The sequence below is a fragment of the Egretta garzetta genome, unplaced genomic scaffold, assembly GCF_000687185.1.
Source record: "Egretta garzetta isolate BGI_Z169 unplaced genomic scaffold, ASM68718v1 scaffold196, whole genome shotgun sequence".
NCBI lineage: Eukaryota > Metazoa > Chordata > Aves > Pelecaniformes > Ardeidae > Egretta > Egretta garzetta.
The window spans coordinates 30,963-158,915 of NW_009259864.1; the positions used below are offsets into that span (position 1 = coordinate 30,963).

At 37.1% G+C, this 127,953-nt stretch overlaps 1 protein-coding gene across 1 annotated transcript; it reads left to right on the forward strand.

The window, feature by feature from the left end:
* Positions 1-47,999: 47,999 nt before the first annotated feature.
* Positions 48,000-113,715, forward strand: PRKD1 (protein kinase D1). Its single transcript, XM_009640077.2, has 17 exons — positions 48,000-48,134; positions 71,237-71,368; positions 71,829-71,989; positions 84,087-84,297; positions 85,919-85,996; positions 89,449-89,653; positions 92,151-92,274; positions 93,062-93,139; positions 94,094-94,373; positions 96,705-96,757; positions 98,134-98,206; positions 99,181-99,287; positions 99,715-99,876; positions 100,918-101,016; positions 102,151-102,418; positions 111,468-111,553; positions 112,936-113,715. The coding sequence occupies exons 1-17, from the start codon at positions 48,020-48,022 to the stop codon at positions 113,152-113,154; spliced, it is 2,451 nt and encodes an 816-aa protein (XP_009638372.1). The 5' UTR covers positions 48,000-48,019; the 3' UTR covers positions 113,155-113,715.
* Positions 113,716-127,953: the final 14,238 nt, after the last annotated feature.

The following is a 127,953-nucleotide window of genomic DNA, read 5'->3' on the forward strand; positions in this document are numbered from 1 at the left end:
CTACTTGGTTTTACATTATGGATTTGAGTTGAAGTTATGGATCATCTGAAACAGTAGATTATCGTGTCTGGATTATGTGGAAATCAGTTGTAGTTTCCCTGAAGGATGTCTGTACCTTACAGAGTTTTTCCACTAAGGTTTGGCAGAAGTTTTTTATATTAGCCAAGCATGAACATGTGCTATTTTTGCAATGGTAATTTGTACAAACTCTGTAAAGAGGTCCTTTTTTTTTTTTTTAATAGATGAATATAATTAGGACTTACCAACAGAAATGTGCCCGTATATATAAAAATTTAAATGTGATCCTTCCTCCCCAAAATCAAAAGTGTAAATCAGTTTTACGAACCTGTCAATTTCAGGACTACATGAAAACATTTGAGTGACAGCTTTTAATCCATCAATATTCTTTGTAGGTACTATGAAGTAAACAGGATGGTTGTGGAACAATGCCTACTCAGGCAGCTTGACATCTGCATCCTAAAATTGTCAAATGTGTCTCTTGGTGATTCTAAGTGGTCTCCTTTTTCCTATCGGACAAGATTCAGAAAAGTGCAGCTGTGATTTTTGCTTAACTACTTATGAAGTCTCCTGGATGAATAAGGCTTGTTGGGTTAGGTTTTGCAGTAAAGCAGCAGGCAGAGATAATTGCACAGTGAAAGAGATACTGCGTTTCAGTTGAAAACGAAGAATGAGGTTTTCAGTATTTGTGAGGTTGCTTGTTCATAGGTTGGAAAATCCTTCTGGTGGAAAGCAACAAGCTGAAATGGTTTTCCAGCATCTTCTGATCTAAATTGATTGGCATGTCTAAAAACGTGCAGAAAATTGCCATGCGTTAGTAGGAGAAATTGGTGGATGTTTCAGTGTATCGGACACCTTATGATACAGCAATAGAATGTAAATTTAAGACTTTTTGTCATGTTATTTGTGCTTCTAATGGTAAATCTTTCGAACAAACCCCAGATACTCTGAAGTTGTCTTCAACTCTAGCATTTTGTTTTTATGATATTAGTATGCATGAATGCCTGTGGAAAGAGCTGCAGCTGAAGGGGTGTGCTTTTGCTCATCATACACACTAAACCTAATTTGTTCTTTCTTTGTCTTGTGAAATGTGGAGGGAATCTGAACTAGGGTTCTAATCATTTCTGATTGCACCCTTTTTTTTTTTTTTTTTTTCTCTCCAATTAAAAAAAAAGAATTACAATTTGTGTGACCTTCTTGGGGTAATAGTGAAGCAGAAGCTGTGTTCTCATGAAAGGAGAAATCAGTCAGTTGGGTAAGCAGTAACCAGTACAATTGGAATAGGTAACTCGGAGGAAAAAGTAGGGAGGTAGCTGAGGAAAAAATAGCGGGGGATGTATTTATGTTTTGGGAATATTTATTTTTACAACTGAGAATAAGGGCAATTTTTTTAACTGCAGAAATACAGTTCTAGTTTAGATGTAGAGTTTTGGAGCATATTGGTTTGTCTACATTGTAGTCTTTATGAAGAAGGGTCTGTAAAAGAAAAATTTTGCAGTAAAACTAAAGATTCAGCTTAGGTCAAGAAACCTTAAAAATTTGAGGAGCCTAAAAAAAGAATATCACATTTTTTATTTACAACTCTTTGTTAAGAGGATGTAATTTACTCCCATAGACAATTGCAAATATTAAGATTCATGGAATGGCCAAGATATAATTAAGCTTAGATATAGTGTGCTAAAAAATGTGCAAGAAAACGCTGTGTAGTTTTAGTTCAGAATATATGTCGTGTTTTAATCTTGACTGCATTTTTCCATAGCGAACAAATTTGATTTAAGCTGATTTAGAAAATGCTGCACTTCCACCTTGGCTAGAGTTTGAAGCTAAAAAGCTTTTCTGTGGTTTGACTGTAAATCTTAAGAATATAATTATTTTTAGAACAATTCTTTTACCGATTATAAACAAGCTAACTAACTTCCTTAGTTCTCTTTGTAACTGGCACAGGTTTTCTCCATTTCTGTCGGGATGAGGAGAGTCTCCTGCATTCCTTAAAATAAGTTAAGCAACAATAAAATAAATACTTGAGACCGGATGGAAGCGGTCACTTAGATCTGATCTCCAAGCCTGGAGAAATAATCGTCTGTGAACTTTTTAATTTGCCACACGCTTCCAATGTTGGGCTATTCTGTGTTTGTTTTTCCATCAACTGTATGTAGTGTTTGCACATGCATGCTTCTTGCATAGCTCCCTGAATGTCAGCCAGCACTTGAGGGCACTTCAGATTGTGTATCCACAAAAGGAATCTGTTTCCTGGGGAACCTGGTGGTTTTGCTGCTTTTACCTTTAGGATTCTTTTTGAGGAAGCCCAACAGTTCTTTCTGTAGAAATACACAGATGATCAGTTTTAGGAGATAGGAGTAACATGAGAATATATTTTTACCAGTCAATGCATGTGCTAATGTAGCTGCAGGAGACAACCATTGGAAGAATCAAATTTTCAGAGAGCTTGGCTCCATTGGTAATGAAACCTCACCTCTCTCCAACATTTGATGAGTGACCAGGATTTTTTGAGGGAAACCTAGGGAACAAGATCATAGTGGAATTTACTGACTGAAAGCAAGCGTGAAGAAGTATAGGCAACCTTTTTTTTTTTTTTTAAATAAAAAAAATATATATATATATTCTTTTTTTTTTAACCTGAGGATGAGATGTTCTATAAAATGTACAAACTGAAATTGACCTTTACAAAAGTAGAAAACTGTCGACATCTGGTTCTCTATGCAACTTCTGTATCTGGAATCACTTACATGCTATGTCCTAATTTATTTGCAATAGTAGAGCAGGAAATCATGCTTGTACTGCACAAATACCTTGAAGCAGTGAAGATCTAGTAGATCTAAAGTGATAGGTCTCTGCCAGTTGTTCCACTGGTAAAGAAAGCATTTCCCATTTCTTTTTTTCTAATGAACAGATGATGATCAGAAATGTCTCCAGAAGAAGAGGAGTATCGCATGCCTCCATACTAAACTAAACCAAAACTTGGAGTGCACCCAGAAGAGTACATACGTGTTTGAACTTTTGGACTATAGCTCTGGGGTTGAACTGGGGCTGGATAGTGAAGGAGGAGGCTGTTGCCAACATGGAATCATCTTCAAATTTTGAAGTGTATGTGATGAATGAGGCAGGGAAAAAAGTGGAAAAATAGGAGGGATTATGGCATTGTTTTTGAAGTTGGATGCTGTTTGTTTGGGGGGATTGTATCCATCCCCATACCTGCTGCTAAATTCCTTTGTGGAGCAAGTATCTTTTCACTAATACTGCACCATTGCTTTCTGCGTATCCAATCTCAAACTGTGAGACCTGGCTTGCAAAAGTGTAGGAGTTTTCGGCTGCAACTACATGAAGTGCTGAATGAACTGAACACCATGTTAACAAATACAGATTTATTTTGTACCTTATCGATTACCCTTTATCACTTAAAACTTGCAGTGCTGTGAAAAGCACTGTGAAAAGCTTTCTCTCACTGTTCCTGCTGTGGCTCCAACCACGGTCCTCCTTTATATTTTGCAACACAGAGGATGTGCCACCTTGGTTTTTGGGTTTGCATTATATGTATCAGCCACATGTAATAGGAAGTACTTTTGGAAAAAAACCCCACCCAGATACATGTAAGATTAAACTGGGGACAGACAACTACTTTCTGCTTGCTCTTCCTTTGACTAAGTTCCTGATAATTCAAACAGACCTAATGATAATTCTTATTTTACATGACTGTTTTCACAGTAGTATTTTTGGAAAGATTAACATACTATAGCAATGAGCATCATACATAAGTAATTGAGAAAATGTATTCAAACATAATTTGAAAAAAAATTATCAGCATCTTAAAATGAGTTGCTCCATACTGTATCTGAACAGCAAGGAGAGAACAAACTGTTTAGTCAGAGGCACGGAGTGATGGAGGGGTCAAAAGTAGCGTGATTACAAGTGTAATGACTACGAGTATTATGGTCCTTTAAAGCAGGTGAAGCTCTTGTAGAGAGCCTTAATTTTGGCAATTCTGAAGTTTAAAATGTCTGGCTTTGCAAACTTAAAAATCTTTTTGTATATGTTCAGATGTATAATGTACTAGTTCAAAAACATACAAAGGGAATGAAAATTATTTGTACTGATGTCTATGTGCTTTATCATTAGGCTTGGAAACCTTCAACCCTTCTTACAGTTTTGCCAGCTGACCTGATAAACTAGACAAATATGTTTAATGTTTCTGTTTGCATCCTGCAGCTTGTCATGTCATCACATTCAGTGATGAAATATTGTATGTTTACAAAATATCTGTAAACATTTCACATCTAGAAAAATTCTCAGGTAGCATTATAATGAAATATTTTTTGTCAGACTGGTTTGGGGTAAGTAGTTCAGGTGACCAAAGTTTCTGTTTCTGTTTTCTGGGGTCATTTGTTGAGCAGTGTAGCAAAAGAAAATCACTGCCAGGACAAAGACTTTGCTATTAAGTCATATGGTTCTTGCCAATTATACTCCTTTTACATCAGTCAGGTTCATATTCATAAATGGTTCTAATTTGTACTCGGATCCTCCAATTTAAAAATATATTGTGTGCGTTAAGTTTAAGAGCACTAATATCTTAAATGAATGCATTTTATATATGGGAGCAAATTATATATGGTAACTAATGCTAATGAGCAGCCTAGTAAATTGCATTTAACCCCATAATCTCACATCAAGTTCATTTGTCACTCTTCCAATCCAGTGATCTGGAACTTCGTGGTGCAATTAACTTCTTCTAGGCAGCTAAATGTGTTGTCCCTTCTGCAAATATGTGCAGGATTTGGAAGTTTCTTTTATTTCAGTCCCCTGAGGCAAGTACTTTCTGTACAAGGCAGAAAGTTTGAAAAATCACCTGCCTCGTGAAGGACATAAAATGTGCATGCCATTACTGACATTCTTCTACTTAAAACAAAACACCTGCATTAGAAAGTCTGTTTTTCTCCTCAGTTGCCATCACTTGCTTTTGCTTAAGGGAGGAATGTAGGGAATGGATTTAAATGGCCATAGCATTTGTGGGCCTGGTGGTGAAAATTTAAAAGGTTTGTTTCAGTTTTTAAATTTTATAAAATGATACTTGATTTTTCTTCTGGTCTGCATGCTGCACCAATCTGTGCCTTGGACATAAGGACATCAGCACATCAAAAATCTTACAAGCCAGACCAGTTGTTTGTCTAGCCAAGTACTCCTGTCTCCAGCAGCAGTAGTTAGGAGAAGCTCTTTAAGGAGGCATCTCAAGCCTGGCCCTTCTTACAAGCCTATTTCCCACGCTGCCCCTCAGCTCCAAAACATTGATTAGGGATTTTGGAGGGCACATGTGTTCTTATTTTAGGATCTGTTTTGGACCTGTGGTCCATTTATTTGTGAAATGCTTTTTTGATCCTGCTGATGCTTCTGATTCCACAAGGTCCCTATGTGGTGTATAAAAAAGGGCTTACAAATTTTCTGTAAGTCTGTGTACTCTCTGCCTAAGGGACCTGAGTAATTTCTTTAGCTAGAGTGCTATTTCCTGTTACAGGGAAAGGGTTGTCTATACTTGTCAGTTGGAGCATGCTAAGAGCTGTGTATGTAAATCTCCTTCTGTCATCAGGGATAACTTTCTCATATCTTCTGTTCATTGAGTCTTTTATACTGTATTCTGAGAATACACCAAAAGGTATTGGAACAGTGGGCCTGAATGGAGCGAGTGGTGAATGTGGCCAACTCAGTTGTTCTGGTACGTTGTAACTGTGCCTTGCACCCTCTTTTGTGAGATCCTTGCAGCTATTCAACTGTCACATGTACAATTTTCATGTGAGGAAAAATGCGGTCGTCCTCTGCCTCATGATGGACGCTACCGGTGGGGTAAGGTGAAGGTCATACATATCTGAGTGGTAGATACCGCTTACTTTAAGGCTGCTTGGGTTGCTTTAGTATGAGCTAGCTGTAGCATGGACAGGTAATGAAGCATGGTTAAATTATCTCAATCACATCTGATGCTGTAACTGATCCTTTGGTGTATTTTTAGTCCATCCTAGTTGCACAGTAAAGCATGTTGTTTAAGCCATAATGTAAACATCGATCATTTGGTTATCTGTCAATCAAAATTCATCATGACTTGGGTTCTTTGGGCCTGAATTGAATATTGCAAGACTAATAGATTTTTTTCAGAAGTTTGTTTTTTTTTTCAGGAAGCTTGAAAAACTCCATACTTGGAATGCCTCACTGTGATAATATGTATAAAAGTCTCCTGTATATTTACTGTAATTGTTGCTTCTGAACATAGTATGAAAAGCCTCCTTACATTTTGGCTAGCTGGGAGTATGTGTCATACAGGAAAACAACAGTTTCCAATTCACTATGTGTAATGAGTTTTTTTCTGAGATTATTTTAATATATTGAACTCAGTGATACCTTCTTTCTTTCACTTTGTATTTCCCTTGGCTGATTAATAGAAAATGAAATGTTTCTCTAAATTTTGGAGTTTCATTATGTGTCTCTTGAGCCATCCTAATTCAGAAGAGGAGGAAGAAATAGGCACACCTGAATATAAACACTAGCAAACATTCTTGCTTTAAAATTATGTTTATTAGTATATGTAAAGAATAGAGACTAAGTTGTTCAGGAAGAAAAGTTTCAGGATGCAACAACAATTTGCAGTATTTTTTGTATCCTGCTGTTTGCATCATTTTTCCAACTCAATTGATCAGCCATGGGAAGAAGAGAGTGACTTGGAGAATTGCAGCTGTTTTGCATGAGGAAATAAAGGCAATGCCCACTCTGCAGTGAGGTGGGGATTTGCCTTCTGAAGGCCAGTGAGGATGTTGTCTGCTCGCAAGGTGGTAGGGTGACTGTCCCTTTACTTCACTTAAAATGGCACTGGGCAAGCTTTTCGGAAGAGGAATTTTATGCATTTCTTTGTCCCCACTCCCCAGAAAGACTACCAATAATGATTGCATCTGTCTTATCAAGCTGAATACTCAGTGACATGTGCTTTACAAATATGAATCCACAGCTGAAAAAGACAATCTGGCAGGTTTTTTTGGTTTTCAGCTGTTTTAACTAATTGCTATGTATGTGAAAAACCAGTAAGTGGAAATAGAAATAGACCATATGAATTTTCATTATCATGAAATACAAACCCCTACACAAGCCTTGCTTTTAAAAAAAAAAATATTAGTGGCTTTATCTACAGATAGAGAGTGGTATTTGTTTTTTCACTGTGTAGATTACATTCTTACTTAAATATATTTAATGTAGAAGTAGTGTTGTATGATGACCTTTCAACTTTTGAATCACTGCTTGAAATGAAATTGTTCTTAGAAGAAGTTTAGCTGTGTAGCAATAAGGCATTATAATGTGAAGTTAATGTATCCCGTGTTATCTCTTTTGGCTGTTGCTGATTATTGGGATAAAAATATATAGCATTTTACATTGAATATTTAAAAAATGCTTTGGCTCCTGATTTTTTTTTTTTTTCCTCTGCTTTGGAAAAAAATATTTATTCTATATACTATGTTTTAGGAAACTGCTTAGGAAACTTTCTCAACTGTTTTCTAAAGAAGATTTAATTTTAATGCGGAAGGGAATATACACACACTTGTCCTACACGTGTGTGGATAGTGTGTTTAAAAGTGTGTCTAAACCCTGTAAAAATTTTAAAACATAAGCCATTCTCCCCTAAGTCTTTGATCTCTGTGTTTTGACATATTGCTGTAGATAAGACTGACCTTATATATGGACTGTGGTGTGAAATGTGGTATGAAAGTGCTGACATTAATTTGCTATTACTTCCCATATTTTGTCTCTATTGTGAAACTTTTACTCTTTGACACTTCGATGTAAGTGATTGAGTCACAACATTGCTCTGTGCCTTTATTTTTTTCACCTTTAGAAAGGACAAGTGTATTTCACTCTTTCTACAGTTGTGTGCTTTGAGATCAATGGGCAATGCTTACAGAAGTGTTACTGGTAAGAGCAGTAGTATATAACTATTTTAAAACTCTATTTCTATTCAGAATGAAAATAGGTGATTAATAAAGTATGTAGAAAAAGCTAGTGCTATGAGGGCAGAGCTTGTTTATGGGAAACATGTTTTAAAGTATTTAACCATTGTTACAGGAATACAATTAATTTCTTCTATTATGGTGCTTATCAGGAAAAGAAAATGGTTTTGAATTTATTTAATATCAGTTCCCAAATCATAAAAGGGAAAGACTGCCGCTTTAAACATTTCTATACTATAAAGACGTTGACATTTCTGTTTAAATTTTAGAATGCTAACACGTATCTGTGTTCTACTGTGTCTCTATTGTCGTTATATACCTGACACTTTGCATTCACACCTCTTTCAGTGACGCATGTTTAGTGATTATGTAAATTCAGCCAGGGGCCAATGTCACCGTTTCTGCTAGTTTCATATGGTGTATTGCTAAGCAACGTGTACGAACGACAGTGTTTGCTTTCCTTTTATCTCTTTCTTGTCCCCCTCCAGCCCTAAAAAGTGACACAAGTTTGAAAGGTGAGTATTAGCTTGTCAGGCAAAACAGTATTTTTAGTTCATACCCTATGAACGATGGAAGAAGTGGTAGGTACTGAGGAGTTTGGATGTTCTTTAGTTTCATTACTTAAATATTGATGAAATTCCCAGCAATTTTTCTTTCCTTGGAAATGCTATCTTTTTTCTTTTGGAAGCAATGATTCATTAGTATTTTTTTACACCTCCTGGGCTGTATTCACCTTGGAAAATAGTTTGGGAATACTGTTTTTCTCATGTACACACCTATTATATTGTACCTACACAAGGTATGGGTAAATCTGAGTATCCATTTCAGGTATTGCTGAAGACCTGTCATCGCTCTTTCTAGATGCCTGAAGTGTAAAAGCACAATGATAGAACATTATACAAATGTATATACCTACAGAGAGAAAGACAGACAGGATTGCCTATAACTGCAGTTCAAGTGTGTGACTTCTTTACATTCGTATACAGCAAGCCAAATTGTGGTGTAAATTCTGGGGAGAAATAGGAAAAGGATAAGGGACCAAGTTCATTGGAGTCCTGCAGTCCTAGTCTCTTAATGAATTTAAGCAAAGGAATTACTATGTCAATACAAGAACTTGTCTGTTGACTTCCTTAAGCTTAAATACATGAAATAAATATGCAAGGTTGTTTTTATGTCTGGTCCACGTGGATCTTCTTCTGGTCCACGTGGATCTTCTTAGATCAATGAAGGTATAGGAATAGCGGGTCTCTTTTGGGGAGGTACATTAATGGGCACACCAAACCTTGAAGAGAACCTCAATAGTCAACTGAGTTTCTGTGGAAAAATGGAAGTAAAAGACAGGGATTTTTGCCTGAGCTACTGTTAATGCCAAAACTCAAAAAGGACCTATGTATCTATATTCAAAGCCTTTTTGTCAATTTCAGTTTTATTTTTCAGACAATGGACTTTGTTTTTCAATATTAATTTTACTTGTGCAGTGCCAACTTTCCTTTCTATTTAAAGATTTTTCCAAGATGTTTCACTATTTGGTCTTTTATGCTGTGGGGACTTCCCAAATCCTGCCTACATTTTGCTAGTATTTTATGCAGTGGTGTGTTGTGGATACTTTGTCTTGTCTTTTCTAGTTTTCTGGAAGGAATAGTTTGAGAAGTTCAGGATATGAACCATCATTGCTTGGCCTGCTGGATTTGGACTAGGAGCAATTGAGTATACTGTTTACAGATAGGTTGCCTTGTAAATATACTGCATTGTAAATCTGTTAGTCAAAATCTGAACTGCTTTCTCAGATTTTACCATGAAAATTAAAGGTGTTTTACAGAAGTCAGGTTTTGCACATTTGGTATAACTTGCAAATAACACATAGCTGAAGGTAGTCAGTAGTAAGTCTATTTAATTTTCTGCTTTACTTAAATTGGCAGACTGGTGGTAGCCTTGTTCCTATGTTACCTTTTCCTTTTTTCCATTTTTGAGGAGAAAAAGAATTGTCTTTCCCAGAATGTTTGATTACACAAAGGTGAACTCCATTATTTTTCTCGTTTGATATTCATCAATTTGCATATTAATGTTTTCAATGGAAACTAAATATGCTAATTTCACAGCTTCTTAGCAGATACCTTAATCATGAGGATATTTGTATGTTTAAAAAGAAATCAGGTAAACTGCAGCATTGGTTCATAAAATTAGACTACAGGTCAACCTGAAAATCATGTTTGTCTCAGGGGCCTCATCTCCGTAGGGAATACAACCAGCTGCTACCGAAGTTGAGCTTAACCCATAAATTAAGAGATTTCTGTTTTGGGTTGGTTGATCCCTCTGCCTTTTAACCCTGGTTTATGTAAACAGTCAAGCAAACATTCAATCAGCAAGTTAGTCAGCAGGTCTTCCAATCTTCTTGTATACGTTCTTTAAAAATGTGTTTGTATACATATTAACTATAGGTAGCCTCTTTACCTTCAGTTATGATAAAATGGGTAAGGACTTCAAAGTCAATTTAAGAACAATGCCATTTAGAGTGCCTAAGTTAGGATTTGCACTAATGGCCTGTATGACCTCTAAAGTAGTCACCTTCCTGGGCTGATGGCGGTGGTGGGGCTGAGTTGTATCAAATGACTCGCAACTCTTTTAAATATATTGAGAAAATTTTCAATAAATATCAGATCATAGAGCGGTTTAGTTTGTACTCCTTGCAGAATATCATTTATAGCGCTTGCTGGACGACATTTGTACTACACTATCGTATTTAAACTTGATTAATATGTCTTCTCACTTCATTTTCTCATACTGTATGGTACATGCTGAATAATTATGTCTGCAAGTTCATGCAGTTTAGACCTTAGTCATTACATTTCATAGTCAAATTTTACAATTGTCATCCAAATGTCCTCATTTAAATGAGATATGCATCTCATGAGGCTGTCCCAGTGAGCAAAATTTAAATAAAATGCATGTCATCTTGTCATTAAGAGCTCTGTGAAGAGATTTTTCTCTTCAGCTGTATTTCAGTGTTAACCCAATTCTTCATAATAATTTCAGTAACAGTGTTGCTTAAAATGAATAAAACATTAAATTATACTTTTTTTTTTTCTTAAAGCCCAACAACCTTAAAACAATCTACCCATAATCTGGTGTTATTATTAAAATAATAACAGTTCCTAATACTAGTTGAACCTTGCCTATAGGCTAATATCTGGAAGTTAATATTTTTGTGCCCCTCAAATAGCATCTAATTCCAATGTTGCACAAAGACATTACTAAGGCAGACTGATATAACGCGATCTCTTGGAGCTAAATTAATATTTAAAAATCACATTTCCTAAATAGTTTCTTAACAGGAATAATTTAAACTTTCAGTAAGTTAATTTGATGAGGTGAATGTCCTTTTCCAGACCAGATCTCAATTAAGACTAAGTAAAATCAATACTTTTTAAACAACATATTCAGCAGAAATAAGTACAGTTTGCGATATACACTGCTTCAAGCCATTTCTATGAACAGATCTGAGATAGATTTTTATTCTCTAATCATATGTTTAGAGGATTGGCTATTTAGTAGATTTTTAGCTTTCCAGATGCTCAAACAATACACTTTAAGTACAGTATCCATAGATTATCCCCAGAATGCTGTAGATTAGCTATTTTAAGATTTGAATTGTGAATAAAAGCTGGAGAAAAAGCAACAGCAGTTGCAAATGTGTTGTCTCAATTAGCTCATTTAAAATGTATTTACAAGTGAAAGAGACAAAGTAGGCAATGTCTGCATGTACCACTGCTACTTCATTAATATTTTATATACATATGTGTGTGTCTATAAATAAAAGCTTTATGTGAATTCTGTCAACAGCAAAGAGTATCTAAATCAGAGGCCTTTTTTGTTTGTTTATTTCGCTAGGAGGGCAGTACAAGTTGTTATCATGAAGGACTGATTAGCAAATTTTGGACAATAATGAACGTAGTTAAATTTTAAGTAGAACTTCTTTTTGTTTGTTTAGATACTCAAAATTTTACAGTTTTGGCAGATAGGTTGCTTCTGTGCCAGTTGGAACAGTATTTTTAATTTGCTTTAATTTAGTAATTGTAACTCTTACAAAAATATCTTTTTATTGAATAATTTGTAATATGTAATTGTTAGTCTTTAAAAATAACGATAAAATATGTTTATTTTAATTTCAAGTAATTGCCTTTAGAGTGTTCTTCTTATTAACAAACAGGACTTGTTGGATCTATGTCTTCTGTTACCTGATTTAGCTATCTTAAAGGAAACCAAGTTCAAAGCTGTGTGCCTTTTCGCCTTCAAATATCATGTTGAAGAAACACTTAAGTTTATTGAATGGCTTTTCTGATGAAAAGCATTTGCCTCCAACCATGTAAGTTGCACAGATACTTTAATGAGAAATCAATAAAGAGTTCTAGTAAGTTCTATACACAGGTTAGAGCTAACCCAAACCAGCTTTTTAATGGCTTATGTCTGAGTTGCTAATGGTCCAAAGAGATACAGACCTTGCTTTCACTGTAGGAGCGATCTGTACTGCAGCTGAGTATGTTACAAAATATTTTTTAAAATCAGGAACATTTGGTAATGGTTTAATTTTCCTGCTTAGTTTTGCTTAATAAAAATTGTATCTCAGCAAACCTCTCCTCCATTGTACCTGGTCAAAAGCGTCTGCATACATTACTGCATTGTTACAGCCTTGCTGAATACAAGTAGACTCTGAGCGGGTTGCTGCAGAACATGATGGTTCCAGTACGTTCCAAATTGGTGGAGGACAGCTACAAAGGAGACTTACAGGCAGAAAAGATCCAGTGTACGTAAACCCAAAAGAGTCAAGTAACATTGTTATTTTAAAATTTTATCCTTCTCTAGTGACAAAGAAAGCTTGACAAATTGTTTTATTTTTTCATTTGATTTAACTGTTCACACGATTTCAAAATCATTACTGGTTGGTTGTTAGCAGCACTTTGTTAGCATTTTGTGTATGTTGTTTTATTTTTCTGGTGGCCAGATTTTTATGTCAAAGAATCATAGAACAGCCCAGGTTGGAGGGACCTCAAAAGGTCATCTGGCCCAACCTTTTGTGGGAAAGGGAGCCTGGATGAGATTATCTAGCACCCTGTCCAATTGCATCTTGAAAACCTCCAGTGATGGGGACTCTACCATGTTCCTGGAGAGGTTGTTCCAGTGACTGATTGCTCTCAGTGCAGAGAGTGCTTATGTTGAGGTGGAACCTCTCCCCATGCAACTTGTACCTGTTGCCCGTTGTCTTCTCCCCGTGGCATCTTGTGAAGAGGGAGCCTCTGTCCTCTTTGTAGCCACCCTTTAAGTACTGGAGCATGCTTTAGGTACTGGAGAGTACTTATATATGAGTATGAAATGGTTAGTACTGTTAACATTTTTGCCTGTATTGATTTGGAGAATTTTCACCTGTGTATCTGGAACACTGCAAAATGTTTGAAAAAATTATTAAAATCTCCAAACAAACAAACAAAAGGTGACCAAGACATTTTTCACACTGCTTCCAATTTAAGATTATGTAATATCAGCATCCTGAAAACTAAGCTTCACTGCTCATTGAGCAGTCCAGCATTTTCATGGCTGCAGTTATTGGAGCCAATGGTATGGATATATCAGATTTGTATTGTCAACCTATAAACCAAGCATCTTAATAACTTGTAGTAGTTACAGGCTTCTAATGGCTAAAACTTCATATCCAGCGCCGGCCATGAGTTAAATGCACAGAGGAACTGGAGGCAATGAAGTGTCAGTGGACCACTGATACCCACCTTAAGAATATTTAAAAAAAATAATAAAATTGTGTTATTTTTTCTATACCTCACATTTCCCTAATATGAAAACATTTTTTGCTCTCTATTGTTTGCTTAGAATAACACTGTAACCACTGCTGGGAATATACCACCATTCTTGTTGCAGATAACTCACTTAAAATGCACATGGATTGATTAAACTACTGAAGTGCCCTGAGCGCTGACTTCCAACTGTGCGTGTTCTGATTGCTGCTTGCAGTGTACGCCGGGAAGTTTGCTTGTGGAGAACAGGCAGACATTTGGTATTGCACCGTTCAATACTAATTGTGTAACAAAAATGGTAATGGAGAAAAATGTGCTTAATGTTCTCAGGTGAGAATGGGCTTTTGAAGAAAAAGGAAAAACCTGGCATTGCTGCATAGTTATTAGTGCAGATGTTCAATTTTCGTAGACTTTCTATATAAATACTAGCTATATAACTAATAACACAAACTAGACAGTTCACTGAATCCTGTTGTCATGGCTAAATTTTTCCTCGGTTTTGCCTACTGAGGGCAAGATTTTGTAAGATTTTTGTAATTGTTTTTTTTTACTGTATTGATCTTATTTGCACTCCTATTTGTTCATTGAAGGATTATCAACATGACAGCAGTTTCTAAAGGAGGAGCATTAGTTGTTTTTAAAATTCATTGTTATAATGAAATTGGAAATTACAGAGGGAATCCTGTTATAGATGATCGTATTTTCCTATTAAGGTGCAAACTACATGGCTGGTATTTGTTGGACGGATGACTGTTGATAAATGATACCAGATCACATTCTTAAAATTATGGGGGTAAAAAGACAGTGTTATTAAAGCCGCTATGTTGTTGAAGTTACTAAATTTGGTCTGCTGCTGACTGAGCTCTTCATCTCAAGTGTAATGAATACTTTGTGTTAGACAACTTTGCATTATTTATTCAAATCTTTCATCCAGAAAACTAGATCGCTTCCTGTGGTGATGGGAGAAAAGTGACTGTGAGTATAATCCGTGAGCTAGATGCTGGTAGATGTAGAGTCAAGGAATTATCAGTCTTCAAATGTACAAAGAATTGGGTTCACTGGGTTGGTTTTCAGCACTGGTTCACAGTTACTGGTTACGAGTATGGACATTTTGCATAAATATGGATTATGACACTAAACTGCTCTGAGTTGTGGGTGGAGAAAACTAAGAGTATTTCTTTATTTTACAGTATGTTCCTTTATGTTTATAGATGTGGTTTGCTTCCAGTTCAGAGTTTTCTGGCTTCTTGCCTTTTATAGTAGATACGTATTTGAGATTTTACACTGCAAAGAGAGAAATTCTATGTGAATTGAATAGCCTTTTTTCTTTAAGAAAATCTAGCTATTGGCTAGAGTCACTGTTTTGAAACGTGAAAGACTTCTCACCAACATTGGGTTTGACTTTTTATTTAAATAAGGTTCTCAATATTAGTACTGAATGAATAGTAAACTTACAATCTAAAATCTGGTAACTATTCCATGACCACTTTTGCTTATATGTGTATTTAATATTGAAGTTAAGATAATTAAAATTAGTGTTTACGTTCAATTCCAGAACTGTTTTGCCAACCCTTTTGCTAGCAAATGGCTGGCAGTATAGTTCAGCTTTCTTTATTAGCTCTTAAGGAAATTAGATTGCAAATGAAGTTACTAGTGAGACCAAAACCCCAGACCTCTCCTACAATATTCACAACGGCTTAAAATTCTTGTACCTAAAAATGATTTTGACACTAGCAGGACTTCAGTAAAATTCCTTGCACTTTCCTGATTAATAGATGAGCTTACTGGAGGAGATCAGCACTCACCATTGTTTCTCGTAGGCCTAAAACTGCGGAATGAAAGATGGCTCTGATTTCACTGAGGCTTCGCTGTCATACCTTTCAACTTTCGAGCCTGCCAGTGTGTGTGATAGAAGCCATCAAAATGTGTGAAAAATGACCCAAAAGCAGAACTGTTATTTGCAGTTATCAATACAAACTGTTATTGTGCCATAATTGACAGATGGTTTTTCACTCTAATATCTGTTTTTAAGGATATTTTTACACTGATTTAGACAGAGTTGTGTTGTGGGTTGTGGATTTTTTTGGTGGTAGTTTTTTTCTTTTTTTTTTTTAAAGTGAAAACAGAAAGCTAGGAATTAATGGTGCTCAACAAGGAGGAATTGCACTGTAGAAAAACTGTGGGAATATAGTAACAAATTGAAATTTATTTCGACTGGGGAGCACTAGGGCCAAAACACGGGCTCTCAAACTCCTGAAAGTGTGCTGATGAGTAGCAGTTGGCTGTTTTGGTGTGAAGTGTAGTTTTCTTTTTGTGAAGCTCTGTAAGATTTGAGGTTTATTCTGCTGCAGAGAGAGAGAATATTTGAGAGTTCATAAAGCTGGATAGAGTGAAAAGTGATTTCTTTCTAGCTTCATTGAAAAACTCATTTGGCTAGAGCGGTGACAACGTCTGCTGTCAAAGTGACTTCACCCCGTTCTTCCCTCCTGTCCAGTCGTTTGCTTGGAGTGAATTAATGTTGATGGTAATTGTATCTCTGCCTGATCACTGGCATTAAAATTAATGTGTTCTTAGAAAATTCTTGTTTTCATACAGGTCACATCTGATTTTCCTTGGGTGTACAACTTCAAGACTAGTGTCTGGACCAAACATAGATTTCTCTCTAATTTCATATAATTTCCACCTGATTTTTCTCAGAACACGTAACCATGTATTTTTAAACTAAAATGGATTTTTCCTGATTAAAAATCAACAGATTATAGTTCCTTGCTTGAGAACAGCAGTAGCCAGATGTTTGTGATACAGAAAAGGCCTTCAGTTAATACGGAGGCGTATGTTAAGGTAGGCTGGCCTGTTGTGTTTCGGTGGAGTATGTTGTTATTTGGGGAACTGTATAAAAAGAGCACCACTGGCGATTATGTTATGTTACAATAAGTTTTGTGACTCTCGCTGTGCTCCTTGGCTAAACTAATAGATGATCTTCCTTCTAACTCATGCCTTGGCTGTTGCTGGATAAGAAGAAAACATAAGCAGTAGAATAATGTTTCTGTCATTCCACAGTATTTCCGTAGATGCTTTTCTTGTGTTGATTACCACAGGATTCTCCTATGAGAAGAATTTGCATGGCTGGCTTGAAGCATCTTTGATCTAACTATCAGCAAGGCTTCCTTCTGATGGTCAGTACTGCAAAGGGGAAATGCAGGGAGCTATGTTGGCTGTGGAAGTTGTGGTACTGCAGCTCTTTGGTGAAGTGGTGATGGGATTAAAGAGCGTAGTGATGGTATGAGGATATTGGGTTCCATCTGCCATAGTCTTTTGGTGGTGAACAGAAGAAAATTGATCTCGAGAGACACTAAGTGAGGTAAAATGGTAGGAACTGGGTCAGGGAGGGCAACTGTTTGAAAGAAATGTGAGAAGTAGAAGCAGAAATGAAGAGTTGTGTAAAATGACCATAAGATGGTAAGTGTTAAGCTAGCATACAAATACATGAACTACAAACAAGCAAAGCTCTGAAAATGTGTTATTTTTGTCTGGGAAACAAGCCATTGGGGTGGGGGGGGGGGGGGGATACAGAAGTAGAGGGGGATAAGAGGCATGAAGGCAAACCATTTGGAAATACTGACTTGTCCCCCTTTCCTTCCATACTCCACATACTTACAACTCTCTTTTTTCCTCATATGGCCACCTTGGATAATTGCTGGTCCAAAGCTGTTTATATATAGATCACTTCTCAGGCACTGCTGTGTGCCGGTGCGACTATTTCTGGAATTAGAAAGTGTAGGAAACTGATTTCTGAGTGCATTCATCTCTCTGTCCATATCTTAAGTCTGGACATTTGCTTACTCCCAGTGGGTTTTAAGGGATTTCCTCAGCGTTTGCGGAAGATAAATGTTAGCGTGTATCATTTGTAAGTGCATGGAACATGTTCATAGCACCCACCTAAGTACCAGCTTGAAGTTGTTACATACAGTTTTGCCTGAAATTAAATAGGTAACTGTCACCAAAGATGTTTAGTGGTTTTATACACACACACACACATATATATATATATTTCTTCTCTTTGTATTTTTATTGCCTTTAATCCATTGAAGAGTTAATATTTGGTGCTGTCACAGGAGGTTGCATTGTTTCCTGCCTGTTGCTATAAATATTTCTGTCATAATCTTAATGACAATCTGGAGTGATACAACATTTGCCAGTTTGCAAGAGTATTCTCGGAGCTTCAGCTATCGGCTAACAATGATTTTGGTATTAAAAGAAAGAAGAACAACCCCCAGAATAGCTTGCTCATGAACCTAGTACCACTTCCTGCCCTTGCGTGCATGCATGTTTTTATACCGTGGGCTGGGGTTTTTTAATTCTCTGTTTTATATACCTGACGGGAAATTACTGAAGCCTTTGTACGGGGATTAAAAAAGTGATAAAAGCAAAATTCAAATATGCCACTGCTTTATGTAAACTGGAGTTTTAATATGATAAGCAGCAACACCTAGCCTTTAGGCATGAATGTTCAGCTGCTGAGAGCTTCAGCATTGAGTACTAATGTGGGCATTCATCCCCACTGCCCTTCCCTGTAGTGATTCCCTGTAACTTATTTACTTTATTAAAGACACCAACTCTAATCTGACAGCATTTGCAATCTGCCAAAGTGTAAAACTGTCAGAAGATACATTTACATTTATAGCAGAATCTGCATAGCTGTACAGGAGGTGAAAATAAGTCGATATAAACCTATGTCAGTGAAGATGGGATTTTGTGTACAAAATCTGGCAAAACGGTTTATCAAATTTTGGGCTGTCCTTGGTGGCGGATGAGAAATGGAAAATTTTATGAGGAAACAAATGACAAAATTTTGAGTCAGTTTATTATAGGACAATATACAGGCAGTAAGCTAGCCTCTTGCACGTTGAAAGCTTACAGGAAATTGTTATTAATTACTGCCTAGAACATGTGGCTAAATTGTCATTCTCTTTTGGAAGTTTACTATATTTTCTTCATGATAGACCTTGCTTTTCTTCCAAGCTTTGACTTTATTTTAAAGCTTTGCTCTCTTGATATAATTGTTGAGACACTTAAAGAAGAAAAAAACCAAGCAAGTGAAAAATCCCAGGCAAGTTTATGAAATATAAGGATCAGATTTGTGGGTTAGGTTTTTTTTAATTATGGGGTATGTTTATTTTTATGGGTTTTTTATTTTTTTCTGATGCCTTCACTAAAGATGAAACCTGGATTTTTGTCACATGCAGTAATAAATGAGTTAAATAATTCATAATGCATATACTTGAAAATAAAGATTAATGCAATAAGCTCTTTAAGAGTATTTTGTAAAATAACATCTTGGGACAAAAAATTTGAGGGCATCTGAAACAAGTGCAGTGTTGTATCCCTTTTTGCAATATAGGAGTTAAAGTACGGGCAACTTCCATGCCGTGCCAAATCTCAGGCAGTTTATTTTATTTCCAACTGTTTGTTATGTGCTCCAGCTGACTTTTGCTGCCTGTACATCAGCAAAGGTGGAAGAGCCGTGCTCTGGGTTTTAGTGCTTCTTCTCTATGCTTGCATTTGGAAAGGTGCTACCTTTTGCTATTAGTTTATATCCACCTGAAATATTCCAGTGATACTCATAATATGGGGTGGTATTATGAAGATAACTGGAATTTAAACTAAGAAATGAAACTTAATGGTATATATTGCATGGACATATATCTTCTTTAGAATATAGTGCAGAAACTGCTTGGCAAAACATTTAGTTGGTCGAGGCCCATCATAGCAGTAGTCCTGGGGCATCCCAGCAAGTGGGAAGATGTGGGCATGACTCAATGATAAAAGCTATGAATGTTGTTCTGGTAAACTGTATTGCAATGCAGCATCTGATGCTAAATCAGCATGGAGCTGCTCTACCTAATAATTGTTAATGAATTGGTAATGGACTAATAAGAAGGAAAACATTTGGGGAAGGTGGAAGTAGTGGCCAGATGTTGCAAGCCAGAAAATGGAAGATGAGACACGGGTTTCCTCTCTCATACTTAAAATTGTTGTGAACACTGTGCCACAAATTGCTTCAGGTATTAGAATACAGAAGATGTCTGTGAATCCTCCATCTGGTAACATTCGTATAAACTGAATGTTGCACCGTGGGGCCATAAATCCAAACCTATTGTGGTAAATTACCCTGGATGAGAGAGTAACATGTAGAAATTACATAGCATCATGGCAGTTTTTTAAATGCAAACTTTGTGACAATTGCAACTAACAAAATCATGATTGGTTGCTAAAATTACTGTTTCTGTTAAAAGATGTTTAAGTCACTGACAATTTTTTGTCTGTGTGTAGCTGGCTTTGCTAGATAGGATTGTGAGTCTGCAGAAGGTATAGCGTCAGGAAACTGAAACTTTGGAAAACAGGAGATAAAGTATTAACCACCATGCTGACACAGGATGGTCAAACCCTTAATTCACCCACAGTTAGTTTTACTTAGAAGGTTGAAATAAATATGCTTTATGTTCTAATGAGAATTTATGTAAATTTGTTCCAGACTCACTAATTAAGTACCACTTGAAATTAATGATTGTTTTATGCTGAAAGCATATTTATGTTTTTTTCTTTTTGTTGTGGCAGGGGATAGTCCAACATGAATATTTATTAAAAATTTTCAAGTTATTTAACATTTTACACAGTGCTTCTTTATTAATACTAACAATTTTATTTTTTCTTAATCAGTTTTAGAGCAGTAATGCAAGATAAGAATTTTTGTTATGATACTAAGACTGTTTGAGCAAAAACTTGAAACCATGGGCCCCTGAGAAAACAATGTGGGTTTCGTTGTTCTGTGGGTTTGGGGTTTTTTGCTTTATTTTGCTTTTTTTTTTTTTTTTTTTTTTGGTGGTGGTGGTGGGAAGCAGGAGGGGGGATTAAGATTTATAGATTACATATGTAATTTATTTGAGTAGCTTTGAGGTCAGTGTTTTGGTCGTGTGTGTCCCCCGCCCCGCGAAGCCTCTGATGTCAGACCATCGGCCTTGAAAACATCTGTGTGTTTTCATAAGTGGCTAGATAATATGTCATTTATTCACACTTTCGAGTTAGCGGTATTTAACCTCTCAATTTGCAATTCTTTTTATTACAAGAAACATTTAATGACCTCTGTGTTGCTCATGGGGATTATGAGTGTACATTCTTCAGGTGTACTCTGTCTTTGCATGAAAACTCTTAGAAATTGCTGCTGATTTTTCCATAACAGATACTGAAGGAGTGGGGTGACTGATGATAAAACATTTTTGTTTAGTATATTGCCACCTTAAATTTAATAAACCTTCTGAAAATTTAGAATTGGTAGTGTAATATACTTACCAAGATAGTGCGGGTTTTTTTCAAGACTGCTACTGGGAAAACATAGATCTCTTTCAATCACTTTGAAATAGAGTTCTTCCTGATATTTTCAATTACTTTTTTGTTAGAATACTAGGCTAAAATCTGTAAGGAAAGAATACAGTGGGAAGGATTACAGGGGAGTTAGTCAATGTAATGCATAATTTGTGTTGAATTGCACTCTAAACCAAAAAGAAAACACAATCATTTGTCAGACCATTGACAGGGGACTTCGGTAAGTTAAGGAAATCAGAATTTTTTATTTTTTCTTTCTGTTCAGAGTACAAAGTATTTAGTGTTGCCAATGCATTCAGCTTTAGAAGCTTGTGTTTTGAAAGTCCATGTTTTCTGCTGTTACCTAATACAACAGACTTTATTCTTCCATGCTATTTCATACTGGTGTGAGACTTAAATTTTTTTGCTGCTGAGGTGTATAATCTATGTCATTGACACGAAAAAGTCTCCAAGAAAGGCATTCCCCAGCTACCAATGCAAGCAGAAATGTTATAGTAGAACAATGACTTCAGGTGAAATCTAATATTATGCAAATATATCATCTTGTCTTAACAAAATGCATGTTAAAAAGGTGCTAGATTTTTATTTTAAAATAAAAATACCTCTGAATGGAGGGTAATGGGTGGTTTTACTGCATTGGTTTTGGACCAGATGGTCCAACAGGTAATTCTGAGGGTATGCTGATACCGTCATGCTTGGAGCAGGAGGTTGGACTAGATGAGCTCCAAAGGTCTCTTCCAACTAGAATGATTCTGTGTTGGTGTGTTCCACGCTTCATGCCGTCATCCTCTCTCACTGATAGTTAACACTGTTTATTTTAAGTAGTTCCCTTAGGAAGGCCAATGAAGATAGAGTTCAGTAGGTAGAGTTTCACCTCTAGATGCATCATGGGCATGATCTGCCTACATCAGATGCACTCTGAAGAGTCCAGCCTTCCAAAGGGGTCCCGGCAAGCCTCACAGCTCAATGTTCTCTTGTTGTATCTCAGTCATACTGTTAAATGGCTGACAAGTGCCAAGCAGCATAAATCTGTGTGAAAAAAATGTGTGAAGTAACAGACCTAAGCACTGGCATACCAGAAAGATGCAGGTGTCTCAGGAAGGTGGGACCGGGCCAGCCCACTTGACATGCTACATTGTGTTCTAGGTTTTATGACGCTAATTCAGGGTGACACATGTTCTCCCAGCATAGTTCTGCTTGGGAGACTCGGGGCTGCCTGCTGGAAGACTGGCCTCTGCATCCCAGGACTCCAAAATGGAAACTGGTTGCTGTTGTGGGGACTTTGGGAAGGCCTTTGACACAGTGTAGCACAGGTAATCCTGTCTCTAAACTCAGGATGTTAGTGTTAATTGGAACACGTTAATCATGCATTTGTGATCAGGTTAACCTGATGGACAATTTTTTTTGAGTTGCAGGATAAGAAGGTGACAATACTTGTTTTTCTTACTTGAATTTTTCAAATCTACAGAAGTACTTTCATGAATTACAGGCTAAGAATATAAATGCTATTTCAGTATTAAGGTTTGAAATAAACCTCAATAAAGATTTTGTTTGCCAGAGCCTGACTGAACTTTGTAATCTGCTCATTGTTGTCTTTTATGTAAAATCTTCATGAACTAAATTTTTCTTCCGTGTGAATAAAGTTGTAAGAAGTCTTCACTGATGTGATTAGGCAGAGAAATGATGGAAATATGTATGGTTAATACAGGGCTCAGGGGGAAGGAAGTGGATGAAGCTGGGAATAGATGGTGAATATGTATGTATGCTTTGTTAAGTTTTTTCATTTAAAAAGTTGAATATCTATTTGGTTACAGATTGTAACATAACTACCTAGCAAACTGATGCAGGCAGTTGTTCTTTAGCCTCCTGTACTGCTGCAGCTGTCTGTGAAGCCAAATAAGGAAAGTGTTTTTAGGCAATATTTTAGTACTACTGGTCAATTAGGCCAATATTGAAACCATTTTGTGTTTATTAGGGTTTTCAAAGCTGCTAAATCCACTGTTTTCCTGTCAGCATAGTGGTTCCAACCACGGTTGTAATGGATTATTAATAAAGACAGTTTGTAGGTACTTTTTTTTTTTATGTGGAAAAATATTTCTGTATCATTTGCAGTTGTTCTCAGGATAGCAGATGTTATTTCTTCTTTGCATTACTGCACACTTCAGGTGCAATAATGAATGAACATTTTGTACCAGTGAGGGTTTACCAAGGAAAAATACTAGTCCTGTGGTACTGTAATCTCTTTAATTCATCCCTCACTTCATGCTTACAAATACTGACCATTGGTTTATTTTTATTGTGCGTATACAAACTTACATGCAGACGTAAATACATACATATATGTGTGGATATGTAACCACACAGTTACCTTTTTTTCAGCCACAAGAGAGGGCTGAAGAAAGTGATATTAAAATTTACCGCAAATGTTCTGCTGGGAATGTTTGCTGTTGAATAAAGTCAAGACTGACTGTGTGTGGTACACCCACTGGGTATTTAGCCCTGTGAGCATGTAGGCACTCAGCTAAAGTTCTGATTGAATCATTCTTGCTTTTCCTAAAACTCTTTGTGTTTGCTGATATTTAAATTGCCAGATACAGTGTCGACGGACTCCATTCTACGATGGCATACGTTGATTGTGGTAACTGCTGCGTAGACGTTCACTTGTTGCTGTGGTAACTCAGTTCTGAGGAGCAGGAGGCAGGAACGGGGAGGACTTTGCATAACAGTGATTTCCAGTTTCCTGGTGATGCTGTGTACCAATACCAACACAAAATCAATATTCCTTAAACTGTACCACTGAGGTGCTGGAGATCATATTAATTTAAAAGAGAAATGGGAAGTTTGCCTCTAGAAATTCAAACTCTGGATTTTGGTTTTCAATTTCTTAGACTTAAATGTGACACTACTTTGCCTTTTGCTTGCTTAAAGACTGAGGTTCCCACGGGGAGGAATTTCTGGCAACAAGTGATTAGGTATTGTGTCGGGTAGATTTAGCAGGCAAATACATCGTTCAATCAGAAGGCAATCAAAAGGTATGTGATGTTACTGCAACCTCTTTAGCTTGGGGTGCTTAAAAACCAAAGTATTAACTGAATTTCCAAAAAGAAACTTAAAAACCCGAAAGATTGACACCCCTTATTGTTGCTCCTCAAGTTGTGACAAAATGCTGCTTGCTTCTGTGCATCTGTATTGCTAAACACTTACTTTGCATTCATTGTGATCTAAATGCAGGATGTGTTAGTGCCATTGTAATCTCCTCCTCTAAGTTTGGTTTGACTTGTTTTCAAAGACAGTAACTAAGATCACATTGATGCAGAAAGCTGCCTTTTCAGAAATGAACAGTACCAGATCATTCTTTAACAATGTGTGCATTTTTTTCAAGTATAACCTATCGGTCCCAATGAAATTGCTTTGTATTAGTTTTCTTTTGAATCTTTTTAGACTGAAGTTGATAAGCATGTGGGGGGAGTTGTCAGAAGACTTGCTGGGGATGAAAGATACCCGGTTATGAAAATAATTACATAGGAAAAATATTTTTAAAATAGTAAATAAAGGTAAAATATAAAATAACAAATTATTGCAATTATCAATTAATTAAAAATAAACTATTAAAATTGTATAAGCAGATGAAATCATTCTCACATGAAGAATGCAGAAGAACAAAGAGAGAGCATTAATCAGAAAGAGTCTTACAGCACTTGCCTGTAGGGATGGGGACATTGCAATATCCGGCCCATTGAAAAAGCCCTAAGATTAAAGTACTGTCAAACTAGAAGAGTATCAAACTTAAAGCAGGACGTAACGATAATTTGAATGATATTTGAAACACCACAGAAGGTATGGATGCCAGCGGTAGCAATGAAGCTTTATTGGAAAGAAATACTAGGGCTGGTGAAGGTAGGCTCTGTTGTAGGGGTGGCTGAAGGCAGAACGTAAGAGAGAAGGTCTAATGTTAAATGAAAAGAATTCCAAAGGAGAAGGAAAGATTTATATTGTTTCATTATAAAACTCAAAAGCAAGACAGAAAACATTTAAAACCATGGTCTTTGACTTCTGTGGTAGGAAGAGGTAACATTTTTTTGTGTTAACTGATATGTTTGGAAAAATCACACCAGCCCTTCTGTAGCCCTGAAGTGGAAGCGGTGGCTCTACAAATAAGTACAGTTGAGAACAGTTCTGAAATTTTCTTAGTAATGTTAATCCATGTTACAGTTTCAGTGAAAAGGAGCTTGGAACCTGTGCGACAGAGAGGAATATTGACGAAGGGAGTGCCGATGTGTTTGCTAGCCTCTGTAAGAAAGAGAGCAAGATAGGTGGTTGTTGGTTGTGCAGTGCTGTGGGTTATTTGTATTCCTACACCATCACAGCAGCAGCAGTGCCTTAGGTTTTTTCCTCTTCTTTTTGCCAGCAGCTTTTTTTTTTCCTTCCCTGCCAGCAGGTAGGTCAGCCTAGATGGTAATTCCAGTGTACCTGTGAGACAGCACCTCAGAAATAAATCTTCTGTGTACGAAAGACTCACTTGGACATTTAGCATCAGCAGAAATAGCTTGGTCTAAAAAATATGTAAACTAAATTTTCATAATGTATATAGACGTTAGGGCGACAAAGAGCTACTATAGTAATACAGATGGGTATATTATATAGAAAAGGTTAGAAAAGAATTCTCAGGTCAATAGGGAAAAAATCCTGGGCAGATGAAAATAGAAACAATGAGTTTGTTTTCATATTTCTATTAAACTTTCTGGAGGAAAGCTTGCATCATTTGAATTATCTTAGTTATCATTTGTATTAAAATATTTACACATTAGTAAAGGTGAATGCTTTCTACACTATTTCTTTACCACAAGATAGTATAAAACAGTGTGAAAATTTATCTCTGGGAGATTTCAGCAGATTTCAGCTTAATATTAACTTGGTTCAAAAGATTTTTGCATTGCCTCTGCAGCTTGTTCATTATGCTTGCTTCTAAGAGGATAAAACTGATTAACAGATTAGTAATAACTTAGTATTTTGGTAAGATTAGTAGCAACATGGACGAGGTGGGTTTTTTTCCTTTACATTCAAATAGGGTTCTAGGACTGAAAATGATCTCCTGTGTTACTGTCTGCTGCTGCAGACACTCCTGTCATTTAACTGGTGTCGTGAAATTGTCAAACTTGACTTTTAAGAAGATTTGGCTTTCTGCCCCTAGGGCTTTAGTTGGAAAAACTATCCAAAAGATAAGTTTCTTTGAAGCTAAGGAATCCTCTTTAAATATGCATCCTGACTCTCTTCCTAGTCACCCGATACTCCCTTCTGTGAGGCTGTATCTTGTTTTTGCTTGTCTTTTTCCTTCTGTTCTAGATCTTGATATATGTGTAAGTTACTATTATTTTCTCTTTCAGGTTCATTGAGACAGATTAACCAAACAAAGTTTAGTCTCATCCCATAGTATACACTACCCATTTTCTTAATCATATTAGTTTTATCTTCTTTCCATCTAATCAATTGGTAATTTATTGATTGACAATGGACAGTAGGGGTTATGCATCATACCCCCACTGAAGTCTTACCAGTGCTTTGTACTATGGCATGAACAGATCCCACTCTACTGAATTTGCTTAGAACCTAAGGTTTATATTTTTTAGGGGCACACCTCCATTTTCACACTTAGTTTTATACTTGGTTAAGATTAAATACAACATTGTACTTCTTGGTAAAAGTCTGTAAAGTTTTAATAACAACGTTAACATTGGATCTTGCATCCCCATATAACATGTCTTAAAAAAAGGTGTTTCTATCTGGGCTCTGCTTTGCTATAAATTAGCACAAATCTTTTGATTTCAGTGGAAATTATCTTTGTTAATTGACTTCTAAAATCTAGTTCAAAATGTTCTTTTATGATCCAGTTTCTGTTGAATGTGAGCTCAGCTGGTCATTGTTTAATGATATAACAATGTGTTTCTGCTGGATATGGTGAGGCAGAGTGTTGATGTCTAATTTAGTAAGTAATTCCAGTGATCACTTGGTTAATAATTTTTATTTATTTCCAAATCTCAAGGGAAGGCATTCATGTAAAATGTTGCTGATGCATGGTGAGTTATTGAGCCATTGCGGTTGGACTCTGGTTTAGTGGCTTCGTATATCTTTATGCAGGCACGGACTTTGGAGGAAGGAGAAGGGGGGTAGGGAGAGGTGCATTTGTTTCCTGATGATTACGTTTTTATTCAAAATACAGTTCATAAGTTTTTTTTCACTAATTTGCTTCTTGCTATCTTGAAATTTTCTTGAAGACCCTGTTTCAGAGATGACTGCTGCATTCGAAATACAGGATTGGATGTCTCTTTGAAATGCCATTCTGTTTAGAAAGAACACCTACCATTTAAGTAAAATTATAGTGCTCTGAAAGCAAAAAAAAAGTCTTTTGTCACTCCTGTATATTTATGCATATTTCATTTTAACCAGAAGGATTCTTTTCCAGTTTGGCAGAAGTAATCATTGGCAGAATGATTTTTTCCTTTTTTTCTTTTCTTTTTTTCTTTTTAAATATCAATGTGAAGACTTCTCTTTCTCTTTAAAACTCCTCTTAACAGCATAGTTTGGTTGGTTTTTTGTTTCATTTTGGTTTTTTCTTCTTTCAGTTTTTTCAGAAATACAACTGGTTTCATTCAGCATCAGATGATTCCATTGTTTTGGTTGTGTGGGCTTTTGGGTGACATCAAGTGCTTTTCTCTCAAAGCAAGCTGTAGTTCAGGGGGGAGGGAGGAGGAGGAGGCTGCTGTGGTGTGGGAAAGTCGGCATGGGCTCTTTGGTCTAGCAGACCAAGCTACTGGTGATTTGTCCTCATCCAGACTTCTTTTTTTTCTGAGACAAGCATTGCAGAGTGGTCATTTTCCTCCACTTTTGTGCCTGTAAAAACTTTAGAGCAAAAAAGCAACTGGCCTGTATTTAAGACGAGATTTAACAAAATATAGGCAAGTTTGCAAGTAGGAACGATTTTGAGTGATGTTGAGGAATGATAAATGTATTATTATTGCACTAAAGAGCACTAAACATTTTGTCTTCTTCCCTGTGCAAGAAAACAAATATAAATGGTTGCAAAGAAGATTTCTACACTACCCCTTATTTAATTATCGTTTAAGTGGTTAGTATTAGAAGCCCCACCTTGCATATCTGTATTTTCTGCTGTATCATGAGACATGAGGAGTTGTTACGGCTTTTCTGAAACGTAACTTTTTCTGAGCAGTGAATTTTTTGGCTTTCTGAGGGATGTTATCTGCACAGACTTCCATAGGCTATAAACAGAGGTTCTTGCTACAGCCAGGTTTGTGGTTGTGGGGGAAGATGATTTGCAGTCTCTAATCAGATAGGTCCAAAGAAGAACCAGTGGGTGGGAAGGAGGGAATGGTCAGAAACCAAGAAGCACAATGTAAACTTGCATGTAATTTGAATGTGCACCTGCCTGTGGATGTGAAATCCACATCTGTCTATGCAAAATTTTTTCTGGCCCCAGTACTTTGGTCTGTATTCAGATTTGACTCTCCATAATAATACGGGCATTTTTGTTTCTACTTCCTGAAACTTTCTTTTTGCTACTTGTTGGGTTTTTTGGGTTTTGTTTTGTTTTTTGTTTGGTTTTTTGTTGTTCTCATTACACAGGATTTTGCGTTTATTTGTAAGTAATAAAAAAACCTTTCTCTTCTGTGCCTAGGTGACACAATAGTGGAAATGATATTTCTGGTTAATAATTTGGTGAGGAAAATACAATTGATTGTACAGAATAGAACTTTGGCTTGCATGCATCCTCTTAACAGACAGTGATATATTTCATTCTTTCTATTTGACTTTTTTTTTTTTTGCTTTCTTACTGCGTTGTAGGTTTTACTGTGGTACAGGTTACAAATGGTCAGCACAGCAATGAGAAACGAATGTGAACCAAGAGAATCTAGTTCTTCAAAGTCAATTTTAACTTCTCGTATGTAAGAGCAATTACCAGGTGCTTTTAAATCATGGCCTCAGTCATTTTACCCTGTTGAAAATTCCAAAAAATCAGATTGATCTGTCAGTGCACCGTATCCAGTTTCAGGTACCTAAGATGGCCTCAAGCTGTGCCAGGGCATGTTTAGACTAGACATTAGGAAAATTTTTTTCACTGAAAGGGTTGTTAAGCATTGGAATGGGCTGCCTGGGGAAGTGATTGAGTCCCCATCCCTGGAGGTATTTAAAAGACAGGGCTTAGGGGCATGGTTTAGTGGTAGGATGGCAGTGCGGTTGGACTTGATGATCTTAAAGGGCTTTTCCAACCTAAACGATTCTATGAATCTATGCCTATTTACCTTGTTGGAGCATAGCAATTAATGATCAACATATGCTTCTAATGGTACATTGTGTAAAGTGAATCAAAGGTGACGTAACCCATGAAGCATTCTTTGGGGATTGCTTTGGGCTTCTGAAATGTCATTTGTCGTTGAAGCCATACATGTTGGCAGTTCAAGATCACGTGCTGGATCACTGTACTCAGATCAGTGCTTGTTTGAAATGTTTATAGTTTTGTTCTCACACAGTTGTGCACTCACTGGTTTTAGAAGCAAGAAATAATTGAGGTGAAATTACCTGCTGATAGATAATACATAATTAGTTGAATAGAAGTATTCATTGCTGTGAAGAAAAAAGAGAAGCTGTTCAAGATGCACTAATATTATCTCTAAAGAACTTTCATTAACATTGCAAGGAAAAAAACCCCAAATTTTCTCTTTGCAGTTACTGAGGATCTGATACAATGAAAGGGATGTGTTTGTCAGAATCTTAACACATCCATCCATTATTTCATGGCTTAGTGATATATAGTAAGAACTCTGCCACCTGTACAGAATCAAAACACTTGAACATGCTGTGGGAAAATACTTCGATTTATGTTTCCAAATTATCATTAAATGTTTTTTATGATTGCAGTGACCCTTTCAGTGCTTGAGGAACAGGTAAAAATGTTGGGAGCTGGATGGAGCAAAGGGTGTTAGGTGGCATGTGGGTAGTGAGCATGTGGCAGTAGATGTTTGTGTATGGAGCACCTTGAACGTTCAATATCAGGCATGGAAATGCTGGGTATGTATCACGCATAAAGGATGTAGAGCAGAAGCACCCAGCTGCAGCTGGTCTGGCTTGGTTTGGACTCGGGCATATTCTCTGAATCCTGCACTGGCCAGGAATCTGTTCCTCGTGGTGCGTGCTGAGAATTCATGGCTTGTGGTAGCACTCAAGAAAAATGAATGTGGTCAGAGCTAAATGGATTAACCACCACTATTTTTGAATGAAAAAATGGAACTTCTCTTTGTAGTTATATGTCACTTTACTTGCCTCTTTCTTTTGCTGTGTAAGAAAAGATAGGGCGGGGAAGAGGATTTGAAAGTTCAACCAACCAAACTCAAAAGGTTTTTTTTTTTTGTCTTGCTAGAAAAGATGACTGTTAGCTGTGGGCAGGAAATTCACAGAGCTTAACTGAGTTACTAGGTTTTAAAATGGTGATGAATGAGGCTGGCTGTGTCATTCCCTCTGTTTTCCTTTCATTGGAAGTTAGCCTCCTAACGGTTTTACTCCACATTCGTAGGGTCATGCAGTTTACGTGACATACAGGTTTCTGTCCCCTTTGGTTATGAACCTTACTGCCTGTCTTCCTGCTTCTGATCTATCACAAAAGACCAGGAAGGCCCACAAAACCTGAATTCTGTGTATTCCTCGGTAATATCTGAGATCTTGTTCACTCAGCTGCTGGTAATACAATCTCCTGCTCCCTGCAGACTTCTAGTTGCTAGGAACTTCGTGTATTAAGTGTCTGGCTCTTCACCCTCAGCTGGCTGGGTGCCAAGTGGCTGAGACTTCAAGCAAATGAGATTATTTTACAATGACTCGATTGTTATTAGAACTTAGAAGGGTTTCTTTACATGTTAGATGAAGGTCTGAAAAGTTTTCTTACTTTAATGTGACAGCTGCCTTTCCTCTGGCAGGAACAGAATTTTGACTTTGCTTGTAGTGCTCTTCAAAATATTGTGGTTCGTGCCAAAGACTTCAGTTTCTCTGTAAAAGAAGGCAGGAAGCCATAATTTCTTTGCTGTAACCAATATATTTTTAATATGGTGTTCTGTATGAAAGTACTCTATGAACCAGTAGCTTCAATGAGCCGATTTACCTTTTTATTTTTGGTGTAAATGTCTTTTCTGCAGCATTTATAATTTAACAGTTCTGACTTTAAATAAGAAAAAAAAGACATAATCTTATTTTTTTATTTTATGGCCTTGTTTAAGCCATTGTTAAGAAGACAATGCTAGAAAAAAAATGTTTTCTTAAAATTCCAGCATCAATTGTGGAACACAGTTCTGCAACTGAGAATTGTAGCGGTGCAGAATGAATGAAAAGTACATTAAAAAGATTTTTTTAAAAATACATTGAGTGATACTGGTTTTACAAGAAGGTGGGAGCCAGCACTTGAAATTAAATATTCAGAGACATGATTAAGTCAATATGTGTTCACAAAAGCATTTATAATTTTTCTTTTTTAGCACCAGGAGAGCTCCAATCCCCTCAAAACCAATAGGGGACCTATGTAAAGTCCAACATCAGAGAGACGGAGCCACGAGAAAAGTTTCAGTCACTTGTTGACCCTGAGAACAACAATGTTGAATATTGATCCCATTGTATGAGATGAGACTTAGTGAGTGTGAAACTCTGTATGGGAAAAATTAAACACATTGGAAGATGAGTGGATAGTTGCAGACAGGCAAACCCGTGCAGGAATTTAGGGTTGACAGTGTGTTGATTTCATCTGTTAGAGATATGATTTGTAAGATGCACATCCCAGACATATTAAACTCTAAGGCGACTTTTGTCTTGATGTTTAAAAATATTCTTGAGGCAGATAGGTCTGACTGAAATTAAACTGTCAAATAATCTGTCAGTACTAGTTGGATGGGGGTGGACATGTATTCACCCACACCGAGATGCAAAAACTTCCCTTGTGAAATGTGGCAGCTATGTAATGTTGCAGAGGAGCTCTACACAACAGTTCAGTATAAAAAAATGGGGATATTATTTTTCCGGTTGAACCTATAATGGGAATGTTCGATAATCAGAAAGGAAAGTCACAGGAAGGAACATTAAACTGTAGGAATGTGCCTTATAAAGTTCATTTTTCTTACTCTAAACCACAAGTAATTTTTTCTTGTGTCTTTTGGAAGACACAAGTCGTAGATACAGGGATAGAAAGACCCAAAAAGCCTTTCTCCTCTCCAAGTCTGGATCAGCTCTGTCTGTACCCTTCTCTGCCAAACCTGTTCTGAGGATCTCCAGTGACAGAGGTGCTACAGCCTCCCCAAAAAGTCATTGCCAGTTTCTAAACCTTAATTAATATTTAACTTAAATCTCCTTTGTATAAACTCCTTGCTGCCTAACTAACAGTACTAAAGAATGTCAAAGACTTCAGTCTACCTTCATTCCCCTAATCATTGCTTAACTCTTTAAATCTTTCCCTTTATACAACATTTTACAGAACTCTCTTTTTGGTGCTGTCCTTGGACTGTCTCTGGGCACCCAGAACTAGACAGTGTTACAGTAGAGGTCTCGTCAGTGCCAAAATTGAGTGGCAGGATAATGTCAGGTACCTGATGCATTAGATACCTGTTTTGTCTTCCTGAGACTTGGAAAAAAAAGGAAAAGATGCTCTGAGAAAAGTCCCAAGAAAGCTGTTAGCTTTCTCCGGTTAGTCTGACTGTGAGTGGTGTTGGTGATTAAGAGAGTATGACGTTACGGTAATTTGTTCTAATATTTTTTTTTTATATAAGAAAGGCCATAGGAGTTGTCTGAATTAATTCCTTTTCAGAGTGTCTCTTTTAGAAACAAAAATCAAATAATGTGGAAATAGCACTACCATATTTGTTTTTCGGTGAACACTCGTTTTAGCTACTTAAAATAAGAAAGTAAAAAAAAGGAAATTGGACCAGCAAAATAAATGTTGCGTAGCCTAATCCTACATAGCCTCAGCTGTCAGAAATTGGAACTTGCTGTTTCTTTGTCTGCAAGGCAGATGAATCAATAGATAATCAGATTTCACTTTCTCATACAGATGTTTATCAAAAATGATCAAATCACATTCTGACCTTCCTTTAGAAATTAAACAGTTTAATTCCCTGCTGCCACATACAGGAGTGCGTGTCTTTCATTTCCTTAATTATTCTATCATTCTTCCCTGAATCCTTTCTCCAGTGTCCTAGTTTTTTGAATTTTAATGCTAGGTATGAGTACAGACTTCCAGTTGCAGTTGCACGAGTGCCAAGAGCAGAGGTAATAAATCCATATGCTTCTTTGATATTCCCCAGTTTATGGCAAAAGCAATTCACTAAGAGTGCCTGTTCATCTAATTACCCACTACATTAGCTAAATTGCATCATTGCTTTTCAGAATAGAGGCCCTGTTACATCAGAGCAGCTTGCATTCCGGGGGCCTGACATAATATTTTGCAAAGCCTGACTTTGTGTTGCTTTTAAGTTATGCTTGTGCAGTCTTCTCATTACATGACCAAGTTATCTAGTTTTTCCATAAGCCAAGGTGGTAGTTAAATAGCACTGCTGTCCTTCATGTTTTCATTTGTTCAGCTGTGTATCTTTTGTTCCATTATTTTGAGAAGTCTACAGTTACGCAGGTGCTCTGTTTCCCTTTTTAAAGAGCAGCACGTTATTTTTGCTCCTCTTGGTTGCTCCAGAACATGACCATTTTTACAGCTCTTTCAATTTTGCTCTGAAGTTTTTTGGACTTGCCAATACAGGTGCTTCAGTGAGTCCTCTTCCGTATCAAGTGATGTTAGAACAGACAGTGTTTCATCATTAATACCTAATACTGCCTTTTTCCAGAATGGTTGGGGGCTGGGGGGAAGTGATTAATAAATATTTATGGGTGGTAGAATTGTTACAGTTATTTTTGTCCCTAAAGTATTAGCAAAACTTGTAATGTGCCTTAATTATGCTGACAGTAGTATTTCCACGTATCTTCCGGCTCTCCTTGGTGGTTTTCTACAACTCTTAAGTTTCTTTTTATATCTGTTGCTATCAACTTTCTGGTCTGAACATTATATTTCTGTACGTATGAGACATACACTTCAAAGCTCCTTTTGCAACCTGGCAACTTCTGTGTTTAGTGCCGTTACGTTTTGAAATCAATTAAAAAAATCAATTAACCTTAAGGTTTATTCATGTGCTTCTCTTTAAATGATTTTCCTAGTTCTGTGAAAGTATTCCTAGATTCACCTAAGACTTAAACATATGTTTGATCTTTATGCCTGCATGTGCTGAGAGATTTTCCTTTAGTGCATAAGTGTTATTGAAGGATGTACTGGATGCGACTGAAAACACAGCAGCTACAAGCACTTTTGTCAGGAAACAATATTTCTGACAAGATGTTTGGGGAGGAGAATCTTAGTTTAGGCCTTTGCTCTCTTAACTGTCCAATTTCTGTTGAGTGCCCATTACAGAGACAGAAACTTTGGGATCACAAACAGCAGACATCTATCAGTGGTTTCTGTTTCTTTAGTGATCTTGTCTTAGCCTAATGATAAGGACAAGTTGTATAGTCCAGCTTTGAAACTTTCAGGTAGGAAGGTCTAGAAACCCAAATGGCCTCTTCCTGAGTGACTCACTGTCTAGAAGTCTATATATATCTCTAGTAGTATTGCATAAAAGCTGCTTTTTTTTTTTTTGTCATGTTAAAAAAAGAAAATCATGCTGTTTTCCTACCCCCAAACAAGTGTTTGTCAAGGAAAATCTTTTTGGGTGTCATGGACAATGAATCCCAAACCTCCCGTGACATGCCTTCCTCGGATCTACAGAGAGATGCTAAATTTGCATAAAAGAATCATTTACAGATACCTCTGTCCTAATGTTCTTTGCTGGCTGTTCTGGACAGTTTCCTGTTAGTATTTTGGCTTTTCTAAACCACAGTTTGAATGAGGAATTAACGTGTATAACATGATATTATGAGCTCTTATTTATAAATAAGTTAGTCCTCTGACCCCCTGTGCAGACCTGGTTCTAGGTATGTGTGCTCATGCTGAACTGGTGTCCAACCTAAGTGCCCTCGGCTTTTTCTCTGGCTATAATCTCCTGATTATATTCATTTTAGGATTAAGGAGCCCAGTAATCCTGTTATTTGGTGTTGTCTCTTTATCCTTTATTAATAAGGATCCTAGTTATTAATAAATGGAAGTAAAATAGACAACTGACCAAGGAGCAAAGTAGTTATTAGTACTAAAAGTTGAAACAACATGCTTCTTACGCTTAAAAAGAAATCAAATTTCTATCAAATTCAGTAGAAGAGAGCCTTTTACAAGTATTTTTGAAATGGCTCTTACTGCATTTCCTGAACTATAGAATTAACGTGAGAGTCAATGAAAGAGTAATTTTCAAAATCTCTCTTAACACTTTACTCAACAATGTAAGGAAGGCCTGCGTTTTCAGGAGGAAACCACGTATTTAGGAATGCTTTAACAAAAACACTAGTCTTGATCAGAGCTGGTTTTGTTTTCTGTTTCTTTGAAGAAAAAAAAAAAGTGTTTTAAATTTATCTGTAAGCAATTACCTAAACCGATATCTGTCTTGAAGGAAATGAAGTGTATTTTGGAAGCAGAGTAGAGGTATAAACAAGTGAGGATGATCTCTAGATACTTTCACCTTTATTAGATCTGTCTACATCTCTTACCTCATACACAGAAACTCTGACTGCGTCTAAGTAGTTTACATGTTGTGCAGTCTGTAAGAAGATCAAAGACATTTGTTTTATGTCTGTTCTCTGTCTCAGTAGATTATATTGAGTTACGTACGTGACTGAGTCTCCAGAATTGATGTAACGCTTGCTCAGAGAGAGCTAAAACACATCTAGTGGTAGGCTCACAGAAATGTTGGGGGGGGGGGCTGGGGTTTTTGGGGGGTTTGGGTTTTTTTTTTAAATAACGTGTAGAATTGGCTCTTGAATTAGTTTCTTTTCATCTTTCTTAAATTAGGAGTTTGATTTCCCAGATGTAGTATATGAAATAGAATTGGTAATACTGGAGCTTCAGAAACAGTGAATGCTTGTGAGCAAGAGTCTCTTTAGTCACTGTCTTTTCTTGATTAAAGGAACTAGAAAAAAATACTTGATTTTGTTAGTGATTCATCATCCTTTTTCTGCCTATTCCCTGAAGGGCACGAAAGTTTCTGCTCCAATTCTCAACCTCCTTGGTGAGAACTGCAATCTGTTCATGAAGCAGCTACATAAATGGATGCCTGTCAACAATCTGACACTGCTGTTGTCACGTTCATCTCCTAAATGTTTCACAGGAAGCTCCGTAGTTCTGTACTGGGGTGGACAGTGTTGGGCTACACAGAGAACGTAGACAGGAACTGTGGGAGCCTTTCTGCTGAGGTCCTCGTATTGCCTTAGAGAAATGTGCCATTAATGGATCGGTGTTAGCAGAACGGTGCTCCTGAACTCTCAGTATGAAATAACCGAGAAGACACAAACTGCTAGTGGTCTCCTTCAGTGCTTCTTGCCAGTGAAGATTTTTAGGGAAATGATGCAGATGTGGTATATGTGATAGTACTTTTGGCTCTAACAGGATGTGAAGACCAGTTTCTCTTTTGAGTCTCAGTGTTGTGTGTTTATTATTATTACTTTTCTAAATATTTCTGTTGCATTAACCTCTTAATGTACATGATGGAGAAGTCGGCTACACAAGTGCGTTTTGATTTGCATGGCACGTGAACTTTTAGAATTGTTATGGGACAAAATTATTTGAGTGTTTTCTTAATGTCTGAGTTATTGGCCTTATTCTTTCTTTACATCAGTTTGACGGCATCATCCTCGTTGCACTGGAAGCTGTAATAGAATGTTCACAAAATGCTGAGGAAGTAACAGTAAAAAAAGCTAACTCTTGGAGAAGATAAATTATATTTAAGAAGCAGAGATTATTTTAAATTTAAGGTAGCCTTTACATGGTATTAGTGAAAATCAATTTCCAAGACATAATCAACATTATTTTTGGTAACCCATTACATGCAATAATTCAGAGTGAAGTACTTCCATTGAAGTCTCAATGAAAAATAAATCCAATCTTTTTAATGGAAATGGAGGAAGTTAGTGTCTTGTGGTAGCACAAATAGAGCTACGCTAACTATGCTCTTTGCTCTCTTTATTTGAGAGAGAAGTGGTACTATTTAAGCTTTTTCATGTTCATTTGCATTGAGCTGTGGTGGGTTGACCCAGCCAGCAACCACTTGCCAGACTTGGTTAAGGAGCAATGAAAGAAAACTCCCTTCTCCGCCCAGGCTTCAGATTTTTAAAAATCACTAAAGCAACATTATCAGGAACCAGGATCTACAAAGTCACCATGATTTTACTGAACCACACAAGTACAGTTTAACCACCTTTTTGAGCCGAGTTTCTGCTGTATCAACTTTGCTTTCTGTTTGTTGTTGGGTAAAAGAGTCTAGATTTGAAAAAAAAATGCAGTGTAGTAGTGTTAAGATACTTTTATTTTGATTTTCTGCCCGTATCTCTTTTTTTGCTTGCCTTGAACTGAGAGTTTTTTAAATCTGCATACAAGATGCTTGAGTAATGTGGTAGATACTCAATATCTTTGTCACTGAGCAAGCTGAGTGACAGAAGGCAAGCCGACACGAAGTGCCAGGAGGCATAGGTAGCAAGAGAACAAGTTTGTTTAAAGACACTAATGCAAAGGAGGCAACTTGTGCCCTCGATGGCCACAGGGAGAGCAACCTGTACTGAAAGAGGCTAACAAAAAGGTTGCTCAGAGGTCAGTCTCTCTCCAAAATAGCCATGTTCCTATGTTTCGCCATGGCCATGTTTCATCTCTTTCACGGGTATTTCTGCGAGGGAGCTCAGATGTACTTTTTTGCTCTACGGCCATTGTTGTTCCGTAGTCGACGGCTGCAGAAAAAGTTGTAGTTTGGTGGCAGTCCCAAGTCAGGGGGTGTGGGCAAAGTGCTCTGTTCCTGACCTGTGAGAGAGATGAAGGAATCTGATTTGTGCAGCAAATCACTGCAGCAAACAGAATTAGCGAAATATTTATATGTGCATATTTGTTATCTAAAATACTGTTTACATCATGAACAATAAGTTTACTCCTTCCTGACAGCCACTTGGAAAAGGCTTATTAACTTCTATGCTGCAGGTATCACGTTGGGCTTTATAGAACAAGTAATTAATCAAGGATTGTAATAAAAAACTAAAAGAAGAATAAATACTGTAAAAAGGGAACAACACCACCCATATTAAAGTGTTAGTGAAGTAGTTTAACTGATGTTAGGAATGTTCTAAATGGTGATAGTTCTCTGAAGTTCCATCTGCAAATACATCTTTAAATAAACCAAAATGAGAATACAGGCTTGAGCACTGGCCCAAAATCATGTAAGCTTTTTAGTTGTTTAGTTGTGGGCTTCCTGGTGCAGTTTGAATTGTGCCAAATAGCGCTATTTCAGATGGTACCCAGACATAGCTTGGGTCCTAACAAGTGTAAGGGATTGTTTAAAATAAGCAGTAGGAATGTTTTCTCCCTATTTCTGGGGAAAGAGCTCAGCTATATGGCAGTGAGCCATTTCCCTGCCACTTAGCCTCAGATCCAGAGAATGGTTCCTGGCTGGTTTCATGGGTATAATGTTAGAAACGTCTCTGTTTCAGTTAGCGATTAGATCAGAAGCAAACCATCTAATACTTTTTTGGGAATGCAAAGGCAAAAAGGAATCAAGGCCCTATACTGCTGTTCCCATTCTCCTCTTTAATCTTATAACCTGGCTCCTTGCTGCCTTCCTCAAGGCTCACAAGACCTCAAGGTCTGTCCTGTGCTTCTGTTCTAGGTGTATTTTCTTTGCTCTGGTCATCTCTCTTCCTAACCTTTCAAGGTTTCTTCTGTTGCTTCTTTACTTCTCCAGTGTAAGGTCTTTGTTCATCAATTGCTTGTCTTCCTTTCTGTACCTGTGACAAAATGGGCTTGACCTAAGCCTGTCTTGGGTAGTACTGCACTGCAGGCGGTATCAAGACAGGTAGTACTACTCCTTATATTTTCTGATACTTATTTTTCTTTCCTATACAACTGAACATTGATTTCCAGGGGAGAAGAAACAAGAAAGAAGGGAGGAAAGGAAATCGGCAGGTTTGCCTATCCTTGTTTTTTGGCTGCCTGGCAAGCTTAAAGGCAATCACCGCAAGGTCTAGAGTCACCATTTCTGAGATGCCTTTAGCACAGCATGAAGCATCCTGGAATGCAGTGGAGATACCACTGCTGCTGGAGCAGGCACCGGCTCCTGTTCTTATATGTTACCACATACATTCTGTATAGCTGTAGTGTGAACTTCTATTTAAACTTAAGAGTGTGTGTTAAGTTTGTAGTAACTGTAGTGGTATATGTAAAGAAAGTCTTTGAGTACTAACTGATTTTTTTTTTTTTTTTTTTTTTTTTAAACAACAAAACCGTGAAGTCTCGTGGTATTTTCTTTATGCATGAAGGAAGGACTGATATTTTCATTATAGCTTTGCACTTGGTAAATAGAGAACTTTAAAAATCACTTGAGTGCCACAATTAAATGAGAATTTAGGCAGTCCGCTTGGCCAAAAATTCTCTGCTTTTCACTATTATGAATTTGCTGTGTTATAACCTCTGTAGAGAAAGGAAATCCTGACTTCTAAAAATAAAGTGCATTGTTATTTTAAGAATGCAAAAGAATGTTTCAGTTTGGTTAATATAACTATTTCAAAAATCTTGTCTATCTATATCTTTATATTCATGAAAACAGCTGTATCAAAGTAAGACTATTTATTTATTTTTAAACAAGTTAGGGTTAGGTCAACAACCTTGCTTAGGTTAGATCGAAGTAATTTTTGTTTTAGCAAGTTAGGGTTAGGTCAACAAACATTCAGCATGACTCAACTTCTCCACATGCTGTGAAGACATTGTTTAGCCCACGGTCCTTATGCGTGCTGGATCATTATTTGTGCCGTGAAAGGCTTCCAGGTTTTATCAAGGTTCTTGTTGCTGTTACAGTAATTGCTAAGGACTTCTCTAAGAGGAAAGCTTGCAAAACTGATTTAGAAGGAAAAAATAGCTACTTTTTAGAAGGAAGAAGTAGTTATCACTAAAAAAGACGTAATTCAATTTAATATTAAGAAAAAGATCAATGAGCACTGAAAAAATTAAAAAGACGACTCTCATTACTTCCTAAAATAAAGCAACAGAAACTACCCCCTTACAGGAAACGTGCAAAATTGTAGCAGCATTCAAAAAGACAGAAACAAGGGGAGGGCTTCTTTTTTCTTTTGCACCTTTAGCACTTCAGTTACAAAAACACGGCAATTTTAGTATGTTAAAAGAAGTATTTTTGCAATATGATCACAGCAACATGCTTTTTTACTATGGGATTACAGTAGTAATTACACTGAAACCAGCATCAGTGTTTAGAGTGTTTTCCAGCTCTTCCAGGTAAAGTTCTTTATGTGGAAGAAATTTATTTCTCATCAGTTTTTCATTTGAGGTATCTACTGTACTAATCTTCCAAATACATAATTATTAAACCAAACTGGTGAGAGAGTTGTCTCACTTTAGACAGTCGCACCTTTCCTTTTAGTTAATTTCTATTAGAATTTGTGCTTTACTACAGAAGGAGGAAGGCTGAATACATTCTCTCTCAAATATCTATGCATATGATTAATTATTGTTAAATATTGAAAGCTTCCTAATTCATACTGGAAATACATTTAGATATATTAGGTCTTTTAAAGTTCTGTTTCTTTAATAATAAAACTGTTTGATTGTCGCAGTAATTGGATAGAGTTTTAAATGTCACCAGTTTTTTTTAGCACTTTGTCTTTGATCCTCATAGTGAGAGCAGTCATTAATAAGAGCACAGTTACGGATGTATGTGGTTCAGCGTGTGGCTGGGCATATGCCATTGAAATTATTGACTGATACAATGGGTAATGGATTAAATGAATTACTGAATACTTGAATTAAAGGTTCTAGTTATTGGAATTTAATACGAGTCTGCAATTTTTTTGTAGCGTCACTTGAAATCTTTTTAAATGAAAATCTAGAATTTGCATAATCATTTGGCTTCTGTACAGTTCTTGGTGAAATATTTTGGTGGATTTTCTTGAGATGTTTACAGTTGCTAAGGGTAAAAACACTTCAGTGAATGCTTCTGCTTTGGTATCTGCTGAGGAAAGGTTAGTGCTGAGCCTCCTTTTGCCCTGTGTTTTATGGATAAACTGCTGCCATTGTACGCACAAGTTGGGTGATACCAAATTATTACTTGAGGTCCTGACCAGCAGTTTTTTTAATCTGAAAAAGCCATTTTTTTAAAATTTTGTTTAAGAAGTCTTATGCGTAGATAACGGTTATGTGATATTTTCAGGAAATGAAAGAAGCACGCAACTTCAGTCTGCTTACAGGTGACTTCAAATGCTAGTAGTGTTTCCTGTTTTTTGCCATCAAAGCTGCTACACTATCATGTAAAACGTTTTATATGAATGTTTAGACAGCAGTTTTTTAAGGCTCAATGTTTGGAATAATAGTCTGTTACGCTCTTCCCAAATAATACGTTTTTATTGTGGTAACACTGCAGCACATGTACGGAGGAACTATTGGAATAATATGAGACAAGCGTTGTTGAAAAGGCGAAAGTGGGAATGCTGAAAACCGACATTTAGGTCTTTGTTGTTGAAATTTTTAGAAGTAAACCTTAGGGTAATCACACCTCTTGAGGTATGTATATGCATTTTATTTCTTGTGGAGGTGCAGTTGATTAAAGTGCTAAAGTAGTATTAACAGTCTGAATGATCACTGCATCTACATTCAGTAAATATTAATAGTTTAAAAGCTAATAAACTAACAAATTTAAATCACTATTTCCAACACTAATCGCACTGTATTCAGAATTGTAACACATTTGTAATCACTACAAGCAACAATAATGAACACTGTCTTTCCTTTTTAAAGAGGACAAGTAAGAAATAATTTGAAGCTTGATTCAGGAACATCATCATGCTAAAACTTCAAACAGTCCCCTCCTGCCCTTCATGAAAGCTGATTTTTTTAACAGACATGATCTCTAAATAACAAGTTTTCCTCATCAAGCTGTCTGAAATCAATTTGACTTTACGGTGACATAATTGTTTGTCTACAGGAATGCTATTTTACACTAATGACTGAAACCTTTTATCCTGCAAACTTATATGTGTGTGCCCTGTAAACAGTTACACTGATCAGTAGTAGTCAAATTGTAAGTCAATTCAGTGCAGCCCTGCAAAGGGCACAGACACCAGATCTTCCTTGAAGTTTTAAGCCTGGCAAACAGTCAGTTTATTTACTGCCAGAATTTTTTTTCTCCATGGAGATAATTAATTTTTTAAAAATGTCGTTGTCAGTATGATGAAAAAGATATTGTAGTTCCTTTCTTGCAGAAGAGCATGTTATAGATTAGATAAGTTTGCTCTGAGAGTAGTAGCTATTTATATGTGATATAAACCTTGCAATAGTTTTCCCATAGTGTACTATGATATCCCTCTGGTACATTACAGGCTGCTTACCAGCAATATAAAATGGGGGAACGATACAGTGCTTCTGCTGTAAGTCAGTTGCACTGAAATAAACCATACTATAATTAATGGCCTCTACATAGCAAAGCTGGACATTAACTGCTCTCATAGCAAAGCTAATACTTGTCCAGGGTAGTTTATATTTCAATTTTTCAAAAAAAATTCTTGTATTAAATGACCTTTGATTTAGTAAATTAATGAACAAAACCTGTGAATGTCTGATACAGAGTTTCTTCTGTATGATAATGGCAGTTTTATTGAGAACAGTCATGCTAAGGTTAGCGTTTTTTGACCTTATTATCAGTGTGGATAGGCATAAGCAAGATTTGACATTGCTTAGGGCAGGAAGAATTGTACTTAATAAAGTAAATAAATAATATAAAAATTAGCAATATATATTTAGCCATTTATTTTGTCCTCATTTATTCTAGATAGTAAATTTTTCATGATCATTAGGCCATGTGAGGTATCTACTTTATCCTTCTATCTCAACATAGATCAGCAGTGAGATTCCTGACATTTGTTTGATTTGTTCTGTTAAAAAAAACCCTCCAGTTGCAGATTCCCTTTCTTAGGCAAACAGTAAGATTTTTTTTTTTTTTTAAATTCTTATCCTTGCAAAGCTTTCCTTGTCTCCACTCTAATTCCCTGTATTGTATCCTTTCCTGTATTTCAGATTTGCTAATCCTTAATGTTCCATGCAGAGGAGAAACAAATTATTCCCTTCCTATTGGCACCAGTCTTATATGTGTTTGAAGACTAATCGTTTATACCCAGATCCCAGACAAGGACTGCACGTGTCTAGGCTAAAGAACCTTCCTTTTTATGGAGGATATATCTAATATGATGTATTTTCCTAATGGTCTTACATATCTCTCCTAAATTGACCTTAAGTTACAAAGTTGAAAGTACAAGTTTGGAAAAATAGAAATAAGGCTCTTAAAAGTATTCACGTTGCATGTTGGATATTCTCTTCAACAGTAATTGCATTCCTTCTTATTTGCATTTTCTTCTGATTTTTTTTTTTAAATGGTTTTGTTAAAAAATACTCCTAGCTTTTCCAGAACTTCAGTGTCTATGGTGAACCCAATTTTCAGCTTATCTTCAGGTGTGCTGAACCTTTCATTCTTAGACTGAATACGTTTTGTAGTTTTAAGAAGCATGCTATCCAATATTTCTTCTCTTTACACTGGAAAATACATAATAAATAACATCAAGACTGGGGATAGACTTAATAAATTTTTCTAAATTGCAAATCTGGAACCCAATTGTTTGTAAGTGTTGTAAATCATGTCAGAGAGCTGATCTTTCTATTAAAAAAAGAAAAAGGGGAGGGGGGCACCTTGAAATACACAACTAAACTGTGGCAGTTTAACAAGTTGCTATGCTATAAAGGTCATTTAATCTGTTTCAGTTGTAAACTAATTCACCGTAGATTAAACCAGACTGAAAACAGTTTAAGAAGATTTATTTTATTTCACACTTGGAGTAGGCAACTAATGTGTATATGGACAGTTGTGATGTCTTAATGATTACTGATGACTTGTTAAGCATCCTTTTTCTGAACCCCATGTAAACAATTTTCCACTCTCCTGATTCTTGCAGAAATACTATATTTCCTCATGACAGAAATTACAATGACCATTTTACTCCTGGTAATTCCACATCATTTTTAGTTAGTTTTTAGTTAGCTTAGCTTAGCTTTTAGGTAGCTTGACATAATGCGTTTCCTATTTTACCCTCTATTTGGCAAAAATAAATGCTATTTATAGTGTTGTAGTACCAAGCAGTGTGGCTGCTTTTTGTTTACTTTTGTTTGTGCATATCAATATTATTGTTGGCAGGAATAAGCTTAGCTGAGGGAATATTTTTGTCACTATTGCAACAGTTGGTCCTTACACAATGTTTTATTTGAAGAATTACGCCATCAAAATGGCTTTCTTGGCATGAGAGTAGATTATCTGAGGAAAACTAACTCAAACCCAGAAGATAAATCTTGTATATAATTTAAAAAAAAAAAATGTTGTGATTGAATTTATTTTTCTCTACAGAATATAACAAATGGTACATCAAAATACACATATTCATACATATATAATACATGTAATATAGCAAATAGTTTTATATGTAGAAAAATATAACTAATTTGAAAAGAGCAAATGGAATGGGAATATAAAGAGAGAATGAACAATTTAAGTCAGAATGAGTTCAGAGGGAAATGCCTGTACTATCTCTGAAAGCCAGTGAAATGAGAAAATTCTTTCAGGGTTTGAAAAAGAACAGCTGTGCCCATTTTGAAAGATATTTTTAATTTTTCACTGCTTCTGTTAAAGAAAATTCTCACTCTTATGACATGCCATCATGACCTGCGTGCTGTAGCAAGGTAGGAATTTGTTCAATTAAAATTATAATCCCACCAGGATTACTTTCTCATGCACGTCCTAGATTTAAAGCCTTTAGAAGAGTGAATCTCTGGCCTGCTGCCAGCTCAAGTGCTGGAGTGAGGGAAGAAGAGCTCTTCCAGCCATGAAGCACCCCAACGCAGACATCTGAGTGGCTCCAGCAGGTTTTTAGGTCTGGCTCAGCACTGCTAGGTCAGATGTTGAATGGCTCTGTAAGATGCTCAGGTGTTTCTTAGTGCCTGGGTCCTCTGCTTTCCTATTATCCAGGCTATGCTAGCACCTGTAAAGATGAACAGAGTAACTGCAGTTCAGATTACATCTCCTTTCAGAAGCTTTGATTCACTCTCACTTGCGCGTAATGTAAAGTAAATTTCTTTAAATACTAGAGGAACTATTTCATATCTAAGCCATGAATTTGGTTTGTTCTTGAACTAGAAAAATTATTTTGGAATGAGGTTGAATAATTTATTATTTTAATGAAATTTGGAAACAACAATACCTTGATAATTAAGGTCCTTCAGCATTATTTGGCTTATTCTTACAGTTTTAATCCTTAATATTTCTGCATCTTAAGTATGTGACACTTGAAATATTTCATCTTCAATTTGGGACTGTGGGAGAAAATGTCATCTAGGTTATGTTGTCTCTGTGGAAGATTAAGAAAATTCCATGTAAGAGAACTTTTTTTAGGACTTTTGCACTGTTAATATTTAGGAGTTTTATTTCAATCATACTGAAACTTTTAAGTCTCTTCTGCCCCTTCTCCTTTAGTTCAGATGGCAAAGGATATTACTTCAACATTAAAATATAGCTATAGAATAATGGGAAGACACAAAGACACAGAGATTCATGTTCTTGCATAATGAAAATTGATTTCGTCTACATTCTCTTTACAAAGTGCTTTGCGTTCTTGGTAAACTTATTTTAAAATAACTTAAAGTTTATATGGTTCCTAAATATTACATCTCTTTTGGTAATTGAATAGAAATGGAATGTTTTTGATGTGTAGATCCCCATAATAATGCCTGTGTACAGTCAAGAATGGTTCCTGGCTTCCCAGGAAAAGGCACTTTTCAAATGAGAGTATGAAGCAAGTAGAAGGTGCCTACAAAGTGGAATTATCCAAATATGGCAGCATTTCATTACATCACTGTTGTTTCATGACAAAATGTGACTTTTGGCTGGCGAACAACTCCATTAGAAGCGTGGCCTGTATTACAATATTATTTTAAGTAAACAAAATTTCAGTATCCGTCTTTATTAACTTTATTCCACCTGGTGCTGCTTCTATAAGTTTTTGAATATGGTAATGCATATCTTTTACAGAACTAGGTTATTCAGTGTTCATTATTTTAGAGAGGAAAATGAAAGTAGAAAATCTCATTTTTGCTCCTCTTAACAAGAATAAAACCATGCGTAATTTTTTTAGAAGGCAACAGACCAAAATTTCAGAGAGCAAGTTTTTGGTCCACATAGAGATGGTAATTATCAGTGAGAAATATTTTGGAAATGTGAGTTGAACATGACATAGTAAGCCATTTTCGGCTTGATGAACATGGTGCAGTACACCTTGCTGTTAGCGTGACCGTTCAACTGAGGTTGTAAATACGAATGGCTAAGTGATTACTAGGGAAGTTTTACAAATATGTATCTCTGCTATAGATGTAATGCCTGTTTAGAAGTAGTTGTGTTGATGTTGGTGCCAACCTTCTCAAAGTTTGGCAATAGATTGCCAACTCTTTCAGTTCCTCATTAGTAGATAATAAAGGTGCTCAAGGAAACGGCCTTGAAATAGTATCTCATATCATATAGGTAAGTGCTCTATCTAGGATTTTTCATGTGGTGCACAGAGCACATGAACAACAGTTCTACATCTTTAAACACATGCACTATAGCAGAATTTTGCAGATATTCTGTGAGAATGTTTTATGTTTCAGAATCTGGAAATTGTTTCTGTTCTGTATGAAACCTGTATGAATAACTATATACAGCAATTATTTTTCAGGCGGGTAATCTGACCAACCAAGAATTAGCAGTGGGTTGGTACTTATGGTATAATATGGAATGAGACAGACAAAACTTCAGAGATCTACATGCATTTCATTCAAACCAGGGATCCTGACCATTTTGTCTCTCTTATCAGTGCTCGCTTTAAAGGTTAAAAAAAAAAAAAAAAGTATAACTTTCTTCGGATACTTGGATAGGTTCCAAAGCTTCCAGTAATCAGTAATGAATATATTGTTTTAAAGTACTTTTTGTTGGGTTCCTTCTATTCTGTATTCTTTTCAAAGTAATTGTAACCTCAGAACCTGACAGTTTATCTCTTGAGTTATGCTTATCAGTGTGTTTCTTTCACTGCATGTTGATAAAACTCCCAAATAATACGTGGAGTAGTTCAGTGATGTAAAACTGAATTGTATCTTTTGTATCAGAAAAAAGGTCTCTTGGCTGTTTCCAAAACAAAATCTTAGTTCTCCAAGCTGGGAGCACGAAAAAAATTGACTCATTTTTGTGCTGCAGCAAAAAAAAAAAAAAAAGGGATGGACTTGTTTCTCTTTCATTTCCTGGTGGATACCACGTTGCTTGCAGAGGAAGGGAAAGGCAAATGAGCTTACTTGCTTGGGGGAAAAGCCACTTTCAGAATATAGTGATAAATATTGTCATATATTAAAAAACAATGTCATATTTGGTACTGGTCTGAGGAATGGTCTAGTCTGCCGTCAAAATGTAATTATATTAATTGTATTTTACAGTTATGTATTTTACAGTGTAATAAATTTTCATGGGTTTGTATTTGCAGTTTCCCGAATGTGGTTTCTACGGAATGTACGACAAAATTCTGCTTTTCCGCCATGACCCTACCTCTGAAAACATTCTCCAGTTGGTGAAATCAGCTGCAGATATCCAAGAAGGAGACCTAGTTGAAGTTGTCTTGTCAGGTAAATAAAAAACAATGGAAATTACTGTCATGCTTTTGCAACTGAGAACATCCACAGTATTTTTGTCCCAGTTAGGTTTCAAGAAAAAGGAAATTTTGTTTGTATGGACTTTGACCTAGGCTGTGTCAAAATCTTTCTCAGATGTATGTAAACATATTATACCTATTAATTCTTTTCTTTTTTCATTGCACTGTATACTTTTTAACAGCCTTATTTGGTCCATATTACTAGTTAAACAACATGTTAATTTTAATAAACAATTTGAATTATGTATGTCCTACATTTTTAGAGAAAAAACATCCTGTGTGGCAGCACAACCCTTTTCAAAGAAGCCCAGTAGAAAAAAATAAATGTAAAAAGTAACCACAAAATACAATAAATATTTTAACATTTACTGAATTGAGTATCTTGAAAATTAGAATTGGTCTTCACATATCTTCCATGAAGTATTGACAGTTTAATTGGATAGACTATACATTTTTATTTTTTTCTATTAGTTGATGCGGTCAATTTGTAATTAACTGTGGAGGAATTGCCAAGGCTGTTCTCGCTAACAGTGACCTGTCTTCTTTCAAAGTAAGGATTTTTAGCTTTTACCTTACATGAAGTGCCATGAAAATGCCCACTGGAAATAGAGTAACTGCTTTTTCAAAGCCCTGTAACACTGCCTGCCAGGGCTGCTCTAACTCCTTACATGATTTATTTTTAAAACTAGGAAAGTAAGGGAAGGGGAGAATTTCAATTTTAGGTGGGGAAGCAAATAAAAGCATAGAAATATATATTATTTATGGATGGCTGCTCAAGAGGAGTGCTGGGTGCTTCTTGTACAGGACTGCTGATTGTGTGACAGGTATAAATGGTGGTATGGAAGGCGAAAAGGTGCAACAAAAGGAAATAACTATTTAGGGCCTAGGAAATACAAAAGTCAGTTGATAATATAAGTCCATGCAAAGTCAGAGAAGGTGACTAGCAGGTGAAGGGATGTAAAAGGAGATACAGTATGAATGAATCATGCAGTGAAAGGCCAAGTTTTGGAGGCAATGAAATGACAGATGGATTTAAGGATGTTTGGTCAGCGGAGTGGCCATAAAGAGTGGATTATTCCATCTGAAGTAGGAAACAAGCACAAATGTGACTGGAATGTAGAGGAAGTCTAGGGATGCTGTTAGGTGTCAATAGGACTTGTAAAAAGCTTAGAGTAAGAAGGGATGAGGTACATGACTAGGAATGCTGGAATTGTAAAGGTTGTATTTGATAAAATATGGCTGAAGGGCTTCAGTGGCTGGAACATGCAGTTAGAGCATCTGGGAAGATGCTTAAAAACAGAGAGACTCGTATGTCTCATGAAAGTAGAAACTGCATCTATAGAAGAGTATAGGATTAGTGAAGAGAAAGCCAAAGTCCTAATGAATGCTGAAAAGAGTGGAGGTAAGATTCAGGTCACATAATCTGAGCCAATCGAGCTTTTAAATGTATTTTTCTTGTATAGGGCCCTATTCCATACTCTTTGATTAGAATAGAAGGAAGTACAATAAGGGATTGTACAAGTCATTCCTGTAAGTCATCATTTATCCTTTCCATGTCAGGAAACAAATTTTTCCCTTTTGAAAAGATACCGGTAATCTCTATTTCATAATTGCCACAGAAAATAACCGCTCCATATCAGTAAATCAGATACAGTGGGAAAAAATCAGCAAGGAATTCAGTGCTTTATTTGATGCATTGTTTATATGCTTTTGAAATGACCACATATTTCCAGTTCCCCCAGATTAGGCAAATAGCTGTTTAAATCTTCAAGAGCAGCACTTTATCCAGTACTTGCAAGTGATAAAGGAGAACTATACTGTTTAAGAGCATGAGAGGATTTATGGGTTTATTTTTTAGGTGAGCTGTCTTGCCACAACCGTGGTAAAGCATAAGCAACTCCACAATATTTAGAAGAAGGCTATTAAACCAGCACTGTGTAAACGTGTGGGTGGAACCTACAATTGCTGGCTGAAGGCCTGGAATTTTTAATATCGCAAAGTACTGTTGTACTGTGTTCTAGTAACCAAATTTTAGATAAAGTTAAATCCACAAAGTGCATTATTACACGCTTCCTGGTAATCCTGTTATACAGTGACAGTATTGATCAGCTGTATCATTTTATCTGGTTTTATTCATGAAAGAAATTTATCTTCATTTATTAGCTTCTTGTTATCGAGTTACATCATTTCTGTGACAGACTATTTGCCTTTTGCAATTCAGTGACTGTGTCAACTGTATCAAAAGTTGTGCACCTGTAGCAGTGTGTCATGATGAGTTAAAAAAGAAAAGGAAAATAAAGAATTTAGGAGATTCAAAATGCTATTTCATAGTTTTACAGGAAATAGGGTGTGATCATACCTGCATATTCATAGCGTTTCCAAGTCTTTAATTCTGGATTTTGTTAACTTGTTTTCACTGAAATCAATTAGGAGTTCTAATCCCTGAGAACAGTTCTTGTTTCAGTTTTAACATCCTATTTGCAGTAGTTAGTAATAGAATTAGTTTCTTTCCTTTTTTTTGTTTTTGTTTGGTTTTTGTGTCCCCCGCCATCCCACACGTTCCCCCCACCCCCCGGTATATCTAAAGCTACTTCTGGAAAATACAAGGGAGAAGTATTACTGTCTCTTTGACCAACCACCAGTCCAGTGCTAAAAGCTGTTTCACGTGTTATTTTCTGCGAAAAGATTCAAAAGTCTTCCTTGGGCCTTTCCTTCCTTAGGAATGAAAAATTGTTATCTAGTTCTTATGCAAATAAACATGTATTTATAGTATCTTATATAAGCAAAGCTGACAAAATATTCTTTTTAAAAAGGACTTACTTTTAAACTAGCTTCAGAGGCAATAAGATTTAGAACAGTACAGATTACTTTAAAAAATGATGCCCTAAGTAATTATATTGCTATCAAATAATCAAGTTCGCACAATGTTCATCCAATACGTTTGATGGCACATACCAGAAATGTGCTCTGACCCTCTGCAAATGGTGGAAAATTATTTATTTTTAGATTATTATTTAGATTGAATCCATGTCTCTTTAGGACTAGGGAGGCCAGAGCTGGACACAGTACAGAACTGGAGACAGGGTGCAGTACTCAAGAGTGGCCATGCAATGACATTGGTCAGCACTTGTAGGTGCAACCTGTCAGGCTGTGTGGATTTATGTACGTTCAAGTTTGCTTCAATGTTCCTTAATCTGATTCTCCTCTGCTGAGGGTAGGTCTTCCTTGCTCCGGACTTTCCCTCTGGTCTCAGGGATCTGTGATTGCTGAAGGCTGGTCTTGCCAATAAAGACTAAGGCAAAGAAGGTGTTGAGTACCTTGGCCTTTTCCCTAGCCTTTGTCACAAGGTTGCCTGTCTCATTCAGCCATGGAACCACATTTTCCCTTGTCTTCCTTTTGCTGCTTTAGTTAAGAAGGTGAAGCTTAATGCTCCTTAATATTGAATCGAATAATATTCTTAATCTTGTGGAAATCATCATAGCATAATTGGTGGAATGGGCCTGAAGAGATTCCAAGCATGCACCTCAGATGTTCTAAGTAGTTCTGTGTTGTAACTGGTATAAATATTAGTTCTCCTTTTTCATTGTTCTTCACCTTCTCTTTTGTCTCCCATTGCCTGAGTTCTTGTGTGAGTCAGTGCTCTGCTCTTGAACTATTCTGCTTTGGTGGGCATGCCTACATGAGTAAGAAAGTTGATTTATGTAGGGTATTAGTTATGTCTTTCACTCATGTTATGTTTCAAGGAACAAAACTGAGACAGAGAATTAATAACCTTTAACAACAGTTCTCCAGCATTTTCATTCCAAAAATTGGGTTTTTTGAAGAAGATTTCAGTTAATCTTTATCAAGCCATCGTATTGCCACATATCATTAAAACATATCTCTAGGTCCTCTGGCTACTAGTGATGTAATGTTCCATTTTTTTGTTACAAATAAAGATCCTTCTGGACAAGAAGGGCTGTGGGATTTTTTGGAAGTTATTTGTACCACTTTTTAGATTCTTTAACTCTATGCCTACCACTATGCCAGTGATCCTTCAGGAATTTCAGATCATCACTATATAAAATCTTCTACAAGTTATTAGAACTTTGCATAAAAATGACATTTCTTGAACATGGCTTAAACAGATGCCAGGGATTTTACAGCAGGTAGCAGTTTATAAATATTAGAAAGACCATTCAGATAGAATGGACTAAAGCAGTCAGGAAACAATAGTTATTTCATTTTCTTGCCCCCAAACTATTTTAATATTTCAGTATCAGATTAAACTATTTAATAGCAGATATATCAATCTAAGATAAAATGTTTTCATTTAAAATATGTGCGCCTTAAATAATAATAATGGATATAGGATAATGGATATAGGTAGTTATTGCAATAGTACATGCAATCAGAAAAATTTGTTTTCTCTTACTTTCTAACTTCTATATCATCAAAAAAAGCATAATTCATTTCTGAACACTATTTTGTAAATCTAAATAGGTGTTTATTTTCAGATACACTGTCTTTTCTCGCGTGTAAGATTGTAAGGTTCTTACATAATACAAACCCCCAAAGAAAATTGTAGAAGTCTAATGTATTCGTTGCTTGAAATAACAAAATTATAGAAAGATTATCCAAATTTGAGCTTTGAAGGCAAACAGTTCTATTGCTTATCACTTTACTAAGGTACTGTGAAACAATGTGAGATGTCACAACTCCTCTTATAGACTAATAAACTTTATCTACAAATCTTCTTCCCTCTTTTTCTCCAAAAATGACAAGTGTTTTCTTCTGGTACTACTCTGATAATCCAAAAATTATATGGGGCTTCATGGACAACCACTGTCTTAGGTATCTAGTTCATGTAGTTCTGGAGTTGAGTACTTTTTTTTTCCCTCCCCAATTACAATGGTATGAGTTCAGCAAGAAATACCATTTCATTCCTCATACCTCTTCATGCACCTTGTCTTTGTAGATTACACACACATAAATGCCTTTCTGCTAGTACAGTTGCATATACAAGGTTTTAAAGTGATGTAGTTAATTGATGCAAGCTGCTTCTTAGGCCAACGGTTGTGATTTTTTAATAAAACACTGAAGTCAGCTTTTAAAAACAAAACAAAAAACCCAAACAAAACCAGTTGTTACTCACCTGGCTATGTAAAGAGATCTTATTATGAAACCTTGACAACAACATGAGGTTTGCCAGAGGAGGAGGAGGAGTGGAGACCGGTCAGTCATCAGTTGGTGATATCTCAAGGAGTTTAACAGTTGAAACCCAAGAAAAGGGGTGGGTCAGTTGGTTTGCACCTTTTCAGTTGTATTGTCATACCAGATTCTTCAGTGTGATTTCCTGAAGCTGGAATCCCAGCTTTCATCAACTTGCATCTGCTTTCAGTCTTCCTCCTCTCTTACTGCAGGAGTTTCCTGTGAAGAGTAATTGCTAAGACATGTTTTCTTTATTGACATGCTGTAATACCAGCTCCTAAACCCTACAGCAAAAGTAAGTAAAAGATCAGCCATGCAGTACCTGTTCTAATATTATAGAATTGGTTTCTTCCCCCGGTTGCACATGAACTTCAACATTGCGGAAATTGCTGGATTTAGTTAGACTCATCTGCTAATAGTTCCGTGTTTTTCACTAGATAGCACTGTGCTCAGAAGACTCTCTCTCAAAATGCGAAGCACAGCAAATGAAACTTGTAATATGTCATGGCCTGACTGATGATTACACTATTAAAAATTAAAGCCTTCAGTCAGATGTCTGAAGTTATACGATAAATTAAATTTCCTCCATAAACACTCGAGCATCAGTGTCATCCCACAGATGAGTCTTAACTAAATTCAGCGATTCATTTCTGCAATGTTAAGACTCCCATGTCATGAAGGGGAGGAAAGTATTCCCAGTTCTGCAACACTGGAGAAGAGAAAGAACTATATAAACAGTCTGTAGTGTTGGGGGAAGTATTCAAACTAAAGTAGGCCATTTTTAATTGAAATATATTCAGACATAGTTTCAAATTATAGATTCTGGCAATAGTGCATCACAAGTTAGCTGAAGACTGGTTATCTCTCCTTTTTAATTTAAAAAAAAATCTGCATAATACAGGGCCATGATACTTAATAATTTGGATACGCCTTGAAAATTTATTTTGAAGGGAGGAGAAACCCCTCTGAAAGCAGGAGAGGTTGGCCTTGAGCAATACAGTGGATGATATTGAGCACTTTAAGCAGCGGGAAGGACAAAAGAAATGCAATATAAGTTCAGATGCTTATGTTGAACTGGTTGAAGTGTTCTATTTCTAGCCTACGTTACAAATACCTGAATACAATATGCATTCTAAAGTTCTGTAAATTCAAGGTATATTATGGCAATTATTTTTGAATGGCATGTCTGAAAGAGGCAGTAGAACATAGTGTCACTGCTACAGCTTTGCTGCTGAAAACTGTGCGTAAACATCCCTTGAGGCGCTGATGTCTGATGTCAAAAGCTATACTGATCCACTGCATTCATTTTTTATTGCACATGTCGATACTGGTCAGGGTAGAGAAAGCTGAAACGTCAGTCCTAGTACTATGGGGTTATACAATCAGTTCATATCCTAGTCCTATGCATTTTTCTAACTTACATTGTAGTTTACTTAATTACAAGGTCTTTAAAAAGGCTGGTGATTTTTTTTTTTTTTTTTCCTTATTGTACTTACGTTCTTGGCAGTTTAAGGAATAACAAATACGATCATCTTCTGGTTTTGAGCTTATATTACAGGTTCTTGAAAGATATGAAAAATTATCTAGAAAAGTTTATAGTTGAGAGGAATTTCTCACTGTGGCTGAAGCACTTTAGTCCATTTTAGGGAAGAAAATTGTACGTGCGGATGTCATACAATGTAACTGAAACCATTTGTGGTAGAGCTAGAGGTTTCTGGTGAAACACAAGAAATTTAATCAGCTCAGAATGCAGCACCTGCTGTGCTTTTATGTTCATTGCATTTTGCATTGGTGTATTATGCAGTAGGATTTTAATGGAGTGTAAGAATCATGTAACTCGCTGAAGAAATGTTGTGTGTCTGTCTGCTGGCTGGTCTAGAGGAGGTAAGCACAGGCTGTTGCCATCAGCCAGATGAATCATCCTTCGGTGCCAATATAGATTCTGGTATTTTGGAAGTGAAAGGTCGGGCATCGTTACGGGAGTAGAAGCAAGAGTAGAAGCAAAAGCATATGTTGAGTTATAGATTCAGTCAACTGCACATTAAAAGAGGAAAAGGGAACTCTTGTTATGAACATTAGAGCCCTCATGAATACAGTTTTATTTTTACCTCTTGTATTGTTTTCTTCCTTTTATTTGATGTATTTTTTAAATATTACCTGTTTTAACCCTTTGTTTCAGTTGACTACCTGGTATTCTGATAGTGTTTGTATAGAAGATACGGGGACACCCCAGAAATGTATTAAAACCACAGATTTGTACATTGAACCCAGGTGGTTTATTAGGCTGCACTCCTTGAACAGTATCATTAATACCATTCTGTCAGTAACATGTTGCTTGCCATGTTGCTGTTGTCTTAGGTGTGCATTTTCTATTTCATTTCTTCTTCAGAATGTTAGAAAAGTTCATCTGGTCTCCTGATGCACAAAAGAGAAAAGTCCTTTACCAGTGCTGTGGAAATCTCCACTAATGTGGTCACTGAATCCGACATTTACTTAGTTAAATTGCATTTCAGACTGAAAAAGGGCCCAAATCCTTTGGAGAAAGGATTTTTATCAAGTTGTATTTGTTGCAAGGGTTCCTTTTGATTGGAATACTCTCAAAAATTAGTAGGTAGCCCAAACCAGGAAGCAAGGTACAGAAGTTGAAGTCAAATTATAATCAAAGATGGCTGTAAATGAGTAACCAGTCATTCATAACCATTGAAAGGAAGAGAAACTGAAAGTTGTATCTTTGTAGGTCTGTCTCTCTAAAATGCAGTCTTACTGTTTGCTCAGGGAAAGGAAGTAAATTTATGTAAGGTGAGCTTAAGTTGAAAGCTGTTCTTCAGTCTTGATATGATAAAGCAGTATTTGCCACAAGCTTCAGCTGGACCCATGAGAAGGTAACTTTCACGTTCCACTCATGAAATAAAGGATGCGAATGCAAACCAAAATAATGTAATGTAAAATTCACAATAGATTTGAACAGAATAGAATATGCTTGCTCTGATAAACTCACTTCTTTAAGCTTAACTCCTAGTTTTTGAAGCTGTTTGGTATTCTTTTGGCTAACCTTTAAACATGATTTATTTCAACTGCCATTTGTTAACACCAATAGAGACATGTTAATGATTGAGGGGTACAGTCCTTCATACTCTTCTCTTTCTGGAGAAGTAAAATAGATAAGTTTTTACATTAAGTTATTACACGAGCTCTGCATTGTAGATCAGTTAACCTCTTTCTAAAATGAAGGATGCGTCGATGTTGTTATTTCAAGCTGTCTGTAGATGCAACTACCACTTCATCTGTGTATTTGTGACCTTTTTCAAATGAACAGTATTTGCCTTTTTTTCCTTAAATGGAAGCACAGACTCTAGCTGACAAATGGGAGTTGCTGTGGCTCTGTAGTTCTATACTCTGACTCTTTGAGGACTTCAAGGAAACAACTACTTTAGATGCCTTCAGACTTAGGTTCTTGCCAGCATAGTTTATGTCCTATGCTATACCTTGTTCATGAAAGTTTATTAAAAACTGCTGTGTAAATTTGCCATGTCTTTTCATGTTATATAGAGCAAAAACCAATTTTACATTTACAGTTTTAATACGAGTTTACTTACAAAAATTCTAGCCATTTTTACTGGGGCAAAATTACATTGGGATGCAAGAGATTTTTGTCTGCTGGAAGGCAGATGGTGAAACGTTAGCATCTTGTGCGAATTAGTGGAATGTACTTCATCTGCTTGCTGTGAGCAGTTGTGCTCAACTTGGCAGGATTCCTGAAGCAACAAAGTCAAATAGCAGCGATTTTATGTTCCCTTGCTGAGCTGATGAGGGCAGGAATTGATTCACTGCTTTTGTTAAGAAGCTGTTTCTGTTTTAATATCGCATAGGCGGTACACCACCTGATCATTAGATGCAGATATTTTCTTTGGATTCAGTACAGTTTATACTGTCTTGTATATGATAAAATCTATTGAACTGAAAAAAATCTGTGTATAACTATACAATTATAGTAAGTGCTATATATCAAAATATAACCGCATTGTAATGTTTGTTCCGCTGCCAGCTCCTTGAGATAAACATTGTGATGTTATATCTTTGAACATCATTTTATAGTACTTACATAGTTGGTCACAGTTTGCAATTTTGCTTCGTTGTGATTGAAAAGCTTCCTTCTCTTGGTGTCTTCATGGCTATGTTAACAGGCTCTTTTCCTGGTTTCTTTGAGAAACACAACTATCTTTTCTCTATCCTGGTAGAGATCCGGATCTAACATGATACATTCTACAATTCTTCTTCTTCTATGTCCTTTTAATTGTCTCTAGCTGTCTTCTTTTTTTCTTATGTAGAGGCAAGGCTCATTACTGATTAGGCTAAAGTGAATTGATTTTTGGATCCCTCACTGTTCATTAGCCTACATCGTTCTTAGATCATGAATTTCAGATAGATGACTTTGTGTTTGAAGTTCTCAGGACTAAAAGATTCTTTCCTTCTTTGTTTATGTTTTGCCACATCTTTTCTTCAGCTCTTAAGTGTTATAATTGTTACTTTCTGGATATGGACTTCAAGATTTGTATTTTTTCTGCATCAGCAGAATCTTTCTGAATTCCCCCTCCCGTCTTGCTTTACCGGTCTCTTCTTTCTGCTTCAGGAAGGAGTAGGTAAAAATGGGATGAAAAAAATAGATACCCTATCAACATCATTCCTTATATTCTTATTCAGGTATTAGTAGGGAAGCAGTTAATGTGTCAACTTTGCTTCTAGTGCCCTTTCAGAAATACAGGCCATGCTAGTTATTCTTCCTTGAGTCTTTCTATATAATTTTAGTATTTAATTATTATTTCAGCACCATAAAATCTGAAATAATTGCAAGATTTTGTGAATTTGGCATGCAAGAAAGCAAGCAGTGCATTTCTTCATAGCAGTAAAATTACCTTTATGTTTTTAAGTAAGCTTTTTGAAGTCTAGTAATTTCTCACTCATGTCAAGATTTTAGATGCCATTTTTAAAGCCTGATTAGTTGGTAATCATAAACTATGTCATTCTGTATTCATAAAAACAACAAACTAATTGTTGGAAAAAATACTGTTGATAGGGAAGATGAATTTTCCTTGAGAGAAGCTACACAAATCCTTCTGTCAGGACTGGACCTTTTATGAGAAGTCACTGTTCCACTGCAAGCTAATAGATCAGGCATCCTACATTGTACACCTTTAATTGTCCCATTTTCAGAGGTAATACGTTTTCAATTTATTTGTGTGCTGTTTAATGAAAATACCAAGTTTTCTGCTCAGTTGAGATCTCATACTTGGTTTTCCAGAAGTCATACAAACACTTTCTTTTCCAAAGGCTCATTAAAAAACTATGCTTTCATGACAGGATAGAGGCTCAAATGGATAAATAACTATTTATGACTTAAGAAACAAAGGGTAGAAATACATGCTGTTTTCACAGGGGAAGCAGGTCACTAGCAGAGGTTTTTGGCTCTGTGCTGTTAAATATATTCATACATGATTTGGAAAGCATGACTAGTAAAGTGCAGTGTCAGCCCAGATGAAATTCAGTATAGATCACTATAAAGTGTCAGGGGAATTTCTTGGTTTTATCTGTGTAACAAGGGGCTTAGAGTTAGCTGATCTACCAAAAATTGAGAAGTTCAAGTTATAATATGAAAATGTAATCTTGGTGCCCAGTATCAGTCAAGAAAAGCAAATACAAGTCTTGTAATTCTTAGGAAAGGAATAGAGACAAAATGGAAATGTTTGTAATGTCGCTGCCCTTGTGTCATCCATCTTTGACCTCCTCTCTGCTTCAGAGAATGCTTTTGCTGCAGAGTGTGGGCATCTGAGGTGGTGGTCCGGGGAAACACCGCCAGATACTGATGCTGCTTTGGGAACTCCTCTTTGAAAGGCAGGATTCCAGGCTTAGTCGATCTTGGTCTGATCCAGTCATGCTTAGGCTTTTTGTATTCTTATCACAAGATTTCACTGAAAAGAAACATTTTTCAAGTTACGTCAGTTTAACAGGGGTAACCTCAATGCCTGTGAATTTTCTGTGTTGTTATGATTAAGGTAGAATAAGCAGTTACATGATTTTTAATCATTATGCATCAATAAGTTGTATAGCCAGCTTTCCAAGAAGGGTGGGATTGAAGTTGATTACAGTTCATTACAGTTGCATTCATTGCAGTTAATGCATTAAAAAAAAAAAAAAAAAGCCTATCAGCTTCTAAAGTAGATCTAACTCATTTTAGGTTCTAGTTCATTTTATGTTGTAGGTATATCTGTTAAAACCTCTGAACTTAAAAAAACCTTATTTTCTGTAAAATATTCTATTCCCACTTGGGTGAGGCAATTTTTTTTTCCTTTCTTATTCATTTTACCCAGTTTTCTTATTATGATACACATCACATTTACCCTTCTTTAAAAGGTTTTAGGTATTATCATTTTGACTGAGTCTAACACTACCCGCTTAGTAACAGTGGCTCAATAGATTATTCAAGTAACCCCCACATCAGCTGATCCTTTCTCAAAAGACTTGAGGTGATGAATGAAACCTGCAGTCTGTGGTACATTGTCCTGTATCTTAGTGGATATTTCTGTGCTCATTTGGACTTTTGATGTGGTGGTATCATCTGATAGGCATTCTGAATCAGTATGAAATGCTTATAATTAAAAGGGCATTGATGGAGAAAACAAAAGTGCACGTTAATACAAAACATATTTCTATCAAAGGATGAATCAACTCTGTTTACTGTTTAACAAATTTATTTGATCAATTTAGTTTTTCCTTACTGTATGGTGTGTGAAACTTGGACATGACTATAAATTATTTCACAGGATGTGTCTTTAATAGCACTTGAGCTTTTCTTAAAGGTAGAGTGGCAGAATCCTATAGATTAGTGGTCTCCAAATTTTTTTCCTGTGCAGCCCATCACTAAAAATTTTTGAGCATACACCCCCTATATACATATTTATAACTTACATGTGTTCCTGAAGTTCTAATATTTTCTTTCTGTACCCTAATGGATTGTCTTGTGCACACCCAGGGGTGTGTGCACCCCACTTTGGAGACCACTGCTATAGCTTCACTTGAAGTTGTATATTAGAAAAAAAATTGTTCACCTGCAAAAAATTTAAATAATCTTCTTTAAGTATGTAAGAAGACTTCGCTTAAATTTTCATTCTCCTTTTCTCAGTTTTTTGTATTCTTTCAGTTGTTGCTGCTAACAACTGATTCTAATCATAAAACTGCCAAAACTTGAAGGTTTCTCTTTTCCTCACCTACTCCAGTTCCCTTCTATCAAATAACTACCTCTGCCACTTCATTTTCACTAGCTACCACATGTAATGGGGAACGAACCTTGCCTAGGCTAAGCAGAAAACTCTTTGATATGTCATATAGGTTTTTATTTGATACATTTGTTTGACAGTTTCTTTGACCAATACATGCTTAACCAAACATTTGTATCAGTGTATTTGTTAATTGATAGTAGTGAGTCTTCAATGGAGAGTAGCTGTAAATGATTTAGAGAAGATCATAATAAAAAAGAAAAGGTAACCCTTTTATTGAAATAAAATTTGGAGTAACTTGCCCATCAAACAAGTTGTGTTGTTAACCTGTCAACAGTGTATTCTATACCGCTTGGATATATGTCAGGAAAAAAAAAATCTACTGTTTGGAGAATCGCTCTACTTTTTCAGTCTTTCTGAATTCATGGTCTCAATAACTCATTGCTCCAGTAGGTTTCAAATTAAATCAGGCTTATGCAAAAAATGTATCTTTCAATATCACTATCAAAATCATTGAATTTACTTTCAGGGTGAGTGCTGGCTTTGGGATTTTGAAAGAGCAAATAGCAATACACAGTCTCATGGTTATTTCTGATAAATTAGGTTTGCAACCCTTTGTGGTAAGATACACATCTTCTTTTAGGAAGTGCTTGAGGTTTGTAGCTAAAGCAGGTCTGAGCACAAACAAGCAAACCTGCTTCCCTTGGGGAATATAACAATTTGAAACAGAAACTAAGGAGGAAGAGACTGAGGAACTGCCACAGGTTGCAGTCTGCTGGTTTTATATCTGGATGGTACTGTGACTCAGGCCTGGAGACACCATCATTCCAACTGAACTCTGGCTCACTCCGGCTCTTAGAGAGGCCCTGAGAAAGTTTCTGTTACACTAGTTAAGGTGTTGCCAAATAGAAGTTTGGAGAGCTTGCTTGCTTCTTAGGACATGAAGGCTCTTACTGCTCTAGTTTGCTGCTGCAGAAGGTTATACTACAGGGGTTACATTTGTTTCCTGGTTTGTTTTTTTGGCTTCCTCCTCTTCTTGAATCCGGTAAACTCTTACTCATTTCCGCTTCAAATGAAACAATTCCAGTCTTTTAATCTCTTTTTATATGGAAGTATCTTCCATACCTCCAGTGGTTTTCTCATCTGTCAGTTCTTCTCTTTCCACACTTCTTTTGGGTTGGTCTCACAGAAACACAAGTGAGAGATATTAGTATCACCATTTCCCAATTTAACATTTCAATCCCATTTATTTATGCGCATGAGTGAAATCCTGAGTAAACCTGTTAAGTCAGTAGAACACTTCTGTTATCTTCAGCGGAGCAACAATATATTCTCTAAACATTCTGCTTATCTTTTTGACCTTAAGATCTACCTGGCCAGGCACTGGAGCTGTTTCCATGATAAGTCATTCTTGAATTGTTGTAACCCATTTAAAAATTTAACCATAGTTCAGAGTGATAAGTTGGTTATTTTTTCCAGGTTGTGACATCTTGGGCATTTCATGTGCAAATTGCCCATTTGCTTAGCACTGTTAGGTTTCCTTCTCCCTTTTCTACTCTTCTCCTAGAAGGATTAAAGTGGGGATGAGAAAATGCAATGATTGTATACAGTCATGCTTCTGCTCCTTCCTTGTCTCTGATGGTCTTATATCAAAGGTCTGAGACCAGAAGAAAGCGTTATTAGCCAGGCGGATGCTAAAGCAGGTGCCAGAAGTAGCTGTGTGTTTCCAGGATTAGTTGTTTTGTCACATTGCCAGGGCTCGAGGTGAAGCTGACTGGCCTGTAGTTCCCTGGGTCCTGCTTCTTGCCCTTCTTGAAGGTAGAAGTAACGTTTGCTTTCCTCCAGTCTTTGGGCACTTCTCCCAGTCACCGTGATCGTTCAAAGATTGTTGAGAGTGGCCTCGCAATGACATCAGCCAGATCCCTCAGCACTTCTGGGTGCATCTCGTCAGGGCCCATGGACATCTTATGATACCGTGTGACCCCCCCATGTATATTCTGTATATAATGATTTATGTTTATGAATTTTTAGGGTGATCTTAAGAGATCTGTAAACTTTTGCAGATCATTCACATTAAACAGTGTTAAAAATAGTTTAATGTACACAGAGGTTCCCTAGTGAGTTCAGCATAAGACTGTATTTTTAATTCCATTATACTTTTAGCCATCAGCGTTTATTCACTGTATAACAAACCATTTTCTTAGACTTTTCTGAAAGAAACTTGAAAGAATTAGAAAAGTTTTACAAGTGCTACTAATTCTTTTTGAGCACCTCTTTTTTTTGAGAGGTATAATTCTGACAGTGACCATGGATTCCATCACTTGATCTTTTCAGAAGCCTTTGATAAGAACTGTGAAGAACTTTCAAAACAAAGTCAGAGGAAATAAAGATGTAAAAGACTCTCAGTATTTACTTTATGCTATTAATTTAGATCAGTGTGAGCATAGAAAAGGAGCAAGAGGCGTTCTTTTTAATTTGGAGCTGTTCCTTATTGCCAGTAGTCAGAGTTAATTTTGAGCACTGCATCAACAGCTCCAGTAAACTTGAGGAGTATTTAATTTTGTTTTCCTATGCTAAATTAATACCTCTGCAGTGTAATTTTATGATTAACAAGGTCTGAATCCATGAACTAAGGTATTGCTGTTTTTTCCACTTGGGTGAAAAATGGGTAAATACATGAAGAAGGAGTTCTGTGCTAGGATTTCAAATGAATATGAAACCTACTGTGCTGTATAGTTTGTAGGTTTGAACCTGTGGAATCATTCTCAAATGAATAGAAGTACATTAAAATTGAACTTCAAAAATTCAGAATATACAGATGAGTCAGACACGTTGACTCGTAAATGTTAATCTTTTAATAAAACTCCATAAAAGTCTGAGCTTGCACTGGACAAATGATTGCAAATGGCTTATTGCTTAAATCTCATGTCATGGGTGAGACAATGTAAACAACCCATAGTGAATCTGGATACTGGGGTTTATTTAAGAACCAAGGAGATCACAGCTTTTACCTTACTTCAATACCTCCCACACTGGCTCATTTGCCCCCTTCCCAGCCCTACATTTATCAGCTCCCCACTGCCCCTCCCAGTAAGGAGGCAATTGCTGGCCAGGGCAGGCTGGGCACAAAGTTGCATTCGTTCCTGTTGTGCCACTGCTTGCAGCTACCAGTCTTGGGCATCATTGACCAAAATTAACAGAAGTCCCCTGGCCTCCAACTCCCTGATCTCTGGGGTCTTGCCCCACTTCCAGCCATGTTACCTCTAAGCAGAATCTTCATCTTTGTCTTTGCAGCCCTCCTTCTTTCTGACATGATTACTGCTTTTTGGGGACCTTCCCACCTCCTCTTCTTTCTAGGCCCACCAAGCTCATGGTGTTTCCAATCTAGCCTGTGTGCAGAAGCACGACACGTGCTCAGCCTTGTAGCTGGTGGTTCAGTTTCCTGTCTCTGTCACTGGAGGGTTGAGGGCATGCCACTTTTGCATAGTCTGGTTGTTGCACAAAAATTGCAACCAGCCTGTACCAGTTGCGGTTAGCAAGTAGCAGGTTTCTGCTTGACTGTTCAAAATTCAATTCTGAAAATTGATCTCCCCCTCTATCCCTGTCTCCTACAGCCAATTACCTGCCAACTGTTAGCATTCATAATTTAAGCTATTTTTCGCCAAAAACATTGGGATAAAGCAATAATGCTAGGTAAGGAAAGCAAAACAAAACTTATTGGGTTAGAAAGATTTTCCTGCATGTAAAATTCAGAGTGCTGAAGCACTCTCATACATGTCCAGAAAGCTCAGTAGATCCAAATTTTCATTTCCAAATTTCCTTATTTCGGAGCAGAACAAATAAAGAAACAGAGTGATTATAAATCTGAATATGTCTAGTTTTTAGGAAGTTTTAATTTCTATTTTGTATTAGGGCCCCGATAACCTTAATTTAATTTTTAAATCAGATTTCAAGGTGGAGACCAGAGATCAAATCTTTGCTTTGTATGAACTGCCTTAGCTCTGTTGACTTCGATGGGACTCTGAAAACTCAGACTGTCTTTGATTGCTAGGATTGAATAGCGAACAGAATAAAATGCTTTCTTTTAGCCCAGTGAAATTGTATATACAGTCATCAATTGTTATGATGTATGGTTTAATCAATGCTTGAAGTGGAATAGCGTGTAATGGCACATTATATCTGGTTTTTAAGTGGCGAATGCCAGCAGTTACTGTAGGGAAGAACTTGGTTACGAGCTCCTGCGGGAAGTCAATGGCATGCATTAGTCTTAAAGGCATTCCAAATGGGAGAGGATAGCAGGAGAATGTCTGCTTTTCATAGCTGCAAGATACTGCTAGTCATGTGGGTGATGGTCTCTGATGCTATGGGAGGCATGGATGCTAGATGATGGATGCTAGATGACAGCCCCCGTTACGTGAAGCTCTATTGCTCATAATAGCAGGATCTCACCTTTGCTAATACTTCAAAGCCCTTTTGGACTTGGAACTCAAACCTACCAGTAAATCATTTGCCTCTTTCTGAAAGCAGGACCTTGCCTCTGTGAGTTGCAATGGCTTCTTGTTCTCATTTCCAGCTGTGTTGAATGATAGATCTGCTCCTGAGCCCAGAACAAGGAGTACCAGCCATTAAGAGCCAAGTCATTAACAGACTTGATGAAATAGTCTTGTCAAAACTGTTGTAGTTTCAATGTCTGTATTTTGGTGATAGTAGGAATGCTTAAATAGATGATGACAAGTTAGTCTAAGAGTTAACAGTGTAGCAGTATCATATTAAGAACATAATATTGCAAACTTTTCTGCAGAGTAGTAAGTTTTTCAGGATATGGTTGTAGGCATATTTGGAACCCCTTCATTTTTTATTGCACAATTTTACATACAGCCAGAAAGTTGCCTTAACAGCATCAGTGCTCTGTCAAAGCAAAAAGATAGCCTGATGTTACAGAACCTTTTTTGTTAATAAGAAAGGTCTTCATTTAATTTGAAAAAAATACACATATTTTTGTCTTCATCAGCAGGGCTTTTATTTTTTCAGTCAATAAAACAGGAGTATTCTGAAAGTTAAAAATTGGATTTTTAGTGTCTATATGAAAGCCTTTCTAGATGTGTAATTTTAAAAAGTAATTAATTACAAGATGATGGAAGAAGTTTAAAAGAAGAACCTAATTCATATACGACTGCTTCTGGAATTGCATGCTCTGAAAATTTAAGCTGTGCTAGGTTTAGCCATAGAAAGTCAACTACGCCATACAGAACATGGCAGAACAAGAAATAGAAATCATCCGCATTTATACAGATTAAAGATTTGTGTAACTTGCTGGTTAACATAGTTCCTCCAGATCAAGTTCTAATGACACACTAGTTTCAGTGAATAGTGCTCTGAAATAACATCATTTCATGAGACAAGAAAACAGAATGCTGTCTGCAGAGCCTGATGAGAACATGTAAATCTGAAGCCTAGAAAAACGTTATTTTTACCTTAAAAATTAAAACCCAAAAAACTTCCATGCCTTTCAACAGTGGAACATTGCCAAAACAGTTTCAAAAGAAGAAAGAATGATGTTTTGTATTCTTCTTATTGCTGTATTCTGCAGTACTTGCCAAATTTAAAGCTTAAAATAAAATGCATTTTTCCTCCGTCTTTTATTTTTGAATATTTGTCATGTCAGTATAAAACGAAATGGCTTTTTTAATGTATCATTATATAAAATGATATGATAAGTTCCAGTTATTCAGCCAGGAGGGTTGAAATGTAGAATAAGAATTATATTTATCACTGCTTATCTTTACCATTGGTATCTTTTCTTGATAACAATGGAAGCATCCTAGAACTTGCCTCAGTTACCTTTTCAACCAACAGATTGGTGTTCCTCATCTACTAGTTTGTTGTTAAGTTCAGTTTCTTGCTGACCTTCTCTGTGGGTGGTGCCTAAGAGTATCTTTAAGCTGTGGAGTAAGTCCTCCAGAAGTGGTTTGTTGGGATGCTGGTCTGCACTCCCTTGTGTTCCAGCCCCAAAACTCACTACAAAGGTAGGATCTAACAATCCTTCACTGTTCCCTGAAACTGTCTTCTGCCTTTTTGGGCTTTGTCTTTGGTTTCTGGAGCTTCTAAACATAACTTTCAGGACCTTTCAGTTAAGGTGGACCCTTCATTACTGGCTCCTGCTCCCTTGTCTCAGAAGTACAGTTCAAGTGTTTTTACATTTCATGGTAGGTGAACAGTTTTGTCAGTCAATTCATCCCTGCTGAGTTTTAACTCCAACACATACTTAATGTTGTAGCAGATACGGTGGATACAGGAGGATGAGTTCACCATGAAAATGACAGCCTAACCTGCTGCAGAGCTACTTAAATCCAGCCATAATTCAGCACAGATATTTTACTTTTCTGTCGAGGAAAAAAACCCCAATGCTAATTGAATAATCAGTTAAGCACTTAGGCAAAATTTAAGCTTCTATTGAAAGACAATTTCTTTGAAAATTTATCATTGCTGTTCTGCAACGTGTGCTGTACAAGAAATTTTAAGATATTTAAATTGAAGGACATTTAAATGAAAAAAACTAAATACGTAATACTGCATGTGTGTTTATAATAACTGGTACAACAACTTCAAGTTCAGTACCTTGGGGAGGTTTCTTTAAATTTAATTTCTGCCTCCCTAAACTTGCATTAACATTGTTACTGCTAAGTGTAGTATTTATTTAGTGTCACATATATTTGTAATGTGAACTAAACAAAAGATATAATAAAGTCATTTCTAAATTACTTTTTTAGCCTTGGGAGTAGAAACATTTTTTATTGTAAGAGCATGAGCTGTGATAACCCATTAATTAATTTGCAGGGAGATTGGAAGGTTCAGTTACAGCTTTAATGGAAAGGTTATCAATTATTTCTTCACCATTTCTGAAGAGGTGGGGAGGACTGTACAACAAAAGTGGAGTTGAGAGTATGACACTCAACAAAAAATACTTTCCATCCACTTAACAGCTTCGGATGGAACTGAATTCGGGGCACAGGAAGGGAGCCAAATAATCACATCCCTAAGGCAAAAACTGCTTGTGGGAGGCTTTAATTTCAGATTTGCTTCTACAGAGATATTGATATTTAATATCTTAAAATGTTTTTAATTTATTATCTAAATTATTAAGCTAAATTGAAGTTACTGCTTTTTTTAGGCATATTTGTGTTTTTACTGCACTGCTCATGTTATTTGAAAATCTACCCAGTAAATCCATGTAAAACTCCTCTCCAATCTTCCAATTTAGCAAACATCATTTACTCAAAATAGAATTTAAATACATGTGTGTAATTTTAGGTAGGTATTCAAGGAAATAGGCATAAACTTACATACATACTTAAATCCTTTGCTAGATTGAGACTTACGCTATTTTTATTTTACATACCACTCATTTTAATAGTGCTTTGATTACCATTTGTATGCTTTTAGAAACAACCTCAGCAAAGTATTTTTATAAACAAAAAGTTTGCATCTCTAAAATTCACATGCCATGTTATCAAAATTCATGGTTATCATGTCTGAGGGTCTTACAGTAGGGTCTTCCTTGTCTTCCCCCTTGGGGAGAAATGCATGCTCACTGCCTGACTTGTTTTAGAAAGCTTTTTGGTTTTATATTTGTTATGTGCAAATTTAAACTAGAGACAGAATAGCAAAGAAGTGTACATTGCAGTTCTGTTGGAATCTGATGGAGCGCAGTGTTCCAATTTCAGTGCTTATCCTTCAGAAAGCTCCCGGATACATACTTTTTCCATGATAATTTTGTTATGTGAAGAAGTGTAGATGTTTAATGGCAATATTCTTCATAAACCTGTAGGTAGATGGGCTGTACAAAATCCAGAATCAGAAGTCCTGAACAGAAGGGCTAAGGCTCTGAAGAATTAATGGTTGAACTTGATGATCTTAAAGGTCTTTTCCAACGTAAATGAAATGATTCTAAGAAGAAAGTAGAGAGATTCAAGGGCTTAGTGATGTGTTTATAGCGGTCTGCATTGCTGAGGAGGTATGTTGTGGCATGCTGTATGGCTGGAGTTTCCAAAATGCTATAGACCTTGTCTTCACCTATGTATCATAGTTTCATAGACTAGGCAAGAAGAGAGGAAGGTGTGAATTACCAAGGCCTAAAATGACTCCTTGGTGGTCTCTAGGAGAACAGATGTCAGCTGCTTCCATGTGAGACAACAGTGGAGAATCCAATCTCCTAACCTGTAGGCTGACCAGCACAGATGCTAGCGTGTATTTCCAATGCAGAGAGGTTACAGCGTGGCTGTAAATTCCTGAAAGTGTTTTCCTTGGTCCTTCTCCAGTCCAAATTTTCTTTAGGTTCAGTGTGATTTTCATCTACCATTTGAACTCATCCCACTGCTGGGCAATCATAGCTCAATTGGTATCCATAAGCGGTAGGACCATAGTGGCATCTCTGGTTTGACTGTGGCACCTTTTCCGCCTGGTGGCTGTGTGCTTCTGATACAGAGGCCCAGAAAAATGAATCCTCCTTGAACTCGACAAACCAGTGATCTACTGGGGGGGTGTTGTCCTAGTTCCTATGATATATCTTAAGTATTAGATTAAGCAGGGAAGTTAATACGCCTGTACTTTGTTCTTTTTGTACAAGTGAAGAATAAATATGTATTTTATATATTTTCAATAACATCAAAATATTTCTTTAAGTGCTTGGTCCTTCCAGTGTATTCTTTGTATTTGGTCAGAATTGCAGAAAAACATCTGGCTATATGCACAGAAAAGATGGTTGACTTTAAGTCCTAGACAAAGTAAAATCACAAGAATTCTGTTCAAGAGGTAAAATGCGTTCTGATGAGTTGCGTTTTCTAGTATAGCAAGGACAGCATTACTGTTGTAGAGCGAGCATTGCCTTAAGAGCAGTGAACTTGACTGCTGTAGTCTGAAAAAAAAAAAAAACAGAAAAATAACATACTTGAACAAGTATCCTTATGGGTTTGGAAGCCCTTGAGGGGCTTGTTAAATAAATACAAAACTATTTTATTTCAGATTCAGGATGTTCTAACACATCAGACTGTTGGATGAAGTCCTAATTTTATGAATTAAGTAAGCTTTTTAACATGGCTTATTACAAAAACTAGAAACAGAATAATTCTGGGAAAAGAAAATGAAATCCTGAGTTAAACAAACTGTTAGGTCATTTGGATTGTTTTAATAAAAAATAAAAAAAAATGTTTGATATCATTGGAGTCATTGGATCTTACTTTCATGATGGTATTCCAAACATCTCTGTTAAAAGATCCCTAGACTGGAAATTGGTTGAGACTAGAAACATGTTTTTCTGTGGACATTTTTGGAAAAAGTTTTTCCTAAGGGTGGAAGTGTTGTGCGCAGAAGGAACTGAGTCCAGGGCATAGACCTCTATCAGTACTACGCTCTTAATTGCTTAAAATCCTTTTCTTGATTGGTATGCAGATTTTTGGTCCTCTTTTCATTACTACACAAGGAACAAGCCAGGGGCTAAGGGTATTTAGATCTTTTAGGAATTCATGTGAAATGAACCATTTAAAGAATACATTTTTTTTCTCTCAATTGCAAATCAGGAATGTATTTCTGTTGAGAGACAAAGCATTTCTATTAAGTGGCTACATACCTGGTTCACATACCTGTGAAGAGTAAGCACACACTTAAATGACCTGTTTAGAAGGCAGTCTGAATGAGATCAAATATTTGCATACGTGCTTAATTTGACAGATATTATTTTTCATTAGTCTCTCTGATATATATTTAACATATTTAATAAGAAAAAGAAAATATTTCATTAAAGTATATTTTTACAAGTATTGGCGTACTGGCTGCCTCTGTATATCGAATAGTTCTTCGAACACTGTCATTGTTTATTTTTATAGTTTACACTAGTGCATTTAACTAGCCCCTGTAACTTTTGCAGCTGTTAGGCTAGTTGCAAGCTCACATCACGTTGAAAGGGTTGGTACTTCAGGAACGTACAGCAGTCTTCCAGACGGCTCTGCAAGGCTTTTGTCTTTTTTTGTGATTGGCTATATAATTACATGTTTTCTTTTTAAACTCTTATGTATATTTTCAACTTGAGCAATCACTTCACTGAAACCAACACAGGCCGCTGAATAAGATAGACCAAGTGGTCAGCTGAAATGGCCCATTTTTGATACATTTTCCTTGCCAAAAAAAAAAGGTTTCTTTCTGGATGTATTCAGTTTATCTTACGTACGTAGAGTTACAGGCTTACAGTCTGTAAAAAGATTGTTGAAAAATTTCCAACATTTTCTTGAACTCTGCCAATTTCTGATAAATGTTTGATATGCTATTATTCTCCTGTGTTTTATTGAAAAGCTATTGTCAGAGAAGTTATTGCTGCAAGTTTGTAAAAGCAGCTTTACTCTTTTTCCAGTGGTCTTTGTACATGATATATGGTAAACCATTGATTGATGATATATCATCAATCTTTATATTTTCAAAATATAGTATAAAGACCAATACAAAGTTCATTATCATAGTGACCACGAGGTGTTTTGCTTTGTTCTGGGATGAAGTACCACATAAATGAAGCATATTAGTTGTGTTACTGGTTTTACTCATTTTTTGAATTATCTTGTTGTTACAGCTTCTGCTACATTTGAAGACTTTCAGATCCGGCCCCATGCTCTTTTCGTTCATTCGTATCGAGCGCCAGCCTTCTGTGACCATTGCGGAGAAATGCTGTGGGGACTGGTGCGTCAGGGACTCAAATGTGAAGGTAAGCTGTAGTGAGATGGGATTTTTACTCTCAGGAAGAGACCCGTCCATCCCACTTATGCATGTTGTCTCTGATGCTGACCTTATATTGGTTGGGCATCAGAAAAAAAATCGCTGTAGGTAGAGACAGCAAGAACTATCAAAATAATTAACAGATTAAGTAACTAATCCTTTTGACTGCTCTGAGGCCTCCTAGAAATGGCTCTGTGACCCGAAATGCAAAAAAAATTGTCTATATGTATTTTTAAGAAAAGGTTTTCTGTGTCTTACACTTCCCTTATGAGCCTGAGCCTGTATCTAATTCTATATCACATTATAAACCAGCAGAGCAGAGGAAAAAAGTTTAATCAAAAATAAGGGTGGTGGTTTTGAACCCTTGCTGTTTTGTAAAAAAAAAAAAAAGTTCCTTGCTTTTTCCAGTAATAAATCGTAATCAGATGGTTTTAAATTTCTCTTTTCAGGCTGTGGTCTAAATTACCATAAGAGATGTGCATTTAAAATCCCAAACAACTGCAGTGGCGTACGGAAAAGACGCCTCTCAAACGTTTCCCTAACAGGACTCAGCACTGTTCGAACAGTTTCTGCAGAACCCTCGCCCAGTGTGCCGGACGAAGCCCTTCTGGTATGAGATTCCCTAGCTATAGAGGCCATGGGTGTTGCTGCTAAGAAACAATGACATTTAGTGCTATGGGATCTGGTTTTGCCTGTTATAGACTACAGAGGAGAGTGGTATGTAAATTATAAAGTGTTGCTATGAGAAAAGGCATCTTGACATAAAAGGGAGGTCACCAGCTTAAGGTATGTGGGTTTAAGGTATGTGGCACTTCTGATACTCCCAGTAGTCTCCTCCCTTTGGCAAGGATTAGGTTATTTTGAAGGTCTAAAACTTCCATCCATGCTAACGTGAGTAGTTGCATCTTGGGGGATGTGTTGTCTGGAACTAGAAGTTTAATTTCTTCTGTATCAGACCATTATATCCATTGGTTTATGATACAGAAAAGATTTGCCTCGCTGTGACCCAAACACCACCGTATCAAACTGAGTATCCGTAACAGTCAAGGCCATAGTTAATTAGTTGGAGCCTGTGTATTTAGCATATTTCTAAGTGTTCAGAATAAAGTAAGAGAAATGTCCATTATTTCCTTCAACAGATCGTTGTGGTGAATATATGCATGGATCTGTATATGTGTACCTAGATGTATATGTAGATGTACAGTATACACACAGGCACATGTAAATATACGGTATACTTGTGTATGCATTAATATAGTAGTTTTCCATCATGAAAAACCTCTTCTGAGAACAAAATGTAATGACTGGGGTAAATTTGAATGATACATATTTTTTATCTTTGGTATATTTGTTCCTTTTAACACTCATAGTCATAATATATTTGAATAATATATATTGAATTTACACTGTGTGTAAATGAAGCCACTACTAGATGAAAGTTTTGAAAATCTTAAGGTTTAAAAGAGAGGAAAGAATTTATAAGTACATGCAACAATTATCATGTTTTCCTCTCAATTAGAATATTAGACTTATTAAACTTGACATACTAAAAGGACACTGTTGCAGATGATGTAGGCCTGATGTAGACCTGTTCGTGTCATCTACGAACCATAATTATGTACTTATGCTACTGATTATCATTAACCTAAAGCTACTTGGAAATTAAGGTTAACATTATGAATCTGTATTTTTAATTGAAAAGCTGCATAAATGAGTAAGGTGCTTAAGTTCTGCAAAACCTGCAGCAAGAAATCTTTATAGATTATTCATAATTCTCAGTAGGTTCTGTCAGAAATGCTGACTTATACAGACCAAGACAGAAAATTTTCAGGAAGGCTGGCCCTAATTCTGAATTGTTTCTGGAATTTTGGTTTAAAAAAATTGTATGAGGGAGCATCCTGGTGTACTTTCTATAAATACTCACTGCACTGTGCAGTTACAAGATAGAAAAAAATTTAATTGTATGAGGCTGTTGTTTGCTGATACATTCTGATATGAAATATCTGTTTTTCAAAGCTACATATTAAAACTGTTGAAAATATTAAAATTGCCAGTGAAGAAATGCAGTGTTTCTTATATACTGCAGGCTGTACTTCTCTAAGATCTTGTAATCATCAGTGTACCCACGCTGATGATTCAGAACACCACACATGCACGCACACACGTGCATGCACAAAGCAAATATGTTTACAGCAGGTACAGGGATGGGCATTAGCCTAGAGAAATGAAATAGCTTTCCGATTTCACCTTTATTTCAGGAAATCATGGTATCATTTACCAGATTTTCAGAAGTGCTCTCACATATGGCTTCTGTATGTCTTTTGTTTGGTTTAGGGGGTTTTTTTGCACTGAATGTGTTTCAATTTTTTTTTCCCTTTTTTTAAAGTGAGCGTAAGCTTTGGCAGTTCTCCTGTATCAGATCTGTCCTTTAGACTCCATTCTTCTGCAGTACTTATGAGATAAGTTTTATGGCAGTTTATACCACTTTGATGTGGTACCAATACAAGCATGCACTTTGGAATGTGTTTCACTTTTCTACAGTCTGTGTGAATATACTAAGAAACATCATCCTTGTTTACAGAATCTTATCATTTGTTATTAGTATTGGTGTGGCACTTGAATTGCTAGTAGCAAAATGTAACTTCTGTTTGGGACCACAGAATTCAATCAGATAGCTGTCAGTTTTTTAAATAGGACGAAAATAAATGTTATTTTTACCCCTATTTACTACATAGAGTCAGAGCAGTTGAGAGAGGAGTTCCTGGACACCTTTCATAAATGGAATTATTAACTAAGTTAAGATTTCAGAACTTTCTTGTTAACGTTATGTGAACCAGAAAGAAGCCGACTTTAGCTCACAGTGTTAAATTTAGCTTGTAAGTCTGGCTTCTGTAAAAATGCCACTTACGAAGTGAGGAAGTTATGCCCTAACTTATGAAATTGTGGCATTCAAAAAATCTTTGAGACAGGGTAATGCGGAATCCTGCAAAGGGTACTTTAGTTATCGTTTCATAGGGAACCACCACACACAGACACAGTTTCAGTTTAGGTATAAATGTTTTAATATAATAAGTGCAGCTTTAAAAATCTACCTCCAAAGAATTTGCCAATAAAGCATTTCATTTGAGCTGAAAATTGACTGGGGGCTACATTTAAGTGCAGCTTTAAAAATCTACCTCCAAAGAATAAAATCTGGGCAATATAATTTTTTTTGATTCTTAACTTAATAGTATAAAACTCATCAAACAGAAATGCTAAAAACATGTACAACTAGGAGGATGCTGTGTAACCCAGATTTTTATCTGCCATAGCTCAAATGCAATTCTTTTGCATTCTATTCTGTAACATAGAATGAAAGTTTAAAATAATCACACATTCATGCCTGCTTCTAAAGTAACATTACTTTCTGTCTTTACCCCCCCTTATTTCTTTGTTCTGTTTTTCCTTCTTTCCAAACTCTTGTCTCAGTCTCCTGTCAGCCCTGGCTATGAGGTATGTACTGAATTTGCTCTACTTCCTATCATGCGATCAGGAACACACTTTTTATGATTATCAGTGTCAATGTGAAGAAATGCAGGAATTTAATCAGATTAGTATTTTATGATCTTTAGACCTCAAGCATTTATTTTTCTTTTAGAGAGAGTATATCCAGTGCAAAACTCTGAAGTCTGGATTCCAAAGTGAAGGTCATGATTCTTACATTAAACAGTAAAATTAGCTAACATTAAAATATTTTTATACAAAAGTGGCATTTTCATTCCTTAGGCATAATAGAGGCCATTGGTTGGACTGTGGCCCTTTTTTACTGGTAGTAATGCACGGGAGGAAAATTTTAGCTTCACTTTTAGGACATTGGGAATTTGCTGGAGTAACGTAGAAAATAAACATTTTATTTTAAGCTGAACAAACCTGACCCTTAAGTGCTCACCAGCAATAGACTTCTAATACCATAATGCAGTGTAATAGCTTTTCTCAGAATACTGCTGTATTAAAAAAAAACAAAAACAGTCAGGATTCTGTACTTCTGTGGAAATAAACATGAACAGTGTGCAACTAAGTTACAGCTATATATAAAAAGAGTATCAAGTCTATCTTAATGACAAAACAATTTTTTTAACAGGTACTTCATGTCAAAAGTTATACTTTTTGGTTTTCAATATGGATTTTCCAAAGAAGTTTGTTTCATGTTCAAAGTTTCAGAAGGTTTTGACGCTATGAAATCTTGGTGTCTTTCCCTTGCAGACACTATTTGAGATGCAGCCAGAGAAGAGCAGGCTTTGCAAATGTTTTCCTTTTTAGAAATACTACATAGTTAATCTGAAGAATATTTTATTGTGCTGAAGTGAAGATTATCATGGCCAAACATTTATCTTTTTGAAAGAAATAACTTCATTTTTTCCTAAAGCACTTACATACTTATTGGAGTGTGTCTAAGTATCATAGTCTGCCCCAGAAGTACAACTCCACAGGATACCCATAAAATAATACTAACAAGCATATATAAAATAAGATTTTTGTAATATGCAAGATAATTTTACTCTAAGTAAGTGCTGTCTGAAAAATGCTAAATCCAGCAATCCGGATAGTGATGGATTACCCTAAATTAACAGTAATAAGAAGTGGTAATGAAAAAAAGATAAAGGTATTTGGAGGAAAAACAAAATTGTGTTTCTTTTGTAAAAAGAAAAAATATGTTAACCCTCTACGGTTTTAATTTAAAATATATTTATGTGACACAGCAGCATTTTTTTCTATTTATTTTTATATATGTTTTCATTATTTTGGTAAGTTCTATTCATTCTTTTAGAAGCGATGAATGTTGATGTGTTAAGGTAATTTTTTAGACACATTGGCAGTGATTTCTCATAAAACTGTGCTTTGTATTTAAAATACGAATGCTGTGTCTTACGGCGCACAGGTAAGTGGAATAGGATAGACTAGACTATTTTGTTGGAAGGGATCTACAATGATCATCTAGTCCAACTGCCTGACCACTTCAGGCTGACCAAAAGTTAGAGCGCATTATAAAGGACATTGGCCAAATGCCTCTTAAACGCTCACAGGCTTGGGCATTGACCACCTCGCTAGGAAGTGTGTTCCAGTGTTTGACCACCCTTTTGGTAAACAAATGCTTCCTAATGTCAAGCCTGGACCTGTCCTGATGCAGCTTTGAACCATTCCCACGTGGCCTGTCACTGGATACTGGGGAGAAGAGCTCAGCACCTCCCTTTCCACTTTTCCTTGTCAGGAAGCTGTAGAGAGCAATGAGGTCGCCCCTCAGCCTCCTTCTCTCCAAACTAGACAAGCCCTAAGTCCTTAGCCGCTCCTCACAGGACATGCCTTCCAGCCCTTTCTCCGGCTTTGTTTCTGTCCTCTGGATGCATTCAAAGACCTTCACATACTTCTTAAATTGTGGGGCCCAGAACTGCACACAGTACTCAAGGTGAGGCTGCACCAACACTGAATACAGCGGGATAATTCACCTCTTTGGACTGGCTGCTCATATGGTGTTTGATGCACCCCAGGATGTGGTTTGCCCTCATGGCTGCTGGGGCACCCTGCTGACTCATAACAAGCCTGCTGTCAACCAGCACCACCAGATCCCTTTCTGCAGGGCTGCTCTGCAGCATTACTCTGTCCTAGGTGCAGAATCTGGCATTTGGACTTGTTAAATTTTATCCCATTAATCATAGCCCAATGCACCAATCTATATAGAGCCCTCTCTGCAAGGCATCTTGTCCCTCAAGAGAGTCAACAGCACCTCCCAGTTTAGTATCATCAGCAAACTTGCTAATGGTGCATTCAACTCCTGCATTGAGATCATTGCTAAATATATTGAACAGGACTGACCCTAGAATTGAACCCTGAGAAGCACCACTGGTGACTGGTTGCCAGTCAGATGTAGCCCCATTCACTACAACCCTTTGAGCCCTGCTGTTCAGCCCATTCTTCACCCAGCATACCATAAACCTGCTTATCCCACAGTTGGGCAACTTCTACAGAAGTATGCTGTGAGGAAAAACTACATCTACCACCTTCCCTTCATCCACTAGGTGGGTGACCTTATCATAGAAAGATACCAAATTAGTTAAACCGGACTTTCATTTTGTGAACCCATGTTGGCTGTGTCTGATGATTGCATTATTCTTTAAATGCCTTTCAGTAGTACACAGTATAATCTTTTCCATAGGTTTTCCGGGAACTGAGGTTAGACTAACAGGTTTATAGTTCCCTGAGTCTTCCCTCATCCCTTTTTTGTAGATTGGAATAACATTGGCCAGCTTCTGGTCATAGGGACCTCCCCAGGCTCCCAAGAAAGACCTTTGGTAGAATATTACAGTTACTTGCATATTATCTTTGCTTTTTGAGGGAGAATCAGAAATTGGTTTTTACTAAATAATTTACTTCATTTTAGTTTGAAAAGACTATTTACATGTCACTGACAGAATACAAAGCACCAGGTGTTGCCTGCCTCTGTAGATTTGTTATAAGCAGAGCTGGCTTGAGGCTTCTCAGCTATATATAGAAGAGTGATTTTGCAGAACTAGGACAGGAGAGTCACTGGGAGAGAATTGCTTGAGTTGTAGATAGCCATTTTATCTTCTTTCCCTTGCCCTCAGCTCTTAATGCAGCTGCTCTTTTCTCTTACTCCACTGAAATAAGGAGCGCTCACTTCCCGTTACTCAAAAATTCCCACTCTATGAAGCCTTCCTTTTCCACACTCAGACAGAAGACGCATCTCCTTTTCCCATTTCCAGTCCCTATAGAGCTTCATATGCCTTCCCAACTCACTGGACTGGAAAAAAGGAGCCCTTGAGGGAGGGTTAAAAAAGAGCAGATAATAAAAGATCAAACCAAACCTAATATTTTTGAAGGAACTTGCATCTGTAAGATGCAGGGAAAAAAGCTTTGTGCTATATAAGCCCTACTGTGCCTGCTGTCACTAGCAAATCCTTCATCAGCAAAGGGCTTTTGTTTTGGGAAGTCCCTGACTCTGGGAAGTTAGTGTAGCCACGGGACGACTGCTGAAACCCAGTAATCTTCTCTTGTTATTTTACAAAATAAGGCAGGTTACAGACAGCATTCAAACCACTGTTTGCTGGTATTGATGTCTGAGTGGAATAACAGGGTACATAATAATTTCCATCTGTGGATAGTTTAATATTAACAGCTTGTACTGTAGTCAGTTCTTTGATGTGTTTACACATGTAACGCTCAAGTGTTTTTCAGACCATAGCTATCTAACTGTGATGCTTGTAGGATTAAATCATACACTTGACTTAAAGAGAAGAGTGCAAGAAGCCTTGAAAGACAACACAGTTGATTGCATTCTAAGTGTGGTATTTCAGTGTATTTAACTGAAGATTTGTTTCCTTGAATTCACTTAATTACAGTCACATAGTTTAATTTGTAAGAGAGAGTCAACATTTGCATTGCATCAGAAACATAGTAGTTCCTGTGGTTACACAGATATCTAGCACCTCATTTGACAGTAGCTTCCTGTGAAGAAATTGTATATGAACATATTAAGGCTTTATCCTCTGCCTTCAATCTAGGAAGGAAATGCATCTTTCAACAAGTGTGCTTCAACACGGAACATGAAACTTCATGCGGACATTATTACTGTTCGGTTTTTTAAACATACATCACTTTTCTCAGTTGTCCAAGTAAACAAAAAAACTAGCTCATGATGTTTTGCTGCTTTTGTTAAGGCAAGCATTTAAAAAATGTAGGAATGCCTGTGTAATTTTTGATTTACTGTCTCAGTGTAAACTACAGGAATAATGTCACAATACTTTGTAGATACCAAGCCTGCAAAAGGTTAGCACTTCTTTGTGAACAGTATTGAAAAATTATGGATTTAGGAGAGTATAGGATGTGTAGCCTGCTCTCTCCTGAGAGAAGTTTGCTGACTTGAATGTGTTTCTGCAAGTGTGATTTAAAATAAGATGATCAGACGTCAAAATTGAAGTATTTCTTTTCTGACTCTTCTAGAACATGAAGCTCTTCAGTGAAGTTTTGTCAGAATCCCTGGGACATTTTTAGTCGGACTGTTGAAACCTTTTAAAAGAAGTCAGGCAAATAACAGTCTATTTTATGTTTTAGGCTAGACTGTGCAGCTGGATTGCAGGGCTATTCCTTGTCTTTGTTCCCAAGAGGCCAGCTCTGCATCCAGTCAGCTTTTATTGCTTCCCATTAGTCCCTTCAGCATCTCCATAAAGTTTCTTTGATTTCTGTGCCTGGAAGGGATAGAAGTGGTGCTAGAAGACAGTCAGACTCACCCAGGTGATGAGAACAGCTGAATCCATTGGCAGGGAGTCAGTATTTATTTCAATTTCTTAACTGTATTTTGCAATGCATTTGGAGAAGGAAAAAACACAGGGATTTTACCTTTGGGGTAGCAGTTCTGTGGAGGACTGTCTCCTTCCTGCAGTGACAGGGTTCTGCACAGTGACTTTGTGTTTCTGGCTACTGTAGACAAATTTGTGTCCTCGAACAGCTTTTAACAAAGCTCACCAGATAAACCATGAGTAGCTTCAGTATATTTCAAAAATTCAAATAAATTGAACCAGGAGGAGGGGCAAGGCATCAGCTAATAAGACTCATGCAGAGTGCCCCGTATTGGGGAAAAGCTTGGCACCTCTTCGTTCTTGGAATTAAAAAAACCCTTTTTTCACAATAAAAGAGTAAGCAAACACTGGATCTATTAGATATTCTCATCGTTTAATGCATAATTGCATTGAAGTCTCTGGATGTGATCAGTGTCACTGGCTTGATTGCATATCCATACAGTTAAATATCTGCACACGTTTCTTCGTGTTTATAATGACTTGGAAAATCATATTCTGAGCTGTTAAAGTATAGATTACCTTGCTGGGATGATTGTTCTAAAGGACTGTTTAGTGTTTGGAGCTGCACAGGCTGTTAGTTTCCATGGTGTAATCCAGTTAAGCAATCATTTCCTGGGAAGTTTCCAGATTTGCTGAGTCAGGAGTCTGGCTGTCTACCAGGAAAAACTAATTTATCTTTCTAGCAAACCAGGCACACCAGCCGAAGAAGAAGGTGCTTTGTGGAAGAGATTCTTGCTTTTACAGTGAAAATAGGATAGTTCCTGTTTCCTTTTCTTTCAGGGGCTTTAAATCGTGGCATCTGTCTGGTGCTGGGAGTGCTGGAAGTTCAAGTTGAGGGATGTTGACAGGAGTTTTGGAAAATATTGGAAGGAAAAGTTTGTCATTGACAAGAGGGAGGAGGTACTGTGCTGGTACTCCTCCTCCTCCTAATCAGTCAGTCACCAGAGGGGTATGGAGTGATGCTCTGGCTGCTGCCATGAGTTCTCTGTCACCAGCTTCCCTCCCCTTGCTACTTCTGAGCAGGAGCCAAGGGTCACATTGCCTTTAGCTGGAAGAGGGAAGGAGTGCGAGTCTGTCATATCAGGCCTGGGCGTGCAGGACAGAGACCAGATACATGTCAGTATGTATTATTTTTAACAGAAATATAAGCAGAAGTTAAAGTAGGGACCCGTCTTGAAGACTGACATCCTGCGGTAGGTCTTCCAACATTTTATCTTTTGATTAGTATCCATCACTGGTTGAACTGAGAGAGAAACAGAGAAAAGAGAACACTTCTAAATTACTAGCAAAAATGTAGTTAATCACCTATTCTCTAACATTACTTGGCAGCCATGTGAAGTGAGACTTGAAGTAAACCCTTCAAAAATTATAACTGTGCATTGACCAATACAAACTCTGAGAAACAAGTTTAATAAAGAACAGGACAATGGTATGATGAGTGACTGTTGCACAGTTATCTTCCAGAAAGGATTGGCTCACTGTAGAACATCTAGAATTCACTTTTTGTCCAGCCTGACGTTTTCTCAGAACCATCCAGAAGCATATACTAGCACATTAAAACTGAAAAAAACTTGTCATCAAACTGAAAAAGCAAAAAATATAGCAAATAATTTGTCCCACACTCATACTGTACCACACCTGAGATTTGATCAGACACAATCTAGCAGCACATCTCAGCGGTCAGAGCTCAAAGCTGTAGGGAAGCCTGTCTCTCTCTGTTAATTGTATAAGTGCCTAAGATTAGTCTCAGTACATTTCAGCAACGCTACTGAAGTTTCTAAAACCTGCAAGGCATTTGGTGAGAAAAACTGGGTCAAACCAGCTTTCTAAAATCCTTTGAGCATGAGGTTAACTAGATATAAGTAATTTGGACTTTTAAAAAGCTTTTAGCAATATTGAGTTGCCAAAATAATTTTTGATTTGGCAATAATTTGGAAAAAAAAGGCAAAGAATGATAATAGAATGTAGGTTTAGTTTAGATTATATTAGACAGGTTTCTAAGACAGAACATAATATTAGGAGATACTTGGTTCACTTGTACTTCAGACAAGAGTAAGATTGTCAAGAAAGGGCTCTAGTAGTAAGAACAGTAAACTGAAATACTAATTTGTTGCAGTGACATAATGAAAGCAAACAATAGAACTCTTTCCTCTTAGAAATTCTTACTCCTTTTCAGTTCAAGTACATATTAAGAGAATAGCATCACTACATATGAAAAGTCCACCGAATGTCCATATTCAAGACAGTGACAGCAAAGTGTTGTGACTAGTGCCTTGCAGGTAGTGGGTGTAATTAAGGTAAACCATTAAAAAATTCCTTTATTCAAAAAGAAAAAACTTATATTAAAATACAGTATGTCACGTGTTCTTGGTGTGAGCACTGAAGAGCCAATGCAGAGCTAGGTATCTGACCATAGCATAGGGTTGAGGATGTAACGTGTAAGGCACTGCACTAAGGCTGAAATAGCATCAGTCTGAGCCAAAACTGTCTCTGCTCTACACACGAGACTGAGAGGAAAGCATCGCTATTTCTGGCTCCTCTTGTGACCTTTGTCCTGTCCACAAGTTCCGAGGGCTGTCATTTCAGGGAGTTTGCACAAGCTGAGCAATGCAGTCCATGCTGCATGTATGGGCTCGTTCTTCCTTCCTGCTGGGCTTCTGCCCTCCCTTTCAAAGCCCTGTTCATGTTGACTTCATAAGACTTAATGCATTCTGCCTTGGAAATATTAGACAAACAATATTACTAACTAACAAATAATGGAATAAATTTAATCTTAAATTGAGACTAGTTTGGGTTGTTTTTCATATGCATAAGTGCTTTACAGAGCATGAAGATCTAAACTCGGGGAGTAAACACATAATATCAAAATATGTTCTCATCCTTTTTCCACTTTTTGTTTGTGATAAAGAAAAGACAGATGCTTTCTTATATGTGTTTCAATCTAATTTGTTTATAGTGGCCATATATACCTGGCTCATACAACGTATTTTGCACATTTTTCCTTGCTTTGACAGAACTGCGTTTATACAGTGGCTAAGCATGTGATGTTGGCATTGTTGTAAATTAGCAGGGTAGCTCTAATGCTCAGCAAATCTACTGCATATGCTTCTTTGGAAAGACAGATAGTTCTACAGAATAACCAAAAGAATTGATCTTCACCATAAGAAACCTATCTGTAGTTTGGAAGGAAGAAACAACTTTTTTCCCCATGGCAAATACAATGTGAAGGCCGAGCCTGGAACTCCTTAGGTTCTTCTGCCATCAAAATGACTTTCAAATTCCTTTTTACTCCAGGATTCACAAACAGAAGCATATTGAAACGTATTTTCATATTTTGGTGACCAGGAAATAATAATCAGTCAGCCTTCTCAGACGAAGAATTTCCATTAGCATTATCGGTTTGAAACAAAACAGCTTTTCAAGCTAGGCCAATCTAGAGTTTCAGCTACTTCAACTTTTTGAACAGTGCGGGCTCACTGGGAATGACTCATTTTCTAGCCTTCAGTTACCAGATTATTTGCAGATGACAGTAAGAAGATGCTGAGTTTTAAATGATCAAGCTGCATCTTGTCACTTTTTTTTTTTTTTTTCTTTTCCATGTTAACTGGGTGTAGTTTGGTTGTTTCTTGAGGGCAGTTCTTAGGAGAAGGCAGTTTTCTGGGTCAGTTGTTTTCTGGGGTAATTACTGTATTTACATCTGAGTGAATTTAGTAGAAAAAATAAGGTAACCCATTTCTTTCAGAAATTCTTTTGATTCCATACCTTAGACCATGTGTCACTTCATACATGTTTATAAGTATGCATTTAAATACCTATCGTGATCTATTGTGCATAATGTAAATGTGGTAAGGTTAGCGATAGCAAAAACTATAAATAAAGGGGATGGAAAATACTAATCTGTTTTCTATCAAAAACCTGCATGCACATAGAATAAGGTAATAATTTTCTTAATGTTTATACAAAAAAATACAGCCTTTCAAAGTTGCCTTTGATGTAAAACAGAAAATAAGAGAGGTAAAAATGGCTTGTGTTTTTATCAGAACACAAAATGCTTTTCTGAGAAATTTTTAGTGAATATTTTAATTTTGATTTTTTTTTTTTTTATAAAAACCTGTTTCAGTCACAACGTGAAATGTATGATACTAGTGTTGGCAAAGGTATTGTTTGATACCGTTCAGATTTTTCAAAAGCAGTCAGAGAGGTGTGTTGCTTGTTCTACTAGTGTTTAAAAGCACTTGTGTTACTTTTTATGTCACACGACTTACTGTTTTTGAGGCAAGTAAATATGTGAATATGATAGGCTTTTAGAAATGAATGCATCATTTATTTCAAATGTTCTTTTTATGTATTTCGCAGCAAAAGACACCATCAGAATCATTTACTGGGCGAGAGAAGAGATCAAATTCACAGTCCTACATTGGAAGACCTATTCAGCTAGACAAGATCTTACTGTCCAAAGTCAAAGTGCCTCACACTTTTGTCATCCACTCTTACACGCGGCCAACAGTTTGCCAGTACTGCAAGAAGCTTCTCAAAGGGCTTTTTAGACAGGGTTTGCAGTGCAAAGGTAAGTAAACGCCCTTTAGGAATGTAAAAACTAAGCATAATAAAATTAGTAAATGAATGTTTGAGTAGTTGCTATGTAGCCTTACTCATGATTTCCTCACTACACTATCTAGGTGTAGGCACATGTACAATTACATTGGATTAAGCTGGAGTCAAAATTACAGTAATTGCTGTTCTGTAGGAGCTGGCTGCATGGCTGTTCATTCCTACCCTGCGGTATATCTGCAGTAGCTTGCATCTTTTTCATTGAGGTGTTAATTATCTTGTATTTGGCACTACGTAAGCATGTGCTCGCAGGCAGTTACAGCAGAATAGTTAACAAAAAGGGCTGTATTCTTACGTGCCTGAGTCCCAGCAGTTCAGGGTTTTGGGGGAGTTGTAACAGAAATAAAATAAGACGAGCTTATATGAGAATTTAAAACCACATTTTTTCAATGTGACTGATGTGCTCTCAAGTCTCATGGTGTTGTACCTTAGTAGGTGCCAAAGTGAATCAAGCCCCTTGGATTGTAGCCTGGATTACTGGCTCACTCTAGCCAACCAGAGTGCCCATAAATACAAAGCATAGCGCATGCTATGGTATTAGGTATTAGGTAATGATCCTTAAAATCACCTTCCTTCTATTAAAATAAAAAATAATTATCATAGAATTAATCAGTGGACTTTGCATTGCTTCTTTGAACTAACAGCCTGCAAAAATTCAAAGTTGTAGTCATTTAACTTAAGACATGATTCTTATGTGGTTTAACTGAAGCAAAATCTCTATGAAGGCATCACCTCTTTCAGTTCATTTTGAATCCCTAGGACATAAGCAAATACTAACCTATTTTTTTTTTACATATTTACCTACAGTTTAGCACTTCTGTACCTCAGTTGGGTTTTGGATCAATCTGAAGTTAAATAATTAGCAGGATATTGACAACCTTAGTATATTTCTTCCTTCTTGACTCTGCTTTTCCAGGTGTGTTAATAAGTTACAGCCCTTAGTTTAAGTAAAATGTGTTCAGCAGCCAAAAGAAAACAGTTCAGATGACATCTAATAAAGTGCTACTTACACATACAAAAAAAGTAAAGTGAAATAAAAATATCTGGAAAATAAGGAAGGTATTGAAGGAACCTTCCACCGAAAGCTCTCTAGAAGTTGCTTTGAGATACAAAGAACAAATATTTTCTCACGCACAATTGTTGGCTGGGGTTCTGTTGTTTCAATTTTCAGTCATCGGTATTGGATATGTAGTCAATCTCTTAAGATACAGCAGATATACTGCAGCCTGATCTGCTTCTTTCACTGGAAAAGCAGCTCTGACTTTGCAAGCAAGCACTTGGGTCTCCTCCTCGCTCTCCTAGATGAGTTGAACACACGCTTCGGCTGCAGCTAGTGCCTCCGCCCAACTGCCCTCAGTAATGCTGTCCTTTCCCCTCAAGGAAACGCACTTGTAGCATCCTCATCGTACCCTTTCTACTGGCAGGTGGCATGCAACCAGGCTAACGAACACTCTCTGAACACGTTAACTTCATATTAGTGGAATAGTAGGGCTTGACATTTATAGGCTGCGTAGCAGGAAAAAATATATCATGGAAAAAGAGAAATAATTTTACTGTATCCCTTTTTTTCTTAACAGACTGTAGGTTCAACTGTCATAAACGTTGTGCTCCTAAAGTGCCAAATAACTGCCTGGGGGAAGTTGCCATTAATGGAGGTAAGTTGCCTTAACAGTTGTTTATGACATTGTTTAACCCATCAGTTAAGTAAAAGAGAAATGTAAAACTGTGATGTGTACAAAGACACATTTTTCCATTGCTTGGGAGTGGCCTTTCCTGTGAAATACTTCTGTTGTATGTTGAAGTGTGGGAGGAACCCTACAAGTGGCTCATACACCATCAGCTCAGATGTATTCCAAATAGGTGGCACTGACAGACTGGCTCAGCTGTGCCACAGAGGTGGTGTCAGCAGCAAAACGGCCGGGTGATCGTGGCCTGTTGAATGCAGAATGCCAAAGTAAAGCAAAAAGCCACATGTGTGAGAAGCTGGCATTCACCTGTCAGATACAAGCACAAAATTGCTTCTTAATCTGGGGGGAAACGTGGTTGTTTTAGGGTAATCTTCCTGAGAAGGAAAAGTATACCTAGAAGAACTGGGAAGGCCCTCAGGAAAAAATTCTGTTGGCATAAAACTAACCATATCATTTGCCAGAAATAAAGGCTTGAAAATCTGCTGATTTTCCATACATGTGCTGTCGGTTTTGTGTCAAGTATAGGAATAGTATGGGTAGGCTTGACAGACGGTACTGGAGAAAAAAAGGGTGGTTGTAGAGAAGTTGCTGATTGGCTTGAAAATGTCATTTTTCCATGTGATTAGGGAATGAAACGTGTGGTGAAGTGTTCAGTTTCTATTGCACTTGACCATGTTAAGTTGTCAGCCTAAACTGCTTCTGAGGTTAATAAAGTATTGCCTTATTAGGTATACTTTTGCAAACTTTAAATTGGTGATCTACTTTATTGAAGAGATATCAAACATTTCTAAAATTAGGAATGTTAACTAGTATTTTTCACAGTATTTTTCATAGCAGTGTGACTGTATTATTACAAAGATTTTCTGAATAATGGCAATTAGTGTAGGCAAAAATATTTCAGACGTCAAGTATCCAACTTGAAACGTGATAAGGTGCATGGTTTTCTGGAAGGCTTATGTTGGACTCCTGCTGCATGTCCTCTCTGATGCACCTCAAACTGGACTCTTGGAGTCACTACTATTACTATTTTTTTTAATCTGTACACCATTTATACCTCACTTAACCATTAACAATCCCATAACGTAACTATTTTTTCAGGAATGCAAGTAATTATGCTTACAGAAGTTTATGGCTTGATTTTTCAAATCCAAGAGCTATGCACCATGATTGATTCCACTGATAACAGTATAGAGTTTTCCCTGAGATTTGCAGTCAGAGGAAGTAACTAAATCTGCTTATAAATGATAACATTTTTCCTGCATAGGTGCAGTTTTAGAGAGGAGTACAAAACAGGATTGATCAAAAGTGCTAAGAGAAAACAGGAAGGCAAGCCTTGTTTCTGGACAGCTGGCCTAAATGAACAAAATTTACATTTGTTTCTGAATTATTCCTTGAAGTTCCCTTTTTCCATCTGAGGCAGCTGTATTTCATCCCTCCAATATACCCTCTGTGCCCCCTCCCTGCCTTTGGCCCACAAGCAATGTGCTACGTTTGTTGACTTGCCTCCTACACATAAATCTGATGGCAAGTGATGGTTTGTCTCAGGAAGAGCTGAGTGAAGAAATCTTGTGCAAAGCTACTTGGGGTGAGAACACATACTCCAAGCTTACTCCAAGTCTACTCCTTGAAGCTCTTCATCTTAAAATTTATAGAATTTGAATTTTCCCCACCAAGTAATACCCATGGTATAATATCCATAGCATCAAAGTAGAACTCTTAATTGTGTGTCCTAAACGACTGATATAGGGTCATTAGGATTATCAAAGGCAATTTCATCCTGGTATCTCATTCTGTTTTTACAGTAATTTGGTTCACATTATTTTCAAACTTAATGAATAAAATACAGTATCTGTCACTCTGTCCATCTGCTGTGTGATACATCTTCCCCAAAATAGTAAGTGAAGAAAGAGCTGAAGCAATAAAGTTCCAAGTATGGTTGTATTAATAAACACATTATATACTAAATGTGGGAGGTTATTTTTAACTGATTGTGGGTTTATTAAAAATAGAGATTTAAAAAGTGTTGTAGGAAGAGCAAAAATAGAGCCTTGCACTGTAAAGTGTCATTCATGACTCTTTCTGCTAGAGATGAAGTATAATGTGTCTCTTAATCACACATCAGTAACTTATATCCAAATATTTTAAGACTACTGTACATGGAAACAAACCTTTCAGCTGTACACTTCCAATTTGAGTGAAGTGCCACCAATTTAAAACATTTTGCTGTCAGCCACTTCAGAGTGCTTTTTCTTTTGGGTGATCGTCTACATTGACTGTCAAGAACCTTCCTCCACACAATTAGGCAAAAGTTTCTCAGTGAGAATATTTGGTGTCTTCCATTTTATTTTAACCTTACTTGAAATTTCTGAAACACTGCAAACATCTCGGAAAAACTAATGCTACCTTCACTATCTGACAGGACGATGGTTTTGACATGTTAGATCACAGCCTGTATAGCAGCAGGTTGAGTTTCAACAAAATATCTTTTCTTTTGATGGGATTTTTTTTTTTTTTTAGTTTGGAGTCTTGTCTGTTTGGTTTTGTAACATAAGTCCTTAGGTAAATAAGTTTTTTTTCTTCCTTTCCATCTTCCAGATAAATCAATTCACAAGCAGAAATACAATGAAAAGTTATTTCTTACTTTGATCTTGCTTAGGCATATGTAATCTTGAAACTGGAAAGTTTATCATAATTTAAATATAAGATGGAAGATACTATTAATACTGTGCTGTAGTCAAATAAGTTAAAACCTATGTCTTTGTACTTTTTCTATGCTGGACTTTTATCAAAGTTGGACTTTTTGATAATTAATATTTCTAAAGACAGGGAGCATTATTTCAATAGTACGGATTACTGTGCCATATTGTGCAGCCTTCATAGAGAACACTGGTGCAAAGGAAATATCTTTTTTTCCCAAAAAATATAGTTCACATTATAAGTAATTATCTTGGGAATTATTTCAATAGTTCATCACCATGTCATCATCATATTACTAAATTCCTAGTTTTGAAATTACTGCAGTTTGCAGCTGTAGTGTGCCAATGGCCATCAAGCCAGTACACAACATTCAAGCTGTATAGAAAATCTGCCAGAAGATCTCAGAAATAAAGCTCATGAGTATAGAATGTTTGATAGAAGTCCATGGATAAGAAATTCTGCTTTGACTTTGGCATCTTTTAATAGAAAGTTGTATTTCTGAAAATATTTCGGTTTGATGCATTTCCAGTTTTCTGTAGTGATTTTCTAAATGACTGGTTAAAAACCACGCTTCGCCAGTACACAGAGTACTGAGTAGAGATAGACCCGGGCAATAGAGTTCCAAAGAGAACCTGAGTTTTTCTGAAGCTCAGAATGTGTCAGGATGTTGTGACTGGAGTATTGTAAGTTTTCAGATAATAACTTCAGAAACTATATTCCAGATCTTCTTAGTCCTGGGGCTGAGTCTGATGTGGTCATGGAAGAAGGGAGTGACGACAATGACAGTGAAAGAAACAGTGGTTTTATAGATGACATGGAAGAATCTATAGCTCATGATTCCGAGATGTCCATGACAGGATGCCATAGTGACAACGGGGAAATGCAGGATGCTGATCTGGATCACGATGAGTCTAACAGGATGATCAGGTGAGCTGGGGAGTGAGCCTACCTTCCATCTTCTTTTGTATTTATTTGTAAGTATCACGTCTAGGCCTCAGGGGGGAATCTACATGGACCCTAATCCCACTCATTGAGAACAGAGAGAGCTAAGTGGTATGTGGTGGTTCTGAAACTGCAGTGAGATTGCTTCACTAAATAAATTCATTAGGAGTTTAAGAGAAGCTTAAAAATTATTGTCAGGTTGAAGTAGCAGCTGAAAACTGATGCACATGTAATCGTTACACATCTGTTCTCTTTATAAAAATTACGTTGTGAAACTATTTGTGCATGAGCAATAGAGAACAATTTTTTTTTTAACTTATTTATTTTCCCACACATTTTTTCCCTGACTAATAGTGCAATGCCTGATCATTTAAATGAACAAAAAGAAAAATTAAGAAAAGGGTATAAGTCGCTATGGTATAATCGACTCTAGATGAATTGTTTGCATTTTTAGATACCTTTAGTAAGGAGAGTTTGACAAACTTGAAGTAGTAGTTTGAAGCAAGTTACAAAACGGATTAGTGGTTTGAAATGACTAATCAGGAAGGAAGATGGAAATTGAGTTGTGCAACTTACCACAGAAGTGTCTGAAGAGAAGAAAAATTACTGAAACTGTACAGAATAGAGAAAAAAGTAGGGATTATTCATTGTCAGGGAACCTAAAATGAATTAAGGTCCTTTCAGCTGTAATTTCCTTGATGCAAGGGATCTGTACCTTGAAGAAATACATAATATTTTTCCTTCACAGGTCCCAGTTTGACCTGCAGTTTCTTCTATTTTGCTTACTAGGAATCTGTTTCAGTAGCACATTCCCCTTAGCTCTCTCTTACTAACGTATACCTGTTGCAGTAATAGAAAGAAATCCATGTCAACAATATGCAGCTTTACCTCCCGCAGCAGTGAAATGGTTTTCCTGCTGTCATATTCATCTGCATAGACACTATATCTAGCCACCTTGTATCACTAGAATATAAGCCTGTGCTTATAGCACAAAATCAGTGTCATATAACATTTTGAATGTCCGAATTGTATTAAATGGACAGCATTGCACGTTTTAAAAATAAAAATACCCAATTGTAACTCATAAAAACATTGATAACCAAGGTGTACGTTTTATTTAGTTGAGGGGCATCCCTATATTTCCGGTAATACCTTCCCCCAGTTGTTCCTAAAGGTAGTCTCCATATCCATGGATTATTTTTAAGTGATGTTTAAAGGTAAATCAAAAGTAGACCTCTTGTCAGTACAGACAAGAATAGTTAAATAGGAACTACAGCTTATTTGATCATTTTTAAGCAAAAAAGAGATGTTAACTGTATGTTTCAGTCTTAATAAAACTTTAAGACAGTGCAGTTTTGGCATTTTGGTTGGAAACTGCCAGTTCATAAAATGTTTCTCATTTCCAGGATGCCTTACAGTGAAGCAGGGCCATCTGCAGACGTCCACAGTCATAACAACTGTGGAAACTTAAGATACTATTCTTTTCTTGGGCGTTTTCTGCCCTTTTTTGATGGAGTTGTTGCACCAGTAGCTTTCCCAACAGGGCAGAACACATGAACTCTTTATGCTATGTTTTCATGTTCAATGCAGCATCTCTTTTTAAAGTTCTGCCAGAAATAACTAAGCATTTAGGTTTAGGATTGAAACAGATTCTGAGTCCATGTTCCATTACGCAGAATCTGCTTTAGGAATGGTTAACAGCAAGAAAAGTTGGAAGATGGGCTTGGTTACTTCTTACACCTCTCCAACTAGATATTCCAGATCTTATCTGATGGTGCAATCGGGCATCCTGTCAAGTTCCCATGCCTTCCGACCCAATGTACTGTGAGTCAGCTGAGTCATGGAAAGTTTCAGCATGCATACCCGAGAGTGCAAGGCAATGGGACTTTGCTTTAGGTCTTTGAGGGTAAAATATATTAGCTTAAACCTCCTTCTCTGAGAGGCTCCAGCAGATTCTCTGCTCTGCCGTGCCAGGGTACACACAGCTAGGCAGCTGACACATCTTTTACTCTGTAAACCGTCATTGTTCCATTGTGTGTTTGAACCCAAGAAAGATCACAGGGCAGTAATCTGGTGGACGTTTACTTAGGTTATGAGGGATTCAAGATCAAGTATGGTCCGAATCGTGCATAGCACAGGCTTGAGGTAAGGCTCCCACACCCTGGCTGAGGCCCTAGTCATTTGCCCATCTTCTTAGCTCAACTTTAGGAATATTTTTGGGAGAGTGGTGTGCGCGCGCGTGTGTGTAAGCCTTCAGAAGGTCTCTGACATTCTCCTGCTGTAGCATTACAGTTTTTTTTCTTTGTAATCTCAAGATACTTGGAATAACAAAACAAAATAGTATCGAATCCAGGTCTGGTAGCTATGATAAATATAAATGTGGATATTGGAGAGATATATATCTATTCTGTTTTAAAAGAGTTTTTTTCTTTTTGTCCAAAGTTATCTTCTTTTTAAAAGCCTTTATTGATTTATTCTTAAGCCCTTCAACCAGCAACAATATTCCATTAATGAGAGTTGTACAATCTGTGAAGCACACAAAGAGGAGAAGTAGCACAGTGATGAAGGAGGGTTGGATGGTTCACTATACAAGCAAGGACACACTGGTAAGAAATGTTAAGGGGGACCTCTTACTGTACATACTATATGATAGTACAGAATTAAATCCTAACAATACTTTGACAATTTACAGTCACTGATGTAAAGCATTTTTTGCAGTGTTTGTGATTCCTTAAGTCCTGCCTCTTGTCATACCTGAGGACTGGCACTGCTTGTAAGAAGCAGGAGACAGTTAAAACACACAAAAATATCTAAATCAGTTGTGTTATCATAGGCAGCCAAATGTGAAGGCATTCTGAAGGAAGTAAAAAGTAACGATAACACCTTACGGGTTCTGGAAAGTAGTTTCACCTTCCAGCTGCAGTCTCCTAGATATCTTACTGCTAGGTGAATTGAGACTGTTGTAAAATAGATTGAGCGTAGAAAAAAGTTATTTTCATTCCGACCTGCTAAAACAGGAATAAAGATTTCAGTATGTGGCCTTCTAAAGTGAGCTGGGGTGTTATAACTGATACAAAAAGAAAGTTTAATTATTTTAGTAGCATACCTGTAGCAAATTGTGCTGAATGTAATGCAGACATCCAAGTGGCATTTTAAATTTTTAAAACTTGGACAATTTGAACAGAGTTAGATTATTACTGAAACAACAGAGGGTGGCCCTATAAATCCTAGACTCAGATATAAAGTCCTCATAAAAATCTCATAACAGTAAATGAATTTTTTTCATTCACAATTCATCTCTTCAAACTTAAGTGAAACATTTTGGAGAAGTGAACATTTCATTAATTTACTTGGAAAATGCTAGAAAGATTTTTCCCTTGGTTTTCATTGCAGAGGAAACGACACTACTGGAGACTGGACAGCAAATGCATAACACTTTTTCAAAATGATACTGGAAGCAAATATTACAAAGTAAGGAATATTTTTCAATCTCTTTTGTACCAGCAGAAAATAATGGCTGAATTGCTGAATGAATAAATACTTACTAAAAGTACACTAGTAGTATAACTATGATCTATGTTTTCATTATTTAAGCTGCATATGTGTGTGCTGCCTTCCACAAACAAGTCTCAGATCAGAAAGGCGTCAGCTAACAAGGACCTGTAAGATACACGTTGTGGAAATGGAAGGTTTTTATACAGGGGCAATTCAGTACCAGTGACAGATTCTGCCAAGAAACTCACCTGACATTCTGTCATTCATAATACGAATTCTTTCCAAACAATTAGATATAGTATATATTATTTTAATTCTGTCCTTTGGACATTATGTTGTGATTTTGATTGTAAAAGATTGTTTTAATGCTCATATCCTTTTACCTGAGGCAGTTAAACTCCTTAGGCATTACTGCAATGAGTTTTAATAATGGAAAGTATTTTTTTCATATGGCTTTCTCTCAGGGAATGTCAGTGAAACATGCCCTAAGTGTTATTCAAGATAAAACAATCAAGTTTACGCCTATATGAAAGGTAGATTTGGAATCTTAATGTTGAATAGATTTATTCTGCAAATAATTTATTGCAAATAAATTTTATTAAATAAGGAGTCAACAGGGTTTAATTTTCTAGAGGAGTTCTGTTGATACATGGATGGTCGTGCTCTTTTCTGATGGCATGTCACTGCTCTCTTTGATAAGTTTAATTGAATAATTAGAGTTCTGCTTGGTCTTGGAAAGAAACATTTAGTATTTTACCATCAACAGTCCTCTGTGTAATGGAGTTTCAAGTTACAAGAACATTTTGTGTGTTTAAGAAGCATGTGGTTAAAAGCATCAGCTAATACCATAAATTAGTTAAAGTTAGTTCATGCTTTAGTTTTGTATGTCGATAATCTTTATACTGACAGTAAAACATTTTCTCATTTTAGGAAATCCCATTGTCTGAAATTTTGTCTCTGGAACCTGCAAAAACTTTCACTTTGCTGCCTCAAGGAGCCAATCCTCATTGTTTTGAAATAAGCACAGCAAATATAGTCTATTATGTTGGAGAAAACATAGAAAACCTCTCAAGTGTTCCACTGAATAACAGTGTTATCACCAGTGGTATTGGCATTGATGTGGCACGAATGTGGGAGATGGCAATACAGCACGCCTTGATGCCCGTCATCCCTAAAGGGGCATCAACTGGGTCAGGACCCAGCCTGCACAGTAAGTTTATTCATTTCCTCCATTTCAGATGAGTGATGTCACAAATGACATTGCTCAATCTTCTTCACACGTTGAAAGGAAGCATTGCACAGCTAGTAGAGGCTATTCCGTCATGGCTTATCACCTATCTGTGTATTATTTTAAACACCACGGTTTCTCATACATGCATTTCCAGTTTATACTAGGGCATCTGTATTAATATACAAGATGCAGATTTGTTAGCGAGCAAATAGTTGTTACATTAGTAAGACATCTCATCTGCATTTGTGTTGTTGACATGAGTAATAGCCTCCTTGTGCAGAGGCACAAAGTTTTCTGAGCTCCAGTTGGGAACTGATAGATTTTTCCCATCATGGTTGTAATTTTTGTTTCTAGCTGTCTGCAGAAGCAGCTCTTCACTCTTTAGGTCACTGCAGCACAGACGGTACGCTCCCTTTCATCACATTTGGCTGTACAACTGCCACAAACATTGTCCCATGCTGAGATGAAATGAGCTCAAGTGTGAAGGACAGCTGTTCTAAGCACAACAAGGCATGGGTGTTACCCAGGACCAAAAGGACTGAATATGTGGCTTTGCCTCCATTTACATACTTTTGGGTAATTCTGTAGCAAAGATGACAGCTTATGTAAACCAAACATGAAACTCATTTAAATCTAGCTCAGGTACTGATAACAAAGTGGCACATAGCAAACGGTTCCCCACTACTGGGCATGTGCTGCTGTGGTTGCTCTGCTGCTTGTACTCAGCCTAGTCAGTGTAAAGCAAATTTGGGTATGTCTACACAATTTGGATTAGACTTTTTGTTGCAGTATACACCAGCTTTAGCACTTGACATCTGGATGCTATTAATGCAGCGCGAAATGCTAATGAGACCGCAAGCCCTTCAGAAACCAAGTAATACGACAGGCTGTGGCATTACATCTCCAGGCACAACAGCTCACGTATCAGATTAGATCAGCTCTGTCCTTTGCTTTCTCGACTGGGTTCCTGCATAAAATAGTGTCAAATTCTGGATGTCATTTCAGTCGGGCTAGTTGCCTAGTGCCCCTGGTTTGAGTGTAGCTAAACAAATCACCTAAAGTGCTGGACTGGGAATGACAGCTGTCTTCTCGCTCTCTCTCGGGAAGTTTGAAAATTTTCTTTACAAGTTAGTAGTTATCTTTAGGGGTTTTGTGCAAAAATTAAGGTCATCTGAGACCTTTAGAACAAATTCCTGTGGGGAGTGAGAATGACAGCAACCTTCTGTCTTCTGCTCAAAGTGAAAGATCCATGCCTTTGTGCTTTTTTTTTTTTCATGTAAACACAAAGCAGCACAATTTGTTTTGAAAACAAATTGGCAATGATAAAGAAGCCTCTATGGAACTGAAACATTCCATTCCAAAACCAGTCTATTCCTAAGGAAGGGACAAAGGAATAAGGCACACAGGGCAGAAGTTACTCATGCTACGTACTGCAAATAGGAGACGTGCTGATGGGTAGTTGTGAGTGTCTTCAGTCTGTAACACTGGCTTTAAAGTAGAGGACACTGGTTTGGATGAGGCTGAAATCCATACTATGAAAATGGAAAGTCAGCATGAACAGGATTCTAGGCAGAGGTAGGAGTCAGAGACAGCACTGCTCCAAGGAACCATTCTTTCCTCCCCAAAATGACATCTTTGTGTAATACAGTTAGCAATAGGCATATTCTCAAGTTTTATTAAACCCCTCAGTAGGTTTGCAGTTCGAAATGCTTATGGCAACATCATAAGCTCTGAATTTGTAGAGGCTGGATCTGGTATTTGTTGTATTAAAGCAGGAGTGCAAGTTCTTGTTTCCATTATGTGTTTTAATAACATCTCTTAAGCCAGTTGAAATGTGTATTACTTTTAATAGTACGCAGACCAATTTGAATGCATATTGGCCTTCATCTGAATAGCATCAAATATATTGTAGGTGATGCTACAAATAGAAATTATTATTAAATCCACTAAACAAAAACAGTTTACCCTAGTTGCAGTTATAGTGACTTAGGTGAGGTATAAAGCCACAAAATAGAACAGAAAAAAGCAATAATAAGCTTATAAATGGGAAGCAAGAGATTCCAATATTAAAAAATTAATAATGAAATGTATAATTCTGTTCTTTTCCATACGCTGCAAAACTGTGGTTCAAGTCACATATTTGTGGGCTGCTGTAATTTTATATTGGCTGGTAGATGAACAAGCTGACCTAATTGGTCCAATTTCTAGAGCTGTCAGTAGATATTGATGTAATATAAATGTCATTTCCTATTACTACATGTTTGAACTAAAAGCACAGCAATCTGAAGTATATTTTACCTTCTTCCCCAGGGGATATATCCATCAGTATTTCTGTGTCAAACTGCCAAGTTCAGGAAAACGTGGTGAGTGTTCTCTGGATGCTGGTGCTAGACGTGCTATGATTAAGCTTGCAAAGTCATTGATCTGTTTTGCAAAGCAGAATATTAGAGGAGTTCCCATCAGCTGTATTTCACTTACTTTGTAGAAATTAACAAACAATTAGCTTTGCCAACTTCTGAGAAAAATCATCTTCGTGGCACCTTTTTTTGAGTCAAAAGAATTACATATGGGTAATTTCACTTAACACGGAATTTAACTATGGATCCTTGCAGGATGTTAATTACCAAAAGGAAAAGCGAGCTGTAGAAGATCCTAGTTCATGGAATTTGTCAGCTGAACTTCATAAAGCTAATCACAAGCCTTGATAAATACACCCTTTCCTGTCATCACTGAGAGATGTTCTCTGTTGTATGAAGTTGAAGCTCTATCCGAAGGAAGCGTTACATATGTTGTTACACATATGTAAAGAGTTCTGGGTTCCTTTTGCGTTAGGACTGTTAAGACAAATGACGTGCGGTCAAGGTAAACAGTCACGCTGCTGCTTTTCTGTTCATGGGCAGAGGCAGTAAACAGGACCGCCTGCAGCCAAGTACAGCTTTGGGGCAGCTCTGGTATTTGCCAGAAAAAGTGTGCCTGCTGGGGAAGGATGTACCCATTTGTTTCCTAAGAAAAAGCGGGACAGCCTTTGGTTTCAACTCCTTGGGGTTCTTTTGCTCTTCTTCATATGCACTGCTGGTTAAATATGAGGAAAATGAAACAGAGCTCCAAGATTTGGGGGTTGTTTGAGACTCCCAAATGAATCCGCTAACAGCCTGTGTTTAGGCCCTAAGAAATAGTGAGACATGAAACTCCCACTCTGGCATGTATGGAATATTTTACCCATCTCAGAGGACAAGCACTAATAGCCAAAGCCCAGAACTGCTGATACTCACAAAGCTTTCTCTAAACTAAGAAACCACTTGCATACCCATGACTGACGTGAGCTGCCATAGAACTTTTTCAAGAACATTTTAAATTTGTAATTTCTCCCTTTTCATCGAAACCAGCAGTAATTCCTAGGTCTGGGATCCTGGGACTTCGGGGGAGAACATTGCTAACAAGACCCTTTTTATTTCCATATGTATGTTTGACTTCAGATTTCACAAAGATAATGTGTAATGTTGTATGCTGGCTGCCTGGAAGATGGCAATGTCTGAAACCTATTGAAGATGCACAGCTTTTACAGCAATTGCAGTTAACATGGCTTTTAAGAAGAGTCACATGACTGTTTCTGGCAGATAATATATTTTGAAATGTGCTATAGTAAACGTATGCTACTTCCCATTAGAAAAAAACAAATGAAATACAAATTTTGTTTCCACATCTCAGGGCTTAATATTTGTTATGTTCATATAAACAGGATATTAGCACTGTGTATCAAATCTTCCCAGATGAGGTGTTGGGATCAGGACAATTTGGAATTGTTTATGGAGGTAAGGCTTTGGTGTGCTATACAGTTATGCTTAAGATAGAAAATTTCTTGAATGGTGAAATTATTTGAACTCTGACACGTTTTGTTCGAGAAATTAGTTGCCCATTGTTTTATATAAGCAGCATTCTATTGGTTAAACAATGAAACTGTTTTTTCTTGACAAAGTCTTTTTGTAATTTGAAATTTTCTACCTAGTAATGGGTCGCTGCATATTAACAGCTTTATGTTCTCTGTAAGCTCTAGTAAAGAAAACTGTGAAGTGCAGGGTTCTTTTTGAGAACTACAATGGAAGAAGAAAAAAAATTGTAATTTCTTCTTCCTACTGTTTTTCTTGGCATGCTTTTGTGAGGTTTTTTCCTTTGTTTTTCAGTAGTTTGTTTGAATTGTTTCTTTTTTTTTTCACTTCCTTACCCATTTTTCCTCTCCTTTTCCTCCTTTTTGCAGCAGCTTTTGAGGGAGTGTTTAGGTACAGCTGTTGTTTGAGATAGTGTGAAATGAGAACTAACAACAAATTTCTCACTGAAGAATCTCTGTGGGTCTCTGATAAACCTGGGACATGCACTCACATGCCTAAAGGCGATCACCTATCTCCTCATTTGCTAGTCTGGAACTACTACCGAGGGACTAAGCCTACAACCTGCCAGTTGCAGAAAATGCAGCTGAAGTGTATGAACAAGCACATATATATAACAGAAAGTTAACTTTGCATCTATATTCTTGAAATGCAGAGCTGACTTTCTCATGTGTGTATGTTTCTTACATGTTTAAACGGCTTTGTCAGATGATAATGAGAAAACTTCTCTTGTCAAAGGGTAGAAAGAAGGGAAATGACAGAAAACTTTTAATGACTTAATTTGCTGCAAACCTGCTCTGAGAATTACTTGGTTGTGGTAATTTGTACAGTGCAGTGAAAGTGGAACTTTTCTCAGAATTAATCATGTTAATTGATAGAGGCCTTTTGTTTTATTAATGCAGGAAAACATCGCAAAACAGGAAGAGATGTTGCCATTAAAATAATTGACAAACTAAGGTTTCCAACTAAACAGGAAAGTCAACTTCGTAATGAAGTTGCAATCTTACAGGTATTTTTTTATTCCTTTTTATTGTCTTAACTCCCTTTATACATTTCAATATATACCAGATAATAGGATAATTATTTTAATTGACAATCACTATTACTTTTGCAAAATACTAGTATTTTTGCTGCTTAATCTGTGTAAACAGCCAAGACCAAATGTATTGGCAATGTCACGTTAGAAATTACAATTTCTGCAGTTTTAAACACCAGGCACAATAAGGAAAATATGTTTGTTAAACTAATTTGAAGTTCATCATTCTCTTGTATTGTCCCTAGAAATTTCAAGCCTGTTACTTACAGTTTAGGCACACAGTTTAAATTATGAAATACTGAAACATTGTCTGGTTTAGGGGGGTGTTGAAGACTGGCTATGTAATGGTAAAACCTACTGATCATGTTGGGAAATCTAGTGCTGTATTTATCTTTAATAGAATCTTCATCATCCTGGGGTTGTAAATCTGGAGTGTATGTTTGAGACGCCGGAAAGAGGGTTTGTTGTTATGGAAAAACTCCATGGAGACATGCTGGAGATGATCTTATCAAGTGAAAAGGGCAGATTGCCAGAGAGAATAACAAAGTTTTTAATTACTCAGGTAAGATATTAATTACAGACCTAGAAAGAGATTTGAGGTCAATTATTATCACTGTTTCTTATGTTTTGCTCTTGGCATAAATTACTGCTTTGGTTTATGAAAGCCTGAATTGTAATATCAGGGATGGTAAGAGAGCTTTGGGTACATTATCTGACAGGTAGTAAGTCATTAAGAGGACCTAGAACTAGATACACGTGCAGCACTTTGGCTGCTGGATGGACGGGCCGTCGAGCTACAGTTTCTCATATGCATGAAGAATTAGGCACAAGAAAGGAATGCAAAGCACTTCACAGCAAACCGTTGAAGATATACATAAAGAAATTTGAGCCTCTTGAACTTCTTCGTGCCTAACCATTGCAGTTTGTGCTATACACTTTCGTGCATCTTTTCTGTGCTGAGATTGGATCTCAGCACTACCAGTGATTAAATGAATCTGGTTTGCTGTGTGACTTTGTTAACAATGTGTTCTGGTAGTTGTTTTGCTGTTGTTGTTCTTCCTGTTGTCATATTATCATACTGCTTTTTTGGCTGCCCATAATACTGGTTTAAATTTAGATATACACAATTGAGTAGTGAGCCACCTCAGAGTCAGAGCAGCCTGTGTGGTCAGCGGTCAGGAAAAAGAAAGGAGCAGGAACAACAGTGTTATGGTGGAAGTTTATTATTTGGGGTAGAATGTAGCAAATTTCTCTGCATCCAAAGATTTCACACCAAAAAAAAGTAAACAAGTACTTAGAACGCAGTTTTAAAAAAGTGTTTAGGATATAAAGTCTTTGGAGGAGGAAAAATCTTATTCCATACAGCGAAACATCAAGAAAACTTGAGGCACAGAACAGCTGACATTTTTTCTTTGTCCTTTTTTTTCCCCCCATTGTAGACATTTGTGTAAATGGTCCATTCTTATGGGATTATTTTTCTCTATGTCACTCCTTGCTCTACATCCTCACTTGCTGATCACTGAAATGTCTGAACAATACAGAATAAACAAAAAGAAAGTATGACATTCAAAACATAATTTCTTTCTGATTTGTTTCTTCACAGATCCTTGTTGCTTTAAGACATCTTCACTTCAAAAATATTGTTCATTGTGACCTCAAACCAGAAAATGTGTTATTGGCATCAGCTGATCCTTTCCCACAGGCAAGTAGAAAATGCCCTTTCCTAAGATAAATTGTTCAAATTAATAAGTGTTAGCAATTATTATTTTATGAACAAACAAAAAAGTGATTAGTGACCTGTCTGTATCTCCTCCAGGAACTACACAGAATTTTTAGATAATGAAAAAACTGATCACTTATTCAAAAAACTTTCCAAAGAAGACATGTTTGAAAATCCTTGCCTTTTGTCATTTGACATAACTACTTTTGTGATTGTTTCTAATTTGCTTACCATTATAGCCCAAATTGCTTATCTGATTGATTTGGTCCAGATCAGTGAGAATTTTCGAGCAGTCACCAGAAAGACAGTTATTTTTCTGAAGGTTAGGGTAGAGCTCACAAAGAACAACAGCTTCTTCTTCAATTTTATGAATTTAAATGCAGGTAGATTGCAGAATATTTAAATATACTTTGTGGCTCGTTGTATTTCTCATTAAAAAGTATTTGTATCAGCTCCTGTTACCTTTGATCTGCAGAGTTCATCTATAATCTCCTCCAATTGCCTATATTCAAAAGGAGCATTGTGATAATTTGTAAATAATGCCAATATCAATAATTGGAAAGGAAAGATTTATACTGAGGCTTCAAGTGAGGATTTCTAAGCAGCTAAATCTGTTCCTCTGAAGAAATCAGACAAGTTTGCAGAGAGGCAGGATGTAACTGGGTCCACAGTAAAACAAAAATGGAAGTTCAAGAACTAAATTTTGTCAACCTGCTTGATTTAGGAAAAAGCTTTAGGTAAAAGAATTTTTCTGTTTGCTGTGGTTTTACGTTACAAATGGGTAAGTATTACTTTATATTACCACTTTCACCAGGAGCCTGAGCTGTTAGGCCCATCCAAAACTGTATTTCTTTCATTCTAATCTGTCCTGTGTTACTGCTTTTACTGTGGTTTATTCATGGAGTGAAGCAATATAGGAGATGCAGTGGACTGGTAATCTGGTCTAATGTCCAGGGTGGAATAAGGGTATTCCTCTCAAAGAGGAGTTTAAAAAAAAAGTATCCTTGAAGGAACAGTAGAGATGCATCTTTCAACTAAACCATGATAAAAGTTCCTCAGCTATGTATTTGATAATAAAAGTAATGTCTGTCTTACTGTAGCATTTTCTTTAAACAGGTAAAACTTTGTGATTTTGGCTTTGCCCGAATCATTGGAGAGAAATCATTTAGGCGTTCAGTTGTAGGAACGCCAGCCTACCTTGCTCCAGAAGTGCTGCGAAACAAAGGCTATAACAGGTCTCTGGATATGTGGTCTGTGGGTGTCATCATTTATGTGAGTCTCAGTGGTACTTTTCCATTCAATGAAGATGAAGACATACATGACCAAATCCAGAATGCCGCATTCATGTATCCGCCTAATCCATGGAAAGAAATTTCTCATGAAGGTAATATCTGCTTGTGGCTCTTTTTATATAAATGCTAAAAAAGAACAGTTGAATAATGGTGTTTTGTTTTCATGTTTTGTTTTTTTTCCCCTGTACATACCGGTGAAAAAAAAAAAAAAAGATTTGCAGTTTCAAGGCACCATAATGTACCATGAAGTAAAGTCTCTGTTTTGTGCTATCAGCTGCTTTAGACATTTCCTGCAGAGCATGTATAGACTGCATATGGCATAATCCTCTAGCATAGGATCTCTCCAGGAGGTGCCGAAGGAGGCACAAAGCCACCTACAGATTGGGTTGCTGTAGCATCTTGTGAGGAACCTCAGCTGCTGGAGCTGGTGTTGCTTATATTTACTTCTGTATCTTTTCTTTCAGCTCTAGTGCCTCTGCAGTCTTTTTCTCATTCTACTTGTGCCGGTAATTTAGTTTCCATTCGGTAGGATGCAGTAGGTACAACCCTGATAGTTTTTCTGTGGAGAAGATAAAGATACTGAACAATTCCAAGCAGATGAGGTTTCAAGAACAACCTGAGACAGTGTCATAGAATGGGCGGGGGGGAATGCTTGAAGATAGCCAACAAGACTTTAAACTAGAATTCTGGTTAGTGGCATCAAGGACTTTTGATAGTAAAAGAACAATGTGAATAATTCACTATGAACATCTTTAAGGAAGGTAAATGAATTCTATTTAAGATGCATCTAAAGGCAACTAAGTAGGGCATTTAACAAAAATATCACTTCTAGTTTCACCAATATTTCTTGTACATGACAAACATTTTCAGGCAATTTGATTCGCTGTGCATTTTATTTTAATTGATTTTATTTTATTTTGTTTTATCATTGTCTTTATGTCCTTAACTTTTTGCAATGTTGCTTCTTAAGTCTTAAAGTGAAGGAAACATGATAAATATCATTCTTATCTTTTTTTCTGAATTGTAATACTCACCAACTTGAATTAAAGTATTGGAATTTACAATTTCCATAACTTTCGGTACAGTTTTTCTGAGTTTCAGGTGACATGTTTAACTTACACGTCAGTGGTAGCTTAGAGAAGTGTGCCTACTGCTTACTATAATACATATTATAGCCACGTGAGATTCTCAGCTGAGAAATACTTTGAGAGCATTGTCTGTTGTTTTATCTCAGTGGCAGATGAAGTTTGATGAGATCTGTTGGGGGGGGGAAAAAAAAAGAAGCTAAATCTGCACAATTACACACTGAAGTCCTCCTGAACCTCCACACACTTCTGATATGTAAGCTGACAGAATCTGTTGGCAGCAATGCTTTTTCTGGCGCTAGAGATAAGCAAACAGCAATCAACACAGAAGAGGCTGCAAGAAATTGTCTCCCACAAGTTTCTACTGTGGTAGACAGAAGATCAATTTCTACATTCAGAGGTGAAGATTCAGTAGAGCACCTACAGAAAACTCACCTACTGGGGTGTTATCTCTCCTTTCAACCAGTCACAACCTTCATTAAGAGTAATGGATATCAGGCTGCAAGCATGCAGAAGGGTGGGAAAGAACACACTTGTAACAAATTACTAAGTTAAAATCTACTTATACATTGTAGGGTAATTTTTTTTATTATATTTTGAAGTCATATCTGATGAGCCACTCTACTGTGCTAAACGAAAACCTGAAAAAAAGTGTGAACAGATCCATTATGTTTAACAGAGGGAGCTGGAGTCTAGGTCTCTGTCCAAGTATTACTTGATAACACTGACTTTTAGAGCTCAAAACTGAACTCAAACTCTGGATTACCTAGGGGAAATAAAGGAACGGTTTTCTCATGTCAGCTACTCCGGTCCACGCTCGTGCGCAGGTCAGAAGAGGGCAGGCATGCACGGGCCCTGAACTGACTGGCTCCATCCACGTTCTGTTATCTGTGACCATATAGCATGGTTAAAATGCAAATCTGTACTCGGTGTCCTAACACATCTACTCTGGATTGCAGTTCTGAACAGTGCCATCATGATTGATGCTATAAATCCTTGAAGCAGTTGGGGGGGAATCACAGGTGATTTTAAAGATTTTATGAAATCATTTAGTCAACGTTGCAAATAAAAGCAATTTCAAAAGGTATGTGTATTTAAATGTGAACTATGATAACAGGAAGCTCATTTCAAGCGAAAATACACTGGGGTTTATAAATTTCTCTGCACAAATTAAGCTAATGAATAGGGTATTTGCCTGCCATATCTTTTCCATTATTCTTTTTGTCAGTTATTCTTAATCACTGAACATTTTTCAACAGTAGTTTTAACATGCGTGATTATGATTACTTCTTAATTTTTTTTTTAAATTTTCATATAAAAAGATCCATAATAGATTTCTTTTAAAGACACAATAGATTTCCTGTTTAACTATTCCCTGGAATTTGTATCATAGAAATAATTCTCCCAGGGGGAAATTAATTATCGTGAACTAGTTCTTCCACTCAAGCTTGTAAGGGAGTTACATCACAGTGTGGAATGTGATCCTGCTGCAGAATCTGGCAAGGTCTTTGTAAATGAACATTGATCAACCAATCTCTTTCAAGCTGGTATGATTGAAATTGCTGTTTGTCTTGAAGGATCTACACAGATATTTTCTTGCAAAATGCATTATTCTTTGTTTTAAATTAAAACAAAATTATTTAAGTTATATTTTTACTTCTAAGAAAGAAAAAATGTTGAAGATCCAGCAGTTAGTCCATTTCATTTATTGACATTTAAAAACTTGTGCAAATATTTAAGAGAACTTTAACATATAATAAACAACCAAAGTCTTCACAGAAGCCTTCAACCAAAACTTTGCTGCACTGCTATAGCATTAAAAAATTGAAACCAATATTGATTAGTAAAGTATCATTGTAGCAAATAAAAGAAATGCAAAGTAAATATTATCTTTAATGCAGGTAAGAAGGATCTTTTTAAAGTGTTGTGCTGTGCAGGTTTGGAAAATAGGAGCCATTTGTCCAAAGGTTACCATAAGTAAAACTAATATAAATATTCTTCTCCATTACGTACTGCATTCTTCTCCTTCGTCCAAAAGACAATGACAGGTCTTTAACAGCGGACTCTATGAATTGTACATTATAGCTAGATTTTAAAAGTGGTAACTTCATCCAGAGACTCTATTACTTGCCTCAGTAACAGCAGGTCCAAACTGAGATTTCAATGAACTTAGAAGAGCTTGGCTACCATTTAAAAGAATTAATATTAACCCTGATTTACGCATGCCAATAGAAATGCTCAGGTTCTGTTACCATATCAAATGCAATATCCATGACTTTCTTCTTTTTTTACTGCTCAAATATTGTTAGTTGTGGTTGCTAGGAATGTTCGTAATATGATAATCCTTGAAACACTGTTGTAGAACAGTGAGAAGTAGTAGAAGGAATTACATATCAATTTGAGCTTAAAAAAAAAGAAAAAGAAATAAATGTTTATTCCAACCTGTTGCTATCTATATCAACAATCCTAGTTGATGGCCAAAGCAAGTGATGGCAGGTAAGATGGACACCCTAAACCAGCCGATGGAGGGGAGGTTACTTCACAACTGTACCAGCTTAGGATCACAACCGTATGCAGCTGATACACCTGAGCTAGCTGCTTCCTAAACCACAGTAACCCATTTGCTTGAAATTCTGTGTATGTACTTTTGGTGGAAACAAATGTTTCAAAAGCTGTGGCGTTTTTACCTTGTGATGCAATTTTCAGTTTAGATTAAGGGAAGTGATCATCAACCAAGTGTATTGCCAGTGCCTGTGAAATAACGATTTTATTAAAGGGCATATAATTTGTCGCAGAATGGCTAATGAAAGCAGTGTTAGGAATTTTTGTGTGCCTATTGCAAAACTCAACACTGAGGAAAGCAAAACAGTGCTCAAACATTTTGGGTTTTGCTCATAACTATTGCTCTGAGCCAGAGAGCCAAACTGCATGTAAAACATCTTGCAACTGTAGACATTTCAGCATTCTTTTCAGACTATTACCCATGTAAAAAGTTTAAGAATGGCTAAACTTAGTTATCACCCTGTTTACTTCTATTTTTATTGTAATCAGAGAGGAATTAAAAGCTCAGATATTTTACTTTTTAGCAAAATCATGTATTTCTTTGCATTTAATGGATAGTGGACAAATCGGAGTGAATGATGCTGTGTTTATCACCACTTTGGTTTTAGTGCTCAGTAGATGCTTTTCTGATATTGCCAAGCAACAGCATGTTTATTTGGGAGCTGGAATGCAGAGGGTAGAAAAACTTTAAAAGAAAAAAAAAAAAGGGGGGGGATAGGTCATACCTAAACATTGTGCCTGGAAAAGCAACAACAGTGGTAAAGTAGTCTCAGTGTTCCCGTTCTGTGTTCTTATTCAATTATTGGTCTTAAGGTAAAATTAAATTGGCTTTCTAAACTGCACTAATAATGAGGCAACAGATTTGTAAAAACGTATGACCCATAACAGTCTAAACTGCATGATTATATAAAAAATACACTTAAATTCTGGCATCTTCAGAGCAAGAACGTATGTGAAGAAATTCTATTTTGGAGGAAAAGTGTGTCATGAATGTATAGTGTGGTCTGTGTTAGTTTATTTTCTTGGTAATAACTTTTTCTGTAGCATTTTCTAGAAATTTTTAAAATAAAAATCTACAGTCACAAGCGAAGAAAGGAAGCAGAATCCATCTGAGGATAATATTTTTGTCTCTCTAATGTCTTTCAGTGTCTCTCAACAGTTCTGTCTTCTCTGCCACTCAGGGATGTGGTCTAGTCATTGACTATGATTCTTTTCTCTCTACAATGTGTCTGTCTGATGTCATAACATCTGGATTAATCGGGTGGGGGGTGGGGTGGGTGGAGAGAGACAGAGAGAACCTCGTAGATTCCTCCATAGGGAATTCTGATTTACACCCCCACTAAGCACCTGCATTTTCCCACCTTTTTCCAATAGCTCTTTTGAAAGAATACTCCCCAAAAATTAAGTTTGTGTTTGTATGTCTAAATAGAATTGTAAGACATTACCACAGGAACTACCTCTCTACAGTGAACTTCGGGTATCTTGTATAGAACCAGGTTTTGTCATGGGCATTCAACATTCCATTACCCAATCTGCTATTTCTGTTCTGTCTTCAATGACTGTCAAGCCAGCTTACATTTCCAAATTCACCAAACTGCCGTATGACAATTTGACCTTAATTCAGACTTCACTGTGGAATTTTGCTAGATATTAATACAGAGGAATCTACTTGCAGAATTCTCTCCTGTTTTATAGCTTTAAATTTCACATCTGTGGAACATGGAGCTATTTTCAACAGCATTACTGTTGATTTCCAACTTTGACGTTCCAGTCCACCAAATTTGCATCGCCTCAAAAGATTTATTTTGACTTAGCTGAAGGATTTTGTCCCTCTGCCTATTTGTGTATTTTACCTAGTGTGTCTTCACTGTGGTGGCTGTTCTTTTGAACTGCATGGTCCTAAAATGTGCTATGTCAAGCTTTGGATTATTTGCTGTGTTTCGTTCTGTCATGGAATTTTTATAAACCTCTGTATTCGTAATTTTGTTTTCATCCGTTACCAGCACAGCTGTTATTACAAGCCTGATGGGCTATGTGATGTGCACACTGTTGATTAGGTGTTTCACATTACTTCATATTATTAAATAGTTTGGGAAGAAACAATGCAATTTCTTCCATGCATTACATTTGATCATGGTGTGCATGTTACAATGCTTTTGAGTCAGAAATGGATACCACAGCTGCCTTCAAGCCAGTATTTATATAAACTTGTTTCAGCGTAATGTGAATAGAATCTCTGTTTCACACATTAATGAGAAAGTCACATGAATGAGCTTTAAGTGCAAGGAGGTCAACTGCATGTTATAGCTCAAAGATGCTGTCTACCTCAGTAAATTTTTAACTAGCTGTTTAAACTAAGGTCTTGGCTCTACTTACGCATGTTTGCTAGTACAGATTAGTATTAAAAAACCTCTCGTAGAGGTGCAGCTTGTAATTGCCAAGGATTTCTTGAATCCGTGTCCCTGAAAATAATAAGCTCTGCCAGCTGAAGATTATTTTTTTTTTGCCAAAATAACTGCATTTATACTACAACATTTGTCAGCAAAGCTGTATTGACCAGCAATATGGAAGGGGTTTATGTGTATGAAAAAATTATACTACTAATCAACAGAGCTATATTCAGAAGAATCCAGGGCTTAGGAAGTCCTAAGTTCTGCATTAATGGCAGCAGCTTAAGTTTTTACAAGTGATGGCTGTAAGAGTAGCTAATATTATGGGTACACTAAAAATTCTGGACCAAGTACAAATCTGTTATTAATTTGGCACTGCTTGTCTTGCTATTCTTAAGATGATTTCTTTTTTATAACTTCTGTGAAAAGCTAAAGTCCGTATGGTAGCACTAAATGAATGGTAGGTTCATAATAGGGTTTTCAGGTATTTCATGAATTTCTGTGTTAATGTGTGGTTAAAGCAGTCATTCCTATGAAAACTGTCATTATCATGTGTTAATTTGATACTTGGGGTGAAAATTGTTCCGGTGTCTTTCCTAAAATTAATTATTTAGCATGCTAATAAACTGCCATGAGCAGTTCAGAAACATGAACGTCCTGACTCTCGAGGTTCTTTCCAGTAAAATGTAACTAAAGAGCAATCTTTCCTAAAATCAAGGGGACATACAGCTTTTTAAAGCTGCATTTGAATCTTTCTGTTGGGGATTCTCACCTATCTAAATGACCCGGACTCATGCTACTGGAGCAGTTGGCTAGCTTATCTCCTTTAGGAAAGTCTCCAGCTCCTGGAACTTGATAAGCCCTCAGCTGGCTACTTACGCTATCCTTAAATCTCAGGAAGTAAACAGGAGCCCATAAAAGTGTTAGGAAGAGGAGTGCCATAATCCTCGCAGACCTTGCATGCAGGTTGCTTCCTTGGTGATTACCTGTGGGATTCCTCTAGAAGATGTGCAGACCATAGGTGGTCTTCCTTAACTCTGCCTTTATTGAATTATTGATTTTTATAGAGGAATATTGTCAAATTTTATAAAGCTCCTTAAATGTCTGACAAGGATTACTTTAAAACCCAATTTAAAAAAAAAATAAATCAGCCTCTAGTGAAAATTCATAAAATTTAATTTAATGTACTGTGTAGTTGCTCCCCTTTCCTCAAAACTGCTTTATCTTCCTAGACAGCACATTTAATTTCGCCCGATTTGGTCCCATGAATCACATATGAGTTGTACATCTAACTAAATATTAATACCAACCAAATTCTTATTTCCAGTGTTTTAAGCAGTATAATCATCAAGCTATTAATTCCATAAATTTTGTTTTTAATTCTGAAATCAAGTCAACATGAATCTTACCGCTCATTCTTTGACACAGCACTGTCCTTTTGCTGCCAGCGCTTATCGCCTGCATCTTGACTTCTGATACTCAGAACTCTTACACTTGAGAAGTGGGTTTTCTTGGATTGCATGATTTCTTGGTAAAAAATAGCAAATCCTGTTTGCTGTTGAAATTCATGTTTGATCTCATTCTTACCTACATTTGAAAACTTTGAGTATTAAAGGGAATTGTATCAGATAGTTTGGGCCCGAAGTCCTCATAATAGTCACGTTTGCATTTGTGCTTGCTTATTGCCAAGAGGCAAGCAATATTCAAAACTTCCCTGGTGAAAAGAACCCTAGATAAAGAACTAAAAACAAACCCCAAAACATGTTACAGAGACAGCGATATTCCAGTTGTGAAACAAGCAGGCTATCTGCGTAAACTGTTCTCGGGAACAAATGATTGCTCGATACTGACAATCCTAACCATCCCGTGAAGTTGCCTTTTCACTTTCGTCTTTGCGTACCTTCTCCTGTGATTGTTTTTAGACCAATGCCTTTCTGATCTGTTCAACAGCCCATTGACAATTTCCCCCAAGAACACAAAGAAAAATGTTATTACATGTAGTATGTCACTGTCCCAAAGGAAAAAAGAAAGGGCAAAGGGTTTCTTCATCCCATTGTAGCTTGGGGAGGCTGAGTAACTCTGTATAATTTCAGCACTTGTAAGGCTCATGATCACAGCATGTTTCTGTGTTACTTTCAAGACCATCTTTCTCTGTCACCAAAGAAATAAAGATGTAAACCAGCATACTTTGCACAAGCCAAGGGATACTGTGATGAAAAGGGGAAAGTGGCAGTGATATTAAAATTCCTTGCGGTCTCTCAGTTATTCCATAACACTAAGCTTCCCCCAGAACACATGCCGAACATTTAGCACCACCTAGAACAGAATTTAACCTTTCATGATACCCTCTTTTTTTTGTTTCTTTCTTTGGTTAGTTGTTTTTTTAATGGCTTTATTAGATGCATTGAAAGCTCAGCAATCTCATCCTGGAGATTTTTCCAAATGGGCCACTCGGTGCAGTTCTATGCACTGGTCATTGGCTCATGGGCTTCTTCCCTTCAGGCACCATAGCACACATGCCTGCAATTTCAGTGAATCATCAACTCCTTCAAAACCACAGAAATTAAGAAATTTGTAAAGAAGCCCTCTCGCCTTTATGAAATACCAGACCACTGACTAGCAGGTAGAAGCAGTGCTCAGCTCAAAAGAGTAGTATTGCAAAACTTAGTGACTTAAAAATCTCATTCCTCCACACAGTGCCTGGGAAGGTGCTGCTGTCAGTCATCCGAAAGTGATACTGAGAGTCTTAGAGATATAGATACATATATATGTATATGTGTGTTTACTGTGGTACCTGAAGAATACTGTAGTCTTCATTTACATGAGATTTTTTTTCACTTGAGCAGGAACTGAGTGAGAATTATCTTCAGACTTTGCTGCATGCCTGCAAATGAAGACACAAGAGTTAGACAATACACTAGCCGGCAGGCAACAGTTTAGTAAAACAGGGACGTCAATACTGACTGCAGTTCATTAAAAGCTGGAGTAAGGAGGGATAACTTTCCTCTTTTTACAACTACCATGTCTGTTTATCTCTCTGTTTGTGTATCCTAGCTGAAACAAATACATATAAACTGATGTTTTCCAATATTATTTCTTTGCAGCTATTGATCTCATAAATAATTTGTTGCAAGTGAAAATGAGAAAGCGCTACAGTGTGGACAAAACGTTAAGCCACCCGTGGTTACAGGTATTGCTATGAATTTCATTTTTTTTTTTCCTCTGTATTTAGGCTCTAAGTATATTAAAAGTTTTCATCTTTAAGCACAATAGAGTCTAAGCAAATCTGAAGATGTTTTCAGATCCTGAGAACCTCATACTCCTTCACCAACTTACATATATAGTCGAATTAAGTTTTGAAGTATTAGATTCCAATACTGAACTCCCTCATGTTTTCAAAAGACATTACAAAAATATTTTATCTTGTTTGTCCACTGAGAACATTGTGTGTATATATATGTATAAAATCTTTATAGCTATTGACTTACATTTTTTTCATTGCCTGGAGTCCCCCCAATTCACTTCTTATTAAAACTAATCAACAGGCTGCCGCTTCACAGTCATCAGAACTAGTGAAGTCGTATGCTTTCCGGGAAAATACATCAGCCGCCTTCAGTTGAAATCTTCAGCTGGAAACTGAAATATTAGGAATTTTTGAGATGCTAGCAGCCACTGTCTTCTGCTCCTCATATGTTAATTTTTTATCCTGGCAGCAGCCAAGTCACTGCACATTGAAAGACCTAAAACAGAATCAGTGCAGTGAGCAGCCAAGGCCTGCCCCACCGCCCCCGGCCAGGGAGCAGGGCAGGCCGGGGAAAACCCCAAGCCAGGGCATTAGGCACCTCCATGGGGATGGGGACGGGCCGAGGCCAGGCTGGGACATCAGCTCATGGGATCTCCCAAGGGACCCACATTTGCATGTAGGAAAGATATCATGGCTCAGGCATGGCACAGATCAGATGCTTGGTTCACAATCCCAAAGGAATCTTTATCCAAACAGTTTCCAGCCTTACTGTTGACTGTCAACATGGAGTTCCAAAATACCTTCATGTTTGGATGTATATGTCTCCGAGCACACCAGTAATTGCCTAAGTTTGGAAAAGCAGACCTTTTCTAGCCCAAGCTGAATTCACATCCTGCACTATTATCCTGAGATGGAGAACTGCCTTGACTAGCAGATATGGATCATTAGGATGTACATGTGTGACTTAAAGATGTTTCTTCTTCCTTATTCATCTTGCGATTGGTGCGAGGAATTGCTTTACCACCCATGCCTCATTTAGATGCCATAGAAATCTGTAGGCTATAGATACATTCTGTGAAGCAACCTGTAACATGTCCATACTATACTCATGACAGTTTAATAAAATTAATTTATCAGATAATCCTCTAGAAATGAAACCTATCTCTATAGGCAGATTTCATATGTATTTATTCTGAGATTTTTCCATTCTGGAGCAATAGGGATGCATGACCTTTAGATTGCTGAGTTAACAGCATGTTGCATATTAGTGGTAGAAGGGAATGTAATTTATTTTAGGAATGTTAAAACTAATTCTGTTGTTTTTTCAGGACTATCAAACCTGGTTAGATTTAAGAGAACTTGAATGTAAAATGGGAGAACGTTACATCACCCATGAAAGTGATGACTCCCGATGGGAACAGTATTCAGGAGAACACGGATTGCAGTATCCAGCACACCTTATCAGTCCAAGCGCTAACCATAATGAAAACACCAAGCTAGAAGAAACAGAAATGAAAGCCCTCAGTGAGCGTGTCAGCATCCTTTAAGTTGCATCCCCTATAATCTGTCAAAACACTGTGGAATTAATAAATACATACGGTCAGGTTTAACGTTTGCCTTGCAGAACTGCCATTATTTTCTGTCAGATGGGAACAAAGCTGTTATGCTGTTACACTGTTGATGTATCTGAGTTGCCAAGACAAATCAACAGAAACGTTTTTGTGTGACCAACTGTGTTGTATTTACAAAAGTTCCCAGAAACACTAAACTTGTTATTGTGAATGATTCATGTTGTATTTAATGTATTAAAACCTGTCTCCACGGTGCCTTTGCAAACTAGTGTTTTTCTTACTTGAGCCTCATTTTGGTAAGAGAGAACTTTCCCATGAAGATCTTGGGGGGTTTTTGTGCATCGTTAGTATTGCAATTGTAAGCAAACTCTTGAAGAGTAGATTATAACTGCTGTTCTGTGAACAACTTCTACCATTTGGATAAAAGCTTTATTTAGTGTCAAATAAAATAGAAAAAGCAAAAAATAACAAATCGCGTAGCACTGTACAGTTTCAAATCAGATAACCCTTGTGTATGTGTTTGTGTGCTTGTGGATATAGATACACACAAACACACACTATAACTTGCTCTCAAGCCTAAATGTCTTAGTAATGTAAACTGCAGCATATGTCGGTTGTATTTCCCCTTTTCTTAAAATATTCTTCTCTAATCTGAATATTCTCTAATATGTACATTCAGAAGCTAAATAACTTGTTGACTTTGTGTATGTTTTCAATAAAAGTCTTGTTAAAATAGGTTCATTTGATTAATCTTTCTGTTTAAAACATCCCTGAAATGGCAGCAGAAGTAGGTAAATCAGTTCATCATTAAGAAGCCCACATGGAGATAGGTAGGAAAATGCTGCCAGCTAACCCATGTACCTATAAAACGCGCTTTGTAAGAGCCTATTTGGACTGATTTTATATCATAAGTTCAGTTTTGAAACATACTGGGGGAACGGGGAAGTTGAGTACACTGATTTTTGTATCAGTGAAATGAATGGGAATTTAGTTTTTAGAGAAACGTGCTGCTTCTGCTTTTCCACTGAGTTCCATTGAGCTGACAAGGTAATATGGATCCCTCCTGCCCCTGAAAACTTTAAAGATACTAATTTTCACTTCTAGCAATTACTTAGTGTTCCAACACTAACCCATTTAGCTTTAACTGAGAGAGAGGTTCAGGCTGCACGGTAAAACACGTGCGAGAGTAACTCAGTGACAAGTGGAAAGTTATGCTGTGCCATAGGCTATCTCTGAAAAAGCAGTTGAAGTACAGGTACTGAAGAGAGAGGTTAAAAAAGAAGAGATACATGGGTGAGAGGCAGAAGTGTGCAATCATAAGAGCCGCGTACAATAAACCTCTACTGATCAAATCTTCGCTTTATGTTGCAATCGTGAGCTTTTCATCAGATCAATCCATTCTTTCCTCAAAGAAGAGCTTTGTCTTCAGGAAGTTTATGCCAGATACATAACATGACCAAAGCCGGCAGAATTTTACTTATTTTGTACCTCTACTGGACAGGTAGTGTGTACTGTAGAAGAAAGGAAGAAATGGCGCCTTTATTCAAACAGAAAAAAATACATTTTACAGAAAATTAAAAAGTATTGTGAAAAAATTACGTATAAATCTACTCCTCCTTCCCGCCTCTTTTCCTCTACTCCCACTGCCAAAAAAGAAATCCTTTTCCACTTCAGCTGGACCCTGAAGGAAACTCTCTGATAACACTGGCCTTGTAACATGTTCTGAAACAGCTCTGGTTGGGCAGAGTTCGAATGTGTTGACTTTTCTGCCATGCTTTAACGTCTGTATTTTCAGTTAGGACTTTCCTATAAGCTAAATTTGGCCATTGTTTCTTTTTCATTCAGCCTCATTCTTAATCTTAAACTAGCTGTAAAATAAACATAAAAATAAACTCAGGCTGGTTATCAAATTTTTGTCAGTAGAAGTGTATACACGTGTATATTTAAAAGCAAGTCCACTTAAAAGTGCAGTGGTGGACTCATGGATATATAAAGACTATTTTCTGTTCTTTAACAACTCCAGGAGTCAAGCCAAATTAACTAACTTTTGAAAAAGGAAATTGAGGAGAATTACCAGAATCATACAGACTTTGTTCAGATGCTGATATCATGACTGTTCATAAGGAGCCATGACCTCACAGAAGTGCCTTGATTTTGTCATCTCACTCCTCTGTGTTAACCAGTAACAGAGATTTCGAGCTCTGCTTTCACATTGATCAATTTAGATGAGTCAGGATTTTATTAGTGGCTTGGATTTGTTTACAATTAGTGCACCAGTCCTTGAGCAAAGGTAATTTTCAACAACACAGTTAAATTCTCAAAAATACCAAATAGTGTACTGGCACGCTGTTCTCATGCATGGACACCAGTCAGGAGATGAAAAGAGAAGGCAAACCAGTTTGCAGCTTGAAACTGCATCTCTAAGAAAATGGGTGACAAAACTAAACCCAGTGCCACTTTCAATGAAGGAAGGCCATCATCTGCTGATTTCTCCATAACAATGCTTAGCATGCACAAGGGTTTGCTAAGCACAGACCTATGTTGATAAACATATTTAATCTCATGCAGCACTTTTGATAAACTCTTTGCCAACAGAGCAGAGACAAAAGTATAAATAAATGACTGCTCTGAGAAACTTTCTGACTAGTTACTAAACACTATTTCAAAGGAACTCCTGTTTTATTACCAGGGGCGCATTACCCTCCCCATGCCTTTTTTTTTTTTTAGCACTGAAGCTTGCTTCATTGCTTTAAGGAACTTGTGAAAATATTCATTGCTTTTCAAAAAAGAATCTTCCATTAGCCAATATAATAAATTAAAATTTTCCCCACTGCCGTTCAAAAATGTTGCAGTGTGAAATTTGAACTGCTTGCAGTTGAGCCAGACAGATGAATTCACTGATTCCTAACTCAAAGCCTAAACGGAAACTTGCTCTTCCAGATACATCAGCATCAAAGTGTAGCGAAGAAATTCTGTGATTGTGTTGTCCTACATGGTTTTTCTTTGCTCATTTTACTCAGGAAAAAGAAATGGTAGGCTGCTCTGTAGTAATGTTTCCATGGCTTTTACATTTTTCCATTAGACCAACAGTTCCCGCGCATGCATCGTGGAAGCAAACCCAGCAATGGTTATGCTGCACGTAAATATCAACCTGAGGATCTGTTAATGGTTTTTCCTTTTCTGCTGCACTACTGCATATCATCTGCATACTAAGCACATGTGTGCACGTAATCATACACCTGTAGACATGTTTACTGTGTCAAAGCTTAGCTGTGGAGTGCAGAGAAGTAACAAACACAGACTTGGAAGCTAGATTTACGTTAAGTCGCCATTTTCACTTCTACACTTCATGTGTGATGATCCATCCACCTCTTCGCATCCTAGGGTGGAAGGGAATTCCTGTCAGTGGGCCTTGTCTCCCATTGTCCATCAGACACTACATCAGACCTCCTTGTTCTCAGCTTAGCATGATCTCTTCAAAACTAGTTGCATATTCTGCCTTCCCCCTTTCTTCCTCCTCCCTCCTCTTTCCCCTCTACACCTCACTACTGAAAAGCCTTCCTAGAATCTCACCTCTCCAGCGGTTGTAAACATGTAAATCCTGACCTCATGACAAGGCAATAACTATTTGGGGTTTGTGTCAACAACAGTCTTTTTTTGTTTGAGAGGTTAAACAAACCAGGTTAGTTATTTTATGTTAATGCATAAATCAACACCTCTTCTGTACACCAGAATTTATCCTGGACAATGAAGTCACAGAGGTGACATGGAAAATGCTAATAAGCTGAAAAAAAAACCCAGACCCTTACTGGAATAACTGAAACAGATACTTATCATCCTGTGAAATCAGGGAGAAAGAAAAAAAAAGAAAACTCCTAGGGAAATTTTAAGAATTAATCACTAGGTGGGTTAACTCCCATATACTACTTCAGTCCATAAGACATAGGGAGAAAGATCAGAGTTGAGTAATGATGGATTATGGTGCACTATTATTCAGATAGGTCCACAAAAGCATTGACATCCCAGAAAAGCTCTGCTTTGTGCAGATACAAACCAGACCCTGTCCCTTAGCTGTTCAGTACTCCGAACTTCACTCAACTTACCACTTTCCTGGAGATACTAATTTTTTTCAGAAAGATACACTATCATTTATTCTAGCAACAAAAGCAACCAGCCACATACTGTACTGGCCATCTTCTACCTTATGTGCAGACCTATGGCATCTGAACCAAAGGTCTTATATTCTTGGGGTTCACTGTGTGTGTGCCAGATGGGAAGAAGCTCAACCAAAGCAAATGAAAACCAGAGGAACTGTCTTGGTAGGTCAGGCACTTTTCAGTGGTGACAAATTTGACACCCGGATGGGACACAACGTTTCATCTTGCTTTTTGCTTAGCTTGTTCCTAGCAACTAGAGCAAGTGAATGCTGAAATCAGGGTCTACTAGGTGAGCTAATTTTTGTCAGTGCTTCTTACTGAATCTTTGCTTTGCTTCGATGAAGAACAGGGAGCACAAATTATAAGAGGTGTAAACTATTTGGCTGCCTTACTATGCACATCTACAAACTTAAACATGAGCTGCTCACAAATAAGAATTTAAGAAAAGACTACTTAAGTTTCAGCCTGAGAAGTTGCTATTTTGAAAGGTCCCATGAAATGAAATGTTTTGCTTGGACATCCAAGCACTAAAGTCCTACACCCTAGGGCGTCTAGCCCTGCTGTGAGCCTGGAGGGCCTGAGGCCTCACGCTGCAGAAGTCTGCCAGGCAGGGTGCCAACCAGGGGAGCTACAAAGAAAACAGGCACGATGAAAACGTGCCTTTAAGGCAAATACCAAAATCTGTAAGCACGTGTGTGCTGCCAAAGTTTGACAAAAATTGGCAGATTCTGTTGAAGTATTTCTATCCACACAAACTATTTTCCAATATGAATTTATGATACATTTGCCAGCTATAACTTAAATAGTTTCCGATATAACTTCCAAAATGAATAGCGACTTGTTGGTGTCGACCTCTTACACTCTTAATGGGGACTGATTTTTCAGAAAGTCCTAATAACTGCCCTTTGAAAAGCAAGTAGTTCATTCTGGTTCTTCTGTTGACTTAGGCATACAGAAACATGAGTTAATTTTGAGCAGTTAGGTCACTAAATTTAATAAGTGGAAAGCATACTGACATATTCTTAAGAAAAAATAAAAATTGACTTGAGGGAACTGGCTCACATTTACCAAGTAAACAGCTGCAGCAGTTTAAGATGTTATTGTCTCAGGCCCCAGCTGTTTGTTACTGGCCTTGTAACAGAGCGAAAATAGAACATTTCAACTTTTCTAGTTGACACTCAAAAGCATCTAAGCACAATTTTCATCTTAATGTTTAAGTTAATTTGCCCGCTTGTGAATTAGAGCCGTGATTCTGCCAGCTCTGCTGCTGGGAGACTTCTGGGAAAGGGGCAGGAGGGAGAGCGAGGGTACTGCGGTACTCTAGCCAGGTCTGCCAGAAGCCACGTGTCAGAGTTCTTAATTGCATTTCTCAAAAGTGAATTACGAGCCTGCAAGCCTGAATCCTTGAGGATTTCTAGGTGTCTCAGGCTTCCTGATTTCTTCTGAAATAGGATTTAAGGTCCTCAATGAGTAATTAAGGACAGCTGAGGTTTCTAACCCTGCCGCTTTTGCTCATGGCATTGTGCCTCTACATGCGCTCACCATGGATGATCACTACAGGTGTTATGAATAGGAATCTTAATAAAAACAATAATTAAGGTGATGTTAAAAACCCATGCTCATGTAAGATGTGTATATCCACAGGCCTTATTCTTTTATCTGTCAGAAAGAATTATGCTCAGAAGCATGTACAGTCAGGAATATTCATGCACAAAGTGGTGAAAAGTTAGAGTAGGCATTTGGCTCACTGCCCCAGTCTGGGAAACCTCTAATAGGCAAAATGAGACCAACTAGTAGAAGCATAATGACTGTAGTCTTTTATAGGGAAATAAGGAGCTCTTAATAAGGAGCACTTTTTCTGTTCCTGGGCTGAACTCGCCTTTACCTTAGGCCTAAGGACAAGTTTTGTACATCAAAGTTCCATCCAGTAAATGGGCCAGTTTAAGATTAATCGCTTTGAGTCTGATAATGGCCTTTTCATATTCATTGTGGCCTGAAAACAGCCTCCCTTGCCTGAAAAATGCATATGTATGTACATGCATATACATTAATGGAAAGTTGGAAGAGTTCCTATTAAACAAGCAAAGCATCACCAGAAAGTATTATACATTTAATATTGAAATACACCTTCTCATTATCAGAAGTCAATAAAACATGAAGGAAAAATTTCACAGACTGTTGGTTTTCAAGGTCACAGCATTTCCGGAAGTTCAGAGAAAGTTGTAGGATTAGGATGATTAATCCATATTTAGAAACTGGAAAATGGCACAAAGAAAAACTGCTAGTTATCCAGAATTCTGTTCCCCTTTTGCAGCTATTGAGTTGTGCAATACTTTTACCTTTTCTAAAAATTTATGATTATTAGTCACTTGTCTGTGAGAAAGTAGGCAAATACCACTGTTCATGCTTCACAGCTGGGGTAACATAGGTTTAAATACATGAACTGGCTTGCTCCAAGCAAGCTCACATTAAAAAAACCTCAGCCTCAAAAAAGCAGTCTCAAAACAAAAGTACCTTCCCAGCCAGATGTTATCTTGACTTATATCTTAGGGTTTTTATGGAATTAATGACACTTGCAAAATACAACATTCAAAAATATGCAGGAATGTACAATATTCTCAGTCAGCCCCTCATTATGTTTCTATATTTAACTCCATTTGTAGATGGCAAACTGACAAGGAAAGTAAATGAATGACTTGGGAGCAGAGAGCTGTAAACTGGAACCCAAAGCCAAGAAAAGGCCGGCATACTAGGTGATGTTCTCTCACCTTTCCAGGTCAACTCGGATGCATCCAAAGAATATGCACCCTTGGATGAGATGTTCTGTGGTAGGCAAAGGCTATACCATGTGTATGAAGTGGGAATTACAATCCATTTACCAAGAAATCTTCCTGTGAAACATTTAAAGAACTTGTAAATATACAGACTTCCAGCAACCAGAACCACAGTTGCCTCGGAGGTCACAGTGTCAGCATGCTAGTTGCTGAGTAAAGGCACAGATCTTGAGGTTCCCATGACAGGCACTAGCTAGCTATAGCAGATCCATGGGTTTCCAACCTTGTTCAGCACAAATCTCTTAGCATGTTGCTAACAAAGTACTGTGACCAAGTAGGATATAGTTTCGTAGGACATCAGATTAAACTGCACCTGTGCATCCCCTATCCCTATGCAAAATGTGGAGCACCTCTCAATGAATATCGAGAAACCAGTCTTGCAGTTCAATGTAAGAAAGAATGCACACACAAATAGACTAGTGTGTTACCAAAACCTTCACAGTGCTATATGAAAAAGAGCATGGTTGCATGACATAATTTACTCTTTTGAACAAGAAAATAGAGGTGTCAGTGACTGTACTAGGACTGTCATTTCTTCTGCTTCTTGTTTCCCAGCCTTCCAGCCAAAGCTGACCTTGCCTGTCTCTGGAAGCATCTTGTGGCTGAGGCAGGGGACACTCCCAGCCCTTTCTTTAAAAGCCTCGGAGCCCTTTGCACAAGCCCTTGCATCCACCCCATTCCTTTTGCATCTCACAGACCTCCACTGTTTCCAGATTTACTGCAGATCTGCTAGATGCTTTTCCTTGAAAGGAGGTTCAGGCAGCTTTTGGACAGAAGGAAGAAGGCTGCCTACCAGCTCTTCCACTGTGATAGCAGACAGCCTATGAAGATAAATACCTCCTTAGCTCTGGGGAAAGAGGCAACAGGGGATGCAGGACTAGTATCATAAATACCGCAGTATTTTTCATGCTTAATAACTGTTATTACAGATATTTAAAATCATGGTCCACATACTCCATGTCTAATTTGTTTTGCGGAGACTTATTCATGTATTCATAGCCTTAAGGGTGACAAAATTATTAATTTATTATTCTAATCCTCTCTCAATATTTGTACTCTTTTGTTGGCTAAGCTGGGGCATTTTACAAGTAAAATTATATCATCAGAGCCTTTAAAGTAGACATATTTATATCAGCATAAATGTCTCATAGCTATAGAGGCTAAATCCTTGCTCATACAGAAATAGGTATACAAGTCTGACTAGATCCAGGCAATAATATCACTTTAACTAAATCCACGTAAGTAGCACAACTTCACTGTTCAGACAAAGCCTTAGCCTCCCTTTTCAAATCACTTTGCCAAGTAGCTGTCATCATTTTATGATGCGGACAATCGTGCATTTGCCTGAAACCACCAAAGCTATCGCTTTTGAGCCAAGTGGGTAACTGTTACCATCCTAGATTGAACTCAAACCAATGATCAAAGACAAAAATGCCAGGCTGTTGCCAATTTTCTGAGCCATCCAGTAACCAGACCTTGTGCTGTCTGATTTGCATGATAACTATGAAATAAGGCACTGCGTGATTTTACACCATGCCCAATATCTTTTCATACTTTTGGTTTTTTTGTAGTAGATACTTATTAACAACTCATTTCCAACCCAGTGCAGACTTTATTATTAAACTGTAATATTCAATAAGGAGCCATACTTAGAGAGAACTGAAAATGCTGGCATCCTATAGGACTTCTCTCAGTAGAGCGATGGCTTTTGCTGTTACAGTCCTTTCAGGCTTACTGCTAAGTAATTTTCATACAATTTGTAGTCTTACAGTTACAGAAGCAGCTTTGTGTATTTGTGTACCTTGCCACCTACTGGCCATCTTGGATAGCTGCATAAATGAGTTCATTAACTGAGATGCATAACAAGGCCTGAGGCTTTTCTCAAATTTAATCAGTGATCGCTCTGTTTTTACAAAGCCTTAGGCATATACGAAGTATGTAATATGCCAGTCTACTATGAAAGTTTTAATGTGAAAATACGGTAATTCAAGCTGATAGGTACTAAGTCTCCTCCCATCTGATGTCAGAACGTTTGAGTTTCCACCACTGCTGCCAACGACTCTGTGTTTTAGAACAATAAGGTTTCCCTCTGCCTTCAATTTCCATAACAAAGCAATAACTTCTTTTTAAATATAGAAGCAGATGCCCAACAGCTAAGGAAGCAACTTCTGGCAGCTTCTAGTCAGCAGAGTTCACAGAGCGATGCTGCCAAGCTACTTACAGGCAGCCAGTTCCAGCTAAATTTTAAAATAAAGCTGCATAGAAAGAGGGCTGAATGCCCCACGTTCAGTTCAAAAGCATTAGTCAATAAGTCAGTAGTAAGATATATAACTCAAATACATTCATTGAAAAGATTAGCCCTTTAACTGATAATGAACATATTGTTCAAAGAGTCTCCATGAAGTAAAAAGGCTAGCTTGCATAAAAAATCTTTAACTATTTGAATATAAATAAGATCCTGATAGTTCTTTAGAACAGTTGGCCAAAGAAAAAAAGTACTTATAAGAGTAAAAATTAATCTGGTTTCCTTATAGCCACAGAAGCCAAATGCAATGTTTTTGTCTCTAGATCTAAGTGATTTTTCTCTGAAATATAACAGCACAGTCAAAAAACAAGTTAAAAACCACAGTTAAACTGTAATAAGATACACTTGGGGATACAAAAAGAAAGGTAAGATATAAAATCACCTAAAAATTGATGTGAGCTGATTATTGCTCTTAAACTTCTTTTTCCTGCTTACTTCGTATTTCTTGATATTCCTCCTGTTCGGTCCCACCACACTTTTGCTTTCAGTATCTGGCCTCTAGTATATATTGAAAATTTTGACAGTTTGCTTTGCTATTCACCATTTTGATGACAATCTCCTCCTAATTCTGTGTTTTTAATGTCTATCTTCAGCTAAGTTTTTTACACAAACCACTGGATACTCAACTCTATCAAGCAATTTAGTGTGTAGCTCACATCTATCCACCATTAGAGTTCCCCAGGTAAATATTCTGCCATCTACAGAATTTGGCCTTTCCCAGTAGATGTGCAGTTCCATCCTCAATTCCCTTGCAAACTGTTGTGCTGTAATCCACACACTACTTGTGGTAGCATTTTCCCTGTTATTTCCCTTGCTACCATTTCAGCTTCTTTGCACATCAGGTATCACATGTGAATAGAAATGGTCTCTTCCCCTGGAATATCTGCTTGTGTGATTCTTGTGTGAGCTCTCCCAAAACTGGCCATGGTTGGGCTCCTTTATGTATTTACTGAATAAGACCTATTTCCAACGAAGCTTTTTTGCTAATGGGTCTTTTTGTTTGCCATATCTGCCTATCTGCAGTCCTGAAGTGGCCAGTTTGGTACTGGATTACCTTTGCATCTCCTCCTCTTCAGCTGGGAAGATTGAGAAGATGCTACATGGCAACAGGATGAGCATGGAAAAATATGGGCAAATAGGCGGCAAATGAAAATACAAGGCTTCTTTCCTCAAGTCAAAGAGGTACACTTGGGAAAAGACAGGGGGGCTGGCTGCTTAAACTTTGGGGTATGATAAGGTTGTTCAAGCGCAGAGTAGAGTAATTAAGTTTGGTGCTGGTTTTCAAGCATAGCAATGTGAAGAAAACCAGATATTGCATCAAAATGGAATCTGCAGCAGCAAAGTCCTTACACAGAATGCATGTCCATTCCCACTTGTAAGCGAAGCTTATCCATCCATTCAGGAGACTATGTTTCTGTAAAGGTAGCTGCCCTGTTATCCTACAGAAATCTGTGTATCAAATCTAAGTACAGTAAAGGCCAAATTCAGCATCACTAAGAAGTTTACCTATTTACAGGAATTGTATTACAAGTTAGATCAGCTGCTGTGTGGTTTGAACTTTCTAGTATACAAGCACTTTGCAAACTTTATTTTATTGATCTTTACAGAGGGCTTGTGAAAGACAGCCTACCATCGCTCCTCTTACACATTCTTTCTATTAATAAAAAACATTAAGATGTATCCCAGTTAAGCAGATTTTTTGCAGTAACAACAAAGTCTGTGGCAGAACCAGAACAAAAAGAGAAGTAGAGCTCCAGAAAATGAGTTTGCAGTAACTTGCTACCATACAAAGGTGGTAATCATTTTGTATCAGTGAAAGAAATTATTGGATAAGTTCAGGAAAACAGTTTTCCTCAACGTAATATCAGGTAATTAGGTCCATTACTTGGATATTTTACTCGTTCCACTGTGATGTCTTAGTATTTCCAAATTCAACAGCACTTTAGTTCTTCTATGTCCTGAAAAGTGAGCACTTGCAAGGCTCTGAACATGGCATTCAGACATTACTACTCTCATTCAAAAATTGAAGACATATTTCTTACTGACTTAGGCACCCCAGCAGCCTCCTCCAGAGCACAGTTCCTTGTTGTTTGTCAAACATTCCTGAACCCACTCAGACCTGCACCACGGCTTCCCCAAAATGTGGTGGTTTAGGACCTGCACTGGCATGCAGACCCATTGCCATCTGTGAGTATCATTTACCTTTACTCGGTTTTATATTGTTTGATACTTATGAAAGAAATAGGTGAAAGCAACTCGAGCGCAAAAAAATAAAATCTTTTCAAAAGCACTGGGTCTATATCCTGCCTATGTTCTAGTGTTCTTATATGTTCTAAAATGCACCACTGTTTAATAAGAGCTTACTTCCTATTTGCATATGTCTTATTAAATAGTAAAAACAAAATCAGCAGTCAATGAAGTCTAAATTATTTTGTTTAACTCTCTTCAGTGTTATGGTATTAAACTAGAAAGTATAAGTGTTTAAGAAGTTTGTGGGGGCAAAGATTAGCTTAACAAATTGCCACCAGGAGATGGCACCATTAACAAAATAATTTGAGTGCCACATACAAGTTCCTCTCAACCATCTGCATGTCTGAACGCTTTGACAATTCCAGGTGTTGTCTGAGCCCGATCCTGCAAATCACTTTTCCAGGCAATGCTCACATGTGAGTGATCCAAGGCATGGCAAAAGCATCCTGCACGCTGCCTGACTGGGGACTCATTTGCTCCGGCTGGCAGATGAGCACTTGTGCTGACTTACCAAAGGCAGGAACAGACTCATAGTTACTGGCCAGTATTTTCCTCCATGATAAGTATATATTGATTTGGAAAAGGGATTGGGGGGATAAAAGGGATTGAGTGGATATAGGGATATATATACACATCCATGTTTTACTAATATTTTTTTTATCTTACTCTGCCATATATAGGCTGCAACTAAGTCGCATGAAGAACTGAATGCAAATTCTCAGAGAAGTGCTGATGTGAAGTGGACCGCCTCCAATTACAGTTGCAAGAGCCGAATGCAAATATTCAAACACTCCTTCCCGGAGACGGAAGGTATGACATTCTTTGTGATTCTTCCAACACCTCCGAGGAATAGCATTCAATGATTTTGTGTTTACAAGCCTGTAGGGAATCCAACTTGAAATGACAAGAACTTAAAGACCCTGAGACCTTGCCCTACCCTGCTCAGAGAATATCCCTGTGGTCAAATCTGTCCCATGGAAGGTGAAGGAAAGATTTTGGTTGATGGCAATAATGTCAGAATTTCACCTGTTGGCCACAGACGAGCTGGAGCTTTGCACTCACGCAGCTTGCAGGATCGGATCCCTTCTGTGACAGGAAGCAAAATATTTGCCATGTGTTTCATTTCAGTTTCAAGCACTTCAGGTTTTGAATCCTCTTGGTTAAGTAATTGATGTTTGAATGCCCTGTCCCCTGCTTGGTATTTTAAAATAAACCTTGCCATAGCACAGATTATGAATCAAAACAGCTGCTGTAGCTGAAAGTGTACTTAAACGGCAAGATGGCTCTTTGTGAATCATAGTAACCAGTCTCATGTACATCGCTTCAGCGCCCGGGGAGCTAAATTTTGTATTTTGGTTTAAAAGATTCATTATATAGATCTGGTGTTTACAGCTTTTTTCTTTTTTTTTTTTTATGCCTCCCCCATCACTTTCTGCCAAAAAACCAACTGAACAAAAAAAATCCCTTGTTACCAATATCTGTTGTCAAACTTGCATTTCTCATATGCCACAGCATATGAGAATATGAATAAATCTTTTGTTTTCTGCAAATGCAACCAGGAACAGTGAAAAACCAGATTTTTTTACAAGCCTTGCAGTAAGCTGTTTGCAAGACAGTCAAACTCTGGCATAGAAGCCCCTCTAAGCATGATTAAAACATCTAGATTAAGATTTTTTCATTAGTTCATTGGTTTCATGGTGCACTTTTAGAAGGCTGAATAAAGAAAAGAAAACCAGAGCTCAAATTTTGACTTTGTGGTGGGGTTAGGACAGGATCTATATGCGTGTATTGCTGTAAACAAGCCAGGATGTGAAAACATGCAGGGGACAGTCAATTAGTCTGCACTAAAGACTGCGATGAAAACGCTGCTGTAAGAAAGATTGCATACGATTTTCTTCAAGCGTGCTAGTAATGCCCATGTAGGAACTAGATATGAAGCTTTCATTCCTCTACTAAAGCAGAAAACAGAAATTATAGAGGCCATTGCTCAAACCATGCAAAACCAGTCAGAAGGTAAAATGTATGAGCACAGTGATTGAAAACAAACACAAGAGGCAGAAAGCAGACTAGTGTAGAGATCATCAGGAGACCAGGAGGCAAGATTGCAATACGGTGCTATTTTATTCAACGTAGAAACAGCCTAAATGAAGTAAAAGTAGTGTAGTGTTGTGAAAAAGGAAAGAACTGGGGAAAAAAAAATTAACAACTGGAAAAACACATGGAATTGTGAACAAAGGTGTTGCATGGTCTTTGCAACAAACCAGAGCTCAGAATACATTTCTCATCCTAATGAAAAGCAGCACGCAGGACTGTACATATTGCCTAGCTGCTTGGGGTCATTAGTAGTTGTTACAGTATTAATCAGTCTTTCTGCTGCGGAGTGATTGCTGCAACAGCTCTCCACACCTTTCCTGACTTCCAGTCTTACTGCTGTAACTCACTAAAGCTTGTGCCCTGAGCTTCACTAAGCCCTCTAAGCTATGTCCTCTAAGAAGCTGTAGTAAGCTATGTCCTCTAAAAAGGTATATTTAGTGCAAAATACACCTTACTGCACACATACATGGTGAAAGATGCAATAGAGTCAGAGCTCTCTGAGCATGCACTGGTTTTATCTACATTGCTGGTTGCAGTTCAAAATACAGGGAATTAGTGTTAAAGACATTTGAGAAACTATGTTTTTCGCTTTAATTCTTCTTGCCTATGGCTTTTAGAAGAATTATTCTTCAATTATTACCTCCATTTAAATGAACGAGGGTGAGTGACAAGTTACACTGAGGTGAAAGCAGGATCGGTTTTAGTTCCACATCTCTACTGACCATTCATCTGATTGTCATGAGGGAATCCAGCCACTGAATGCTTGAATGTTTGGAGTCTCTCCAGTCGATGGGAAGCCTGAGCGTTGCCCTTTAACCTTCTGGCCTCTTGGCTTACTCTTAGGTTCCCTCATAAGAGCTGAACCTTGCCGTCCAACTTCCTATCCCAGCAGTAAGTCCAAACTCCCATTGTCACTTAAACTCCTAGAATCTCCTTGAAAAGTGAGCTCTCTGGTTTACAATTTAACCCTTCAAGAGCCAAATCAGAGATGTGATCGAGATTCCTGGTAGCAAGTTTTACCCTCTCTTTTTTAAGCTAGGTTTGCTTTTTAATGAATAAAATGGAGGAGATTACAAAGCTCTGGGAAAAGAATAAACATCCTAAATGTAATGCCTTCTCTATATCTTTACCTATT

Excerpts from the sequence above, each read along its gene's own strand:
- PRKD1 (XM_009640077.2), top strand. The coding sequence starts at position 48,020 with ATGTACGACAAAATTCTGCTTTTCCGCCATGACCCTACCTCTGAAAAC. Across the intron at positions 98,207-99,180 it reads ATTTGGAATTGTTTATGGAG|GAAAACATCGCAAAACAGGA; the intron begins GTAAGGCTTTGG and ends TTATTAATGCAG. Across the intron at positions 99,877-100,917 it reads CAAAGTTTTTAATTACTCAG|ATCCTTGTTGCTTTAAGACA; the intron begins GTAAGATATTAA and ends GTTTCTTCACAG.